The sequence below is a fragment of the Parambassis ranga genome, chromosome 18 (genome assembly GCF_900634625.1).
Source record: "Parambassis ranga chromosome 18, fParRan2.1, whole genome shotgun sequence".
Lineage (NCBI taxonomy): Eukaryota > Metazoa > Chordata > Actinopteri > Ambassidae > Parambassis > Parambassis ranga.
The window spans coordinates 2317623-2439518 of NC_041038.1; the positions used below are offsets into that span (position 1 = coordinate 2317623).

The 121896-nt window shown below is 43.1% G+C and overlaps 3 protein-coding genes across 4 annotated transcripts; all 3 read right to left on the minus strand.

Moving 5' to 3' along the window:
- Positions 1 to 16174: 16174 nt before the first annotated feature.
- Positions 16175 to 81671, minus strand: efnb3b (ephrin-B3b). The gene is made up of 5 exons (XM_028429474.1): positions 81523 to 81671; positions 51583 to 51872; positions 25290 to 25382; positions 22843 to 22905; positions 16175 to 19693 (listed from the first exon to the last, which is right to left on the minus strand). Exons 1-5 carry the CDS (start codon positions 81669 to 81671, stop codon positions 19266 to 19268), a joined length of 1023 nt encoding a protein of 340 aa, XP_028285275.1. The 3' UTR covers positions 16175 to 19265.
- A 9234-nt stretch (positions 81672 to 90905) lies between these two features.
- wrap53 (WD repeat containing, antisense to TP53) lies at positions 90906 to 100278 on the minus strand. Its single transcript, XM_028429692.1, has 11 exons — positions 100076 to 100278; positions 99225 to 99664; positions 98966 to 99134; positions 97633 to 97728; positions 97216 to 97324; positions 96576 to 96664; positions 94448 to 94671; positions 93244 to 93455; positions 92921 to 93024; positions 92693 to 92836; positions 90906 to 92495 (listed from the first exon to the last, which is right to left on the minus strand). Exons 2-11 carry the CDS (start codon positions 99487 to 99489, stop codon positions 92264 to 92266), a joined length of 1644 nt encoding a protein of 547 aa, XP_028285493.1. The 5' UTR covers positions 99490 to 99664; positions 100076 to 100278; the 3' UTR covers positions 90906 to 92263.
- A 125-nt stretch (positions 100279 to 100403) lies between these two features.
- On the minus strand, positions 100404 to 117941 carry gigyf1a (GRB10 interacting GYF protein 1a). 2 transcript variants are annotated; one of them, XM_028428877.1, is made up of 25 exons: positions 117620 to 117941; positions 117460 to 117523; positions 115797 to 115926; positions 115474 to 115569; positions 115169 to 115286; positions 114534 to 114642; positions 113960 to 114159; positions 112948 to 113177; positions 112660 to 112780; positions 112344 to 112529; positions 111723 to 111877; positions 111382 to 111550; positions 111053 to 111219; positions 110497 to 110597; positions 110299 to 110399; positions 110121 to 110194; positions 109905 to 110039; positions 109512 to 109727; positions 109189 to 109409; positions 108889 to 109046; positions 108576 to 108739; positions 107487 to 107531; positions 107060 to 107204; positions 102639 to 105841; positions 100404 to 102538 (listed from the first exon to the last, which is right to left on the minus strand). In XM_028428877.1, exons 2-24 carry the CDS (start codon positions 117492 to 117494, stop codon positions 105774 to 105776), a joined length of 3144 nt encoding a protein of 1047 aa, XP_028284678.1. In that variant the 5' UTR covers positions 117495 to 117523; positions 117620 to 117941; the 3' UTR covers positions 100404 to 102538; positions 102639 to 105773. The 2 variants fall into 2 exon arrangements, with proteins under 2 accessions (XP_028284678.1, XP_028284677.1); XM_028428876.1 differs by having other exon boundaries at positions 110996 to 111219.
- Between the last annotated feature and the right edge of the window lie 3955 nt (positions 117942 to 121896).

Genomic DNA, 121896 nt, shown 5'->3' on the forward strand with positions numbered 1-121896 from the left:
ACTTTGTGAAATGTTAAATCCTCCTTATTTCATCGGGGTTGCGTCGCTTCATACCAAATCTTTTGAAAAATGATATTCTTAGTTTTCCTGAACTGAATCTTTAAATATGAATCTACACAGACCCCCGGGTTACGGTGCATTCTTTACATAATCAGATTTAGAACCACAGCTTCTTTGAAAAAGAAAAAAAAAATATATTCATCCATCTGTGCACTCAATATATAATCTTCATTCCCCTCCCAGTAATACAGAAACCTGCATAGATATAAGGCTGGTCTGTCCCATAGGTGATAGCAGCATCCATTATGTACACATGCTACATACAAATAGAATTTGCATAAACATGATTAGGGAATTAAGCGGGTTAGGGGTTAGTGTCACTTGGAGGTGGGGGGTTGGGCTAAGAAGAGGTTTACAGTTGCATTATGGGATTTTTAACAATGATCTTTGAAGTGCTTCTCCTAAGATTGCATGTGTTTGAGAGTAAAAAAATAAAAGCAGCTGATATGCAGCAAAGGTTGTGAGCAGAATTCAAACCCACGAACTGTAAATAGTACATGAGTCTGCTGAAGCACTATTTTATCTCGGAGGGACTAAATAAATTGCAGGTGTGCACACAGAAGGTTTTTCCAAACTAATGCTTGCTTATGGAGCAAAATAAAATGCTTCCAGCATTATACAACATCCAGATTGATTTTGTGCCAGTGTTTCAGAAAAATACAAACATTCTCAAACAATTCACAGCTACAAAAAAATAATAATTAAAAATAAATATAAAAATAATCCTCTCAGCACTGTGATGTGCACTCAGTCTTTGTGTTGAGAGCTCAGTCAACCCACGTATCCAGCTCAGTGAAATAAATATGAGCAGGGCCCAACAGCAGGGGCAAGCTTGGCATTGGAGCTGTCGCTGTAGACCGATTCCAGATTGGGTCTTGAGGGGTGGTGGGTGGATGCGTGGTGGTGGTGGTTAGGGTACAGTTGGCTGTATTGTTCACACACTTAGGGCCAGGCCTGAAGGTTTGTCTGGCTCCTGGTGTGTTGGCAGGATGTATGCTGGCAGCACCACCCCCCTGTCTGACACTACTACAGTTGGTCCCCTCTGGATATCCTTTGCACCCCCTGTGCTCCTGTTCCACAACCTGCCCTCCCTCCTCCCTCTTTCGTCCAAGAAGATGGCCTGTGTACCCACTCTTCATCACCCCTCTCTTCCTCCTCTGTCTGTCTGGGTCAATTTTACATAAAGTTTTAGATTATTACAGAAAAATAAATTACCAAAATACAAAGAAATAACAGGTCTGATGCCATGTCTTTGTATTGTTTTGTACATATGAACTAGTTAGGATGCTAACCAGCTAGCTGTGGACTGTACCATCAAGCAATTAAGATTGTGTGTCAATGTATCATGAGTCACAATTATTAAAGGAAGAAAACGTTCTCCTCTTTTTGTGTGTTTGCACAACAATCACATCACAGCAATACATCCTGAAGCCTTGAAACTGTGTAGCTAATCCAGCAGATCATCATTAAATTTCCAAATGTGCCACAGAAAGAAAAAATAAACACACACACAAAAAATTGTACCTTTAAACCGGATTCAGCATTGTTATTTTGTGTTATTGTCAAATATTGTGCGCGTTTATGACTAAATGAAAAATTAATTCACAAAAACTATAACTGAACAGTAAAATTATAAAACATAGCCTGCACAGAAAATAAAACTTTATTGCAGGTTTTACAGGCTGTTTTCAGGCAGCTGTGGTCAGAGAGGAACTGCCATCATATTGGCAGTGGATGCCAATATATGATATGTAATAAAAAAGCAATAACTGCACAATGTAACTGCAGATCATATATCTGCCTAACTATAACCAGATTTGCACACTCCGTCTTTGTTTGTGCACCAAAAAGTTTCCGCGTATACAAAATGGAACAGATTTTCTCTTAATATTTACAAGCCTCCACATCAAGGGTTTTTTATATTAAAAAGTATGTTTTCTTCCTCTCCAGGCCTGCAGGATTCAGCTCATTTAACACTATTAGCAGAAGTAGAGATGCACATTTTAACAGAGCGGGTTCCTCCATCCCCCATCAGCCCTCCTGTGCCTCTTTGTGACGTCTTTGTTCCCTCATCTGTTCTACATTCAGGACAGTAGTCAGCCTGAGTATTGTCTTTATTTACTATAAGAAGCCTGAGAGGGCTCCAGTTTAAAGGAAACAGCGGACAGGAGGTTCTGGATAAATCAGCCTCAGGCTAGTACATTTTGCTCCTGAGGTGTGTGTATGTGTAAGAATGGGGGAGGGGGTGTGTCGAAAACCACTAAAACCTCTCTGGGGCAGCAAACAGCACATCTGTGCAAAAAGTGAACTCAAAATGTACCATGAAGACACATTCTTTCTCCTGCTCTGTTCTGTCCCAAGTTGTTCCTGTGTGCCCCAACCCCCCACTAACTCACACACTCATTCCTTCCAAATCCTCCCCCTTCCTTAAGACCTACCTCACCCCTCTCTACACTCCACATCCCCTCCCTCTGTGCCTCTCTGTGGCAGATGGGCACTGTGTGTGACAGCAGGGTCATTGGGTCACATCCACATGGGGTCGGGGTCTTCTTTTGTGTGTGTATGTGTGAGAGTGTGTAATATGACCTTTTGCATACACACAACTTTTGCTTTAATGTTTTTATCTGTATGTTGTTTAGTGTAGGTGTGTGTAGTAGCTATGCTACCTTACTCTGTGTGTGTAGGGACTGTAACCCGCACAATCACATAAGAGGAAACAGGGGAAATGGTTTGTAACCCTGAAATGGTTTGTAACCTCACGTAGCCCACTTTTAGCCTCTCTCCACACACACACAGCGCGCCTCCAGTCTCAGATATGATATGCGTGACTATGTCTGTGTGGCACAGTCACGCATGTTTTCACGCGCGTCTGAGTGTGTGTGTGTGTGTGTCGGTGAGAGAGACTGCATGGATGAGAGTATTTATATGCGTGAGGGTGTGTGACAGAGACAGAGTATATGTGTGTGTGTGTGTGTGTAAGTGCCATTGTGTGTGAGATAGAAGCCTGAGGGCATGCTCATCAGCAGAGAGACATAGATTTGCATAATGAAATTCCCTCTATCGCCTTACCGCAGAGGACAAAATAAAACAAGACCCTTAACAACCCTTTAAACACCTAGGTGAATACAACGAAAGTACAAACACAGAGAAAGAGAGATAGACAGAAACACGCCTTCTCTTTTGCTTGCCTTGCATCTGAAAACCTTTTATGTGATTTTTTTAAGGCAGGCATGAAGAATCAGGAGCTCATCCAACCTTGAAAAAAAAAATATCATCACTTCCACCCGATCATTGGCTCGAAAAAATCTCTTCAATAAGCATCATGTGAATGACCCAGTCATGTCTGTGAGCATGAGGAACAGTGTGTGTGTCTGTGTGTGTGTGTGTGTTCTTTCTCACACTATGGTGCCATCAGTGTATCTGTCAGGCGAGATGATAAAGGCAACCCGGGACCTTCACATGTGCACGCCTGGCAGACAGGAAATCTCCCATCACCACTGTTCTATGCCTGCCTGCCTGAATGTAATGTGGTACACGCTTCAACAGCAGACAGAGCGAGAGCGAGAGAAGGAGAGGTCGCTGGAGGAGAGGAGGTGAGAGAAAGAGAGATCCGTTGTTTTGGACATAATTTTTCTTCCAAAGGACACTGGCAGCTGTTGTGTGTAATTGGGGTGGAGTGTAGTGGGGGTAGTATGTTGGAAGAGAAGGGGACACTGTCGAAGCATGAGGAAAAGCCTCCTTTAAGGAGAGAACCTAAAGTGAGTGGGTGGCAGTGTGTGTGTGTGTGTGAGGGGGGGGGGATCTATACAGAAACCACCTGTTTCATCACAGGAAAAAACAAAAACATAGATGGAGCATGTCGGCAAACATGAACAGACGCAGCTGAGGATTTCACAGGTCTTAAGCATGGGATTCCTCTCTCTGTGCTTAGACGTTTAACTACTGCTGGCAGCCGGTTTGTTAAAAGAGGCCTTTTACAGCTCCCAAAATGGTTCCATTCCAACATGCTGTCCACAGTGGACAACATTTCACAGGCACAATTAGCTGCTGCTCTGACTGCCTGCATGATTGTATCAATAAAAAGCACAAAATCACAAGGTATCACTATCAGCCCTACAGGACGAGGTGCAGCCCCCTCGTTTATTTGAGCCCACATGCTAGGTGGATTTCTTTTGTTTACGTGGTGATCATCCATGTGAAAGACAACATTCCTGAGCTGTAACAATCCTTCCCCGCAAGACCGGATCCTCCTGCGTGCTGTTCTTTGTCTGTACACAAGGTGAGCTAGCAGAGCAGCAGCAGTAGCGTCAGAGTCACCTGAATGAAAATAGACCTGAAGTGTAAAAATATTCTTTCTACTCATACTGTACATCTGTGAAAACAAAAGGCTGCGTGACCTCTATAGACAGCGGGATTGATTTAAAAGGAAGTTTATCTGTTCTGTCAGACGGCCGTGAGTCTAACCATGAGGGAAAAAAAGGCTGTCTGGTGCAGACATGCAGCCAATAGTTTTTTTGTTATGCCAAATCCAACCACGATTAAAAACTAAACTAAGCAAAAACAAAAAAACTTGTGGTGTCAGAGGGACTCGAACCTCAGAGTGAAAGTCAGGTATGATGCATGTACCAACCCCAACTCCAACCACAACCCCAACCCCATCTCCTTACTTGAATGTTCAGATGACATCAGGCAATACTTCCATATGTTTCGTTAGCATAAACGCAACCATGTGTCACATCTGCAGGTATATTATTATAACTAAATGTGGCGTGTCTTTGTGAGGACGTGCTGGTATATATGCATGTTCTGTATGGTCAGAGACCTCTGACATGCACAGTACACATAGGCAACAACAGTAATGCTTTGTCAGCATTCTCACACACACAATCAACACACAACAGAAACAAAACTAAACCTTTAAATGTCTCTACATTTAAATAATTTTACCCCAGTTTCAGTTGAACACAATCCAAAGTGTGGATTGAACACAAATTACAAACAAGTGTGTAACGCCTGTATGTGCCTATGTGCGCACTTCACCACCATGTGTTACAAAACATATGTGTATGTACAATATTTGCAGGCCTGTCTATGTAATTAGTGTAAGTGCTTATGTGTAATGTTCTATTGTGTAGTGTGTGTGTGTGCAGTCTCACTTCAGAGTGTGTTCAGCATCATCCAAGCGTGTGTTAAAGTATGCATAAGTGGAAGCGTGTGTGGTATGCAAGTGTCCTTGTGCACGTTAGGGTGTAATATACAGTATGAATGTAGGCATTTGCTGGTAATGTGTTTGCGTATGTGTGTGACACTACATGCAGATTCACACATCATATGTGTGTAATTCAGTGTTTTTTCAGCATCAGTCATATACGTATGCACTTTGTATGTGCCTTTGTAGATGCTTTATTTCTGTGTTTTTAGTGATTTTCACACCTCTCATCCCCATTTAGAGACGCTGCAGTGTTTTTTGACCCCCCATCCATCTCATCCCATCAACGCTGCCCCCATCCCAGAGATAAAAAGTCTACCCAGCAGCCAAACTTCTTAACCTGCACCACTTCACAACACTCTTCTCCTGCTATTACCGACCACTTACCACACCTCACACACCAGCTAGAAAATCAATACTTTTACTCTGTGTGTGTGTTTGTGGCAATAGCAGGGGCCTCACCATCCTCCCCCCATCCCAGTTTGCTTTCAAAGCAAAACACCCTATCATTGAACTGCCCCCCTCCTTCTCTTTCTCTTCCCTTCCACACACACACACACACACATTCAAAGTCTACTCAACTACCAACACCCACGCAACTGTTCAAACACTCACACACGCACACACACGCACATGCTTCTTTGAAACAAAAAGCGCGACGAACACCTTTGTGAGCAGCCAGCTGCACAGTGTGTGTGTGTGTCTGTGTGTAGTCTGAAATGCGTTTGAATGCAGGGCACGCATACCTGATGACACACACTCGCACAGATAAACTTAATGAGGCCTTGGTGAATGTAAAGTGCTAAACATACTGATGTCATTGGTACAGTGAGGAGCAGGGTCCCTTTGTATGCTGGCCACACACACACACACACACATGTCTCGATACTGGGCCTTGTGTTCTGTTTCCTTTGGCAACGGAAGTTCAGTATTTAAGACAAAACAAATACCCTTCTCCTCACTTCTATCTTCTCTTGCATCATCCTTCCTCTCATCCCCTCTTCTTCTTCATCTCATCATCTTCCGCTCTCTTCCTCAGTTTTATCATTTAATTTTAATCTCCCTCTTTTGCCTTTCTCTTTCTTTACCACCCTCTCTTCCCTGTGCCCTCTCTCTGCCCGGTCCACTCACTAACACGGCTCAGTGCCTCCCTGGACACACACCATTCTCCATGCTTATTGTTCCCCCTGACAGCTTTTGTAGTAGGGAGAAAAAGCGACTTCTCCCCTCCTCCCTCCTCTCCATCTCCCAAATTCACCAGCTTCACTCTTTTACACCCCCCACACCCCGCCCCCTCCTCAAGCCTTTAAGCATCGGCCTTCACAACCACTGGTCCACACACACATTCCACAAAGGTCAAAGGGTGCAGCTGCCTCAATAAAGAGATGGTGGGGAGGAGGGAGGGAGAAAAAGGGAGGAAGGAAAGGGGGGGCAGAGATGGAGATGGAGAGGGGAGGTGGTTGACTCTCACTTTCCTCCCTCTCTCTGCGGTTGGAGCATCAGGGTTGAGGAAGAGGGGGAGATTGGCTGGTTCTTTGGCTTGTTTTGTAGGAGTTGTTGTAGCTCTTTCTCACACTCTGTTTACTCTCTTTGGCTGCAGCAGATGTAAACACAAACGGCCGGTTACAGCCATTTACCACAAAGACATCCTCGGATGTGCCTCATTTGTATTTATGACGACCAACGTGCTGGATCTTTTGTTGGCTAATGGACAAAATCCACTAATGTAGCCTGATGGCTAACAAAAGCTCCTTATACTGTAAACCTGCAGAGGTGTAGGTGTCATACAAGAGTGTGACGATTTAAAGTAAATTAAGTTTCTCAAATGCTTGGGTGGGCAATGAGACGTGGCGAGAAGCATCATGGGAAACTACCATAGAGCTTTTCTAAATGCAACAACACAAACAATGGAGAAGACAGCAATGATTGAACCCCTTTGTTTCTAATCCAACATGGCACATGGCTTCTATGAGTGAAATGGGTCTAAGAACAGCAAAGTGAGGTTCACACAACACTGGACAATAAGAGGTTAGAAAAACACTGCCTGGCTCCATCCAGCATTATATCAGCAGTTCAGGCTGCTGCTGCTGCTGTAATGGTGTGTTGGATGTTTTCTTGGCACACTTTGGGCCCCCTTAGTACCTTAAAGGCCACGGCCTACCTGCTGCTGACCATGTCCATCCCTTTATGAGCACACTGTCCCATCCTCAGATGGATATTTCCAGCAGGATAACACAGCACATCACAAAGCTCAACTGCCTCCACAGTCTCAGATCTCAGTCCAATAGGACAGAGGACAAACCTGCAGTAACAGTGTGATGCTGTCATGTCAGTATGAAGTGAAATCAGTGACACCAAGAATGAAGGCAGTTCTGAGATGCTGATCCCATTGCGAGAATGGCAGTGAAAATTAGCAATGTTGGCACCAGAGTCAACACATGCTCCAGATGACCTGAATGCAGATCAAGGCCTCTCCCACTGCAGAGGTTCTTAGATGGGCTTTTTATCCAACATAAAAGATGATTGTTCCAAATTTTTCGACTCATCTTGACGTGGCTCAAGTTGACATTCTGACTGCCGCTCTGTTCGCCTCTCCCAGCGGTGTCACATCAGTGATAGCTACGAGTCAGATCCATCTCCACGTGCCACATCACTTTAGTCCAACCCGTCGTTTTCTCCACACGCACTAGAAAAACTTTCAGGTAATACTAAAAAAAGGAAGGGCGAAGTAAAAATAGGTAGGTTGAGGTTGTGTCATTTGGGATTTGTTCCTCCCAAATTCTTTTTTTAATGCACTAATAGTCACCATAGTGTTGCGACAGGGACAGACAGGACGCATTAACCTTTCTAAACTGTCAGAAAATGACTGATATCTTTAATATCAAAAACACACAGGGACATTACTGAAGGGAAAATATATTAAACTTAATATCTTTCCAAACACCTGTCTCTGGATAACAGGTGTCCAAAGACTCCAAAAATCTGAGAAGGAGCCAGAGAGAGCGAGCAAGAGATACATTTTAATAAAATTCTCACTGACTGGTACTACCTGCAAAAGCTAATGGGAGGCTGCTACAGCACAAGTGGTGTGAAATCCTTCTTGATGGATTGAAAAGTGTCTTTAGGGATTCCAAAAGCTCACCCTTCTCCAGCATCTCAAAGGGTGTGGTGCTAACCAGGACGACTTTGGCATGATCACATTTAGACTTGACAGAGTGAAAATTAAATCAGATTTCCTTTGAACAGGAATTTGCTTTGAACTCTGCCCGGGCATCATTTAGAGAAAAGGTCTCATGACACAATTTGATCGTAGAAATGTGTGTGCAGGTAGAAACCCGCCTCCCCGTGGTTATCCTAAACTTTGAACTTAACATGAAAAACTTCCCAGCTCTTCACGCAAACCTCTCATCTTGTTACGCGCACACTTCCTCGCGGCAATGATGATGCATTAAAGACTTGAAATAGGTGTGACTAGCACAAATTGGTATGATGAAAACTGCTCTCTACCTTGCACACATCTTTACTAAAAAACAGAACTGCTGTTACTTAGTGTGCCTTTACAGTAAACACACACACAAAGACACACACAGGAGATGATGCGTCTCCTCTGTAAGGTCAGAAGTCAACGTCTGTTACACAACACTGAACCCATCTGCAACCAGAACCACCCACTTGTGCCAGGCTATCTGCATATTTTTTGTGCTTCAGTTGCTTGAAATATATATATATATATATATATATATATATTGTTTCTTTGTTCATCTCAGTCTTAGGTATTTATGCAAATCAAATGTGTGTGGCACAAACAAGATCTAGAATCCAAAAAAGCAACCTCTCCTCCTCCTCCCTTTCTACCCTGCCCTTCATCACTGATCGCAAATTGCGTGCTTCAGCTGTTAAGACTAATCCAGCAAGTCTGGCACCCGTACCCCCCAAAGCCTCCCTATGTTACTGCAGCTTTTTTTCCTGATCTGATTTGAGATTCTAAGATGGAAAACCTTTTTTCCCCCTCTGATGAAGGTTTTAAATGAATTCTGATGGTCCAAATTCCCTCTTCACAACCTAGATTCTTGATTGTCCCTCTCTCACAGTCTATCTATGATCCACTGCATTACGCAGGAAAATACTGCACCTGACAGCATAAGGTTTTAAAATACACTTACTTTAATAACATATTTACCTTTATGCTAATGTACCGGTAGTAATACAAATGTTTATTTTTGTACATTAAATCTCTAACAGTGCTCAATGTGCAGTCATTGTTTCATCATTACATGACTGGCAGTGCTTTGGGCTTTGTGTCCCTTCATATAAATTTCCTGCCTTTAAAAATCTACAGCGGTGGTGTGTGAAGTCGTGTCAGACCAACTAGAGTAACTTCTCACAGGTTTGTGCAATAGTTGTGTAACAAGGTGAAAGAAAGCAGCCTTTTCCTGTTCTTATTTCACGTACACTCCTCAAACCGTAGGCCTCTGTGCCTTGCTCAGTGACACTTCAACCAGGTTTTAAAACAAAGAAACCCACAACCACCAGACCACCCCGATCTTTGTTAGAAAGTGAGGACATTCCTTCACTATATATGTATATATACATATAAATGAGGTAAACTAGCAGATGAAACAATGGATGTGTGTTTTGGAAATAAACTTCAATCATGTCACATCAGGGTTTGTTTGGCTGGTTAAAATTGGAATTTCTCTGACAGTGTGGTTTATGTGAAGTCTGCTCGGCTTTGTTTATCTGCCGAGCGTCAGTGTGCCGACACTGGATTGCGCAATATCTCCGTGGTATGTGAGTGTAAATGACACCCGGTTAAAGCATGTTCATATCTGTTAAGAGTGAAAAGGAAAAAATGTGAAACAATGAATTATTTTTAAGGTGGTAGAAGTCAGCAATTTTATTTAAAGTTGAAAAAGATGTCTCATACCTTCTGATGTTGCTCCGCTCATCTGTGGTGCATTTGCTGCTTTTTTTTAGAGTTTTGTGTAACACTAGCTGTGTCTTTGTTCACTAGCTGTGTCTTTGTTCATAACTTTGATATGGGTGATATTGGTCGTCCAGTTTGAAGGCAAACAACAACAGCTTACATAAGAGGTTGAACAGTAAGCACAGGTGAAGGTGACTTTTGATCCTAAATTTACTGAATCAGGTTTTTGGGTTAGTGGGCGGAGTCACGGCATGAGGTCGATATTCCAGTCTTTGACCAAAGAACATGTGTGTGAATTTCTCCGGTTGCATCTCTCATCGTGACTCACCATTTGTTACGGCCCCCGAGGTCCGTATGGGAGAGAGTGACGTTCTCCCTGAGCCTGTGTGTTTGTATGAGGTTATCCTATGAATGGGACGGATTAGCTATGCAGATTGCCACACCTCCGGAGCTTCATCAGGAGTGGCACGTTGAAATGCCTGCACCAATGGGGGTTCTTCTCTCCTGGACCTTCTTTTTTTATACTTCGCTGTCTCGAGGGTTCCTGCTTGTATTTTATTTTTCATACTATTGTTCTCATTTTATGAAACAGTTGTCAGGTTTTGTTGAAAACCGGTCTGCTTCGCTTGTAGTTTGAATCTACCAGTAAAGAAATAGACATTTGAGTTTGGCCTATCATTGCTTTATTTTATCTTTATTCTAATGTTTACGTCCTTCCTCAACCCCTAGAGAGCTGGGGACGTAACATTAATTGGGGGCTCGTCCCATTAATGTTACGTCCCCAGCTCTCTAGGGGTTGAGGAAGCATAAAATTGACCAGTTTTCAACAAAACCTGACAACTGTTTCATAAAATGAGAACAATAGTATGAAAAATAAAATACAAGCAGGAACCCTGCTGGGGATTATCGAGACAGCGAAGTATAAAAAAGAAATCTAAAGCCACTGTTTCTACTACAGTAGTAAAATCAGCAAATAACTCAAAACAACTCTAGGAGCGAAAAACACACAGGTCAAACAACGAAATTAAATCTACTCAAAACTGAGCGAAACTCTCTCACACACACACAGGAGGAACAGCACACAAAATCCCAACAACGAAAGAAAACCCAAATTTTCACAGACACAGTCGTTGCAAGTTTGATAACACAGAGAAACCTCTCTAACTCACAGCACACGGACGCTACAATATTAAATAGTAGCGTGGGGAGAACTGAAGTCACACAGCTGTGCTCTCTCACGCAGTCTCCCAAAGAATTTCAGCCGGCGCGGGCCTTTTACGTCATCTCGGTCCAGGAGAGAAGAACCCCCATTGGTGCAGGCATTTCAACGTGCCACTCCTGATGAAGCTCCGGAGGTGTGGCAATCTGCATACCTAATCCGTCCCATTCATAGGATAACCTCATACAAACACACAGGCTCAGGGAGAACGTCACTCTCTCCCATACGGACCTCGGGGGCCGTAACATCATTATAGTAGCAAAAATGGCGGCCACATAAACAGGCTTTTTTCTCAGAAAATGTTTGCTGTGTGTTTTATCTTTACCTAATCCGTTTTAATGACTTACCTGAACCAGTAGTTGAGACTTCAACCTTGGACTCCTAAAAGGAAGCCCAACAAACAGTCTGCACCCCCACCACACCTCCCCACCCAAACTTTGTATTTGTATTGGTCCTTTTATCGGACGACGTCGGTCAATATAATGATGTGTTCCTATTTGCTTTTCTAGCTAGTTACCAGGTTAACCCCTCATCCTCTATAAATCCCTGAAACATAGGTGTCATCGCTGTGTGCATGTTTGCCTGCAGTTTGACTATGTAAGAGGAAATGTCCCAGAATAATTTGACATTTAGATGTACTGCGCATGTATGATGTTTCCTGTTGGAGTTGGAAGTAGATCCGAGCTTCCTGTGTTGTCCACAGCAGAGTGTAATTAGGACCTTACAATGCCCCCACGCACACCGGGTAATTTATGATTGGACAATTGCTGCTCATGTGGGCGCTTTAACAAACAGAGCATTGCAGTAGTCTTTATTTGCACGGAAAGAGAAAACAACAAATGGTAGCGTGGAATAATAACGGGATCTTTCTAAGCCTTTTTAATTGAACACAACCAACTTTATTTATTTCCTGCAGGCCTGGTTGTGTGTGTGCATAATGGTTTGTGGTGGTGTTGGTGGGGGGGGGTTTGCGTGCATGCAGAAGCATTACGAAACTTTAAGCCACTTTAAACATATCAAGGAGGGCTGCAGCAGTGGCTGTATCCACTCAAAAATATTAACAAGTTAATCATCTGAAATTAACGCTTTTACATCCTCCAGCCAAACACAGAGCATACAACATGTCGCACCCCCACACCCCCACTGCGCAAACCAAGCTATTTTCTAACCATTTTCCCCTGGCTCTCCGTTTGCAGCTGCACTTGTCATCAGGCCTGTTATTAGCTAACATTTTTCTCACTGTGAGGCGGAGAGAAAGGTACAGAAAGTGAAGGAGCAGGAGAAGAGAAATAAGGACAAAAGATGAGCAAGAGTCAGGTGGTGATAGAGGAGAGGAGGAGATGGGGGGGGGGGGGGGCAATGTGAGCAATCTGACGGCCCAGAGAACTAGCTGCCAGCACCAGCACTGTAAAATCATGGATTTTCTACTGATAATTCCTCCTCTGCTGAGGTTTAATTACTCTCTGCCTCAGCTATCTGTCCGCCTCTAAATCTGGCCACACACAGAAAGGCCTTTGCATCCAATCAAACGGCTTGACCTTTTAACCCTTCATCTCATCTCTGAGTCATGACGTGTAAAATTTCAGGTCTGTCAGGTGCTAGCCATCCTTGCACTCTGCCCCTCTCTGCTCCTCCTGCTGCTACACTACATTAATCACAGCGACACTGTAATCACAGCAATTCAGTATGCAGATTTCTGGGTATATTTCTTTGATTCCTCTCTCCCTACTTCTCTATGACTCTCTTCTTATCCTTGACCTTCGCTCATTCCCATGGTAAATGCGTCTTACTCAAGGATTGTTTCCTTGGTAAGTCAAGTGGGCCAATCCTTGGGTTTGAAGTTGCGCATCAGCAGCGAAGCTTTTCAAAATCTAATTTAGGGGATTATCTCTCTATTGATTTCACTTAAAACTGATTCTTTTCTCTTTCCTTCCGTCTGCTGTTGTGATAAAGTATCAGTGAGGGAGGCGTGTGTGTGTTCAGTGCGTGCGACGTATCTTCCTCCGTGGAGCTGAAGAGGAGGCTCAGCCGTCTCACTTGGCAACACACAGAGAGAGCACGCGAGACTGTGCGCGTTCGCCTGAGTGTACTCGTGCCATTCCAACTTTCTGCGCCTATCTGCATCTGTCTGTGTGTGTTCATGCGGCACACACACACACAAACACACGGCTATCATCCTCCCTGGCATTAATATTCATCTGTGTGTGCATTGAGCAGAACAGATTAGCAGGAGTAATGATGAGCATGTAATGATAAGGGGACCATAGCAGTCCCGATAGTCTAAACAGGCCTCCTTTAAACCCGACTGGAAAGAAGCAAGCAAACTCATTACGGCTTAACAGCCATTAGATTAGCATTAGTTCCTCTTTGAAGGGAACAGAGCTGCTGGTTTCCATGGATTTGCAACAGCGGTGAGCCATTCAGGGAACATTATCACAACTGGTTTGGTAGCGATTTGTTGGCAGCTAATATCTTCGTTATTGTTAGCCGTTCCTATTACATTACATCCAGTGATGTCTGGGTTCTTGACATACATACCAACTATACATGTGGAACTAATGGAGTGGCATGTTTTCTCATTATAGGACGTCTGCGACAACATCACAGGACAGAAATAGGCCACAGCCTTGCTATGGAGCACCAGACACAGTAGTGTCCCTACAGATTGAAAGCAACATTATATTATTAAAGCCATATCTAGAATTGTTTAGTATTCATATATAAAATAATATCCTAGCTTGTATATCTATGCATCGTAAGCTAACAAGAGAACTGACAGTAGAGTTGGAGTTACTGTAGCTTGTGAAGTAGCCTTGTGACTTTCATGAGTTTCATGTGATCACAAGTTACCCATTTGTGTCTGAACATCAGTGATTCAGACCATAGACTGCATATAAACATCTGGATTCCCCCCTTTGGCAGGCTGCGGAGCAGATTATAGTCCACAAGTGAACTTTTCCCAAATAAAGGCTTGTAAGCTACCTATTATCATGCTAATGTTTTAATATGTTTGTATTAACTTAGTTATTTTGGCCAAAAAAGGAGGAAGTAACATCCAATGGTGCTACGTAAAAAAGTAGTGTGTACTACACGCTTTTACTTTATCATAATAAAACAAAGTCAACAGACAGACAGTAAATTAGAAAACAACTCCACAATTCCAATAATTATAATTGCATAAACAACCTTTTTTTGTTTGTTTACAGGCAAGATTACAGCAAATATGATAATCTGGACTGCATTTAAGAAGGGATGTTGTGACACTGACTGCAGGTGCTTGGCAGATTAGCAGCGTTAGAACGTTATGGATGTTTACCATCTGCCAACCTTTATTAAACTTGGCCTTAACTACGGTGGCAGGTTGTCATGGTTAACGCGAATGTCGATGTGTGCCATTGCGCGTATACAGGCATGTGGTTGTGTTTGTGTAGGTGGGGGTCAATGAATGTGTGTGTGTGCGTTAGCTTGTAATCTACTCTCACACATCGCAGATCAAAGGACAGAGGCAGCTGCCTGGTCATCTCACCCTAGGCCACCCTGGTGGTGCACCATGTCTCCGGAAGAGCCTTAAAAACACAGATACAAAACCACAACTGGTTGGAGTATATTTGGGAAGGGAGCAGTTGCCATAGAAATGTGCTACAAATCTAGAGGGAGAGAGAGGGGGGAAATAGATGAGGAAGAGGGGTGTAGAGAGGGAGACAGAGAATGAAATCAGCACTGTCAATACGTTGCCAGGCAACACTCAACACTAACGAAGCTGGGTTTGATAACTTGTTGATAACACCGGTGGGAGAGCCGGTGTGTGTGTGTATCTGAAATGGCAGTGTTATTAGCAGAGGCAGTGAAAGAGCCCCTGCTGAGACAAGCCCAAAGCAGAGATAAGGAGAGACCTTCTATTAAAGGTGGGGTTAGTGGGCCTCAGGAACTCTTCTCTTTTCCACCCTCACACACACACACACACACGCACAGAACAAAGGGCCTCAGCAGACCCTCACACAATAATGAATCACACAACAGTACGAAAGAGTGGTGCTTAAACATTTTTGTTTGTTTTTTTTTTATTCAACATTTTTTTTCCAAACCAGGAATGTACTAGTTTTTTCCTCTCTTTAGAGGTGTGTTTTGGGGGGTGGGGGGGATATGGGAAAGAAAGGAAGAGGGGGAGGGGCAGGGGTCGTTTTGATGAGTAGACAAGGGGAGGGAAAGGAGAGAGAGGAAGAGGAGGAGAGGACACAAAAAAACCCTTCTCACACAGAGGTGTCCCAAATACAAAGTCTCAACACGTCACAGAGAGCCACCTCGCTCCGCGGCCTCCCCTCGCTGGCTAATGGCACAAAGAAACACACTCACACACACATTTATACACACACACTTTCACCAACGGAGAGGTGAGGGAGCTTAGGCAGTTGCTGCATTTTCTCTCTCTCTCTCTCACACTCCCTCTCTCTCTCTCTACGGTTCCATAGAAACAGCACTTTCTTCTTTCTCTTTTTAACATGACAACCAGTGGCTGTCCGTGGTTTTTAGAAAACACGCTGAGTTGACCAGTCAAACACAAACGGTGAGTGCCAGAGACACAACTTTGAAATAACATCAACGTGAAAATCAAAAAATAAAACAAAATAACGTCCAAAGAGATACTTGACATTCTGAGAGGGGGGAGAGGGAGCGAAATGGACTGAAAACTGGGCTTCTTCATCCAATGCCGTAAAGTCCGAGAAGTTTTGGTTCCTCTCCTCGTGGCAGCAGCCTTTTTTTTGTTTGTTTTTTTTAAAAACACAAATACTGTCATTTTGGATTTGAGATGCTCCGAAGAGAAGTTGTTGAAGAGAGAGTAACAGACACTTCATTTGGCTTGGAGGATATTTTTTAGGTACTCTGAGCATGTTTAAATAGACATAGACTTAACAGCATACATAAAAACACAAGTCGGTAGTTGTACAAAAAGAAGAATTTGAGGTGTTTCCCCTCTCATTTCATTTTTGAAATCAATTTCGATACAGTCAAATACAATCCAAACATCATCGTGTGTTGAAGAAAGTCATATCAGACGAATGCGACACAAAAGCGTGAATCATTATATGATACCGATACAAAACACAGCTGAGAAATGTTGTCCAGGGTCCAGATTTAACACTGGCTTCACACAGAAAACATGGCTACAACACTGGAGGCTTTGTATGTATGTGTGTGTGTATGTGTGTGGAAAAACAGTAAAAGCTCTCCACTGCCACCCAGTTTACACATAAGCCATAAACATGTTTGAGCAACACAAAAACAGCTTTATTAGTATGCACATGTGAGCATATTGCACCTCTGAACACAGGGATGTGTTATTTGCCCTCTGAGGTTGAGGTGCTGGGCACTAGTGTGTTTGTGCAGGAGAGTGTGTGTCCGAGGGCGTGAGAGTATGCGGAAAACACAGCACACACACAAACACTCTTTTCATCCCTCCCATGTCCAACAGGTTAGTCTTAATCACAGAAATTCAGAGTCATATGAAAGTAATCAGCATTTTTCGTCGAGTGTGGGTAAATGTGTGTGTGCTTGTGGGAGAGCAAGCGGGAGCGAGAGGGGAATGTATGTCGTTCAATGCAATCAGTAGGCATTTGTGACAGTCATTAAAAGGTGTGAAATTTGTGTTAGGTTGTGTGGGAGGGTGTGTGTGTATTAACCAGAGAGAAACAGAGTGTACTGACTGTCTAGGGGATTTTCTCTCACATGTGTCCGCAGCTAGCAGTGTACCATGGGCGCCTGTGTAATAAACGAGTGTATGTGTGTGTGTGTGTGTGTGATACACAGAGATGCATTTCAACACAAATTTTGGCGGAAAAGAGGAACAAATCCAAAATGTGCCACCTCACACAAAGTGTGACGGAGTCACAGAAGGTGTGTGTGTTTGTGTGTTCATGAGAGAGTGTGATGAGATCTCTTCTTTCCATGGATAAGAGTTCAACTCCTCTGGAATCCGTTTTGGCTGTCGGTACGTCACCTCTGCTCAGGAGACTCTGTTCGAAGAAGAGGTTTCTCTCCACTCTTTTATCAGCTCTCTCCATCCCTTCCTTCCTCTGGATCCTTCATCTCTCACTCCTGCCGCTCCCATCCTCCCCTCCCCTCGGTTTCTTTTCTTTAGTGTGCAATTCCTTCAGTCTTTTCTTTCCTTGTCTCCCTCCCTCCCTCCCTCTCTCTCTCTCTCTCTCTTTTTTTTAAAGTTCTGCATTCAGACGCTGCTTTATTCCTCCTCCCCAGACAGCACTCTTTCTCGCCCTTTTTCCCTTTATTCTTCTTCTTCATTTCATCCCCTCTCGCCTCCCTCTTCCCAGCCACCACCAAATCTCCCCCACCCCTAACTTCTTCTTTTCACTTCTGCGTTTCAAAAAAAGCGTTTGAAAAAAAAAAACAACAAAAAAAGAAAACTTTCATAGATGGTTCTACCTCAACACTTCCACAAACGAGGTCTAAACTTCAAAACTACAGCATAGTACAAGGAGCTATAAAAATATACACAGAGTTCAGAGACCCTAGAGGGGTGGGAAGAGGAGGAGGAGGAGGAAGGGAAGGAGGGAGTGAATGAGAGAGGGAAGAGAGGAAAAGAGAAACAACCTCTGTTCACCGGGACAATTTAAAAAAAGGGATTAAATTAATATACAACTCAAAGGGAAAGGGAAGGAAGGTCATTCTAACTTGTGAAAAACAAAAAAACGGCAGATAAAAAAATGCCTAGCATCAGAAGTGTAGTTTAACAGAGAACGTAAAAATCAATAGAAACGCAAAAAAAAAAAACATCTAGAAATTATTTACTGGATATTCATATATATAATCTATAAGTGTTGATAGCGATAAAAAATCTCACTTTTTTGATATTCACTCACTATTTTGTGTTTTGGTATTTAAGACAAGTCTAAAGAACGCACACACACGCACAGTCACCCGCACACAAAGCGCGCGCACGCACACAAACTAAACCCCACGCACGCGTATGCTGAAGCACACTAACTGCACACACACGTCTAATGTGGAGCAGCAGCGACCATAATTATTACCCACGCTCGCACAGTCTCACACACGCACATTATTAAAATATACAAGATTCTGAGTGTCAGCGATTGGTCAGACCTCCTCGGGCCTGGGCTTGGTCATGTGACCAATGCTCGGACGTGCTGATTGAGTCCGAGGCCCCTCCCATTTTTCCTCAAGAGAAACGAACGCAAACAAACTAGAATCCTATTGTTGAGTTAGTGGCAGGGGCCGGTCTCTGGTTGGCTGATGGGGCTCCGAGGGGGGTGGGGTGGGGTTGGGGTAGTGGGCTAGGCAGGTATGGCCTCTGGTGAGTCAGAGTTCTCCGGTGCTAAGTGGGGACAGGGTTTTTTTTTTCCTAGTCGTAGTCTGTTTTTTTAAACATTTTTTTAAAACATCGCAGGTCCCAGCACCATGTCCGGACTCCTATAAAAAAAGTGTGTGCTGCACATGCACACTGGCGTTTAAGGGATGACTCTTCAATTAAGCACGGGTGGGGCTCTGAGTTAACAAGAAGGGGGCACTCAGAAGCTCTTGCCCATTTGTGAGGGCCTTGTTAAGAAGGGCTATGTATGGTTACAACATTGCCCTTTACACACACTTAGTGGCCCAGTTGTGTGAGGATGGGTTGGGGTGGTTTATTCAGCTAGAAACACAACTGTGGGCTCACAGGACGGTGAGTGGGGGGTCCACGGGGAGTGGTAGTATTGAGAGGATAAGGGTTAGAGCTGTGATGGTAGGCTTCGCTGTGGCTTCATTTAGAGCTGGGATTGGTTGGTAATGAGTGGAGGAAGGTGGGTGTGTCCAAGTTGGCCAGAGCAAAGGCCATCTCATACTTTGTAGTAGATATTGGCCGGGCTTTGAGGTGGCATCTCCTGGACGATGTAGACTGGGTGCCCGTAGTCCCCGCTCACCTTCTCGTAGTGCGGGCAGTAGGCCGAGTCCGATGTTCTCAGCGGGATGATGATGTCGCTGGGCTCAGATCCGTTGTTGTTGGAGCTTGTGATGCCTCCGCCTCCTCCCCGCTTGGGGCTGGTGAGAGAGGACAGCGACAGCGGAGGGTGGTGGGTGTCCGAGTGCTTGGCGTGCCGCCGTCGGTAGCAGACAATGCAGATCACGGCGGTAACCAGCAGAAGGAAGGCGGAGCCTCCCGCTGCGCCAGCGATGAGGGCGATGTTGGAGGGTTGGAGGGGGCCGTTCTCACCTCTGCCATCGTCCCCGAAGGGTCCTCGAGGCTGGGTGGAGTTTCCGGCGCCACCTGAAAGGAATCACAGAACAATATTACTTCAATATGCTCACATGTTTTTAGCTGATTTATATGATTTATGCATATTAATCACGACGAACGCACCATAGCAGCTTGCTTTCACAACTTGTGTTTTTATGAGCTTTTAAACAAACATACCATTCTTTATGGCTCTGTACCACAGTGACATGAGTAATGGTGTTGGTTTAGCTCAACTAGTGGAGGCTGTGCAGATGTAACCCAGAGGAATGCAGGAAGAATGCAGCAATCTCACAGAAGCTTATATGTGGTCTCTTTATTGATGTGATGAAGTGGACAGCGGTGTATAAAATCGAGAGGAGTGTACTGTGCACTGTATACTCTTGTGGACAGTCTGGCTAAGCCACAATATGCATCAAGGTAACACAGTCTATTTCCTTAACCTTAACAACTGTATTTGCTTAGTATTACAGCCAGCCACATGAAGAAAGCCTTCCCGCTCTGCTTCTACCACCAGACCACACACTCACAGACACACACCGGCCTGTCTGTCAGTCTTTTTATCTGTCTGTTTATCAAACTGTCTGTCACTCGACCGCTCTGTTTGTCAGCTGATTGCCCCTCTGTCTGTTGTGTGTCTAAGATCTTCACAGTCACAGAGCTCACAGTTTTCTCTGCAGGAGGTCAGGTAAGACTCAGCAGGCGAATAACGTCTGGAGATGTGTGTGTGTGTGTGGATCTGTATAGAATTGGGGTGTTGAATGGGGGCAGTTGTGGCTCTGGACCGTGTGAATGTGAGGTGCACACTGGTTAAGGCCGGTAATGTGAGTCTCTGCTATATAGAGCCTTTGGATTGGTCCATCATTATTCTTGGCACACATCTCTTTCTTTTCCCCCTGTCTGTCTCTCTCTTGCGTCTCCTCTGTTTCCTCGCCCCCACCCCTTGCTCCGTGGCTCGCTCTATCTTCGGGTTATTGTAGCTGTAATGACCTACCTTGCTCTAAGCACAGCGCCTAGCAACACAAACACATATGCACACACACACACTAAGATATGGACACACACAGGCAAGCACCTCATCCCTCCCCTGCTGCTAGGCCCCCTGTTGCGCTGGACTGACTGGGAGAAAAGCGCTAATGCCGGACGTTGATTGCACTCCCTGCTCCTCCTCCTGCTTTCTTCCTTCCTCCATTAACCCAACATCCCTCATTCTCCATCACCATTACGACTGCTGCCTTTCACCGTCTCTCATTATTATATTCTCTTCCTTCACCTCTCACTCCCACTGTTTTCCACTTCTTCCCGCTTGATGCCCCCCCCCCCCCCCCCCCCCCCCCCCCACCATACACACACACACACAGCCTTATTCCTCCCTGCTTCGTTCTATTTCACATCTCCAGAGAGAGCAACATGCAACAGGTCAAGGTGATAATTTAGCCACCTGTCCTTACTGCTTCTTGAGCATTTTAATGGGACTTTTAACAGATTTTTGGAAGTCTTTTTAATGCTAGGCACACCGGTTGTGCTGAAGCTGTTGCACATGCATGCGAATGTCTGGAATTTTGTCATGCTGAAGTGTGAATCAGTGCATGTTTCCATCAACAGCCTTTATATGAATACATTAAAGGGAATGTGACAAAATTACATAATTAGTGGAGCAGCGGTAGCTCATGCATTATTGCATCTCATTGCTGCTTCCTACACAAGACAGCCTATTTATTTTTTTATGTTTGGAATTAATATGTCTCTTCCTATCCATGTAAACTCAGTGCCAATTCAGAATAGGGTGGCTGTGCACTAAACTCCCTGTCCCGGGTCACACACTCTGGACATTCTTGTTCTTTTTTTAAAATGAATTGACTTGAAATGAAAATGCTCATGATACTTGCACTGAATGTGTCAAAGGAGCTTTTATTTGTATCTGATATTGACCAAAATGTATCTACACCTTAATGTTTTAAGCTTTATTAAGATATGCAGATAATATTCATCAGGAGTGCTTTTTTCCTCTGACAAGTTCACCGAGGTTTACCCTCTGCAGACATCTGTGTGAGTGTTTTAATTTGGCTGAGTGGGGTTTGTAGCAAATTGGGTGGCACGGAAATAATAATAATAAAAAAAACTATATTCAGCCGCTGTTCATATCATTACTTGTTCATATCCCGATAAAGTATTTGCATTTGTTTACATCCCAAGTGAGGATGGGATGAGGCAAACAAACACAATGAGAGGCTGTGTATAACCAGCAGTATTCTGGTTATTAGCTGGGAGCATTTGGAGCGTATTCACAGGAGGATTAGAAATTCTGGATGTGTCAGGAGTCAAAAAAATCATTTCAGATTTAAGTGCGTGTTAATACGTTCTCGTCTGAGAGTCAAAAATGTGTGATTAAATCATTATTGCAGTGTGTGATATCTGCTAAAAACAGTGCATACAATTGTTTCTTATTTCACACGTACAATTCTCACCTATATGAGGTATGGATTGGATATTGGAAATGTGTGAAAAGCCAGATTCAAACATTTGTTATAGTACACAAATACACCACCACTACGAAGAATCATGTTCTTTTACATCTCCCCCTGTATTAACATCTCCTCTTTGTTTTTCAATTATTCTTTTCTTTCTCCTCATGTGCCTCCCACTTCCACCCATCAGTCCCTTATGCCTCTTCTTCTTTCTCTTCTTTCTCCTCATCTTTCAGTTATTCTCATTTCTTTCTTTATCCCTCTCTCAACAGAACTACAGAATCCAGGCCGCCCAAACTAATGACAATAATAACTCTCTGAAATGTTGCTGCCGCTCTTGCCCTCTCTTTCTCCTCCTGCCTCTTTCTTCCTCCCTCTCTTTTTCTTGTCCTTCTCCCAAGGTAGCTATTAGCCATCCATTCCCCGCCTGCAGCACTTAGCTCAAAGGGCCGGGTGCAGAGACGAGGAGGAGAGGGATAGAGAGCAGAGGGGGAGAGAGAGAGAGCGAGAGAGAGAGAGAGAGAGAGAGAGAGAGAAATATGGAATTAAACAGAGAGATCCGCAGATGTCACCGCTGCACATTCTCCATCTGTCGCCTCCTCCCTCCCTCTCCCTGCTGCTTTTCTGTTTTTATCTACTAGACTTTGCTTCTTCCCTCCATCCATTTTGTGGATGGATCTGCTGTGGATTATCTCCATTTGCTTTCTTACTTACCTGGGTTTCTGCTGGTGGTGCGTCCTGCTGGCGGCTCCTTCTTTGGAGGCAGTCCATATGGGCCTATGGAGCAAAGAAAAGGGTGGAATAAGAGAGGAATTACAGAAATACAGCGACAGACTCAATCTTATAACAGCAGCCAAAGCTCTCAGAACTGGAACCAACAAGTGACGTTGGCAAAACAAAAGTCAGCCAGAAAGACACACAAAAGAGGTTTAATAAAGGCTTCCCTTCCCATTATAGGGTAGCACATATTGATTGGGCCTCGATGAGCACTTTTCCATTTGTTTCAATGGGAAACTAAAGAGATGCTGTTTGTTGTTTTGGCCTGAGTTAATTTACACAAGGCCAGAACGGCTTGTAATCTGTAGTCACTAAATCAGGCCATCTGTCTAGCAAGCCCTCAGTAATGGTGATGGCATTAAAGTCCGTTTATGCGACACATACACACACAAACAAGCACATACAATGTAGCTATTGTATAAGCGCTGCTCCTCAAAGCTAAACGACATGGGTTAGAAAATTTCATTAGTGTCTCAGCCATCTGGTCGACAGTAGGCTGCAAGAAGACTTTTATGTTGTTCTATGATCATTCAGCTCTGCGGTTCATGCAACCTTTAAAAAAGAAAGTCTGGTATTGGTCATTGCCTGCAGGAGGGGTGATGTGCCCATGGAGTGCTTATAGATGAAACTGTATGGAAAACCCACAAATACACACTCTTGCTGTGTGTGTGTGTGCATGTGTGTGTATGGCGACCTATATGCACTGACATTTAGGAAAGTGTGAGGCTATTGGCTGGCAGCTCCCTCTTGACAGTCAACCAAACAGAAGTTAGGGGCGGTGCAGGCTGGATCAATAGAAACTGCTGTGTGGTCAGCAGGGGCAGGTGTAGGGAGGTCCAGGCTGTGTGTGTGTGTGAGAGAGAGAGAGAGAAAGTGTGTGTGTATGTGACAAATCTAGACAGCAAGCAAGATAGATAAAGAATAAAATAAGAGAGGACAGGTCAACATATGGGTGCAAGTGTGTGTTTTGTGAGTGTCTGTGTGTGTGTTCCTCGAAGCAGAGAGGAGCGCCGTATCTCATCAGAGATCACCATGAGGCGGCACGTCGCTTATTTAGACGACAAACAACACAGACGTGACCTTTCAGCCACGCAGCAGATAAGATGGAAAGACAGACGGAAGAAGTGAAAATAACAGAGAGCGGGGACTGGAGGAGGCAGAGCTGTGAGGAGAGATGGCCGGCATGCAAAGTGAAAGGGAGGTGATGAGGATGGGGAAAAGGGGAATTTGAAAAGGAAGCGAGCATGAATGAATGAATGAGACAAGTGAACAAAGAATTGTAGAAAGGACTGAGGAGATAAGACAATAAAATAAGTAGATAAGTGGAAAAAGATGACTGACAAGTGTGTGTGTGCATGCATGTGTGTGTAGAGCCATGGGAAATAAAGTGTGTATGTGTGTGGTGGTATTTCAATTGAGCTGAGCTGACTGTGCTGATGTTACGGGCTGATAGAGCAACAACAGCGCCACTTGGCTCTATGCTGAGAAGCACCAACAATAGTTGAAGCCTGATAACATAGCACCGATCAAGGAAACAGAAATAGGTGGGTGTGTTTATACGCACGTATGTGAGGGCTGAGGGGGTCATGTGAAGGACAGGTGCTTATTATGTGCAAGAATGTGCAGGTCAGGGAAAATGATTAAATGGGCCTTTTTTGTGTTGTGTGTGTTTTTTTTTTTTTTTTTAAAAAACCTGCATGTAAGGGTCATTACCTGAGAATATTTTCCAAACAAATTAGACGCATGTGCAGCTACGACTCATTAAAAATCACTGACTGTGTACTTTAACACTGAATGGAGTCATTTTGTTATCATGCTTTTGCTGGCAGCTCTGCTGTGTGGGGAAATGTGTGTGTTCTGGCCTACACTTGCATGTCTGCGTTATGTACTTTAGCCTTGCATCTGTGAGCTAATATTTTTGCACACACAAGGGGAATGTATGTGAGCTTCAGTGTGTGTGTTGTGTGTGTGTGTCCAGTGTGAGTCAGTAGCAGTTAAAAGGCAGAGTGAGAAGGGAGTCAACAGGGCTCATTAAAGCTGACTGATCCCACACTTCTCCGCTGTTCTCACCACTTAACGAGCCCTAATATGCTCAGCGAGAACACACACGCACAAAGAAAGGTGTGTGTTCAATGCGAAAGAGGAAGATTAGAACGATGGTTTAAAAATGGAAAGGGCTGCATGCAGGATAAGTTGCAGGACTGAATGCTCTGTGCAGATGTAAGATGTGGTGGACTGAAGCCAACTAATCATACTGTGATCTGATTGTGTGTGTTGCAAGAATAACAATGCATGTGAGTCTACCACACATGGGCTACATATGGGAGAGCTTATGTATGTGATTGTGTGAGAGAAAACAGAGCAAGTAAAGAGTGAGAACTTACTTTGTCCCACTTTCAGGACCACCTTCATGCCATGCGTGGCACACACTCCTCCTCTCATGCTATCCAGGCCTTGACGCGTCCCATCTGACGTAGCTGGAGCGATGGAAACACAAAAATCACACAATTAGCCAAGTCGCGGGATGACATAAAGACACACACATCTATTAAAGCCACACAAATTCATCATTTTCAAACTATATCTGACGCCAACACTAGCTTTATTCATATGGTCGGCCATTCTGGAGAGTCAGCGAGTGACATTTGCAGAGGCAGCAATTTAAAACTCCACCAGAAGCTCGGAAATGTCAAACTACGAGGCGGCAGCACTTTAATAAGTCCTCATTTAGCAGTCTGCTGGAATTCATTAACACCCCCGCCACGCTGCATGGACTCAACCACTTGCAGTCAACTGCAATCGCTGTTCAGGCGGGAGAATTAGCAGGAAGAGGGGGGTAATCAACAGAGGCAGAGGCTGGCGGAGGGAGAAAAAAAGTATGGTAATCCAATCAAAAGCGTATATGAAATAAAATGGAGCCCCTGAGACTCAAATCACACAGTGATTTGAGTGAAAAACTGGACTTGATTGGTTAGAACACAGGCTGTGCTGGATGAGTTAAAGCTCCAATTGGTAATACCTCATTACTACAACTGCTTATGTTTTAATTAAGAGAATTAAGGAGTTTTTTTTTATTTAAAAATGAGGGAGTGATGTGTTAATACAGGCTGGTGTGGGATTTAATATAAGCTGTAAAAGCCTTTTGGAAACAAAAATGCAACAATTCAGGAGAAGCAGAACAATGTTAGATTTTAAAAAGGAGGTCAAAGGAAGTCAAGCAGTGCTGTGTGGATGGATCCCTGACTGACTAAGGCTGAGATTATACTCCCTGGGCAATATCCCTTGAACATTTAGTTGTGTTTATCTTAAGATAAAAAGACTTCAAAACAAATTTAGCATTTTGTTTTCCTATATTGTGTAGATATCTATGTACCCATTAAATCAGAATCAGAATCAGAAAAGTATTTCTGATTTTCTGATTCTGATTCTGATTTAATGGGTACATAGATATCTACACAGTTTCCATTCATCTTCTGATTTACGTCTTCTGGTACTTTTTCTTGCAGGTCACAAAAGGGGGAAGATGACAAAGAAGTTTGGATGTTGGTGAAAAGCAGCGAGTGGCGAAGATTCACACCTCTTCACCTGGTCGCCAATGTTCGTACAAAAATGTGCCCTGTCTTCACCTCTTCAAATCACACCTCTAAGACGACAAACTTCTGTCTCTAAAGTTTGGGCTGAGGAAGGGACAGATGTGTATGGAGAAATACAGTAAACATATTCTTCCTCTCTTCACCAGTCTATTTTGCTTGTTACAGCCCTGCAGGGCTAACCCTCACCTTTAAAAAAAAAAAAAAAAAAGAAAGAAAGAAAAAAATCATTTCCCGCCGCCATTTCCCTTCCGGCTATAGATTAGCCTGTCTGAAGCGAAGCAGAAATGGAGGGATGGCGGACGGCTTGGGAGAGAGAGAGAGAGAGAGAGAGAGAGAAAAGCAAGGTGTGAAAAAGAGTGAGCTTTACTTCTAACACCTCCCTCTCCCTCTCCTTCTCTCTCCATCCCTGCAGGATGCAGAGTGTGAAAGCAGGAGGAGGAGGGAAGCAGACGGAGGTCAAGGCGAACAGCAGTATGCTGAGAAAGCCAGGAGACAAGGATGGATGAAGGGATATATAAAGAAAGTTTAAATAAAGTGTTGTAAAAAAAAAAAAAAAGAAAAAAGTTGGTACGATCAAATCATTTTAAATCATAGTATTTTTTCCCATGCTTGAGTTTCATTGAAGTTCAAATAAATAGATAGTGTGCCAAATTAGGTACAGCTCTTTTATCAAAGCAGTCATTGAAAAATATACATGTTAATATCTATGGCTTAGATTTTAAAGTTGTAGCAACACATTTTGAATAATAACTCTCAAAGGTATTTAGATGTAGATGAAAATTGAATGTACAGTAAACTTAATTCCCAAATTAATCAATCAAAATTGGGAAACATTCACTTGTAAAGAAGTGCAATACAGAAAAGTAATATTTATTCATAGAGTGAACACTTTTAACTCTTACAAAAAGGATTATATCTAAATAGATTTTTGTCCTATGATTAATATTATCAGATTTCCATCCTGTAGCATTTTTCTTTGGAATATGTAATTAATACATGCACAATATAGGAAACCTGAAATAGAAACTGAAGTCATTGATATAAGAGAGATTACATGAGCTATAACCCTGGACAGGGGACACTGGGATATAAAGACGGGCTGTGGGGCTCACATCTGCACTAACTGGAGGAATGGATGGAGGATTGAGTAAATACTGTGGTAAGTGGTCTAAAGAGACAGAGACAGAGAGAGGGAGGACTGTGATTTCTGAGAGTAATAACTACTGACACGTGAAGGAGGACAAGAAGGTGATGGGAGATGAGGGAGGTGAAGAAGACGAGGAGATAGGGAAAGAGGAGTAGGAGGAAGAGGTCATGCAGGGAAGTGAGGCAGGGAGACTGATTGCCTGTGACAAGCTGTTGGTGATATGATGGGGACAGGAGACTATGTGAGACGATAGAGATGACCCAGAGCCCAGCCGGGCGGGAGGAAGATTTGTGAAAAGAGGGAGGAGAAGAGAGAAAAAGTTAAAAACAGAAAGTAAGGAAAGAGTTTAAATGACATGATAGATAGCAGAGCAGTAAAAGACTCTAATGTCTCCATTATGGAAAAGTGGAGCGGTAATGGATACAAAGAAGAGGCAGAGACAAAGAGGGAGACAGACACTGAGAGCCAAATTGAACCAGGAGAGCTTCCACAAATGTGATTTTGCAAATGCAAGCTATTTTTTTAACATCATAATCAACAGGTCACAAATATCACAAAGGCAATTTTTGTTAAAACACTGAACTGTGTCATGACAAATCCTCTTAAATCCATTAGATGTGTCACAGGTGCCACTATTACTGTGAATCCCAATTTCACAGGAACAAAGCGGAAAAAAAACATAGCTGATTTGCCTTTGGATCAGAAAATATTCACTGAAAATGCTTCAAGTTTTCTTGTACTTGAGGGGAAGAAGATATCATCAAATCAAGGTAGGAATAATCACAGAACATCTGTGAAATCCTGATGAGAGACAGAGATGAGAGCTGGAAAAGATGGGGGAGATGTTGGCGTGTTTCACATCTTTCCCACCTCACTTTGGGAGGACAGACAGAGAGAGTGGGGAGGAGTGTATGGAGCAATTTGGGATTAGATAAGAGGAGAAAGGAGGAAGAACAAGTGAGAGAGAAACGGGGAGACAGGGGAGGGAGAGGAGGGATGAGTAATTGAGACAATGATCAGCAGTGATGGGGGGGATGTGAAGCGCCAGAGGACAGAGGAGAGGAAGGGCGTTGCTCCGCCACCCTTGCTCGACAGGAAGACAGGAGGGAGAGGCGGAGGAAGTGGAAAAACTTAATTAATGAAATAATACCGCAGTCAACCTCAATCAGACTGCACAGCGCCGTGGCCCTCCACACAAGGAGGCAGGCAGCCAGGCAGGCAGGGGGAGGAGTGAGTATAGAGTCTGTAGAAAAGATCACAAAGTGGATGAGAGTCTTTCTCTGTGTCTGTTGTTATTACCAAGGTCAGTGCTGGGCCAAACTTCATTCCTGCCTCCATTATCACTGATCAAGTTTGCCCACTGTCTTGGAGAAGCGCTCTACTGGACTCATATCTCACATTCATTGAAACACTGTCCTCTTTTGACTGACACTTGCTGCAGTGGACTATGCAAAGTTATGTCATTTGCATTAAAACACACTTTAGACCTCAGTGTTTGCCCACCCACTCTATTCCACTCCCTCCCTCTCTCCCCCTGGTTATATATTCCATGCATGCTGAGTGACAGGCGGCCTTCCGCAGCAAAACACTCTCTCTACATGAGTGATGTGAATTTGTGTACATGCTGATGTTATAATTTCCATCACGTCCTTCTGTCTAGTTTGGGACATGACTCACATTTCACTCTGCAGAAAAGTGGCAAGGATTGCTGTTTAATTGCCTGATGTGACATATTTCTGGTTGAAATGGCCTTTTGCTCTGGGACACATACACATATTGGCTCTTGGTGCAATATATTGTCCTTGGAGTACAATATGGTATAATATCAGACTTTTCAAATAACAGCCTTATAAAAATGTAGCGATATAGTGGATAGGACAGATGAGAGACTACACAAACCCAAAAAATGTTTACAAGTGTGGGAGTTTTACCCAAGATGCAGTTAGCATAAATTGTTAAGTTAAAATAAGTCAAAGCCACGAACACTGATGCATTTGATAAAGATATCCAAATTTTGGAATAATGTTATTGCATCATTATATAACATCATGATTATCATGATAATCATAATACTACAGTTGCCAAAAAAATGTTACTGAGGAATACAAATCTTGTTAGCTTAACAATTTAAAAATATATAATAATAATATACCCCAACAATACACTAATGAATCATTTGTATCATACTTTTTCATACTTTGTATCATACATTTTTATCATTATTAATATCATTATCATGATATTATTGTTGTAAAAGTATTATTATGCAATATATCTTTAGTACAGAGTGAAAAACATGACGGACAGACCGTCATTCCACAATAAACACTCTGATCAACATATTTTATCTTTGCTTCATCCGCCTTCTTGTCCTTGACTAATGCTCAGAGTTTTTTTGTGGTTGTTTTCCAGGCTTGAGTGATTTCTTGCATTCTTTTCAGACGTCAATTGCGTCCTCTACCAAATCAGAGGGTAAAAGACACTAACTGGTATGGAGCAATTCCCAAAGCAAAGAGAAACTGCAAGGCGCTCACTGCTGCTTGAAAGGCTTAAAGCTGTGATGAGACAGTATTAAGCTAAAGTGACACAGATGAGCATAACAATGTTTTCATCAGCTGCTCCTTTCTCTCATCTGAGCGACTGTAGCTTCATAGCATGAATATTCTGCATCATTTGCATGTAAATAAAATAATGTGAAATCAGATTATACTGTCCATATTACTAATAGATGACTTTTCCTTGAGGGGAAATGTATAATGCACACAAAGGAAGGGAGGTCACAGTAGAGGCCCACAGCCCAGTTGTTCCCAGGGGTCCCTGGCAGATAAACATCACTTCAAAAATGACAAAGTTGCTAGTTTTGTTTAATAGGAAAGGACAGATGTGTAGCTTTACTACTGTATGTGTGGCCAAGCTGGTACAACAGTCCAAGGCCTAGCTACTGTTCCATACTCTCAATTTACACACACACACACACATACACTTTGTGAACATCCTTACTGATGACAGCAAGATTAAAGGGAGCAAATGTGCGCAGCTAAAGACCAGACTACACAACAAACGGAACAAACAAGCGGGGGGTGAACAAAGCTTACTTGCACTGTGCCGTCTCATGTTTTCGGCACCCCTGCTCGCCTCCGGTGTGTGATGGCGTGTTAGTCGAGTCATGAGTGTGTCAGGTTAACAAACGTGACAATCACAAATGCTAATGCAACGCGAAAGACACAAACCAAAGTGGGTGTTTTGTTTTGCCCCGGGCACACTGGTGCATGTTAGGCATGTTAGAGTGGCTTGAGTGTGTGTTTGTGTCACTGTGTGTAAAATGTTCCCATCAGGGCAAATCAACCTAAAATCAATGTGTTGGTTTACAGCAGCTTTGCCTTTAAACTCCTCCTTTTAGTTCCACTTGCTTGCATTTTGGACCATGCTCTGCAGACACAACCCCAAAACTAAGTTTGTCACTCGGATAGACTGGTGTGTGTGTGTGTGCGGTAGTGTCTTGGGGCTGAGATTTACTGAATCTTTCCTGTTTAAATTTGTAGCCCTCACTCTCTAAAGGCTCCATGTGTGTCATCTCGATGATGAAGAGCATATAACCTGATCCCTTCTCCCTTGAGGCAGAGCTGAAGGATTCATTCTCCCTCCTTCTGTGTCGCCTTCTCTTCCCCCTTCAAAAGAAAAAAACCCCTGGATCTTGCCATCGAAATTTCCTGTAACTAAAAACGTCTTCATAAATCTCCTATGGCACTTTTATAACCTGACTATGACGCATTAACGAAGCTATCACAAGCCATTACCTCGCTGCGGTGGCAAAGGCATTAAGTTGTGTACTGAAACAGAACAGGCATTATTGTAGCTCCTTAAACACACACACACACACACACACACACCAGTCCAGTATTATTTTCACTCACATTCCACCTCCAAATACACAACACACCATTACTTCCAATATAGCATGAGGTTTTCCAAACTTGTTTTTCTGCAAAGGGTGTTTGCAGAAAAAAGTTTTTTATTCTTTTGTTACAGACAAAGGCCCACTGTTGTTGGCTGTGTTGCGGTGGCACTTGATCCACAAATGGGACCAGCAACAAACAAGGAAGACACAGAGACGCCTGCATGTTTGGCGCTGGTGTTTTATGCTGACACGATGGTATGCAAGTGGTTTGGAGAAGTATGACATGTGTATGTCACATCAGGTATAGCAACAATGGAGTGAGAATTGTACTGATAAGGACTTGTCACGGCCCAGCATAGCATTTAAGGATACTTAAAGGCTGTACTACTTAAGGATACTTAAGGATACTGGTTACTATAGTGACTAATAAAAATCTACAGAACATTTAATCTGACCTATGCCATGCTGGGTATAGCAAGATGAATCACTTTGCTAGTGCTTGAACAAATTAAACCCATATATCTCATTTGGCAAGTTAATTTGCTAATTTCTAATGGGAATGATCCATAATTTGTATTCTGTACTATTGTGGTTTACATTTTAAGTATAAAGTGAATTTACTAATTCAATCTGCATCCATTAAACAGCTTCAGTGCATGAGTTGGTTCAGTCAGAGGTGACAGGACCCACACGGGGCCGACTTGTGGCGCCAAGTCATGGTTACAGGTTGAACTCACATGATGTGTCACATGCTCACACACATACATTCACACATACCGCAAATTCAGACATGCCTCCTACAGAAAAGGACTCCATTACCTGAAAATGCAAAGCATCAGCTCTTGTTTGTACACACTATGATCTCAGTGTCTTTGCTTGCTTGTGGTTGATCTCTCCACATTGCTCGATGACATTTTAATTCTCAGCAGTTACTTTCTTTCCATCCACTCTGTTCTATTATGATCTAACACCCCCCCTTGCCACCCCTCCATCCCTCCCTCTGTGTTTCTGTCTTTCGATGTCCTGTGCACTTGGAGGGTGGGCGACTCAGAATCACATCGTATTAACCTTCAGCACCAAAACACACACATGCACACAACAAACTGGGCCACAGCACAGCAGTTTCCACAACCCCACGTACTCACCTCCCTCCCACTGCCTGTTAAGAGTTCCAAAAAGGAGGACTGGCGAGAGGAACACACCTGATCACTGCATCTGACAAGCACACACACATGCACACACACAAACATGCACACAAGGCACTGTCAGGCAAAGTCTGATTGCAAGTGACAGATCCGCTGCCATTTTATGGCTTAGTTCTGAGGCACTGAGTTGAAAACATTGTTGGAGGCCTGAAAAATGCTGCTGTTTGCTGTCACACTGTAGTTTGCCCTTAACTAAAAACCATATCATAATTTATTAGACAGCCCTGCGTGTGCCATACTGATAATCCAGTTGGGGATTGTCACTTCGGATGTGTGTGTAACCTGTTTTATGTATATGTGCAAAGGTCAGAGATGTTTATAAATATCACCGTGTGTATGTAAAATAGATCCTCCAGTATAATCTGGTTTTATGCCTGGTGGGTTAATGATGACTGACCCTGCATTAATAAACAATCTATTTCTTAAAGCTACAGTGCAAGGTTTCAGTCTGTTGTAGCAGGACTATGGTGAACCCAGTTAGCATCCAAGAAAACCTTGTACACCAAAGGTAGAAGGAAGGTTTACAGGTCAAGAAAAGGAGAAGGACATTTGCCCTCATTTGCTTGCCCTCTTCCCGAAGTGCTAGCTGTGTTATCAAACTACCTAACCTTTTTTTGACAAAAAAAAGTAGCTAGTAGATCTTCTTAATTCCAATTTACCATTTACATTTCCTGAACACGGATGTGCAAGTGTTGACAGTGTTTGTGTATTTGCTTTTTGTACCTGGTAGGGGCAGAAAACATTTATTACTGTAGCTGTAAAGTCTATAAGAGATAGAGTATGCTGACAGGAGAGGAGGGAGAAAAGTAACTGTCCAGCAGAGTAGGCAGAAGGGAGACATAAATAAAGTCATCAGTAGGCATAAACACAGAGGCCAATTTTGTCCCATTCGTTCTCACGTTAATTAAATGATGAAAAACAAATCATGGCTGAGCAAACGTAATAAGCCTGACCGCCCAGTCCGGAGAATAATCCACGCCAAATAAATGTGACCGCCGGAGCATAGACGTGCATAATGGACAAAAAGAAAGACAGGCAGGGACAAAGCCAGGAAGAAAAAAGGACGCTAAAGCAAAAGAAAAGAGGGAGCAGGACCATTAAAAAGAGGCCTAGTGACTGGGTGGATGAGCCTTGTGTAACGTCAGTAAAGTGCTAGGCATGTAGGACAGTCACGACCAATGTTCCTTACAACTGGGTCAATGTTCCCGTCCTGGGGCAGCGAGGGCATTCTGTGTGGCTTTCAATGTGTGTGTATGTGTGTGTGCAATGAGAATCTGTTAACTTCCACAAACCTGCTAGAAACAGCCATCCCCGCAATCCCTGTCAAGTGCACCTGTGAGTGGACCCCCATGCATATTGAATGAATACTTCAATGACTACTTATCAATACTTAATGAATACTTATCAGTAAATCCCTGAGTGACTTCTACAGCAGTGATTTTTTTTAAAGCCTTTTAAAAGGCATGCGAAGCCTTTTTAGATGCGGCTCACTACGTAACACACTCCATGGCTGCCGGGGCAGAAGAGAGGAGGCTGAGCTGGCAGAGCGGGCCAGCGAGTTCATGGTAGCGTTTGAATGTCTGAATGTGATATTTTCCAGCGCTGGCGGAGGTGACGCTGGATTTGACGCAGTCCCACAGAATGAGAAGTAACACTTGACGATATCATAGGAAATCTGTCTATCTGCAGACCCCAGTGAGTGTGTATGTCTGTGTATGACCTTGTCTGCTGGTGTCTGGTGGTATGTGTCCGTCTTAAGGTTTGTGTGTTCATGTGGGTAGCCGTTCTCCATTATATCAGCCACTAGATTGGAGGCCTGGAGAAATGGGTCAGCGCCAGCCTTGTCGTTCCCTCTCACTGTCTCTCCTGCTCTTTGCTCATGTTTTTTTCCCAGCCTCTCTTATTCCCAAGTCGCTCCCAGAATAAAAACGAAACACCTCCGGTTGTCCACTCCTCCTGCGGCTGCCTGGATCTGGGTTGAACAAGCCAAGTCCATCACTTACTCCTCCTTTCCCCTACTTAACATCTCTTTTCCAGTTCTTTCCGTTGAATAAATAAACACCAAGAAGTTATTTGTTGATTTTAGGATAATGACCTACACAGGAATGGTCTAAAGAGAAAATAAGATGTCCAATTTGTAAAACAAGGCAAGCTTCTATGTGTGATGAGACACTTGTCTGTGTCCTGACATTAAGACTTGGAGAGGCCATGGACACAAGTTGCTAATCCCGCTAAATCGTCTGTGATTCTGATGAAAACAAATCTATCTGTCACACTGCCTCAAGGAAGTTTTCTCAAATTTGGCACAAATAGCCATGTAGACTTGATAGAATTTCCTAAAACATTAAAAAAGCAAGAAAGCAGCAGGACTCTCACAAATTCACACAATCTAATTTGCAAGGCTTCAAGCTAATCTATTGTGCCAGAACCAAAGTGGTTCAGACCAAGCAACCTCTTAAAGGGAAGTACTTATAGCTGCAGGCATGTTTAAAATGTGATAGTTGGCTTATGGCGATGACAATGTTTGGCTGAAGTTGGCCAGAGAGACAGATGGTTCAGCCAATCACATGCCAAAAATTCTTTGGAAGTGCGTGCTTCTTCCAAACCGTTTACAAGAACATCCCAGAGTTTCATAGTAAAAGGTCAAAGGTCACAATGACCTCATAATGTTCAGGGATGGTTTTTGCCTCAGAGTGGTCCCCCTCTCACACCCACACCTTTTGCAAAACCAGTCACAGAAGGTGAGACACAACACAGGTAACAGGATACCATGGTCATGACTAATACGTAGGTTTGGAGCGATGCTGCCCTCTTACTCCCTTGATTTCAACCCTCCATCATTTGTCTTTTTTGGGCCACTGAGCCACCCTCAGAGCCCCACACACTCCCACACAGAAAAGAAATCCACATTAACACACCTGTACAAGCACACAATACACTACATAAAAGCCCTCAGTCTCACATTAGCCTGATTTACTGGCTCAATTTAAGCATGAATTCTGTGCAGCGAAGAGGAAAACAAGAGACACCTAACTCGCAGTTTCACGTCTCCTGTCACTTTGTCATACTTTTATCACGAGGGGGAGTTTGTTGCAGCAATCATTTTCTTCACCCGTAGCTTTTCCTCCTCTCTAACATTTCCCTCTTTCAATTATTGCCTTTATGTTTCCAGCCTTCCTGCTGCCCCCCTCTTCTCTTTGTAGGGGCTTCCTCTCAGGCAGAACCTAGCTGTGACATTGTTTGTCATTGTAGGATTACAGCATTGGCGCCTCGCCACGAACATGCCGAAGACGCAGAGGAGGCGACCCTCACTGCATGACTTCTGCTCTGCCACAGGGTGCATACCCTTCCACTACAAAAACAACTCATGAAACACTGTATGTATCTGAAGCCAAAACTTCCCTCCGGGACACTGAGCAGTCAGATTCTGTTATTGTAAGTGACTTTGAGTCAACTTCGTAGCCAACTGAGACTTTTAGACAACAGATATTGTTGAAAAATTGGCACGATGCTACTTAGGGAGTGCTGAGAACACAGTTTCACTCTCATTGTTATTAAAGGCTTGTTTGACTATTTTTGGTTGTTGGCTGATATTTTATGATACTTTTTTTGTATCTTTGCCACGTCTTTTAAAATCAAAATGCATCATTCCCTTGAAATTGTATGTCTGACAAAGCTGTAAAAAATATTTGAAACAGCTCTTTGAACTGCTTCATGTCCATCCAAAGCTGACTAATATTCATTTTTTATAGCATCAGTCACATAAAATATAAAGAAAGAACCTAGAAAAAAATGGCAGCATCATGTTAAAAAAAGCACAAGCCAAGTAATTTGGAGATTATTTAAAAAGCTCTCTGAAGGACAGACAGTCAAATAAGAGGCCTATTTTTTGCTTTTGGGTTTGATAAGTAGGTTACGTGACTTTTGTTGAAATGAAAATTGAGAGAAGAAGCGACCAAGGAGGGGAGAGAAGTTTCTCCAGTGAAGGACAAATGTCTGGCGAAACAAGAAGCTAGGAATGTTGCAGAAAAGAGGGAAGTGGGTCAACGGTCTGAAGGGAGGAATGTGACAGCGATCTGTGACATGCAGCAGGAGAGAAAGAAAGTGAGAGCAAGTGGGAAGATGGCAGCAGAGAGTAAGGGAGGGGTTTCTAAATTAAGAAGAAGGGAAGCAGAAGGGTGTGAAGGTGGAGGAGGAGGAGGATGAAAATGTGAGAGAAAGACAGAATCCATGGGAGGCAGAAGTGGGAGAGAAAAGGGCCTCATAAATGTCAATCCTTTCTAGGTGATATTAATGGCAAATGTCAAAGACTCAGAACTTAAGGCTCCTAAATACACACAAACACATGAACACTTACAACACAAGTTTCTCCCTTCAGACAATCACTTCTAAAGGGAGGCAGTGACGGAGTGGGCCTGCAGAGGAGCTGTACATCTTAAAGACTGTAATTACACATAACTGTCAGTCTAATTAAGGCTTTTAATGAACTCCATAAGAGCTCAGAAAGGACAAAAGCCGCCAGCCGTTGGAACGTGAACGTGTTTGTTTGCTTGTGTGTGATAAATGGTGCGCTCAAGGAAGAACGTGCACACAAACACCAACACAATCAAACATTTTAATGAGCCCGAGTGCAGCTTTGAGGTCCACCATCTAATAAACATGCATATGTTTAAGGGTCTCTCATCTCCTACTGCAACACACACACATAACTAATTATTCCTGTCACATTCTATGGTGATAGAGTGTGAAAGTCCTGCCCACTGCAGCAGTGTGGCTGGACCTATAGGAAAGACCTTTGCAACAATTGGATTTGCCATTAAGGAAAACTTATTTAAGATTTAGCTAAAAACCTTCACAACACAGTTTTAATCTACATCATACATCATTAAGTTCGCCTCTTAAAACTCCTGGCTGCACTCTCCTGTTGGCTGTCTGGGTATAGGAAAATAGATTGTAGACAAAGCCTGGAAAAATGTTAGGTCTGGATCCAGTGGCAGATGCAGAACAATGACCAAAATCAAACAAGATTTGATTGTGGGTGGGCAGCCTCAATTATGTATAATGATGGCATAGAGCACACCAAGTTGCTTTGCTGTGTCTTTGAAGTTTGTAAAGGATCCGTTTAAATTATATCAAACATATTTTCCAACCATCACATGGGTAGTTTTGGTTCTGCCAGCAATGCAAAGTACGTGTAGAGGGTTTTGTGATCACAGGAGCTCATGGCACTGGAGATTGGATTTAAAAAATTTAACAGTAACATCACTTCCTTGGAAATGGAAAATACAGAACATGTATTCAGCAATGCTGTGTTAGAATCTGGATTAACTGATGCAGAAAACTGAAGATAAACGCCAACTGTCCTCTGTAGGAGTAGAGATCGTATCACTTTGCAGGACTGGTTTGTTAGGTGTGTGTTCTATACAATATCATAGTAACTGTATGACTGAGACAAATATTGACTGTAGTAACGACAATCACCTGCTTTGAATGTTAGCGCCCAATTAACTGCCTGTTGGCTAGGAGACGCCCTCCGCCAGGAGGTTTAGTAGGTGTGCCATCACATTACGACTTGTTAGAAATTAGAGGAAGCGCCAAACACAAGAGGGGGTACCTCCTACAAAGGTTCCAGATATTTTGCAAAAAGTTTCACCAGTCTGAATTTGCCTACTAAACAACTGCAACCACAACACATCATCATCTTGAGGGGGAAAAAAGGAGAAACTTAGAAATCATAGCCAATTTGGGGACATCTTATGCCTTTATTAGACAGTGACAGCAGAGAGATGACTCGAAATGAGATGAGAGAGATGACATCAGGTCCTTAGGGGAAAGATATGGCACATTAACCACCAGGCCACCAGGGCAACCCTTGCAACAGTGTATTACGCCACTTTTTCTCAGTCTCTTTTACTCTTTTCTCTAATAAAAAAAGGCATGATTCCATTTCTATTACTCCATCTTTTTCTATTATTATTTCTTTCCACTACAGGGGCCATCCATTTCAGCTAGGCCCCAGTTCACAGGTAAAGAAACACTGGGGACAAAGAAAACAGTCTTTTCTTCCTCCCTCAAGTTTCCTTCTTCCAACCAGCAGCTATGTCATACAATGTAGACACATACACACACACACAAGCGTACACAGTAGCACTTTCAACCTGGCTCAGTTTTAGTGTTTAAATGCATCAGCCAAGACTTGCTATAACAAAATCTAAACCAGCACTGAGGTCCTTCTAATGGATCAACACATTCAATACAAAGCGCCAGTGTGTGTGCGTACACTTGCCTTAAATGTCCTTGAACCATGACTGTGGTGCCAGAGTTGACATCAATGTGTGTCTTTGTAACACAGGAATAAACATAAGAAATGTTTACCAGTCTTTACCAGTACAGTCCCCTTCCTCTTCCTTGCAACCTCCCGCCATTATTCTTGTTTCCAAAAAAGGAAAGAAGAAGAAACACACACACAAAACATGTGAGCCAGCCAGCTGAAATAATACATCTTGACATCTGTGCCTGCATACTGCTCGAGGGAGATATTGTAGAGAGAGAAAGTGGAAAGCAAAAGGGTGAGATATGAAGGGGAATATGATGGACAGCAGAAAGCATAGGGCAATTATATATTGTTTGTGTGTGTGTGCATGTATATCGAACGTGTGTATTTCGGTGTGTGTGCAACAGAGAGAGAGAAAGAGATTGATGACAGTTCTGTTTGTTTAGCTCCTTTGTGATTAAAGCAGCCTGCTAAGTGTGTTCTAAGCTGTACAGCAGTCTGTCTGTATTGTACTGGATGTGTGTGTGTGCACTTTCATGCAAGTGCTTGTCTGTTTTTTTTAAAAATGTGGGTGTATTTGCACTCTGCATGTGTCAGTCTGTCTTCAGTTTAAGTGTGTTTACCGTTTGCGTCTATAATCTTATTTGCACGTCATGAGTATGTCTTGAAGTAAATGCGTGGGAGTGTGTGTGTGTGCTGTCTGCATCTCCTCCCCCAAATGTGTGTTTTACTGTCTAATCTTTTGGTTTGCTTAAGTAAAATCATCCGCAGACGTCTGGTGTATGCAGGACTGGAAAAACTTGTACGTGTGTGTTGATTAGGAGCTACAAGATTTCTGTCTGCGCTGTCTTGAGGTGTGTTTAAGGAGAAATGTATTTGGTCTGACAGCTGAAAGATATCCTTCTGTCAATGCTGTCACCTTAGCTTTCGAGTTCAATGAGCTTCATTAGCTTGATGGCATCATTCTCACGCTCTGAAAAAACAGTACGCAAGTAAAACAGACCTGTGCAGCAACTGTAGAAAGAATGCATGCATGCTTATTTAAACATAACTAATAAATGATACTGAAAGTTATGCACTCAGTGTGACTTGTAGTTTAAACAAACAGGTCCTAGGATTGATCATAGTACCCTTAAGGGAAATACTGTACTGTTTTGACCATAGATACTCAAACGAACATGTCCTGATGTAACAAAACACTTGTAACTACTACACACATTTAATACAGGAGTGAATACTGACTGCACCCTTTCTGATTGCCAATGAAACCCAGATGTTAGGGGGTCTAAGTGGGTGTTTTTGTTTAGACAGAAGAGTTTGTACTGTCCTCAAGCACACTTTAGCAGGACAGATGCTAGTATAACTTTATCTCAATTCAACCTGCTAAACACATCTTACAAGTTTTTTTAAATTAAAAATACATATTAATCTGTTTTAAATGTGTGTTCTGATTGGCAGGTTTCTCATAATATAATATATCTGGAAACCTATAAAAAGGCACATCTGTCAATAAAAAATGCTGTTACCTCTGCAACAACAAGGAGGAGCACCTAAAAAAGTAAGTAAGTGTGCAGTGCAGAAACAGAGCTAGAGAGTGACAGACATGCAGAATGACAGTAGAGTATAAAGCAAGAGAGGCAGAGTTTCCCAGCTAAGTGAAAATTTGAACAGGGTCAAACGTTCTAGAGTGAAAAAAAAAAGTAAAGGCTAATTCATATTTTAAACGTGCCATTCACACACACAGCGCTGACAGCACATACACCAAACTCCCCCTGGATCACAAGCCCACTACTCTTACCTCCAAGGACTGCTAGCAGCTCTTTTAAAGGCCTGGTTTTAAAAAGGCTGCCACAGCATGCCAAAACATGGCAGATGGGAGATATTTTCCACTCACATGCTGACTGACAAAACCTCACATAACAAGAAGTGATTTTTGTGGTGTAAGGATTGATACAAGTGTGATGTACTCTCTGCAGTCAGGGAGCAAACAGAGTGCACTTCAACGTCAGTGTCTTTAATGAGGGGTACTTAGCTAAAAATATCAGCTACACAGGAGAACACGGAAGAAAAAAAGCTAGCACAAATCCCAGCAAACAGGCAGAATCGTGTTAGCATTTCATACAACACGCGAACCCTAAATAAACTATGACTAATTTGTCACTCGGTGTCACATTTGTGGGTAGAGCGACCTTTTTCTTCCCGAGCGCTGTCGCCAAAAACTTCTTCGATTACTTTATTAGTAATCCGTTTAGAACAGCTCTCTCCAAGTGCTGTAAATCTGTCCCGCTGCTCTAATCTTCAATTCATCACACATTTCCTAATCACGCTCCAAAAATAACAAACCTGGAATTACTTAGTCTCTTCTTTCTGTATGGTGAGAGCTGAGCCAAATGCGAGCTATCAAAAGGTTTACAGCGTGCATATGAATCACTAAAGACTAACAAACTGCCTGTTTGCCTTGTTATATTATAAAAGAAAAGAAAAAAACAGGTCTTTACTCAAATTTATAGCTTCAAATAATTTGAGAAGGACCTGCAATAATGTAATAGTGCTTTCTTGGCAAGGTCAAGCTTGTAAAATCAGTTCTTTACATCTTCAAAAGGGACAAACCTGGATAAATAAAGGTTAAGCCAATAAAGCAAGCCGGGCATTCGCCATTAAACTTTGTCTTTCCTCCCAGGAATCTGTGGCAGCAAAACTGTTGCTACAGATGAGGTAGGACGCAACAACAGGACCCTCTTCTTTTGCAGCGCCACCAAGAGAGCAACTGAGTAAGGCTGGAGGTGCCAATGAATTAGTTCACTGTTTTTACTCATTATACCGAACTGACTGCCTCACTTTTTCTCTGTCTTTATTTACACCCTTTTCTTCATCTCCCGACTTCTCTGGCACCACACACACACATCCAACAAAGACCCTGCTCATAATGAGGGCATAGCCGTGTCTGAGTGTGTGTTATTCTTTGTGTGGTTAGTGTGTGTGTGTGTGTGTAGAGGGAGGAGGATTATGGCAGTTCCAAAGCTGTGAATAGGGGCCAGGCTGGGCCTTGGCCCTGGCTGAATTAATTACTCTAATTAGCTTCTTAATTGCATATATTAAACCAGTGGTTAGTAGGGCTGGAGCCGTGGTTGGGGCCTGGATCTAAAGCAGGAGCCAGGGGTGGGTACCGGCGGACAAAAGGGTAATACACACAAACACGCACACATATAAACACACACAGAAGTGGGAAACTAGTTCCACCTACCCCCACCCACTTGAGATAGACTGGAGAAACGAGACTGAGCACTCCCTTCATCTACGATGAGGGTATTCAATTATCCAACCCCCCCACTCCCTCATCAATATATAATCAGCGCATACTGCAGCAGCAGATGTGTGGTACTAATATGGACGATAAGCCCCCCCAGAGGGAACAGAGAGGATTAATATTAGAACTACAGGGACTACTTGAAGTCGTCTTCATCTGAAAGTCTCTGCTGTATCACTTGATTCATAGTGCTATGACATTCAAGACGCCAAACCCTGCTGCTGAGTTGTGACCATTGAGCCTCGCCCTGTCTGAACCCGCAACACAAACACATCACACAACATCAGGGCCATTAGTTCCAGTGCCAGTGCATTCTACGCAATTATCAAACCCTTGGCTCAACCAGAGCGGACAACGTGCATCAGATTAAGGTTTTTTGGCTTCAATTGACCCACAAATTAAAAAAATAAAAGCTGAGAAGCAGAGACAGTGAGAAAGAGAGACGGATAGAGATCTCTCTAACTAAGGAGAGTGGAGGGTGTGAGAGAGGTAAATGATTTGGGTACTGAAAGTAAGAGGCACAATAAAAAAAAATGTACCGAAAATGCCTTGTTGTATTTATGAAATGCACCCAAAGTATCTGAACAACAATGCCGATTAGTTGAGAACAAGTAAACAGCCAGTCCGCTAATGAATCTCCCTTCAATAAACAAGAGGAGTACACGTGCACGCCTGCACACAACACACACGTGCACGAGCCCAGAGTGATAATGATGTTCTTTGTGGAGTTTTTTTGGGGTAATTAGGGCTGCTTAAATGGTGGTTAAAAAGGATTTGCAGCTGATTGTTTGTCCTTGTGGCCCTCTTGCTCGGCTGAGTGTCAACACTGTCTTCCTCTACTGTCTCCTTATAGCACATAAAAATCCTTTTTTCATTAAACCCGTCCACAGCCGACCCTTTCCCTGCATCTTAATTCTTCTCTCTCTTCTTCTGCATGCTCAAATTACTCCAGCTTGTCCTTTTCCACTATAATTCACTCGCTCTCTCTCTCTCTCTCACTGTCCCTCTCGTGCTCCTCCTCTTCCTCTCCCTTTTCTTGTACTGAGCATCTGCTGGGTCAAATCAACTGCAAGAACACCATAATCTCTCTCACTCACCAATCCAAAGGCAAACACCAAATCCAAAAACACCAGTGTTGTGTTCTTTTTAAGGAATAAAAGAGATTGAGACTAAAGTCTGTTCAAAGCAAGATATAGTACTGCATTCAAAAATGGTGAAACATTCCTTAAAATAAATAGGAGGACATATGGGTTGCTGAGGAAATTTCAGCATAACATTCATCAGTGCCTGTAAGCAAACACACACACTATGTCTGCGTGTCTGTGTGTGGGGCTACACATCTGTCTGTGTGAACACGTTCATTATGGTGATCAGGGGTCATGTTTACATGAACCTGGGCACTAAATCAAGGCTATATTAGCAGGGTAATACGTTCTACTGATGGCAGAGGTCAGCCAAGAGGTACGCTTGTTTTAAACCCCCCACCCTGATTGCCGGGAAACACATCCTTGTGCGAAAGGTTCCTCAACAGAAGGCAGCAGCACAATGATGCCATTGTTTGTCAAGCTGTGACAGGGAAGGAGAAAAGTTTGTGTGTGTGTTTGTGTATTTGTGTATGTGTGAGACAGACAGACAGTGAAGGAAGGTTAAATGAATCATACAAAGCTAACCAGGCCCAATCCAATTAGGGGGGGATTCTTCTTGTCTGACCTTTAACAGGAGAGACGTATTCACACTCACTCACGCAATCAACCCCTCTACCCCACCACACAAACTCTCCCAAACTACACAATCAGTGCTCTGCACAATCACACGCAAACACCCACAAATGCACCAATGTCCACACACACATAAGCTCTGAACCAACATCACAAACACACACACACAGCCAATCTCGCAGACAGTAGCGCAGCTCTGATTGCTGACCTAAATCGGCCAGGCGATCTGTCACTTTCTCTTACTCACACTGAGCACACATCTTTTTTTCATCTTTTTCCTCCCCTTTCTCTCTTCTCTCTCGCTTCTTTTTTTCTTGCCCAAATATTGCTCGCTCTCTCCCTGTGTCACTTCACATCAGCTCATTCCCCTCCCTCCTCTCTATTATCTTTTACCAGAAATGCCTTTGCCCTCTTTGTACCTCCAGTGTAGGTGTCGGCATCTGCTGCCTGTTTACAGTGGGTTTTTGCTGTGATCTGCATATTGTATTGAAGTACGTATACATATTCTCATGCGTATAATGAAGACACATGCAGATAGCCTCAGGGGGATATCGGACATAATCATCTAAATCACTTGAGTTGACTATACTATTATTTTAAAATGAGTCATCTTTTCTACTACCCACTTCCTCTCATCCGTTGAGAGATGCAGATAAACATTATCTCTGGAGGGGAAATTAGTTGGATCCGTTGCATCAAACCCCTGCTGGCCTATTCTATTTCATTTTCCACTTTTGCACTTTATTTGAGGCTATTTTCACACATGAGAGTTTAACTGAGGCAGCTCACCCCAAGAATTCGATGTGTTTAGTGGAGTGTGAAAAATGTGTTGCCGGCTAGAAAAGCAGTCTCAGGTCCACCTCAAAATAGTTGTCAGGGGCTGACTTGGAGTGAACTGCAGGCATGTCCCCCTGAGGGTCACAACAGATGTGAAAGCATAAACACGCTTAAGTTAAAAAATGTATAACACAATTTTATTGAGGGTGGTCAGGATGGGAAAGGTTTTGTCTGCAGGTTTCTGTTTTTAATTTGCACTGAAAATATTGTCTTTCTAAACAGCTGGTATTGTGATTCATTTTCGTAATGTTTGTGCCTCTGTTAAGTTATCAGTTCCTCAGTACTGAGACATAGATGGGTTTAGGCACCATAGCTTTAGAAAGACCATGACTGGGGTGAAAGTAGATCCTTTTATATCTTAGAAAGGTTTTCAGCTGTGTGCAAACAGCATTATCTAGTTATGAATGAATGCTTTCACAATATTAACCGCATATTATATTTCCACCAGAATCTGCCTAATGTAATAAATGTATGTATTACAGTCACTGAATAGCTACTATATAACTATATTCACCTAAGTGGGAACTGTCTTCTCTGGGGTGCAAACAGCCTTGTTAACCCCCTGCTATGCATTACAACTGGGTGCAAATAGCCACACTGGATGTTGCAGCTTGTGTGTAAATATTGTCAGCTACTGACACCTGGGTATGAATAGCACCTGCCCAAAAATATAATAAAAGTTTTATCTGACAGAAGTAAAGATAGGAGATAAACTGCTATGCAAGCATTTTCCCTTCAGTGTTCCTTAGCCTGAAATCCCTCACTGTGGTCAGCTTGTTTCATTCTTCTCTTCCTCATCCCTCCCCTGTGAGTGTGTGGTTGCTTTAGAGCCTGGCAGGAGGCTCAAATCAGAGGGCTTAAACTTGATCAAATATTCAACAGATATAGATTTCTCTGAGTCCCTGGATTCCCCACCTCTTCCACCCAGCTGCTTTCCATCCCTCCTTCTTTCCCACTTTTGCTCTTCTTACTGCAGTCACAAACAAAGTTGTGCGGTGCACATTCACATACACACACTCACACAGCCATGCATGTATGCACATGGGGAATCATGAAGTAGCGTAGAGTGGCAAAGAGGTGCAGCTCATTTAGGCTGCAATGCAGTGTTTCTGTACGCTTCCTCTTGTCCTCCCCATTTCACTCTCCATTTTGTTGTTGCTCCCCATCTTTCCTTCTCTTTATCTGTCCTTCTGTCTTCCTCAGTTTCCCTTTTTTTTACGTCTTTCTTTTTTCCCCCCTCTCCCCCGTCTGGATGCTGTGTCATTTATTTCAGCTTAACCCTGATAAATAAACCAGTGAGTACCTCTGCATTATTGAACACTTCGACATTGCTGTCTGCACGCGCTACCACTGCCCTGTGCTGTCCAACAATTAGACCACACACACAGAGCCCCACCCTGTCCCAAGTTGCACACAGAAACACCATCCAAAACTGGCCGTTAAAGGCTGGAAAGGTTCCACACTAATAGTAGCAGAAGGGAAAACAGATAGTGGATAGATAGATACAGTGTAAAACTGAAATACTGAAAGAAAAGTCAAAAAGAGGGAAAATAATGCCATGCAAGTACCATATAAACACACACATGGAACAACACACCATTAAACTTCCCACAAGAATCACAAACTTACCCAGACACACACATGCAAACACTCACATTTTTCTGGGTTTGCAGGCTCTAGTCAGCTCTTCTATTATTCATATTGGTGGGGTGTGGTTGTTTATCTCTGCCATTGTGCGACTGCAAGCATTGGGCTCTCCGCAAAGCCCTTGGGGCCCTGCTCCGTAAACACACCACTGGGAGTCATTCATGCACGCACGCAAACACAGAAAAGCACCTTCATCTCTATGCTACATATCTATACATGGACCTGCTAGCCCGTGCACAATGAACAAATTACTTATATCTGCCCCAAGGTGTGCGCACACATACACACGCACAGCCATCTGTCTCAACAACAACACTGCAGTCCCATAGCAACTGACCTGTTCACCACTACAGATATAACCAAACTTTGTGTGTATGTGCACATATGTGTCTGTTTGTGTGTGTGAGCTATTTCAAGAACATTTTTCGTGTGTTTACAACCACAAGCCTGCTTGTTTGCCAGTGTGTGTGTGAGCGCATTTATTTATGAGAAGACCCCTGTTAATAGTGATGTGAGCATGCATATGTTAGTGGGAGCACCAAGGAAGATTGCCGACGTGTGTGTGTGTGTGTGTGTGTGTGTGTGTGTGTGTGTGTGTGTGAGAGAGAGAGAGAGAGAGAGAGAGAGAGAGAGAGAGAGAGAAAGAGACCACTCACATATGAGGTCATGTGTATGTTGACTGTGAGCAGGCAATCATTCACTGGAAGTTGGTGTGTATTTAAACGTGTGTGTGTCCCATTCCCTTGACAGCAGCAGCTTTGATTGAAAGTGACCGCAACGTTTCAGTGTCACCCTGCAGATGAGACGCTCCGGCTGTGCCTCAATGGGCACTCACATTCCATTCAAATCAGCTATGTACATAACAACAAACCTGTGTTTGTCTTCTTCTGTCTTTTCCCTTACTTTTGGAGTCTTTCTTTGATCTTTTCATTCTTGAACATGTGCAGTAACTCTTTCTCTACATTCTCCCCTGATCTTGTTGTGACTCAGACTGTTTTCATTTTCACTTTTATCACTGTGTTGACTGCCTTATATTCAAAATGTTGTTTTAACATGTTTTGTTACAAGATTAGCAGTGTTTGCAATATTAGCTAAATATATTTATGAGAGGAATTTACAGCAAGGGTACAACCCTACTTAAGTTTGCATGCTAACCTGCTAGCTCTATTAAAAGGTGAACCAAATGGCTATTATTTGCTTTCAGCCTAGCTTCTAGCTTATGCTTCTGTTTAATAGCATATATTGGCATCATTAGTCATCGGCATCAAGATTATTGTGCTGCCTGTTTATTTGATCATTTGCATGCTGGTAAATCAAAGAAAAACAAACCTCTGAAAAAGGACCTTCAACTTTTTTTGAGCTCAGAGATTTTAATATAACAACATCTTTTTTTGTAAACACATATTAATCTCTGAAAAGCTGCGTGCATTCCCTAAAATTAAAAAAAAAACCTGGATAATCCTCAGTATACTACATGATGTCATCACTGTAAGGTTTTTGGATTAACCAAAATGTTTTGTTCAATCCCAAGAGAAAATTCCAAACCTGTGGAAATGAAAAATAAAACAATCCACATGTATGGTTTCACTAGGAGGTATACTAATAATTTTGGTGAACTGAGCCTTTAACCAAGATCAGTTCAAACCCCATAAAATACGTGGGGATGGTTTTCTCCTGAAATTCTCATTAAGGAGTCACGTCATCAAGACCACACTCTAACGTGCATGTGCTTGTGTGTGTGTGAGTGTATAAAGGCCTTGCCATCTGATTTCAAAGCATTCATTAAAAGCAATGAAAGGCTTGATCTGCAGTTTTTGGGTTGATGAATTGAGCCTGTCTGTGTGAGTGCAGCAGGATTTGAAGGGTGAAACTAAAGGGAGGAGAAGCTGTGAGAGGCACTCAGACAAAACAGAAGAGGCAAGAGTGTGACAGAGAAATGGGTTTACATGAACTCTGACCTCATGTTATGAATGAAAACATCAATCAATAAGTATAACTAATCAATTTTCCTGCTCTTTCTCTCCTCTCCCCGGGATACGGAAGTAGAGAATTACATTTAATGGGATTCAAGTAATCTGAATACAAAACAGTGGCATCTGTAATACATTACAGACTACAAAAACAGAGAGAAGACTAATATTTTGGACTACTTGACAGATTTTCTAAATATGCAAACATGATTCTTTCTTAAAATAATTCTACATGATCATCACATGAATGTCTCACTGTGATTTACTGTGTTTACTATTCTGCATATGGAGCCAATCACCTGGTGGGCTTTAAGCAAGTTACAGGTAATCTGTAATGGGATTAACTTTGAAATTAACCTCCACTGCCTTCCTCCTCCTGCTGTTCCACCAGCCAACCATACATACATGTGTGCCTGGTCTGTGGTGTGGAAATTAAATCACACCATGCCATAGATTAATTAAAACAAGATTCCCCTGAGGCTTCTGCATACATTGGTGCTTTTACACCCATGCACAAACATACATTTACACCAGCTAAACTCGGGGACAAACCACAATCCACAGGGTGTTCAGTGTGTGCAGTTTCCTCCCTACAGGGCCAGTTTGCTCACGCAAGCTACAGCAGATATGTGGCTCTAAATTAGCAGTAGGATTAACAGTTATTAATTATCTCACAGGCTCATTAAGTACACAGAATCTCTGGTGAGAGGCTCGATACAATTCTTCATTAAAGACACATGATCAAAGGCACGTTGCTTACTCTACACAAGCGTTCTGCTATCAATAAGTTATCAGTACCAAAAGCTCTCAATGATCAGCTACTCCCAGGTCCCCTCACCTCCCTCTTTTTAAATGTGTGAGTAAAAACTGAGTGAGTGAGTGAGCGTGTGTGACCTTGTGTTACAGCCGTCATCGATCGGGCTGGAGCTGTCAATCGATCAGTCTGGTCTGCGTGTGGAGATAAAGGTGTTTCTATCTCTGGACACCTGGTTGTCAGGTAGCAGCAGAGACGAAGAGGGAGCTAAATAGAGCTAGTAGGAACACAACACTTATAGGCCTTACAAAATGTTTCACAAGTGTTACACATTAAGTTGATCCCTTTGAACAAATCCCTGGATATTAATAGGAGGAATCTGTTGGCAAGGGACAATATTTTGGCACTGGAAACTTTCTGGTTTCTGTTTGGAGTCTTTGAAAGTTAACACTCCTATTTCAATGTGAACTCTCCGGGCATAGATGCATGTGAAATGGGCCAACTTTGTCTGATATCCTGCTTGTTCCCCTGAGACTAACTTGGGTGTACTCCGCAAAGCGGCAACAGCCTGTGTCACCAGAGGGTGTAGTAAGTCTGCATGGACTTCCCGTAAGGGCACCAGTTGTGCGTGTACTAAAAAAACCAGAACAGCCTCTGCACAATTCGTCATTAAAGGACCATTAAAACAACCAAATATTTAAAGGGAAACTTCCCGGAGAAGAAGAAAGTGACTGTGAACTTTGGCTTAACAATCTTGTAGACCAAGGCTACAGTGTGCTTGTATGGCGTGCAGACTCTGGGCAGACTTTTAAAGTATACCAACAATTAAATCCACAGCTATCTGGAAAGGAGGTTAACCCTACATGTACCAGTGAACAATAGTATCAGTTTATGCACCATGAGATGAATTCAAAGCACAATAATATTTGATACATCAATCCTGGGCACCTGGGTTGTTAAACATCTGTCATCGAATCAGGTATCAGCAGGTATCAGATTTCATTAATTTACCTCACTTATCAAGCCCAAATTCCTGTATCACTGGCTACATACACATACTGTACATAGTAGCTTACTGCACTGCTGCTATCTCACCTGCTCTTATCTAATCTGAGAGAAATACTGGTAAGCTGATATTGATATGCCCAGTGCCTCGCCTCTCTCTTCACAAACACACCAGGTATGAAGACCGATGGTGAAAAAATAAGAGCACCTGAAACTGGTGAACAAATATAGCACACAAAGAAGGGACTTCACAGAGATCTTATATTCTCTTTGTCTCTTTCCCACTCTTTCTGTCTCTTCATCTCTGTCCCGGCTTCCTCCTCCTCCTCTTCATGCTTCTCCTGACTTGTTTTATTTTATTTTTTTTCCTACCAGCAGATGAAAAAAAAACGAAAAGATCATTTGCACACCTGAGTGAATAGAGCTTGCAGGTGCGTGGGAGGAGAGCTTTGGGAAACAAACAGGGTCTCTCTCTTTGTCTATCCTGCTCCCTCTCTCACTCCTGAGGTGTTTTTACAGTGCTTGTGTTTGTATTGGAAACTTGTGGGCGTGTGGGACTGTGTGTGTGTGTGTAATGCTTCATTTGTGAATGTTCCTGGCTCTGTATTTAAAAACAACCCACAGGTTTCGGTTGACGCGACCTTTACTTGAAGATTGTTCAGTCCGATACGAACGCTTCGCCTAGTGTGCCTTGATGACCTCATGAGGTTTTAACACAGCCCAAACAAACCTTTTGAATAAACCAAAACAAACTGCTCTTCACCATTTGCGGTCACTGCTAGGCTGGCAGTAACAATAAACAGCCCCGGGGCCAGCGCAGCAGCCAAGCAGGACAAAGACACAAGCAGCGACAATCAAACACGCACTCGTAGAAAGCATACTTCACTATAACACAAAATCCAACACATGTGGAAAACACTGCAAAAAATGATAACATTTTCTCCTTCAGATGTCACATGTAGTTCTAAAGTAATTTAAGTTTAATCTGCAGTTGCTGCAAGACTTAACGTTAAAAAAATTAATAAAAATGTAAAAGAAAAAGAAAAATATCCTGGTCATTTTTTACAGTGTATGTCCTGGACTTTGTCAGCCTGTGGGCTGGATCACACACAATTCCCAAACCTACTTACTCTAAACACACCCGCCCAATCAACAGCATCATCACCGAAATAAACAAACACACTCAGGCACAATCAGAAATCAGCCTTGCAATCATAACAACCCCCCACATCACCACCCACTCTCGGCAATGAGGCTAAACACACACACGCCCATAAACACACAGTCTCCGTTCCCTAATCTCCAGTGTTTACTTGACTCACCAATGATGTAGTAGTCGTGCATGCTCTTGAACTCGTGGCCCCAGAGATTGGGCGAGAACTCTTGGAACTTAATGGTGAAGCGACGTTCGCGGGTGGGCTCGTCGCAGGTGAGCACGATGTTGGGCTGTCCCGTCACCTCACAGCGGTCCGCCTGTTCCCGCGATGACACGAGGTAGAGCTTGTAGAACTCGTACTCTGGCGTGGACCTGGCAGTGTCCAGTGGAGGGCAGATGAGGTCCAGCCGGTCCCCGATCTGAGGGTACAGAACGTAGCCCTTGTCGTCCCTAAATCTGGTAAAAGAGAAGGGGAAAAAAGGGGAGAGAGAAAGACAGAACCATTAATTAAAGTCTTCAGAAAGCCGTTCAGAGCCACCTGTCCTTGCCTCTGAATGGGCAGCAGATGGGTCCTTTAGCTCTCTCATTCTCCTACTTTCTGATTTTTTTCTTCTTCACAGGGAACAGGTGTCTTTACGCTGCTGTGCAGTCAACTGCACAAATACATTTTTACCAAGCTGACTCACACACTTTCCTGCTGACCCCATGAGATGGCACGGAAAAAGAAGCAAAATCTATGCAGCATTTGATGAAAACTGTCCACAGAATAAATGTCTAATGTCTAAATGTCTAAAGAATGGAAAATATCTTGCCTGAACATAGCTCGACAGAACAATTAAAGCAGTGCAATGTGGGAGCCATCTTTGTTTGGCAAACCTAGGTAGTAAATCTGATCTTGACGTGGGCCAACTCATATTCCTCTGGGTCCAATGTTTAGTACTTTAAATTCATTTACTTGACAGGAACAGAACAAAAATTGAAATGAGTTCGCCTGAAAGGCTACATTTCATCTGTTGTTTGGTCATATGCAAAGCGTATAAGTGCATCATTTTGAGTGATTCAGAAAGCCAGCAGATGACGATGTGTCATTTGACAAGAAAATATAACAGCCTAAGGGAAAATATATGCCTAATACTGGTTTTTAGACACAAAACAAGCACATGTGCATGGGATATGGACATATCTAAATGTGTGCATGATAAATTAAAATACTGTTACTTTTTTCTCCCACTGAGCTCAGTTTTTTTCTTAGTTCGGAAGTGAGAAGTGAAGCGTGTCCATAGAGGGAGAAGCAGGCGGGCTACTATCTCCTCAGATCAGCAGGAGAACGCTGCCAATGCCAAATCTCAGGTACGTACAGTTAATTAGTTTGCTAATTAGCTGTATTGATGTCAGTCAGATCTGCACTGTTTGTTTGTTTGCAGCCTGGCACCTGTCATATGGAAAAGTTGCAGCCTATAGCATTCCTGTGCTAGGTAGCTTTCCACAGAAATGAGAGTTAGCATTTAAATAAATGCTGCTACATGAAGCTGTTGATGCACAATAAGGGCTGACGGGCTCACTGTGCCCACTTGCCAGCGGTCACAGGGCATAAACTCAACAAATGAATCAGACTCGGTCATATCCTCCCTCACTGCACAAAGCCATCTCTTGCTGATAAGGCCAAATATCATGAATTAGCACCCTAGGCTTGTTGATGAGCACCTTGTTAGCATGCAGAGAGAGAACGTTGTGACTTTATCTCAGGTTAAAATAAAACTCGCTACTAAGAGGGAAAATGTTTATACAGTAGCAGTAAAAATGGAGGAGGAGATTTACTGGATTTTTTCCCCCCTCTGTTCTCACAGAATCTTAAGTGACACTTTGATGTGGAAGTGGGAGGAAGCAAATGCCTGTTAACGTTAGGGAGCCCATTTTCTGTTACCTCTGACTCAGATGCTGTTTCTGTTTCCAGCAAATCCACACGAACACTTGGGAGCCGCGGCACTAAAACCTGTTTAATTATTCTCTCTGTTCTGCTGTCAGACAACCGTTTGAGTATTAAAAATAAACAATGCAAGATCACAAAGCACACAGAGACAAAGAACAATGTTACATAACTGCACTGTCAAAAAAGACCAAATAAATCCAACTACTCTCACATAAGCAACAAGTGACACATCATTTCTTACATTAAAAATGTTCACCTTTCAATGTTGCCTAAATCAATGACAGTTACAGCGTTTATGCCAGTTAATGATGAATGATAGCTTTTTAACCAGTAAACCAAAAATAGTGAAGCATATTGTGGGATTATATATATTTGTAAAAATGGCCTTGGTGGCTTGTTATTTTCCTCTACACCTTTTTTTCACAAGCTGAAAACTAAAATGTAAAGACTGCCATTAAAAATGCAAAGAAAGACACAAAAATGTCTTTTTTGCTCTGTTTTAAAGGCAAGCAATGGGTATATTCCTCCCAAGGGAAACTTGAAACAGCAATATTGCTGACCCTCCGAGGCCATAACCTACTTGTACAGTGGCACATTGAGCAATGTTAACATCCATGTGCTGACATGCTAACCAAAATTATATCCATGACACAACTTAGAGCCAGACACAGTTAATTATAATGTGTTAATGTTCAGCCATTATTTCACCATCTTTGTTCAGCATTTTAACATGTTAACATTAGCTACAGCTAGAAGTTAACGTCACTTGTTTTCATCCTTTCGTCATTCAAACTGTTAGCATGGCTTAAATGCTAGCGCATTAGCTGTTTAAAAGTGTACAGCTAGAACTGAAAGCCAATGTTGGCTAAAATGGTGATACTAGCCAGTAAGCTAAGTAAAGTCAATTTTTATCATTCACACTTTTGCCTGAATGTGTTTTCTTAAATAATATATGTCCTAGTTTGTATTTCAGCAGTTAGACAACAAACTAAAAGCAACACTATAAGAACACTACCCAGAGCAAGTCATTGTCTCCTTTGTAGTACCTGTTTCTTTATACAAGCTAGCATAATCTACATTTACCTGTCAGCACTGCAAGCCAGGAGCATTACGGCAGCAATAAATTGAGACGTGAGCTTTATCTGTTGCCGTGTTTGGCTGGCGGCGCACACTGGAGGGGAACCTGAGAATGCAGACAGAATGTCGGAGGAGCTTTAGCTGAGGCAGGCCCAGAGGCCTGCTGGGAAGCCACTGTTCCACTTCTCATTACCCGGGTCACTCAGGGTTATCAGGCAATACTTAGAGTGAAGAGGCAGGCACTCAGCTTCACTCAGCACATAGACACACAAACACACACACACACACACATACATATATATATATCACCTTCCTGTTGGCTTCAGACTGGTAAGCACATGCATGAACTGTAAACATGGTGGTGGTTCCTGAGGCTTATCCAGAAACCAGCAAAATCTATTCCACACACACAGGCCAATATAAATGCCCCTCTGCTAAACACAAAAGGCTTGCCCGAGCATCCACCCACATCCAAGCACATGAATGCTATCACACACAGAGAAACACACTTTTTATAAAAACAAGCACCTTTAGCATCCTGCATGACGCATTCTGTGAGTGGTATCTGATGGTACCCTGAGTCAGAGCTAAGCTGCATTGCAGAATGGCAGTGCACACACACACACACACACACACACACACACACACAGAGTGGAGATGGTTTGAGAGGTAAAATGCCACTGGGCAGGTGCAGTGCTTGAAGAGAAAGACAAGAAGAAAAGGAGAAATCAGTGAAGGGAGGAAGGGAGGCTGGAAAAACACAGAACATGTTGGGGAAGGTATGAAGCAACAACAAAGAAATGTAGAAACACAAGGACAAAAAGGTACAAGAGGGGAAAAAAACAGTAAGATATGGAGTGAATTCCTGCACATTCCTGCCATTGAACTCAATTTTCTGATAGGCTCCATGTTCTGTGTGTCAGATTGGACAAGTTAACCCAGGTTAACCCGGTGTGTGTGAGTGAATGATAGCGTTTGTGTTCACTGCAAACAGGATAGGGTATGGAGACCTTGTCCCAATCTAATCATGTGCCGAAGCAGGGAAAAAATAAGCACGCATGCATCACTTTCTCTCCCCTCTGTGTGAGGCCTTCACTGCAACACACCTTGACTGCTTAAGCTGGGTTTATTTCTAAACCTGGATGTGTTAAATCTGCCTTCAAGTCCAGTCAGAAAGCAGAGGGTTTGTGTAAAAAGCCTTCCGGAGAAGACAGGGGGAAGAGTGAAGTGAGGTGAACTTATAAACAACTTTATGGAGTACATCTGTGACCGCATTTAAATAAATCATTCCATTCAGTCTGAGCCCTGAGCATCCCTCTCCTTTTCTTTTAGGCCACATTTTCGCTCTGAGAGACACACTCTCTGTATGTTTTCTTTAAATCCTCTCATCTCTTTTGCTGTCCACTCTCCCTTCACTCCGTCTCACTCCTTCCCCTTTTTCTCAGCCGTTAACAATGGAGCCATTCATGTTGGCCACACTTTGAAACATGGTGTGGGAGGTTGGAGGGGGCCAGAGGTGACACCGAGAGAGAGAGAGAGGGGGGGGGGGGGGGGCGAGAGGGACGAGCTTTCCAATCTTTTCTTTTCTGAAGCTGCTTTATAAGGGCACAAACATCATTTTCTCAACCCAAGCGTTGCCCCGCTGCGACCCCCGAGCTGAGCTGAGAAGACTCAAGTGTCACTCTTCCTGACCCCCCCCCAACCTCTTACACCTCCTGCTTCCCCATCTACTGTTTCAATACCAGCCTATAAACCCTTCAAATGTTACACATTTACAAAATGGCTTCTGTTTAATAACGCTCATTTCTAATCACTGCAGTAGCAGCTTAGCCTTTAACCTTTCTCCGTCCTCTTGTCCATCTGCATGCTGTCCTGCTGTTGTACCTGCTCTTGGCGGCACATCGGACAGCTTGAAGCATTTCCCAGATTCCACAGCGGCAATCCGAGCCATGTCCAGACCAAAGGGCTGTACACAGGTGCAGCCGGCGGAGGTGGGGGCAGAGAGAGAGAGAGAGAGAGAGAGACAAGGGACCGGGTGTGTGCAAATGTATGTCTGCTGTGTGAACATGAGAATATGAAGGGGAAGCGGGGAGAAAGGGGTAGGCAAGTGCAAGCGCGGAGTCCGTGAGAGAAAAATCCAACGAGATGGGAGAAAACAAGGCGAAAGACAGAGATCCAAAGTGATGAAGCAAACACATAAGGACAAAGAGAAAGCATGAATGTGGACAGATTGCAAGTGTACAAGAGCAACAACAACAGAGGACACTGAAGCTGGCAGAGAAACAAAATTAATGAAATCAGTGTGGAGGATTTACTCGATACTCTCCTAAACTTTGACCTCCTCCATCCTCTGAGGGTGGAGGGGGGGTGTTCGTTCGTCCTTGAGCTAACCACAACCTGAAGTGAGTGGAAAGCCAAGGAGAGAGACAGCAGAGGACCGATCTATTAGAGAATAATAAACGATGGCGGGATTTGGTTCTGCGGTGGGGAAGATTTATGGCGGGCCCTGCGCATAAAGCTGTCTGCACTAATCTCATGGTATACACAGCGTAATCACACACACAGACACACACACACATACAGGGGCCCTGAGAGCCAACTACCTGCCCCCCTTCCCCTCTCCCTGTAGCTTTAATGTACACACGCTGTCAAATGCACGGCAGGGTGGCACGCACACTAAAGAGGCAGCAAACCGATCGGCTAGGGGACGAGTGCGCGCTCCTCTCGCACACACACACACCCGCTGAGCTGCAACACCTGCAGGCCATCTAGTAGCTGTCTAAAGTAAATCCGCTGGGTCTCATTTGCTGGAGTGGTGCTTTCCAAAAAGAACGCCACAATGAACAAACACACAGCGGAAAACGTCCATTCTGAACATGTCATTTGCCCAAATTGGAATCCTTTAAAAACACTCTTGTGATGTGAAACTTGGGGCCAGTAATCAACTTTCTTCCTAAGTCGGTAGAAGGATTTTTTTTAAATGGCTACTCAGGTGTAAATAATATGATTCAAAAGATTTCAAAATGTTAAATTATCTCACTCTGATGACAGACTGTTTTACCTACTTGAAGAAAAATATTATTTCAAACCTCAGTGCTGGATTAAATCACTCTGTTTTGTGTGTGTGTGTGTGTAGCACCCACACAGAGAAGGGACTATCACTTTTCCAGTGTTCTGCTGTAGCAATCAGTAGCCCTATACGCTCAACAGCCCAGAAACACCAACAATATATATAATGAAGAACACATGGCCAGGAGTATATATATATATATATATATATATATATATATATATATATATATATATATATATATATATATATATAAAAAAAACACCATAGTGCCATCTGTCTTTGGATTTCTATCAGACTGACCTGACATCTTTTGCCTGATAGCTTTTCAAATCAAAGTTTCAGGAGGTTTTTACATTTTACTCATGTTGCGCACTTTCATCTTGACCTCATCTCTGATCAGCTCTGTAACTGAAAGGGGCTTTTCAGTGCATGTTTCAATCCTTTTTCTCTGGATGAACTTGAGGTTTTGCATCAATAAAATACTATTAATGTCTGCAAGCTGGATAAGTGTGGGGTCACCTGATGATAAATGACTAAATTAATCCTTTGTTCACATGTCTAAATGTATTTATACAAGTCATATAGCAGTTTTAATAGAAGTAGGAATTCCCATTGTTGCCTCTCGAGTGCAGGAAATGATCTTATTCCTTGACACATTATTTGTCATATTAAACTTCTGCAGGAAGCAATAAGAGTCATTTGAAATGTCTGAAATCACCTGACAGGACCTTTTGCATGCAGACACCAAAGCTTCTGCTCCCCCTCAGACAGACGGTTTTAAAATATCCATAATCATTATTACTGTCTTCATTAAAGAACCATATACCCTGGAGAAGAGCTGCAGAAAAGTGGTCTTTGACTGTGTATATGCAGCTGGAGAGAGAGAGAGAGACATTTGTAGGAGACAGAGAAGAGACAGAGAGAGCTATAATGTAAATTGATGAGAGTTTGAGTCTCTCTAGAAGGCATTGGCCCAGATACCTCTGAACATTTCTATTATGGATGGAATGCCAGGATGGATTTGAGCCCGACAAGGAGTGGTAGAGGAAAACAGCTTTTGTGTTTTTGCATTTTATGCGTTTAGGCGGATGAACTAAACTTTGAAACACACAGAAGTTAGCTATAAAGATCAAAAATCATAGTCCACCTAGTAGATAAAGAGCCAGAGACACTTATACATCTGCATCATTATTAGGCACTAAGAGAGCCACTCTGGAAAATAAGGGGTTAAACATGAAACTACAAGAAAAGAATGAGAGATAAGCCAGCTATGAAGAACGGTGCGAACAAGGAGAGAAGAGCACAAGGTTGATGTAAAGTCTGGAAAGCCCTCAGGAATGTTAGCGCTGAGAAACGACAATGGTTGTAATAGTTTCCATATGGCGAGAGAGAGAGAGAGAGAGAGAGAGAGAGGGATAAGACATAAAGAGGTGGCGAAGAGAAAGGTAAAGCAACACAGACGAGGAAGGAGAGAGAGAGAGAGAGAGAGAAGGTAGGGATGCAGAGCCTTGTTTGAATAGTTAGCTGGCATCATGGGACTTTGAAGGTAACTGCGTCCTTGTCATCACACACACACACTCACACACACACTCCTGTCCAGAGGCGGTCCAGAACGCTGCAGCGTCGGTGTCACATCCAGTACATATCACACCCTGGATAACCACAGAGACACGGGATGGAGGCACGCTGGATGCCTTGGCATTTGAAAAGAGCACGTATACACACACACACACACACAGACACACACTGTGCTTCTTATAAACACACACACACACACACACACACACACACACACACACACACACACACCCTTCTTCCCCCTTGTTGCTGCACTCCTGCTGTGCTCAATACATTCCATACAATACAATGCAGCAGATTTCACATTAAACTGAAACTTGTAGCTGCACCATAAAGAGAACCAACTAGAGAGAGAGACTTCTCTTCCTCTTTGAACAACGCAGCCATATTCAGGTCAACAGAAACTTTTCTCAAGCAAACATCCCTCTCTCTCTCTCTCTCTCTCTCTCTCTCTCTCTTCTACCTCATCTCTTTCTCATTTGCATCCTTGTTCCTGTTTTTTTTATGTTTCTGCTCCTGCATCTCCAGCTTAGAACTTTTGCTTCTTTTGACTCCTCCAAACACTCACTAGTTCGAGCAACTTGCTCTACATTCAATCTCTCGCACCCTCCTCCTCCTCCTCGCGCTCCATTTCTTCTTTCTCCACCTCTCTATACCTCTCTTTTTTTCGCTCCAGCCAACCATATGTCACATCACATGTTTGCAGCTTACGCAGTACAAACGCGGGATAAGAAAACGGCACTCAAACATCTTCATTATATCCATAAAACGCTACTCTGGAAGCATGATTTTTTTTTGCATTTGTTTTGCTTTGCACATGTGAACTCTCAATGGATCCATCGGGTTATAAAATGCTTTATTTAGTTAAGAGAATTTTCCCAACCCTTAAGGAAAAGCATATTTTCCTCCTTTTTGCGTGTCAGTGTCAGTTAATGTTGGCTGTATTTTAGGTTTCTCCATGCAAACTCGATGACTAACCAGCAACCATAAAGCCGCACAGTTCCATCTCCCTTTGGGTGATCCAATGAACCTAAAAATGATACTTTCGACTCCCCCATCTTTTTCTTTTCTCAAACCACCATTTCTTCCTGCTCCTGTTTCCCCTCACCTGCCCTCCCCCACCCCCTCTCTTTCCTATGCCTCTGCCGTTTTCACCGCGTACTGTGGATGATTTGCAGCAGTCTGGATTGGTCCCATTAAGGTGGTCTAGTGGAGGTGTGTGGTGATAGAGCACTGCGGGCCCTGACAGCTCTATATATGTGTGTGTGTGTGTGAGAGAGAGAGGAAGAGATTGAGAGGGCCCCCACAGTCCGCAAATGGATACACCTACGCATGTGCGCTTCTCAAAAGAGGCTGAAGGAGACCCTTGAGACACACACGCACATAGAAACACACACATAACTCCCAGTGAGGTCTTTAGTGTGTTTAAATATATTGCTTATGATGACACACACATAGGTGGATAGGGGCAGCTGATGTTTTAGACCGTGGTGTGAGAAATGTCTTTGAGCTTCATTCATTCCAACCACCTCACTAATTTAATTAGGTCACTGAGAGCTCTGGGGGACTGAAGGTTATAATGCATGCAGCGGCTCTCATTCTCCATGTTTCACACACACACACACACACACACACACACACTTATTCGCCCCACTGGGAGTGAAGGAGTGAGGTGAGACGCTGACCTGCCACAGTGTGGGTCACCTACATTTCCAAAGCTCCCTGTGTGTGTATGTGTTTCACTGCATCCACATGCAATCATGCATGTAGACCCATCCCTCCACACACACACACACACATACACCCCAACCTCCCCCCTGTGCAGGCCAGGTTTTTTGTGTGTGTGGACATTCAACTTTGCTCCGAAGAGGCCACAGGGTGCAGGGAGTCTGAAACTTTAGCTAAAGGCAACTCAGCTTAAGCTCAAGTCAGGCCACGGTGTCAGGAGTGCAGTGTAATCCATAGGGGGCCCCTAGGGGCCATCAAATATGCAGGGCTCCTGAGACAGTTTTTTTCCCCTCATTTAACCTAGCAAGCAGAAGAACATGAAAGTAATTGTTGCATGTTTGTGTGGTTTTGTGTGCCCACTACAGTTATAAAGTTGTTACCCTATAGCTGTTACTACAAACACCACACTAACTATACATTTCTAAGTGTTTAGTTTTTAAAAAAAACATACAACCTAATTGTGAAGTCACACATTTATGATTCTGTAAAAAGCAAAACTCATTTTGCTTTAAGCACGCTCATATTAAAACAAACCCAAAGAGCGATTTTGTTGGGACTATTTTCAGCTGTGGATGAATACGTATTGATGATAAACAGTAACAGATGCTTTTCAAATATAGGATTGGTGTTACTGTTTGTAAATGCTAGCTAATGACAGATCGGCGTGTTAGAGTTGTTAGCCTAGTAGCTAACTTGCTATGCAGGTCTATCTAACAAACAAACCAGTTGATATGGGACCACCCAATCTACAACCCTGACATGCCGTAGGCTATGTATTTTGGCCAATTATCTCCATCTAAGAATATGTAAGCTACTTATTGCGTATTTAAGAACAAGGCTCTGACCCTTTGCTAACCTATGCAAGCTAGTATCTCTGTTTTCTGGATCATATGAAGGATACATGTTTTGATTATTTTGAGAAATCATGGTTAAAGGAATTATAATATTTTGAAGGATTATCCAGGGATGTGTGTGTGTGCTTGTTGTGTGTATCTCAACAGAAGCCTGGTGTATCTGCAGCAGCTCTTAATCCACCATTTGAAATGAGAACCTGGCTTCCATTCGGTTTTCCCCAAAGGCTGAGAGCAACACTACCCGACTCCCAGATTCTCAGCTACTCCGACTCCAGTGGAACGCATCTTGAAGCGATTTGGGGCTCAAACCCTTTTTTTTTTTTTTTTTTTTTTTTTGCCCTCCTTCCTGGCTCTCCTACCCCTTTGCCTCACCCACCCAAACGCCTCCTCCCATTTTGGGCTGGAGGAAGATTTAAGGGCTTAGGGGAAAGCGCTGGAGTGGCAGTCCTGGCTCGACCCTGGGGTTGCAGAGCCCCGCGGTAAAATCAACAGTTAGCCCGGTGCAAGAGACTCAGGAAAGGGAACGGTGCATCCATGAAAGTAGGACAGACGTGGCTCGCTTGATGACTGCCTCAGTGGCAAACAGACACACATAAGCGCAATGACATGCTCACACACGCAAACATGCTGAAACAGAAAGCCTCTGGGTCATCAAAAATCCTATTCACTCCCGTCAGGATGTTGAAGAGTGTCATGCCAATATTTCAGCGCTGATAGCTTTGCCAGCATGTGTGAGTGTCAGCACGAGTGTGCACTGCTTGTGTGTGGGCGTGTGCTTGAGCACGTCCGTGTGCGTACCTCGCCACTTCTCTTCCTCTTTATTTTCCAAAGAGTGGCTTTTTCAAAAGTCGCCTGGGTATTTTCAAGGGGCCTGTCTAATTCATGCAGGTGAAGTGTTTTAAAGTTCCATTCCCCCGTTTACCTGCGGGGCCTGAAAAAAATAAAAAAAATAAAACCTACACAACAGAGGTGTTGAAATATCACCTCCTCCCCTCCCTCTCCCTCCTTCTCCTTCACTTTTATCACAACTTCTATCCTTTTGTCCTTCACTTTCCTCCTGTCCCTCCACACCTGCTCTTCTTCTCTTTCTTTCCATTTCCTCCTCATCCTTTCTTCTTTTCTTTGCTCCTTCCTCCTCTCTCTCTCTCTTTTTTTTAACTCATCCATCCCTCATCCTCTCTCTCTCTCTGCCTCTCATAGTGTTTGAAGCAGAGTGTTTGTCTCTAGGGCTGGATGATTGACAGCTGAGAGAGAGCCAGGCAGCTCTCTGGTGACAGATAAGGACTTTGGCTCTATTACTCACTGGGTCCCACAGACACACACACATTCACACACACACATACATACATAAACTCTCACCCATCCTCCCACATACACACACAGAAACACACACTCCGGGTCCCATGCTGCTCCCAGAGTTCGGCGGGGAGCAGACAAACCTATTTGCATTAGGAAGCAGCGTGTAAAATAAATAAAGAATCGGATGAATCGAGGAATAAATAGACAGGAGGCGCGGCTGGGGATGAGTATGACTGATTTGCCGTGTGTGTGTGCTCTCTTTTTCAACCTCTGGGCTCCCGTGTGGGGAGAGCGGCAGTGCAGCAAAAGAAACACCCTGTTGAACACACAAACACACACAGTCAAATATAAATGAAAAGATTCTACAAAGCCCCAAATCATTATGGTAATGAAAAATGAAAGGGTCTAAAAATACTTTCTTTTTTTTTTCATTCCTCCCTTTGTTTCGTAGGGGGAATTCCAGAGAGACCGCAGGCTGACAATGAAAAAGAGAAAAGAAAAAGATGGAGAAATAATTTTCTCCTTTCCTGACTGCTTTTCTATGAACATCTCCCTCTACAGCCACCCAAATCTCTTGGTTGCTCGCTTCAGAAATAGATATTGGATAGAGTGCAACTGGTTCAAATTGAGTACATGTTTATGTTCTTGGCAAAAAAAATATGTTGATTGACAGTGAGAGCGGCATACACAGGTGCACCACCAGATATGGGAAAGGGAAGCCAGAACAGAGAGCACGCATGGAATTAGAGAGTTCTTTACTTATGTAAGTTTGTGCAAGGGTGAAAAATAGGATGAAGATTTTTTGGATGGAAGAACGGGCAGGCAGAGGAGATGGATGAAAGGTGTCGTGGTGTGTTACAGGTGTGTGTGTGAGCGTGGGGAGAGATGAGAGAGGGATGATTAGCCCGAGCCCCAGCAGAGGCATGTGAAAGGACGGATGTAGGGAGAGATAGATGGATGGTGGAGGGAGAGGTTGACAGCAAGGACGCGGCGACATAGCAGGGGGAAACGTAAAAAAAAAAAGAAGCAAGGGCATGACTAAAGAGATGGCAGACTCAGCATGAGAGAAGAAAGGAGAAGAGGGCAGCATGGAGGTTTAAAAGTAAGAGAAGAAGAAGGAGGAGGTGGGGTTGACAGAGATAGACGCCGAGCGTGAAAATGGCCTTTGTCATCCCTTCTCAAACGCAGAGCCAGAAGACAAAGAGAGGGCGAGCGCGAGCTGCTTTTTCCAGCATCTCTTAGATGACAATAGCTATTTGTTTCCTCATCATACAGCAGCACAGAACACGCTGTTCTTCATGTCTGTTCTCCTTAATCGCTTCTTATCTTGGCCTCACCCCGTCTCATAAATATACACTTCTCTCCCTCTGAATGTAAACTCTTAATGGTATCTGGATGTGAGTGGGTGCAGGGCCACATCCCCACCCCGACTCCCTTTATTGGAGGTTGGAGGTTAAGGGTCATGCTTGAGTGCTGATGGTGCATCCAGCCAGACAAAGCAGATTAACACACACAGAGGGCGAGCAATGGTATGCAACCCCTCTAACACCCCCCCCCCTCTTAGCTTAGCTTGTTCCCAAGCCCTATGTCTCATTGGGCCACACAGTATCATATGTTGCAGGTTGCACCAATTGGAGGTCAGTGCCCCGATTGTGTGCGCGGTCAGCGGTCAAACCACCTCTTGCCACGGGGCTGTGATGTCACAGCCGAGTTTGTATTCATAGCAAACAAAATAGTAGATCAACGCTGAGCAGTCACTCCATCCCTGCTATTTTAGTGAATATCTGCCAGTTATAATCCATACTTCATGCAGCACCGAACTCTGGTGCTGGTGCCATGCTGCACTCACTGATCCATAACGCCAAACCAGTCCTGCTCCTAAACTCAATAAGAGTCTGAAGAATGTTATACGAGCAGCGTTTAAGTCTGAATTAATTGAATTAAATGCACTTCCTCTGTGGTGGCAAAATTTAAAAGTAAGATTGCTCAGTAATTCAGTTTTATTTCTCCTTAGGGGGGAACTGTGATGTGGCCTCACTAGCTCAGGATCTCCACTACACAAGGGGAGTTTCTATAGCCGCAAGGAATCACTCAGTTTTTACTGTTAAACTGTTTACACGGCTAATGAGCATTTGACTAAAGGGCCTTTTCACACATACACTGCAGCGCCTTGACATTTTAACTGGACTTTTATTCCAAAACACAGAGTCTCTGTCATGTCTGATTGTGCTCATATGTGAATAATGCAACAGAATCTACGCTAAGAAATGATGACAAACTAACAACAAGAGACACACATTCTAAATATAATGTGTATAAATGTTTAAATGTGATCTGAAAAAATGCTCAAATCAGGAAAAACATGCTATTTATAATACTGTGTAACAGGCATTTTTAGCAGTAAAAGTTGCATATAACAGTGTCAGTTCAGTTCAATACATGATCTTAACTTCAATGATCATTTAGTAGCTGTTATCAATGGACTAGCAGGTTTTTCAAGGACTTCTTGTCCATGTGGGCTTTAAAAAGATTTTTTTCATCATTCATTTGCAGTTTAAGTGTGAAGTGGGAAAAAATGAATGGGAGTTATTTTAAAAAATTAAAGAAATCCTCTGCATTCTCAATCTGATGATGTTATTTGTGTCTCTTAAAGCCTTCAGATAATCTAGTTATGATAAATTAACATAAGCAAATCAAGTAGGAATCAACTCAGGGATTTCCCATGAGCTGGTCTGGGTCTTACGAAAAATGGCTGCACTGGAATCTGACTAAGTTTTGGAAAGTAAAGCCGAGCTTTCAGTGAGCATCAAACAAATTCAGCCCAAAGAAAGAATGTAAAAACAACAGATCAATTTTGGTGTCCATCATCACACTGTTGATGTGTGTGTGTGTGAGGTCCTCCTTCTGATCTGGCATCAGTGGGCCACTCTGCCAGTGTGTTTAGAAGTGTTAAATGCCCCCCTGACCTGCTGCAGTCTGTTATTAGACCCACCGACTTGCCAGGCTCGCTAACTCACACTGGCATCAATGCCCACGCCTGGCAACATGCACAAATCGGTCAGACACAAACTAACATGTGCGAACACTTACAGGGCAATCACGCACACACACACACATATATATATACACCCGACGGGCACTCAGCAGAGGGTGAATAGCCAGTGATCCTCCTCCTCCTTCCGCCTTATCAGTGAGTCGTGTTCCGCCTTAGCCATGCATACTGTACAGTCATTAATCATGATTCTCATTAATTATCTATGCACCCGGCTGGCTAATTAACACATCAGTTCAAGCAGAACTAATGCTGCATGCTAGTTCACCTCCCACTCACACCCAACACTCCTCAACACACACACAAACGAACACCCCACAAACTAACCCAGCTTCCGTCAAACTTTAGTCAGCTGTGAGCAGGAAACAGAAGAAGATTTAATGCGACAAGGGGGGCACGATGACAAATGGCTAGACTAAAGGAACATTCTGCTGAGTCGTGGATCTTTCATGTCGGATTGTGTTCATTTTACAGAATATACTGGACAGATACCACCACTACGTATAGATAAATATTAGCTTACAGAGGAGGAACCTTCATTTATGTGCTACAATCTTTCAATGCTTGCTATTTCTCTGCTTTGTATAGTAATAATCTGATGATCATCCATTTACCGTAGATACATTTAGGATACATCCAGAAATTCTGTGAGCCTTATCCTACAAACATATCTGTAGTTTTTTTTAAAAGAATGTAACACATTTTAAGACTTTGTTAGTGATTTTAGAGATCCTTTACTAATATGTACATAATGACCAAGGACACTTGTGGATGTGTGGCTGCTCTTGTTACACTACTTTCAAAAACTACTTTCATGTCACATTTTTATTATATTTTATTTTTTACATAATTTTTATTAATTTTTTTTGCATTTTGTACTTTTTTTTATTTTATTATTCATTTATTTTTTGGTCCATTTCTTCTAGATTAGAGCATAAAGGGAGCAGAGCGGTGTAATGAGCGGTGATGCTGATTCAAACTGACTCCATTCAGGTACAAGTGCAGCGTCCTGCTGGGATATCTGGCCGCTCCATGTGGTTTATATGCTGGTCCAGCTTGCACAGTATTTACTCCCTTTAATCTCCCATGAGGCCTCGGGCTAGAGTGAGATATGTGCCTGGGGGTAAAACGGAGGGCAGTTCACACTCAGACATGAAATTATACTGTTTCCATGCATGAAGTCTTTGAATAATTTACAGCATCCAATGGCTTAACATTACTCATCCCACACACACACATGCACACACACAGGTCTGGAACCGCCCAGGCTGTGGTGCAGATTTAGTCGTCGCCTTCGCCTCACCAATCTTGCACTGGTGCATCACTAAATACAGCCCCCTCATCTCATTCTTTCTGACAGTCAGTGCAGCATATAATTATGTCCCCCCTGAAACCAGGGCAGTAATCTCACACACTTGTCTGGCCATTATTACGTGGAGCTCTGGCTTCTCTTTGCCCACACCCTGCCTTCATTCTCTCTCTCTCTCTCTTTCTCTCTCTCTCTCTCCCTCTCCCTCTTTCTCTCACATCCACAACTTGTTCTTTCAGCTCAGCTCTGATTTCTCTATCTCCACTTCTTCATATCTCTCTCTTTTCCTCTATGGGCCGAAAGCCTGAATGAGAAAAGGAATGAGAAAGAGAAAAAGAGGCGCTCTGACATTAACGAGATTGCTCGTTAAGAAAGGAGGGAGGTGGGGGAGGAGGTGAGAGGAAGGGAGGTGGAAAATGGAGTGGCTGTAATTGGGAGCTTTTTGAAAAGGAGAGAAAGAAAAGACAGAATTAGGTTTCCATCCAGGGTCTGTCTGAATGTGTGTGTGTGTGAGAGAGAAGCAGATACAGAAGGGACTAAATATAAGGTGAGAGAATGACTTGTTGGATTTCTCAAGAGGTGCTAAAGGTCAGGCGCACCTATCAATCAGGTCCATACAAAGGGGGCTAGGTCTGCCTCCTCCTCCTCCCCTCTCCTTCCATCTCTCGCCACAGACAAAGACACACTTTACAGTAACAGGCTTCTGGAGACTATTTCCTCTCAGTGCTTGTAGCTGCTGCGCTGTCAGCAGACCCATTACAGAAATGCATTTCATTGGCATTTCACTTCTTGTTGGGCAGAGGAAGGCTAGAGAGCTGCTTCACAACGCCAGACACATCCTGCAGAGACAGCTTGGTTTATGGCAACATAAAGAAGTTCTCTCTCTCCCTGCGTGGATAAAAATATTTACTCTTTCTTCAACACATTAAGCCTCAAGGAGTGATGCACAGTGCATTTCTTTTCCTCTCAGAGGCATTGGGACTTTAGAAACTTTTTCAGCTCATGATACTTGCTAATAAATTTACAGAAAGTGATATCCCGTTTTCAGAATGAGTGAGCCACCCCAAAAAAGTAAGTCCATGTGTGGCTGAAAGCGTGGGGTTTTGCATTTCTTAATGTGAAAATATCTGCCAATAACTTGTGTGTTTGTGTGCGCTGTGTGTGTAAGTCAGTGTAATCCCTCGCTATGGGACGCCCTTCCTTCTTCCTGTGCCAGATGAGGAGGAGATATTCTGCCAAATTCGACGGGCAAGTGGGCTGCCAACTGCAGAACATACACTCCTCACCGCATGCTGAAATCATACACTGGCATGTGATGCATGCATATAGGACACAAAGAGAGTTTCTGTATGTGTATGTGTGTGTGTGTGTGTGTGTGTGGGGAGAAATGCACACTCTTGGCTGGGTGTGGGCAGGTTTATTCTCATCTATAGGTCTGGGAGAATCGTTGAGGGAGGATTAGGGGGGGGGGAGAGTCCACAAAGAGAGAAAAAAGTTAATGAAAGATTGAGAGGAATATGTAAAGGAAATTAGATCCAGAAGCGCGATGACGGAGGAATAAAAAAGCAGAGCTGTTATGAAATGGTTAACTCCGTGGTTTATACAGCGGCATGGATTATCTCTACCTCTGTTTTTTCTCTGTCCCCCCCACCACCCCAACCCGCTCCAATCTCTCCATTGTGCACCTCTATAGAGCTCTATGGAAGCAGTGGGGTGGGGGGATTGAAAGAAATTCCCTCTTTCTCTTTCTCCAGCTAAATTAATAATATGAAGCTCTCTATCCCTCTCAGTCTCCTTTATCCTTCTATTCGCCCCCCTTTGCTGCTTTATCTCAGAGTATTCCTTGATTCTATTATTCCCTTGGCTGTATGCTTGAGTTATAGGAGTATATGCTGCGTGTGTGTATGCATGTGTGTGTGTGTGTGTGTATTCAAAGCAAGCTTGACAGGCTGCTCAGCAACCTGAGCAAGTTTTTTTTTGTGCTGGTGCGAGACTGCAGGGTATGAAAGAAAGGAAGAGTGAGAAATAGCAAGAGATGGATACAAGTGCGACAAAGAGAAAGAGGAGTGTGTGAGAGGATGGGCGAGAGACATGGAGGGAGAGAGAGAGAGAGAGAGAAAGAAAGAAAAGTGACGTGTTCAGACGGAGGTGTGAGATGAGACCAAATAGATCACAGTCACAGTTTCTAATAAGAGGTATGACACATTCTCATCTTTTTACCTTCCTTCTCCTTTTGTTGTTGTTGTTAGCCTTCCTCCCTTCTATTCCCACTCCTTCACTAGTACAAATAGACCCGGAGTCGACAACAAAACACTGCTTTATGTGCACAGATTACAGCGGAAATCTTCTCACTTTTGACCTCATTTATGCAAAAACTTATCCCGGTAGGTTTTAATCTGAAGCTATTTGTAAACGTGACTATGCATTCTGGGAAGCCTATCTTCCCATATCTTAGCTCCACTTGGCCGTTTACCTGCATGCACCCTGAATTCTGGACATTCATGTGCAGGTATCTGCTCGGAGAGATTACTAACAAAGTAAACAAGGGCTCTGTTAGCACCTGCGTTGGATGTGTGTTGACTCAGATACAGGTAAGGCATGAAATACGATCCAGGAAGTCGTGTTTGAGTGTCAGATTTGGAAATTTGAGGATCAAAAATGCAGGATTATGATTTATGAGCTGAGAGGCCGTTTATATGTTTATTCAACTGATGACGCCTTTCCTCGCCCTTCTCTCCCCCCTTTCTGCCAGTGGATGACTTTAATCAGAGCGTCAATCAGAGGACGACACATGTAAGCGAATGAAGTTAAATCCAATATGAGATACACAAGATAATACAGCTGTTAAAACCATCGGCTGCCTGCTAGATAACAACCCTGTCACCCACATTAAGTCTCTCTGTCTCTCTCACTTTGGCTCGTCGCCGTTGTCTAATCTGGTTCGCTTAATGGCAAAATGAATGGTTGTTAAATCTCAGCAGCTCTCCATCTCTCCATCAATTCTTTTTTTTCTTTCTTTCTTTTTTAAATTGAAGTGTCTTTGCGTCATGGCCTCCTTCAGGGTTATTATTGTTAACAAGGAGTCTAAATCAAGCCATGAAAAACACTTTGGAAGAAACCAGAATGAGATTTAAAATGAGTTTTGTCCTCAAATCGAACAAAAAACGCTGATCCCAAAGATGCAGAATCACATTTAAAGTGCTCACAGGAGACACGTTGACTGAGCTAAAATAGGAGACTTGATACCAACCTGTAATTAAACACAACTTAATTGAAAGTTTCTGTGACGCTGTAAAAGCCTTGACCTCTCAATCCCCTTTGTTTCCCAGCTAGCAGGAAGACAAATCATTTCTCCGATGCAGAGCTGATTGTTGGATTAAAGCAGTCAGATTATTCTTGCGGCAGATTAACCAGATTAAGGTACTAACCTGCCTGGTCAAACTGTACAGATTATGAGTGAGTAGAGAGCAAGAGCAAAATGATTAAAAGAAGACAGGAGGAAATAAAAAAAAAAACAGGAGCACAGGTGGCCCGACCGGTTAACAGAGGTGAAGAGTGAAAGCTCGTCCAAACACTGACAGACGTTTGAACTAAACAGACACTTAACAGACAGATAGATGGAGAGATAACCAGCAAGGGAAAAAAAACTAATGGAGGGTAAGTGCAGCAGGAGGAGGAGGAGGAGGACAAGGAGGGGCTTCTGTCACCACCTGCAGGAGCCGATGGAAACGTGTGCTTGGGTTTAAAACAGCATGGTTAAGGACAGAGAGATAAGATAGCGCTGCGAGCTATTCATCACATTTATAGGAAAGGTGACATTTAGTCAGGCGACAGCTTGGTGCATCTGTATTATGAGGACAGAAAACTTATTAAGGTGCAAAAATTGTGGCAAGGGTCCAAGAAAGCAGGTGTAAGTTTGTTCGGAAACGTTGACACTGATTATCGCCTGCAACTTTGACCTCTGATGCATGGCTGGTTTCCTCAATCTGAGTGTGGGACACCTGTCACACACTCACACAGTCACAGTTACACTCGCGAGCAAACACCTGTCCCTTAGGTGAGAAATAACACATGGGTGGGACGGAGAGATAGAGAAAGAGCACAGAGGGCTTTAGAGACAGAGAGAGAGAGAGAGAGAGGAATGGGGCTTACAGGAGGACAGAGGGGGGCGGATGGGAAGCTGAAGATAAACTAAGCTTCAGACAGCAAAGCAGAATGTGTGCGAGAGCAAAGACGCGTTTTGTTGTGAGAGGACAGTGGACAAGGGGACTGACAAGCAGGTTTGAAGGTGGAAAACAGAGACAGGGAAGAGAAAGTGAATGAGGAAGATGAGGGGGGAAAAGGCAACAGGATGAAGGGGGGAAAAAAGAAAGAGAGGGTTTAGGGAGAGGAGGGAGGGTCCACGGCTTCATAATCCCCTTACAGACAGCTTTGTTGAGTGATTGACAGCCCAGCGCGCCACGTTAGAGTCCGAGCACAGGTTGGTGGCGGTGGTGGTTGTGGGACTGCCATGACTGGAGGGATTATCTCTCTGCTGGCTTTACAACCCTCCCTCCACCTCATTCAACCCTCCTCCCACCACCACCCCTTTCCATAGGGTCAAGTGGTACAGGCAAGTTTCTGTTGTTTTCACGCTCCCTTTTCACACTCACACAGAAACCTTGCTTTTTGTCTCACATGATTGTGTTGTTTTGCAAATAATGCTTAATGTGAAAATAGAGAGGGAGAGGGTGGGGTGGGGGTTGGGTGTACACAAGCCCACACAGGGCATGTACACGAGCACACGCACCCACGCATGACATGACGCATGCCTCGCATCCACACAATCAGGAGGCACACACACACACACACACACACACACACACACACACACACACACACACACACACACACATTACACTCATGCAAGGGCATCATGAGGGTACAGAAGCACTTAAACAGGACCTTGGGTGACTTCTTTTGTTCGAGCCATAATAGAGTTAGCTCGGCCGTCATGAGTGTGATTAAATTTAAGAGGAAACATAAGGAGAAAGCAAAGGTTCCGATTAAAAAGAGATAACGCTAAAAATACAGTCGAATTAAAGCACTTATGTGCGATTGTGGCACTGTTGGCGGCTCTGCAGCAGCTACATGAAGGCTTTAAGGAATCAGATAATGTGCATGGTTTTTTTATGTGCCAGAACACACCTCAGGGACTGGACGTGTTGCAATGCTCAGCTGTGCACACACACACACAGATAAACGGCCACCCAGGACTTAAGGCTCCAGATGGACCAGGCCTAACTCAGGGCCGGTGGCTTTGCAAAACAACACACACAAAAATAAAGAGCCAAACACAAAATCAGCTGCGACCAAAAAAAAAAAACAACAAAAAAAAAACCCAAGACCACACAGCCGGATGGTTCATCCCACACATGGTACACATGTTCGGACCCACGATGGTGCCACTCATCTATCAACTGAAAGAGAGGGACTGTGGAAAAGCAAGGCTTTTGTCCCATCCTCCCCCTTCTCCCCCCTATTTGCACCGGCATTCTTCTGGCTTGATTTTTCTTTGGGAGAGGTAAGGAAGGATGAAAAAAAGGGAAGAAAGGATGGCGCTCCATCTGTCCCCCCCCCCCCCCACCTCATGTGGTTGGGGACCTGCAATACAGCTGCAGTCCAATAGAGAAAGAGAAAGAATAAGATAGAAAGATGGAGGGAACAGCATCCTGATTTGTGGAGTGATACATCTTTGTGTGTGCAGGTCTGGTTCACAGCAGACCCCAGATTACTTTGACACCAGAGTGAGAGGCAATCATGATTATTCATTCTGTCTAACTACAGAGGACCTATTTACTGATGAGCCAATGAGGAGGCTACAGATCAAAAACCACCCACAAAGCAGAAGAAAGAAACACTGGAGCAATTTAAAGGAAAAAAGGAATAAATTTTACTGTCTGACAACCAGCAGTAACATGATAGGGAACTCACGCTGGTGGTGAGCAAGGCAATGAGAGAGAGAGAGGGAGAGAGAGGGAGTAAGTAAAGGAAAAGACAAAAGAAATGAAGGAGGGGGATTAGTGCGGAGAAGTGGACTGGTTTTGCAGACGACAAGAGGGCTAAGAGTGTGTGTGGGAGAGTGTGAAGCCAGCGAGCCGAGTATGTGTGTGTGTGTGTGTGTGAGGGCTTTCAGTGGAAGCTCTGGGAGGGAAGCTCTTTTGTTCACGGGGAGTGGAGGGAGGAGGTAGAAGTGAAGGAGAGCAGAGAGAGAGAGAGAGAGAGAGAGAGAGTGAAGGAGGAGTGGAAGAAGGGAGTGAGGGATCTGCTACTGACGGAAAGAGGAGGGAGGGGTGTGTGTGAGGAGACTACCTCTGAAGAAATTCAACCCCTTCACTTGGATTTTTTCCAGCACTGGGAGCAATAACATTTTTCATCTGTGCATGCATGAGTATGTGTGTGTGTGTGTGTGTATACAAGCTCTCCACTGTGTGCATGCATGCCTGCATGTATACATGAATGCTGGTGTGTGTTAACTGCCAGACAAAAGGAGGGACAGAGTAACCGCTGTCACACACAGAGTTGTGGGGTATCAGATGATGGGATGTGGAGGGGGCAACAACAATCCACCTCACCGCTCTTTCTATACAAAGATGGATCTTGTTAGAGTTACTTGTCCTACACAACAAAGCAGTGCACTCCATATGCTGAAAAAAAGTCTGCTGGTTTAACTTCTGTACGTGGCCTTAAATCATTGCTTCAGGTTTATCGGCAAAATGCCTGCTTTTCAAGAAGCGGTTGAAGCAGCCTTGTTTTAGTTTGACAACCATACATTTTAGAGTTTATCCAGTGCGGGTCTAAAAGAAGAATACACCCAGGAGCTTTTCACAGTCAGAGAGAAACAATGCAGCTCTTCAAATGACGGCAAAAAAACACACAGTTCCAGGTAAAATATGAAAAGTTTTACTAAGAAATAGCTCAAGGTGGCTAAAGTTCGCTAATGTCAGATGAGTTAGCAAGTCTAAAAGCCCAGTTTGTGCAGGACAAAAACACAAACATCTTACTGTAGGTGTGAAAATGGTGATTAAGCTGAAAGCTTAGATTTGCAGTGATGTAAACATGACATGCTTATTTGCACCTTTACTCTGGCACGATGCTATAAACTGCACTAGGTAGCAGATGTTAGACAATTTACATAAACGCACACACACATACACACATTCTGACTGTAGTTTTGCTGCAAAAGACATAACTGACAATCTAACATTCATTGTTGCTATTGTTTCTATTATTGTTTTTAGCATTTATTTGCCAATCGTTGCTATAAACAAGATGAACAAAATGCCAGTTTTTACGTTAAAAATGGCTACAGCTAAGCTAAGTGTGCAACTTTAACCAGGTGACAATTAGCCTAGCTTTACAACAACATTGTTCTCATCCTTCAGGAAAACAAATGAAGCACATGTTTTGCAGCAAATGATACTTTTGTTGCTGACAACAAAAAAACATGCGACCTTTATATTAGTATTTTAGAGATGAGAGCCTCACATGAATCCCAAATCTGCATCTAAAAATCATGCGACCTTCATCTTAAATCCTCCATCATAATTTGCATTTTTAACGTCAGTCCCTCTTAAATTGTATTCTATGCAGAACCCGGGAAAACGACCATGATTTTTCCCCACACAGCTAGCCAAGGTCAGTTTCCCCACAGACTATAACAACGATGGGCTAATGCCAAAGCCAGATGGACTAGGCCCACTGTACGCTCTTTTAACTCCTAATTAGAAGTATGCATATGTGCGCGCACACACACACACACACAAACACACGAGCACACGAGCATCTGAGGAGAAGAAAGCGTGAAGCCTGGAAAAATAATCAAGGTGGTGAGAGTCAGGCATGGAGAATATTGCAAAAAAGATCTGAAGGGTGGAGAAGCAGGCCTGCGCATATATATGGGGTAATAAATGCGTTCGTTTATTAGCGAGCCAAGTTTTAATATGACTGCTGGTTATTACAGACCGGGACAGGGTTTCCCAACAAAGCCTCTTAGCATGAGGATCATCTCTGACCCATTGTAAGTCAATGGGTAAAGATTATCTTAAAGCTAAGATGCTTTTGGAGTAACAGGTCTCCCACGTCTCCCGCACTGGAGACCAAACACAGCCAGAGGATCCACCCCCCACTCCAATCAGCCCTCTCACACACATATAAAAGTAGTGTGTTGTAGCTGAACAGTGAATACTTGCTCTGCTTTGTTAGCAGGCTCCTTGCAGGCAGGGTGATTCATGTGTGCTTACTTTTTGTGGCTCTGTGTATTTCTGCACATCTCTGGATAACAGCTCCTTATGCCAAAAATATACATGTAAAACAAGAATTTTAAAGCAAACTCCACCTGTAACCACTTCATCGCTTGTAAAAGCAACCAGCGGCTGCATTTCTAGGTCCATTTCCTGGTTTGATTGTGTATTTTTTTGTTATCCCAGACACTGTGTGACACTGTGTTTCACCTAAGCTGAAATGTCAAGATTTTGGAGTGTGTTGTGGAATCAAAGGGTTGTGACGCCTTTAGACTCACCAACAGTCCATCATCAAAAATAAAAGCAAGAACACCATCTGACTGCGGTCTCTATGGATCAGGATGCATTTAAGCTTCTGAATAACAAACAGTATTATTGTTATTGTATTATTTTGCTGCACAAACACACGAATGCAAGAAATCAGAAACTCAAGTCGGAGTTGCAAGTTGAGCCAAATTGTGTTCACCAATAAATGCAAATTGTAACACTTCATCCCGGAGTGAACTATTGATCATACAGTGGAACACTAGCTTTCCTTTAAAAGGAATTGATTCAGCTTTTGGCAAATTAAGTCTATCAACACAATGTTGTGCTGTGAGGCATTTGGCATCATTCCTGCCTCTGTGAATCCTGCATACTGTGTGTGAAGTTGCAGCGCAGAGTGTGTGTGTGTGTGTGCGTGTTGCTGCGTCTCATCTTGTCATATGAACTGCTGTAAATACATAGAGGAAAGTGGCGGGGGGGTTGTGGAGGCTAAAAACAGCTGCCAGTCTCTTAATCGCTCCATGCTAAGTTGATCAAAGAGCTCATTCTGCTCAAAAAGTCGATGAATTCCTTTAAAGCTTACCAGGTTTCATGCTGGACTTCACAGGGATAAATATTATGAGACGTGTCAGTAATGAGGAATGAGGAGTAGGGCAGCTCAAGTTATAGTTGAGCAGGAAGCAGCTAGTCATGGTGGTGACCTATAGACCATCAGTCACGCCGTCCGAACCATCCGTCTCCTTCTTTTTGTTTCCCCTCCAGCTCCTCCTATCTCCTCTATCTTCTCCCTGACAAACACCCACTCCTTCTATTTTTGCCCTCCTGCTCATATCGGTCAGACATGTTTGCCAAAACTTCTGCTGTGACAAGGCACAGCTGTCCGCTGGGTCGAACCCACTCATTTGTCTCTCTTGTGCAGACGCTCTCTTTCCATTTAACATTCAGTTACAAAAACCATTTTAGGGGGGGCCTGCATCCAATCAGAGCAAAGGAGAGTAATGGAGTCTCTGTGTTGGTGAAAGGACTGAAGCTGTAATGGTTTCTGTGAGTGACTGGCAGATAACACTACAACACATTTGTCTTTTGTCTGTCTCTGCATAACTCGAGGACTCCACCTCGACGATGCTCTGAGGGACAGCAGGTGTAAAGACGCCAAAACAAATGCAACAACAATCTTATTATCACCAAATTCCAGTGCTAAAAACCTAAAATCTCAACTATCTGGAGGTGAATTTTAGAGATAATACTTGAAGCAAGTTCTAAAAAAAATCTGGCAGATTTTTTTTCATTAGTGTTGAGAAAATAAGATTTGGGTGCTTAATAACAACATAAACCACTTGATAAGGAGGAGATTTGCACATGCTGTACGCTGAACAGCTTAGAGCTTAGAGCAACACACAGTTTTAGTATTCATGACACAAACGCGCACATCCTCACACATCCTCACACATCCAAACAAGAATCCAGGCACACAAAATGACAATCGTGTCAACTCCCCTCCCGCTGCTATCCGGTTTATCTGGCAGGATGCCGAAGCCACAGTAGCTGCTGCAATATAAGACCAACCGGGTGCTGTGAAGATGTGCAGCAGCAGCAGCAGAGCTGGGAGTCTCGTGATATAAACTAAACTGAGCAAGGGGAGGGGTGACAGAAGAGGAGGGAGTAAAGGAAGCACAGAGGAGGTGATGAACATTGTGACACCCCCCTGGCCTGTAAAGTCTACACACACACACACTTCCCAATCCAGCAGTCTCTGTGTCAGCCGGAGGGGGGGTGGAGGATTGACCTGGCCCAGTCCAAATGCTGCCAGGAGGATTGGATGATCCTGCTTAGGCAGGGTGTGCTGTGAAGCAAGCTAATGAGAGGCCTGTGTGTGTGTGTGTGTGTGTGCATTGGCCAGCCTTGCTAAGGGGCTCTGGGTTCAGCCACCCGGGGCAATCTGTCCAGTGATGCTGGGATGCATGTGACCCCTACAGACCTGTGGCCCGGATTAATGTTGCTGCTACTACCAGTGTGAGCTTGTTGTGTTTTCCAGGAAAAGAAAAAAGTGTTGCTTGTTTCTGTGTGTTCCAACATTTCCAACTCGGCTTGGCCAGCTTTTAATCTCCCTCAATCCAAATCATCAGCACTTTTAACAATTACCGAAATCCCAAAGTCACTTCTGAAGCCCAGGGGAGTGAGGAAGTAAATTAGCTCTTTAGCTAACACCAGCATATTTACAACAGCCCTTTATAGCTGTTATGATGTTGATGAATGCGCACCGGCACTGCCAAATAAACTTATAATCGAGTGATAAAATAATGAATGAATTCCGAGTGGAACAACAATCCGTGACGCCTGCCAATTTTCCTCACCTCTCCAGTGTGTGTGTGTGTGTGTGTGTGTGCACCTGGCCTCCTGTGTTTACTGTCTAGCAGTGTGCTTAATGCTCCCTCGCACAACGCAACAAAGGAGATACATTAGGACCACACACTCTTTACACATGTGTCCAACAGAGATGGGAGGGTGAGGTCAGGCCCCCCGAGGCTCATTTATGTGCATGCGTGCAGGCATCTGTTGAGCACGAGCCGCTCTGCAATAGATCCGTCTGTTCGCATGTCTGTATTTTTCACGGTCTGGCTGCATACCTGTGCGTCCGTCCGCGTGCGAGGAAGACAGATCGCAGCTTCTAGGTTGGACTGGCTGCCTCCTTTCCTTTCTGCAACATCAGCTGAAACCTGTTTTCACAGCTCCTGTTGCGCTCAGCTCGTAAACTTACACAAAACGAAAGCAGGGGGAGGGGGGCTAAGAAGAGAAAAAGCCGTTGGATATTGTCTGATCATTTAGCCTACCAGGCTCTTGCTTACTAATCCACACAGAAAACCTCTCACTGCATGCATTATTCATTGGAGGAAAGGGTTCACAGGGAGTGAAAGTGGGTGTGGAGTTTCAAACGAACAAACAGGTGTAGGAACACTTCCGATGCGACACCCTGTTTGACCTACTAACACTTATTCCTCTCTCGGTCCCAGAATGCCCTTGCTTAGGAAGATTTCCAGTGATTCTCACATTTTACTTTTTTTTCATACTTGAAACACTTAGCCTAGTTAGCTAGTCTTTTATCCGGCGCCAATTAGCCAGCGATTAATGAATTATTGAGAAATGGGAAAAGGGGGGATTAAATTTTAATGTGGATCTTAGGGGGAATAGTTGTATTACAAGTCACCGCGAGCAGCCACGAGACGCCCACCCTCAGCAGCCGTTTACAATAATCTATGCTTAAAAATATGGAAAGAGAGAAAAAGAGAGGGGTGACGGAGAGGTTTTGGCCTTTAAGAACAGATGCTGAAAATCAGGCACGCACAAGGGCCAAAACTTCACATGCTAGCCAAGACTCTTAGATTCATGTGGGTCACCTGCCACGCCAACAGCACCCACCGCAGCCCCACCCCAGCAGTAATGTAGGTTTCGATCTTTCATTAAGGGCGGCCGTGTAAGACCGATAATAGGAGATGCTGATGCTGAGATAAGGATAATGTGGGGTGGGGGGGTGACTCTTCCCAAGGTGATCGTTCTGGTTCAGTTCCCTCTTCCTCAAGCAGAACCTGTATTGGCACTTGAGACTTAACTGGTATTGATTTACTTAGGGTTAGGACTGTCTCTAGCCCTGCTCTGCTCTCCCTCTGTTTCTCTTTCACCTCCCGGCACCTGCCTCTGTTTATACTCCTCCCCGAACACTTCAGTCTCCTTTCTTGCTGTCAGGCTGTAGTAATTTCAACCGATGGAGCGGTCGATAAAAGGGTGTATGCAGCACTTGATGACTATAGTATATTTTATATGCATTAATCTGGTAGCATGTGCACCCTCCAACTACACCCACGGATGCCCCCTTTTTCCCCTCCTCTTCACACGTTTTTTTTTTTTTTTTTGGTGCATCACCGGCTGCCGTAGCAGCATAATTAGCGGCTGGATGTGACACATGTTTCCAATTTGCTACGTCTGGTCAAGGTGGGGGTAGTGACAGAGCGACTCAGAGATAGAGACAGAGAGAATATGACAGGAGGAGGTGGAGGAGGAGAAAGAGGATGTAGCAGTGTAAGAAAGAGCGGCCGAGGATGAGGAGAAGGAGCGGGAGATTGCTCACAGAGGTGGAAAGAAAAGGAAGGGAAAGCTGCAGGTGGACGGTCTGAACTTCAAAGCGGTACATCCAAGCGAGGGTCTGGAGGTTAACAACGTGACAGTCCATTTGCTCAAGCATACATGCGCTCCAGCACCTGATTGATACAGACTACTGCTTCTGCTTACTTTTCGCCTCATTTCAGAAGAACAAACCAGATGTGTGTGGGCTCCCTGTGCTGGTCCTTGGAAGATGTGCACTATTTGGACATGCACAGTCTCCTAACATATTTCAGCCCAGGGCCAAAACCTATCTTGCCCCGAGGCAGCTGATGCTAAAATACTGCTCTTGTCATGTGCAGAAACAAGCACAGGAAAGTATGTAAAGGGGCCAAGAAAATACTGGAGGAATGACTAAGCTGATTAAGTATGAATAGTAAGCTTCATGAATAAGCTTCATAGTATACAATAGGCTTTGTATTTTGAATATATGAGTGAGCTGTGGAAATGACTGGAGTCTGGCGTCAAAGCCACCACCCTTCTAATTGCCAGCCGGGCCCCTTCACTATAAGCCCTGACACCCACCTTAACACTAAACCCCATTAGGAGACAATGGGGTGGAATCACCTGTAAGGCCTCAAAAGCTCAGGCTGTTAGCTTTCTCAGTGGAAATTACCCTCCCGTGTCCAAACTCTACTCCCTGTTGGGTGAATCCACCCACTGCTGACAAAAAGCCCTCATTAAGGGCTTCATGCCTGGCTCCACAGCAGGGGCCCACGCACAGTCACATCTGTGGAAGAAGTGGAGAAACCGGGCAGGCCCCGTAGCCTACAGCACATTAAAAACCTGTTAGTCTGAAACAGCCAGTGGCACGGGTGTTAGCTGAGGACAGGTTTGCCATGTGTGGACCTACATTTTGGTCAACAAAAGGTGCTCAGATTTGTCACTAAGACCCCCCCCCCCTTCCTTTTACCTCCACCTTGTTACCCTCCCTCCTTCCCACACCAGGTCCATTCAGACACAGGGAAATTGGCAGAGGTGTGAGAAGAGTAGTGTCGGCCGTTAAGTCGGACGGCAGAGAGGTGTTTAAAATGGCATTTCCTCAGCTAATGCCTGACACCTCTTTGGGAGAAAATGCAAATGAGACTGACCAGACTGGAGAGGCCTGAGGGCCGAGGTAGAGAGAGAGAGAGAGAGAGAGGGGAAACCAGGGGCCTGGACTCTAATCAAGGTCATCCAGCAACAGCAATTAAAGCATCACACAAGTCTTTATTATCCTAGCTCCTATTCCTTTGGCCTGAAGCTTACGGAGACTTTGCCAATAAGGAGAACTGCAGCTGGATTATCCACAGTAATCAATGTGAGTGTGACAAACACACAGCAGCTGCGAGCAGGGCAGCACAAGGTGTACACAATTATGCAGACTGAACTGCTGCAACAAACAAACAGTGACCGAGTGCTGTTACTTTTCATAGTGGCGCAAAGAACTTTATGCATTATACTGCTTCACACTTGCCAAGTTCTGCACTTTACGCAATTAAAACATCAAGCAGAGAAGCTCTTACCTTTCGTTCAGGGAATTCCAGTAGATGGGCTCCATATTGCTGGCCGTTGTCCCCAGTAAATCCAGTAAGAATACCAGCAGGATCCACAATCCATTCCCACTTCTCCGACACGCCATTTCAACCCTGACACCCAGCATATGCAGCCCCATTTAACAGAAATGGGTGAGACTTTGCTGTGTGTGTGTTTTTAAACAATGCTGCTGCAAGCTTAGAAAAAAATTAAACAATAATAAAAAAACAATGGACCGTTCAGGCTACAGGCACAGGCAGTCCAAGCGTGGAATGAAAGTGTGCTGTATACACAACCTTATGGATCCAAAATGTGCAACACAAACTTGTTCAATCCGTGCGCATGGATCTCCAAACGGGGTTTTTCTGCGCGTCCACGCTCCTACTGTTTCAATCCCATGACTTTCCCGTTAATTTCTCATTAGCCCGTCCTTTCTCCAAAACAGTACTACTTCCAAATCCAAGGAATCAAAATTTGGGAGTATTCTCGCCCACCAGCATCTATTTGTGCTGCCTTTCGGTGCGCCCTAATTGTCTTTTTCCGAACAATGTTCCCTTGTTCTCTGTGCAGACTCTGTGAGATTTCTCTCCCATTACCTTGTTCCCTTTTGTAAGAATATCAACCTTCCAGCACGTCAGGGGAAGAGTCAGTGTTGTTAGAAGGTTGCGGTGGAGATCAGGCCAAAAAAAGAAGAAGCTGTGACAGTAAAGCGATTAAAATGGAAAAGATGTCACTCGTGTCCACAGCTCCATCCTCATAAAAACATGTTGATGCACAGCGGGGCTCAGTCAATGCGCATTACAATCCTTATTCGGTTCTTTGTGTGTGTGTGTGTGTGTGGAAAAACAAAACAAAATAAAATCCGCAAATCCAAAACAAATTTAAAATCCAAACCGATGATAAATCCAAGAATCACTTCAACACAGGAAACTGAGAGAAACAACCCAAAGCGCTACAAAAGCATCTCCACTTAATAATCTCGCACACAGGCCAGCGTAAAACTTGTGAAGTAATTACAGAAAAATAAGATGCGAGTTATGAGCGTCGGTCCCTGTGAGAAATGAACGTCTATCTAATGTAGCGCATCATTTGGAGATGTGGACGCATCGCTTTTCGGCCAGAGGAAAAGCGCTTCGTTCGTTATCTCATCCGTCTCGCTGCCTCAAAATCCCACTGGTTTGACTTGCCCTAACGCTCGCAGCACATTGACAGACCGACTGGGTTGTTTGAGAGGAGGAGGAGGAGGAGTAAGGAGGGAGGGAAAAGGGGGGGATGAATGGAAAAAAATCCCCATCCTCCGACTGGCAGGCAGGGCGCACTGACGGAGCGCAATTCTTCCTGGCTTTTTTTTTGTCAGGAGGTGGGGGCGGCATCGAGTCCCTTTCAGCACCTCCTCTCTCCTCCTCTAAGAGTTTCAGGGCCCCCCCGACTCGGACCTTTGGACTCCCTGGCGCTCTATTCTGCCTCCTTTCAAACGCTGAAGAAGAACCCCCCCTTACACCACCACTCACCACCACCACCACATCCACAACCAACGTGCGCTCCACTGAGCGCGGATGGAAGAGCAAGAGCGCCCTCACTGCATGTACGGGGCATCACATGTGGCGCTGGAGGAGGACTGAATCCCAGATGCAATTTTAGAAGAATATTATGTAAATGTAAGAGCAAAGAGGCTAAGGCTAAGTCAAAGAGTTTATGGTATATTATAGAAGAACCTCAAGGAGCAGCCAGTGTAACTACTGCTGGATGTGTTAGGGCACTGCTTTAGTCATAGAATAACGGACAATAGGAATTCTGACATCTCACATGATCACCTCACACATCTGCAGTCCAGTCTAAACAAAAAGAACCCCCCCCCCTCTCTCTCTCTCTCTCTCTCTCTCTCTTTCTGTCTCCAGCCGTTGACAGAGCAGAGGAAGAGTCACAGCATCCACGCACCAACACTTCAAAGTGGGCAGTTCAGCCTGCCAGCCAGCCGGCCAGGTGACAAGCCGTGCTGAGGGCCACACACACACCACTGTTTATACTGAGGCCCCGGGCTGATTCACTTTTACACTTTTGCACGTGTACATGGAGACCTGTCAAAGCTGTGGCTGCACTGCCCCCATGTGGTGGACAGAGTACATGAGACCGGGGGTATTGCACCAAACTTTAAGCACCTTTTCCCTCTCATATGGTAGTAGAATGAAATGCATTGTGGGATTTTGGTGTTTGGCCAGTGCTAGACAATAAAAAGAGACATATATATATATAAATATATATTTTATCGTCTACTGCTCCACTACTGATCTGTCTTTTAAAATCTGATGTCCGAGTCCTTCAACCTGTTGCATTTAGCTCTTGTTTCCCAAGTTATCAACAATAAAGGTGCAAATATGTGAGATTTTACCTACATAAAATGACAAAAGCTGCATTTCCCACCCAAATATTGTGATTTTACTGTCAATGTGAACTTATTTTGGTGACATCGCCACCAGTTTACCTATTGCAGCCCAGTGCAACACAGCTACAAGGAGTGGTTGATAAGTTTGTAGCCCTAGGCTGAGTCAAATTTACAGGTTTCCACATAAGCAATGTAAAGTCAAAGAGGCAACCATTGCGTGTCTTCTTTATCATGAGGAAGAAGCAGTAATCTGAGGGTGCCAAATCGGCCAAAAACTGGAATCCAAATCCACATTCCTGGAATGTAGCCATCACCACTGTGGACTGGGTCATTGTCCATGTGGATGAGCAGCCTTGTCAGCTTCCAATGCCAACTCTTCTAATGGGTTTTTTTTTTTTGGAAGTGGTGGACTCAACTGTCTTCCATGGTTACAAATTGCTGGAGAAATCTCTCAGGATCGCTTCAAAAATGACAAGATGATCTCATTCCCATCAGATAAGCCCTTTCAGATTGAGTTCAATTACCCAGAACAGATATACTCAAAAAGAATCCAAGCTGTCTGCATAATCGGTCAAAAAGAGTTCAATTCCATGCACATGATGAAGTATCAATCGCCCTTCATACCAAGAGAAACACACAAAATAGGAAGACTTTTTAAAATATGTTTCATTGAAAATATTTCACAACAGAGAAGAGAAAACCTGACCAACACCTCCTGCCGTTCCTGCACAGCCAGGGGGAGAAAAGAAACCAAAGTGAGACAGAAAAGAATTCTACCAAAGTCACCAAGAAAAAACAAGTCAGTCAGTGTCATGCTCAAGGGCACTGCAGCACAGCATATGAGATCTTACAGAGGTTCAAAGCAGGATCTGCAGCACAGAGGTTAATGTGCAAGTACTGCAGACACTTCCTCTGCAATGCAAAATTACAGCATGCTTTCAACAAGAATTGTAATTGCAGGTTCTGAGATCCAAACAAGAAACAAATACATAAGCCGGGAGATTTTATAGAGCCGGTCACAGAGAGAGAGAGAAAGAGAGAGATTGAGGTGGAAAAAAAGGAAAGATGGCAGAGATGGAGCCGTTTCTGTTGCGTTGACCTCCAGAAACCTTGGCAGGGCAGCTGACAGTGCTAAATGCAGTGGAGGAAGATAGACTGGTTAAAAGACAACAGCAGTTCAGAGGTGGAGCTGGCACAAAAAAACAAACCTTCTGCTCTGTCTGGGAAACTATCTGTGTGGGAAAAGCTGGCTGGCTTGTGGCGCTCGTTCGGTTAAAAAAAAAAAAAAAAAAAAAAACTCAGATCTGCTGTGAACAAATGAGCCTGTACGGCATCAGAGCTACTGATATTAGCGTTCATCTATTCAGGCCGACCTCGTTCACTGCACCGACCTTCAACTCTTCTTCGTAACCGCATCCTCTCCCCAGTGACTCTGGCTAGAGTCCGCTGCAGCTGCCAGACTTCACCACACACACACACACATTATAAATACACACATGAAATCACATAGCTGCAAACATAAGCAATTATACTAAGTGCACGGGTGACATTATGCATGTAGCATATGGGTTAGGGATACACACACACAAACCAGTGCAGACACCCATGGTGGCAGCAACACAAAGACCTCAGACAGGAAAACATGCACCCTGATGGGAGTAAAATTCACACCAAGGGTGGTACAGATATATGGTTTTGTGTGTGTGTGTGTGAGAGAGAGAGGATGTGGGTCGTTGTCAGAGCATGGCACCCTTGCCCGCCTTGTAGTTGATAGATCTCAGCTGCGTGTCTTTATCATTCAGCATCTGTCTATCCCTTGAGCTTCCTCTCCTCTCTCGCTCTCTGTCACACACACATACTGCAGTAGCAAATGCCACTGCTAGCGCACACTCTTCATATCTTCCTGTGACAGAGACAAAGAGAGAGAGAGAGAGAGAGACAGACAGACGGGGGCTATGATGGGGGGATTAAATGAGGGGATGTGCAACATGTGATGTGCAGATCACACATTTGGAGCGTTGATCCTGCATCAGTAAACAGTTTGTACCTGACGGCTGACCTCTCTCTCACACCTACTTTCATTTGCATACTTGAGCAGTCTTGTGCTACTTTAGCTACATCTAGTGCATGCTCGTAACCAAGTTCAGCCAAATCTAGTCCAAATGACAGTTCTGCTCACTGTGCTGCTGCATTGAAGGGGAACAAAGCCTGTATGAAGGTGTGTTAATATATATAACTACAAAACATGACCTGCAGAGTTAATGCACTACTCTACTCAAACCACCACTGAGACTCAACACCAAAATATAAAATGGCTGCTGAAAGGTCATCATGCTGGTTGGTTGTTGGAAGACTTGTACTCTACGTGGATGTGGATGCTTTAATGCCCATGGTATTTTTCAACTCACTTTTGAAGCCAGCCCCTAGTGGCCACAGGGGAACTGCATGTGGTTAATTTTCTGGCTTCATTTCTTAGCCCTTGCTGAGAAGAAAGTGATGTCATGGCGCTGAGAGCCAGAAAAAGTTTGTCTGTTCTCGTGGAGTTTGTAACGTGCAAGGTGCATGGCTAGTTGTTTAGCATGCTATAATACATAACTAATTTGTGTGCACTATTAGCACACTACATCCACTATTACACCACACTGCAATGTAGAGAAACAGACTTTTGCTTTGTCTTTATAAAGATTTACTTCTCACACTGACACACGTGGAAAAGGATCATAGTCATGGGGCTCCTGGATGCCCGGACGTCAATAAGTCAAGCCATTCACATCGGACACCTGAGACATCCCTTAAAGAGAAACATGCATGACTGCTTGTTATGACAGGCCCTAAAATGTGGGCCTGGGTCATGTGATCACACAGCAGACATGTCTTTGACAGCAGAGCAACTCCATCCACTGGGAAGCACTGAAGCAAGCGGCCGAGAGCTGTTTTTGGCAAAAATATGAGTACAATATGGCCATTCGTCAGGAAACGCAACACTCTGTTTCTGGAGGCCCAGTGGCATTATAATCGGAACAACGGTTCATACTAAACATTAGTGGTTTCAGCTGGTGACCCTACTTACAACCCCACACAGCCTGAAGTTACAGTACCTGAGTTCTGACCGATTTTCTCCAGCAGCTCAAAGGTTACCGCTTAAATTTATATTGTGAGGGTGGAATGGTCATACTAGTTTGCATAGAAAATCACATGGAATGCTATAGGAAAAGCATTAGCATTTTAGCACTTCCTGAAGTCATGATCTGTGGTTCACACAACTAGCAAGTACCTCACATCATTTGTATTTATTTGTTTTGTTTCTGTCTTAAAAATCTAGTTGCTAACAAAAAAGCTAAGTGGGATTTCAAAGGGTAGCCTACTGTCAAAGTGGGAAGAGAGGTCATGCCATAGTCATGTAACCTTGCTGTCGTTGGATTATAGCATATCACAGTACTTCTGACAACTGTATTTAGCCTTCAAAACACAGCTACTAGCTAGCAGCACAGTGTGCGGCTCCTATGGGATGTTTGATCATTGGAGGCTGTGCTGGTAGCCTGATGAAGAAATCCTGCCCAAGGGGGCAGTACCACTGACCTGTTCAACCCCCTTCACCTCTTAATGGGACTTAATGACAGGAACAAGAATGGAGAATGCCTGCCTTCCCCCTTAAGGTGCAGCGGCCACCTACAATGTGACTTAAGAGGATTTTCACTATCCTCACGAAGAACACACAAAGACACACTTGCACTTTGGCTTTCATATTCCTCCTCTGCCTTCTCATTTTATCAGCAGGACACCTCCTTGCTCCTCCTAATCTCCTCCTCCATCTGTCTCTTCAGCACCTTGCAGAGCTCCTCTGACCTAACCCCCCTTGCTCCACCTGCTACCCCTGCCCCTGCAGCCTCCTCCGCCTCCATAAAACCACCCCTGCAGTCCACGCACAGAGGTGTCGAGGATGGACAGACGCTGAGACCAGGGTTGTCCATGCAGCCTGAGGGCAGGTAGGGAGGATGAATTTAGGCCCCACTGCTCTACCTTTCCCCAGAGTGCAATTACACAAGCAATTACTCTCCTTGGCCATTGCGCACCCGCTAAAACGCCAAGATCACATCCAATCTGCAGAGGCCAGCCAGGATACTGGATGTTTAATGTACTTCAATAGGCTCGCTCTCATGATAACTAGCTATGGAGATCGCCAGAGGGAAAGTGTGCAGAGCAGGAAGAGGAGATTGGAGAGGATGAGGTGAAGGGTACAGGGACAGCAAAAGCACAAATGCTCAGTTGATATTCTATATGCATGAGGGCTTATATATCCGTGAGAGAAATATCAATGCAGAGCCACTCGTCTGTACTTGTCAGCAACAGTGGAATATGATGATATGACACATCTTTACTCTGCATTAATCTCGCCAGCCATTTCAGATAGATATCCATGTGTGTGCCTCCACATCTGGAGTGAATAGAAGGAGAGCCGTGAAACGAAACCTCTGGTGCCGAGCTTTTTCCCTGGCTTCAGAGCATGTGCTTGGAGTGCAGGTGCCAATTATTTTCACATCTAATGTAAACCAGAGAACAAGGACACGTCAATCACAGCTGCAGCCTTTTGGAATGGAAATGGGATGTATTCATAGGATCGCGGCTATTTTGGCGGCTGATGAAATGGGCTGGTTGGGACTTATAAAAATATCTCTGTAGATTCAGGCATCGTAAGGAAAAACTCGAGTCATCTAAACTTTAGACTGGTCCGTCCATAATGAGCAGAAACAGCGGCGACGTGGAAATGACATTCTACTACTGACTGAGAACAATTTTGAGACATTTTCATGAAGACATTTTGGGATTTACATCTTATCCTACTGAACGTTAACATCATCTGTATTCTGCACTATACACTGCTGACATCAGTGCTAGTTCATAAAAAGACTGCACAAAAGCTATCCAGCCCCTTGTGACATCATAAAGGGCCCCCTTATGATGTCTGTTTCAGATTTACATGGTTGAACTCCTGCAAGAATCCACCTTCTAGAAAGGGACCTGGTCAGCAGCAGCTCATTTGCATTTAAAGCCTTAGACACATAACCTGTTCAGGACCTTTAATGTAGCCGGCCATGTTTTCCAGCAAATCTGGGATGAATTTGAAAAGGCTACATCAGGTGGTAGTCCTCTGCCCAAATTTGATCAGTGTCGAGTGCCTAAAAGCAGATTAATATGGCAGCTGTGAATATGCTGCAAATAATCTATTAACTTCGAAGAAATCTGGGAGTAATGTGTGTCAGATCCGGGTCAGAGTGAAGCCCTGTGCTAAGCGCCTGCCTATAAAATTCAAAGTCTCTGAGAGATAAAGGAGCCGTCCCATTGACATTTTGTGAAATGTCATGTATGACAAGCTCTAAAAGCTGCAGGAAATCTGTTCCCTCCGCTTCATGTTCTAAAAAGCCTTTTCCTTTCAAAGGCAGCATGTGAGTGACAAACCAGAGAGCAGTCAAGACATTTTAGCATCTCCGGCTTCAGAGCTGTTTACGCTCCTCTTTTCCTTCATGCTAATTCAAGCGGGGTCACGCCGCTGAGTGTTTGCTTGAGTGCTTCACTGTGGGATTTGGAGATTCAACAGGCAGACAGCCATTTGAATAATTGTTTTCAAATGTCTTTCTTAATATCAAGATCCCATTACTTACAATTCTGCACACTCCCTGGTGTTGAGCGCTAGAACTGTTAAGTTTGTGTGTGTGTCTGTCTGTCTAATGGAAGGCACTTATGCAAGGCCATGGAGACTCACTGAGGATGGGACGTAAATGGAAGCACAGAACACAGAAACACAGAACACTTGATGTGGATTGGCTCATTAACTGAACAAGTGGAAAGACTGCACCGCAGACACCTTGGGACGGAGATAACGGCTCAGCTGTCAAATGTGTGTGAGGTGCTATAAGGATCACAGCGGCACAGATATATATATATATATATATATATATATATATATAACAATATAATATATAACAATTTAATTTACTATTAAATCAATACCTATCATAAGCTATTTGTGGTTTTAAACCAGAGGGGGAATCTGACTTGTAGCTGGAGCCTGATTAGTGTAAAACAACAACAAAAATCAAGGAAACTGATAAACACACCTTCACCTGACATCACCCAAAAACAACTGTGTGCAACTCCACCCAGCTCCCAATTAATCCAACAATGGGTAAAGTGATAGTTAACCATGAATCTAATAACGCTGATATAATGTAAAGGAAGCTAGAGGCTGAAGAATAAAAACAATTAGCTTAAAGAGGTTAAAACATTCTCTGATTATAATTCAGTGACATTCTATTGATTACTGCCTGTTGTGGGATATAATCTCACAGTTGGGAGAGGGTTAGGGTTAGCACAGATGAGACAGAAACACAGTGTGCAAAGAACAGGCCAGAGAGTGACTTCATTTAATCCCCAGCATCTTTGCACTGTAACCACTTTCTATCCCTAATGACTAACACCCAGAGGTGATAAGAACCAGTTTCTATATCACTCATCAACACTCACACACTTCACTCTCCGGTAGGGCCGAGAATGAGCTCCAAACCATCAGACAAACAAGTAGCAATCACTGCACCATTGGATTATTTATTACATGTATGGGTTTTTTTTGTGCCCCCAATTTTCTTTCTACCTACTTTCCTCTCCCAAGGCGGAGATGGTCACTAAGCAACCAATACAACACAACACCACAGCTCTCCAACTTGGCTCTCTGCACAGTGTGCCCCTGTGGTTTCAGACAATCAAATACACCCGTGTGTGCGCTTTCATACAGAACGTGTGTGTGTGTGAGGAAAAGGTGAAAGCTATGAATACTTTCCATCTCATACGTTAGAGACAACAGTCCCTTTAGCTTTTAAGAGCTGCCTCTTGACTCGAGTGTAACATCATCTTTCATTGAGGATTTATTGCAGGGCATGCAACTTATGAACTGACATTAACAGAAAATACAAAAAAAACGAGTAAGGCCATAAATCCGTTAGGAGATATGTTTTTAATTCACTCCAGCTTGAATAAAACCAGCAGAAAGCCACCTGTAGCAAACAGAGCAAACATCAATCTAGAGGCCCACATGGTTCCTAATGCCATTCATTCATATAGTACTGTGTCATTACAGCTACAAAATTCTAGATGGCAACAAATTCCAGCCAGGTGAAACAGGAATCAAGAGGTTTCAACTTGGTCGACTGATCATTGTCTAAATATGCAAGGCTTTGTTTGGAGTGTGCTTCTCACCAACCTGTGAAAACTCTAAAGTGAAGCACACCGCACTAATGACAACATAAGCAAACCACTGCAATGTTAATATTTAATATTTGTGCTGCTGTATCCCCACTCACAAGTACAAATGTAATCTGACCATAACCTGTAGAAAAAAATAACAGTTTTCCAGATGCACCCACTAATAAGACTTTCACAGATTGTTACATACTGACAGCTAGCTGTGTAGAGAGTATACATTCAAAAAATTAGAATTATCATCACGGCTTTACAAAAATATACATTTGTGGGCATGCACAATCCGCACGGCTTGGTGCGTCTGGCACTTTAAAAAACATAAGGTAAAAACCGGAGATACGCTCGTTTTACAAAAGCAAAGCTCAAGGACACATGGCACTTACTGTAACTATAGCAGTGAGGAATCTCCGGGGCAGCGTTACAGCCACACACACGTAAACAAACACACCCACAGACGCAACTCAGATCAGAGGTTTAGAAACTGAGCTGCTTTAACACAGTCAAGGCTTTTACATCAACCTAATTTATCCAGTACAGGAAGTAAAAAATAAAAATGTCATAAGAGATTCATATTCCTGCTTGACTGAAATTTATAAATCAACGTTCACCAATTAAAGAGCAAAACTGAGAAATAATGGGTCCCCATCCACTCCTTACATACACCGCCTCTCATCACAACCTGAGTAAGGCTTTAAAGAAAATGTTGATTTGGACAACTTTGGCATATGGTTCCAATTCATATTTACCCAACAGGCATTTAAAATCTCCATACACAGAACCCTGCAGGTTGGGGACCTGGTGTGGATTTTTTTTTAAATGCAGTAAGTAGGAGGACAGTGTCTCTAAATATAGTAAACATGCATGTGATACGTGAGGACTTCTCAAAAACTGATTTGGACTATAAATGTATAAACTGGCTGTTTAAAAATGATCCAGTAATGCTGTTTTTACCCTTTAGAACCTGGTGTTTTCTCAGTGGCAAACAGAATGTGACTGACCCATAATTAGCTTTACGCACACCAAATGTTCCTGGAATAAATATCACAAGGCCGGTGTAACTCGATTTGTGTCAGCTGGCTGAACTAACTAGAGTGTCAGGCCTCCACCACCACCACCGCTGAGTTCTGGTCCTGGCTCCCCTCAGCAGCAGGGCCAAGAGGTCCGGCCCACCAGAGACTGAGGGCGTTGTCTTGCCGGGTCTCTTGCTGTGACAGCACGGCTCCACCTCCCTCCGTGTCAGAGGCCGAGTCGCCCTCGCTGTCACCGGGCCACGGGAACTGCCGCTGGCCGCTGGAGGTCGCCAGCAGTGGCATGAAGGGATGAACGCTGTGAAAGACCACAGTGAGGCAGGAGATAATGAGGAATGAGTGCAAATGATAGAGTTACTATTAGGATTAATGCATTGATGCTTGATGTTTATGGCGTGGATTTTTTAACCCTTTAACTCATCTCTCTTGCTCACAAGTAGTCCTAGCCATCGAAAGAAGAAAAAAGTGTATATATACAACTTTTTGTTATTGTACCTGATGCCGTTGGTGCAGTCCCAGTATGCCTGGAACCTGAGCTGAGGTTGCAGTAGTTCTTCGTTACCATCGGGAGGAGCTGTGTGGGTGTCCCATACAGACACCACTCCCTCTGTGTCTCCACTCAGCAGGTACCTGCCTGACCTGAACACACCCAAAACAACACAATGAAACTGACAATAAGTCACGGGTAAATGATCGGCCTCACAGCTCTGGTTAGTGACTTACGGGTCCAGGTCAAAGTAGATACGTTGGTTAGTGGACACGTTCCTCTTCAGAGAAAACACCACTTTTCCCGGCTCTCTTAGGTCCCAGCACAGGATTTCAGGATCCTAGACACAAGAGTCCATCACTTGAGCGGACATTACATTGAATACAACCCCTTCCTGCAAACTGGAAACAGAATAAGCCACAAAGAAATCTAGATATTTTTTAGTTACATGGCCTTGTATGGACTTTCAGTTCCACCATACCCTGCAGCCAAATCAACGAAACCACGTTTCAGGTCTCTGCATGCTGCTGCGTGCACCTGTGTATGTGTGTGTGTTCACCTTGCGCCCGCCAGTGTACAGGTAGTTGCCATCAGGGGAGAATAGCAGATGGGTGAGGCCTCCGTGGTGACGGGTCGGCAGCAGAGCCAGCAGGGTGCCGTCTTGGCAGGAGTAGAGGCCAGCGCAGCGGGAGTAAGAGCCACAGGCATAAACAGACTGGCAAGGGCTGAAGCCAAAGCAGGAGATGATGCCACTCTGGCCCTGCTTTTTCACTGCAGAGAGGACAAGAGAGCAGCATTTGGCAAGAGCATTTAGCCTTTTGTAATTCACAAGATACTATTTCTATTTATTTGTGCTCAAAGCTGACTTTCGCTTCACATTTGAACATATTTCACAACTACGCACACACATGCGGATCCTCTCATTTTATTTTATTTTTATCTAAATCATCTAAATCATTTTCAGTCCTACAAAAGTCTTTTGGCAGAGCTGTCACATGTATCACACATGTTTATGAGGCAGACTATACATTTCCTCATAGTTTCTCTTGACAGGGAACTGGAGGTGGCAAGAAATAAGCCAGTTGTTAGAAGGGCTGTTGCTACCTAAAGGGTAATCTGTCCTATTGTTTACCATGCCATTGTATTAAATTAAAAACAAAATTAAAGTTTAATAACTGGTTCAGTTCAGTTTAGTACATTTTTACATTTCAGCAAACTGAGGCTGGAGGTCTGAAATGTGAGACAGAGATACAGGATTCCAAGTAAACACTGAGTTCTATTTATTTTTTAGTCAGAAGTACACAATAAAAAACCTCCTTGTTACTTTGTTCAAGGAGACTTCAGCCTGTGAGATGTTGCAGCTGTCAAACTGCAACTTAATGAAAAGAAGAAACAACTGGCACAGATTTTTTGTTTGTCCCCGTTTACTTATTGTTCATCTGTGGGCTGTGTTTTTGTCTGTGAACGCCATTCTGTGTGTAAATGATTCTTTAACAGTTTGGAGCGTCCTTGAACACAGTCCCCGCTCTCAATTAGTACCACATACTTTATACAAGTCAGACTTGGTCTTCTGTTACATTTAGCCATTAGTCATCATACAAGTACTCGTGTATTTTCAGCCACTTGTCAATATTATGAATGATAATAATCATAACGTAAGTGCAGTTTAAATGGCACACCAGAGTATTACAAGATTACATCATTGTAACAAGGGAGTTAGGCAATCTGACTGTTCTGAACCACTGCGACTAGCGCCAACTCACCTACAGTGGGCCGCTCCTCACAATCTCTTCCAGGACGCTCAGTGTAAAAGACCCGAACCATTTTGTCAAAACCACAGTAGAGCTGCGCTCCATCTGGTGAGAAGCAGAGAGAATGAGCTGCCGTCAGCTCATCCAGGTGATTGTAGGGTCGGAAACTGGCCTGCACCTCCCCATAAAATGCATCCCACAGGTGGACAGGGTTGTCACGGCTACTGCTGGCTAGACTGTGGAAGGGATATCACATAACAAACAAACATATAAATACAGGAAAACAAATAAGCAAATAATAAAGACATATGGGAAAATAACTAACGGTCAGACTGTAAATTAAAGAGGAGTTAATAAATAGTGAAAGCACCCAACCGTGCCTGTTTCATATGTTACAAAAGGGCATTTTTTACAGCTAGCAAGTAACATTTCAGAGTCACACCACATAAAAAGTACACACATGCATTCAGTATATGACTATATAAAACTTACTTTTACCTGCAAAAAAATTAGGTCAATTTTGTTTCTCATACCTACAGCAACGCATCCACCTGAAACCAAATACTTAACACTGTTGTAAAACCTCATTATACAGGCATGACCACAGAACATTCTTATTGGTTCAAATCAGGGCCAAAGCCTGAGCAATGCCTTTTTAACTCTAATTATTGGGCCCTGAACAAATGCTGAAACATCACTGCGGCTCAATTAGACAAAGGAAATTAGCCCCTGCCGCTGCTGCCGTGTTCCGTTATGGCCCCTGTGAGCTGCGGCTTTCTTCCAGAGCAGGGAAATGCCCAATTATAATGCTAGACTGCTGCTAGCTTGGAGCAATGCCTAGAACTCAGTGCAACTTAACCGAGCCATAACAGGGGCCCTTATTCCCTCTCATCAGGAGGGGCATCAACAACACACAGCTCTTGGCAGACAAAGAGTTCAAGGAGCACAGGGGGAGGACTGAAAAACAAAATGACGATGTGAAAAGAGAGAAGGCGGCAGGCTGGAGACAGAACAGGTTTTGGGTAGATGGTTTTAATAATCACGACCACAATTGCCTGAGCTTTTAACAGCATTCTCTGTCCGACCACCTGGCTGCGCCCTGCAGGAGCTCCTCTCTGAGAGATGGCAGTGATCTGAAGAAGATCAACAGTATTTGCTGTCAGCTCCTACTGGTATCCTCATCCTCATGACAGGCAGGTCTTTGACTGGCTTTGGCATAACACACGCCAGCCTCTCAAGTGGCTCATTGTTCGCATGAGACGTTTGTTGAACATTTTGATGTTTACACAACTCTTATCTCCTGATGTCCAGCTCCTGACCCCCACCCTCCACCCCTCACTCAGTAAAGACTGTTGGGTGTTAGGATGGAGTGGTGCCAATGCTGGGTCATGATCAGAGGGAACTGCCAGAGGGTGGAGGTTGTAACTGGAGGATGATGGGAGCTAGGGGAAGAGGGCTATACACAGTGAAAACTGTTGGCAACTTGACCTCAGCTCGTTAGTGCGGCTGTGCTTCTCTTACCACAGACAGTTAGTGCTCACCACAGTGACGGCTGGGTGGTGCTGATGCTGGCTTTCCTTCACAGCGGGCCCAACAACACACAGTGATGTCATGATTACCACATTTTAAAAGCCAGCTAGTGCACGCCTGCACATGAAAAAAAGGAAGGGGAGATGAAAAGAGAAGTCTCAACTCAGGGAATCAGGAGGCCCTTTAGGTGTTGTCTGGACTCGGGAGTGCTGTTAGTGGGCTGAATCGCACTGAAACGCACCACGGGCCTCAAACAGCCGAGCAGATTGTGACAAGACGAAGGCCAACTCTTCACTCATAATGAGAGACATCAGAAAGCTCTTACAGCTTTTCTCCACACTGTCGGCCACTTTCCACAACAACTGCAAATACCATAAGGATCAAACAATGAGACACAGGCATATTCAACAATATGTTCTCCACTCAGTCAGTCTATTAGACACTCAAGCACAGACATTCTTACACTCAGAGAGATGCAGATTAAAACCATCACAGACTGAGAGCATGTCTGTGTAGACATCCTCAATCATTTGCTGAGTGACCTTTCATCCACTCATCTATCCAGTTTTTAAAAATAATAGAAAACAAAACTAAATATGTTTTGACTCACAAGCAAGTGTCTGGCACCAATGAGTTCATCTTAGGGTACCAGCAGTAGTCATAGATGGTGTCTCCTTCAGCCATCCTCAGCACTGGACTCTGCAACAAGAAACAGAGTTGGGCACAGAAGGACTTAGACTTAACAGTATTAAACATGTGGGCCAAATGACTGCTGGGATCCATCAGTGTGGAAGCTGACAGTAATTGGAGTAACATTTATTGTTTAAAAAAAAACATGGCAACAAGTGAGAAACAAGAGTAAAACCAGATTGTATACCCTTATCTCAAAGACTGTGAGGTCAGTGTGATGGGAAAAATTGATTATATTTCAATGATTTTTGTTCAGTGATCCCTGTCTCCCAACCTCTAATAATTACGTGACAAATGACATTGATTGCAACTGAAAATGCAGAATGTCCATTTTATTCTAACCAATAAATTCTTTTTTTTATTTCAAATGATTTTGACTAACATGAGGAAAAGTTATGTATATATAGAGTTGCTGTATAAAGAATCAATCATATTATATTTTACTAGAACACTCAATTTAAATTAATTTAAAATAAAATGTTAACTCATGTGCTATTAGGATTACACAGTTTTTGTCATAAATGAGAAGTGCTGTATATGACGGCCTGATGTGTGCTCACCATCTCTGGAAGCAGGTCCCAGTTGTAGCTGTAAATCTCTGGAGGGAGGTTGTACACACGGAGGACATTGTCTGCACTGTTAGTCAGGATACAAGAACCATCAGGTGCCCTAGTTGAGGAAAAAGAGGTAGAAAAGAATGATGACTTTGAACTGAGAACAAACTTTACATATAGGCACTGCAGTAACAGGAATAAAGATGTTTCAATCTTGTTAACAACAATGTATAACAGCTACAGATAGCTTAGTGAGAAAGACAAACATGATAATAATTATCCTTTAACATCAGCTGGAGACCTAAGGAAATAATTTTTGAACTGTAACCCTGGACATAGATATCAGTACTTATTGCCTCACATGAAATCTTATTTAAGTTTTATACTACACATATTTTGTGCAGTAACAGTAAAAAGAGTTACCATTTGCATCCTTTAAGATAATTCTCTGGGAAGTGGGAGTACTCAGTCCAGGAACCAGTCAGCATCTGAGGATTCTGGGTAAAATCTAAGCCAAGGCTGGAGACGGTACAGAGACAAAGACAAGTCCTTAGTTATAGGTTTTAAACTAGAGAAACAATAAAACACACACAGAAAATGAATTCTGCTACGTCATTCAATAACTTCACATTGCAGAAATCTTGTTGAATCAACAGTTGAGTCCTGTTATGAAATATTTCAAGGAATAGACCATTTTTTGTTAAGTCTTATCATAACTTGTTGATGAGACTGCTGTAATTCCCCTCTCTCTGGCATCTTAAAACTGTCCTGCCTTCAGCTCACCCAAAACTCTACAGCCAGGATTAAGACTGAGGCTAGGAAACATGACATTTCCCTGATCCTGGTTTGTTTACACTGGCTACTTGCTGCCTCCAGATCTAAATTTAAGTTATTAAAAGGTGTGAGAGATCTCGCCCCAAGATATTTGTGAGATCTTTCAGTGCATCCTCAGATGTGTCATAATATGCTTATTATGTATAATTTATAATATGCGTAGGTGCTCCATTTAGACACAGTCCCACAACACAATGGGTTTTTAATTACACCTCATACTTGCACAGGTGAATTCTATTGTTTTTCCTCCTCTGAAATCTATCATTATAAGGACAGACTGCGTCAAATGCCATGTTTATTCTTATTCTATTGCTTTTTGCCATCCCACTTCAGCAAAAACATAATTACAAACTGCAATGAAGAAGCAGAGCAACACAGCTCTATCACACATGGTGAAATAATTTCCTGCAGACATGAGCAGTAAGAAACTGAGATATTATTATATATTGATATTTGTTGTGTGTTGCCCCACATTAAAGTCCCACTGTATTGTGACTTTTACTTTCAAATATACCGTACTATACTTTTTTAATTGTCATGGCTTTGTACAAAAAACAACCAACAGTAATTAAACCTTAACTAACATTATTTTTGCACAGTGCATCATAACATTGCAACACTTACATGACTTCAATTTATTTAAAAAAAAAAACAAAACATATTTTATGCAAGGATCAAGCTTAAAAAAGGCACAGATGGGAGCACTAATGCAGCTCAAAATAAAAAAAAGCATCTGGTCTTTTATGAAGTTACTGTAATCTCTACACTGCAGGAGCGTTCACCAAAGCTTCTCCCATCCTTTCACAAACAGGGTCTGAACTCAACCCTGCTTCAAATAGCTCACTCGATCTTCAGTCTACCATTTCTTTCCAATGACTTTATGGACCCTGAGGTTAAAAATAAACCCTCTCCCTCTACTTACTGTTGTCCATCGCTGGGGCTGTCTGCAGATCTGTTACCATTGTGCTCCTCCTCTGGTTTCGTCTCTCCTTCCGAGCAGGCATCATGCCCTCGATCTCCATTCTGTTGGAATTCATCTTCGCCTTCCCTGATGGCTGTCACCTCTTCCCCCTCACACTGTAGTAGTTCTCCTGTAACAGCAACAGAAAGCCAATGCAATTAAGGTTTACTCTAATCTCCATTTTATCTATCTACTTTATTTAACAGCGACCGAACAATACTTTGTGCCGAGTTTTCCTGCAGCAGGTCAGTCTCTTTGGGCATTTCTTCATGCATCTTATCAGGCTGCACATCCTCTCCCACACCATGGACCTCCTCAGTCATCCTGGGCCGTTTGGCAGATGGTGGGGCTCCATCCTCTGAGGTCTCCCCTTCACCCTTAGATAGTAAAGGTGGAGCCTGATGAGGAGGCTCACTGTCGGCTTCTGAGTCTTGTCCAGCACCTGCCACACCTCCACTTTCACCACCTCCAGCTGAGTCAGACATATTTTTGTTTGTCAAGCTCTCCTGTTGAACCCTTCACTCCAAGCGTCCAAGTAGCTTGTGTCCAGCGGTTGGCTGTCAGACGTGTGTGAGGTAGGTGCTACTAGGATAGTGCTTCCTCTTGCAGTGTGGATGTTTGAGTCTGTTGGGGTACGAGGACATCACAGCACCAACCAGCCTGGTGAACAGTAAAGCAGGCAAACGTGAGCACAGCCTTGGAACATGGCAGTACATACACACACGCAAACATCAGAAATAGGCTAAAACACTAAAACAATAAAGACTGAAGGTGGAAATGTGACGATACTCTGCTGGGGGGACATGTTACTTACTCGTGTAGACACCTGTGGCTAGTCGTGACATGTCAGCGACTCCAAACTAGCATTCATGTTACTTTCGTTCAGTTAAAGCATCAAAGCAACATATTCCTCTACAAATTCGCACAAAATGTACTCCTTGCTCTGGTTATATAGTTGAAAGCGTGAAGGCAAAGTAGACAAATTCTGTTTCCTTTAACAGTCCGAAACAGACCCACCTTACTATAGCTCGCGTTAGCATTAGCCTAAGCTAACTGTGTGATGCTACATACCTGCGCTGCGGCTTGCCTGGCCTTTGGGTCTGCTCGCGGTTTAGTTAGAAACACTTTTCTCCTCGACGGCTGCACCTTTCACCGGAGAAAACAACCAACACACCAGACGAATCGACGTCCCTCTGCTTCAGGACTTTGTATTTGTATTCACGAGCTCATAACGAGAAGTTGTAAACACTGGGCGGCCATGTGTTCCAAACTATCGCGAGAGTTGCGTTGTTAACGTTTGCGTGTGTTCATGGAGGGTTGATTCTCATACAGACATAAATGTGTTAATAGAATCTTCTCATTCACACACACGCTTCAGACATAATAAAGATAGAGTCAGTCACAGCTAAATGCTATTTATTTAGTATTTATTTTGTTCTTCAAACAAAAGCCAAACTATTTACACATCTTTCAGTTGTTCTTTTCCAAAATTTGTCATTACATGTATGCTGTTATTTTAAACAACATTCAAAGACTTATTAAGCAAAGAAGCTGAGCTGACTGGGTTTAGATATATATTTTTTTTTCACTAGGGTTAGAAGTGCAGGTGCAAAGAACCACCATGATGATCAAGCAGACACAGGCCAGGAAGTGACAGGATCCTGCAACAAAGGCTGCAACAAATCAAGCTGGACTTTTTGACAATACTGCAGTTTATCCAATCATAAAAGCTTTTGTAGTGCAGTAAAACAGATCAACAAACTATTCCTGCCACACACACAATATCAGCCTTTAAAAATGTCTAACATAGGTTCACAAATAGGATAATTGATCGCAACCTCATATCTTTGAAGTCAATTCCTGTCGCGGCAAGTGATTGCAACAATTTTAAGTACACTAACCATTCAGTACTATTCAAATTTTTTGACATACAGAAGCATACCGCAGCTACTTTAATCTATAACAGATAAATATGCCTCCAAAACCTCAGCCAATTCAAGTGTGTCATAAATCTATGCTGATGGTATTAAATTCAGGATTAAAAACTGCACATTGTTCAATTAAGGATACATTATGAATCGACTAAAATCTCTCAAATCTGGTTTGAATATATACACTGAACAAGACCTGTCCAAGACTTCCTTCTAGATTCAGATGCACAAAAAACTGGTCATTTCCTCATCTACTCACAGCCAAATTCAGATCCACCTCATGGTTTCAGTGTCAAAATCCACAAATACTCATAAATTATGCCATTGTCCTCACAATCACAATCATACTGAGCTGTCATCTTAAAACTGAAAAAAGTACCTTTTACCTTCCACGGGAGTGTAAAAAAATAAACGCAGTAACTCACTCTGGTTCAGTTCTGCTTGCAGCTGTAAATCCAACAGTTTAGATACAGCAACAAGTCTGTGATTCTCTACAACCTACCCAGTCAGCTCAGCTGCACACAGTACAGACTTCAGCCCTTTATTAAGCCTGCAACTTCAGCAATAATATAAACAGGAACTCTGATCAACTCTTCATCTTAATTAAAACAAAAAAGGGCAACAAAAAGCCAACCACCAGGAAAATGAGATCAATCGAAAACACTGCTCTATTCTGTAGTTAACTGGTTACTTTAAAGGTGATCCGATGTATATTTAGCAGGTTTTTACAGGACAATTCTGCTAGCCAACAGAAAACAGTCTTGTTGAAACCTCCTTTCCTTAGAGTACAGTTAACAAGGTGGTTTCCAACCTAAAAGTCTTTGTTTGAGAACATTTTCAGTTAGCCATTCAAGACTATACAATTTAAGGCATGTTGAACAGAGCAAAACTCACTATGAGAAAAATCAAAACACAAAGTTTTACATTATTTACAAAGCTCAGCATTTGTATTGATGAGCATTGATGCTTGTGTGTCTTTGTGAGCTCTGATATTGATGTATCCCTGTTATGTGTGCAGACATGGTTCCAGAGGAAAGCCAATGTATCTTTTGCTGTGTACATGTAGTGTGTCTGCTGCTCCTTTTGCGCTCTAGAATCTATGTGGCATGTAGTTCTGTGTTTGTGTTGCGTCAAAGTCTTTTTTTTGTACAATTCTTTCAGTTTATCCAGTTCCACAGCTGCAGGGATTACCGGTGGCTGAGATGTAATCCAGCCATGTCTGCTATAACGTATTCCCTCGCTCCATCTCCGACCATCAGGGCAGGTCTTCTGTCCCAGGGGTTAGAGGACCTCTACACAACCACCTCAAGAGTTTCAGGCCGGGGTAGATGATGGCATCCGGGCAATGACGTTCTATCCTCTTCCTCACTGAAGAGAGCATGATGAAATCACATACCCTTCTGAAACGGAGGGGTCGATAAACCTGTAACTTCATCTGGAAACTTTCCAACTGATAATGCCAATGGTCTGCCCTGTCCGAGGTCAAGAAAAGTTTCTTCGGGATTAAAGTTCAAAAGGACAGGTTTAGGGTAAACTGGTTCATGGGCTGGCTGTAGATTAGATCCTCATTGCAGAGGGCAGCAAATGAAGCACAGCCAGACTCCTGTGAGAAGGCAGAAAGGAATCATCAATGAACAATCCTATTGAAAACACTGTAAAATGTAGCTGTAAAATGCGTCACATTACAAAAGTAAAGGTCTTACCAGTGCCAAGCACCTTTCTTCCTGTGGTCACTCCACAGCTCTCAAGGCAGTCATCAGGTTAGGGAGCCAAGTGGAAGCATCCTTGCCAACAGCTCATGAAATCCATGTCTGCCTCTTGACTGTGGGTGTTGATCAAACACTAATGGGGCTCTTTGTAGCCACTGCAACATCCATTTTTAAAATCAGTCTTGGAGCCACTGTAGCATGTCCCAACAAATCTGTCCATGTGGTTTTTCATTCCGTCCCCCATTATTTCAGGGTTACAAGCAAAACTAAAGGAAACTCAATGCGAGTCTATCTCAAACTAGAATCAAAAAAGATTGGTTTTCTTGAAGAACATTCACTCTGTAGAATCAGCGTCTTATGAATTTTCCTTCATCCATTTGCAAATTTTCTTTCTACTCTGAAAGTTAATACAAAAATATGGTTATATACAGGAGGTGAGAGAAGACGCACTTCTCCAGTCTCGTATTTCAGTTTGGGAATCTTTTCAGTGACTTTTTCAAAAGTCTTAGCAATCCTCCTGTTGTAATTGTGCTCCCATCCCCAGAATTGTACCTCACAGCTTGAATGAACAAAAGTGCATAGGTGAGTTGGTGAGGGCTTATGAGGGTTGAGGTGAAGACAAGTGCACTAACCACGTGTACTCATATTGCCCTCTCAGTTCCCTCCTGGGTTAAGCAGCCCTGCACTCCGTTTTCCACAAACAGAGCCCATCCTTGATTTTTCCCCCCTCCCGCCTCTGCTCCGTGGTTGATCATCAAGTCTCAGGACCCACAAACAAAGGTCCAATTAGAGGATCTTGTCCATGTTGTTGTGATGCCTACCACTCTTCCTCCAAAAAAAATAAAAATAACCCTCACACCACTCAATGTCCATATGGCAGAAGCGCACTTGCAAACACCACCCGTCTTATGTGGGAAGAAAAAATGTAAAAAAAAAAAAACAAAAAAACAAAAACAAAAAAACTGCACCCACAGATATCCATGTGGTTTGTAAACAACCAAAGCTCCAGTATGGAATAAAAAGAGTCCTTTCATTTAATTCTTAGTCACCATTTGTACGACCAGGATTGTAGAGGCAGTGTGTTTAACTGTATCCATCCCGACTTTTTTTCCTTCTCCACTGTATAAATGAAAAAAAGAGACCTCGCAAAATTCTTTGAAGCTTTTTTGTGTTTTGTTTCCATTTTTGAAATCTTCTGAGGAAAAAAAATCCGGTATCAGCACGGGTTTCTTGTCATTTTTTTGGAATACATTCAATATTTTCTTAAGAAAGAAATAATACACACTTCACATGGCAAAAATGAAACAAAAAAACTGAAAAACAAATTAAGGAAAAAAAGAAAGAAAAAAAAAACACAACAAAAAATAGCAGCCCCAAGTGCTCATTTTCTTAGTCCAAATACTTTTTTAAACTTTGTATATAATGTATATATTCATATATATTTTTCATTTAAAAAAAGAAAACTCGTCATTATCAAATTGCAACAACGAATAAGTAACACAATATGCTAACATTTCATGCACCGTCCTGTGCACGTGCACATTAAGATGCTGTATTTTTTTTTTTCAGAGTCAGAAACTCGACACCTTTCATTCACAAGTTCGAGAGCTGACAAAAGGCAACGTGATCACACCCCAGGAAAACAGACTGGACTAACCTTCTGATGGATCACCCCTAGACTCAACTAGAAATATTTACGATATGAACATACATACACTGTGCTGAGCACTGACACACATCACACTCACTCTCAAAAAAGAGTTAATGTCTCAATGGCCATGCACCCTATCAAAGTTCTTAGGCACAAATGTGCATTCATACACATACAAAAAAAGCACATGTTTTCAAAATGAGTACCTGTAGTTTTAACTCATTTCTATGAACAGTAAATGAACATGTACTCTGGAAAAAAAACACACCAACAAAATCTCATTCAGATGCACACACAGTAATGTCCCTCATGATTCGCCACGTCTGCTAGTCCTTTCAGGCTACAAACGGAGAAGCTAAGGGAAATAAACTAGTGGTGGTCATGTAATGAGAGCAAAGCTAACATTTACAAATGTATGTATTTCTATTTTTTTATATTGGGATGAAGAGCTGGTGAGAGAAAGGATGTGTTGTGCAATTGCCCCTTTCTCTCTCATTCAGTCACACTCAAAACATACAGATCAAGCCCCTATTTGGAAAGGGAGACACATACATACACACACACTCCCTAAACATGAGAATACAAAATTACCATCTGAACAAAAAAGACAAAATGGCCTCTTATGTTTCATACATCTTGGTGAGCAACAAAAGAAAAAAAAAAAAACATTGTGCAGACTGTATATTACTGACACAAACCATCCATCACACATCAGCCACGCACTCTCACTCACCCATACACATTCACAAAAATATTCACTTCTATAACTAACCCCATTTGTTTTTTTGTTTTTTTTGTGTTTTTGTTATGTCTTTTTTTAGGCAAGTGCAAATCTTCAAGTTTTTTATAATCCATTTTTCAATAGCTTTACTTTTTATATAAACGTAAAAAAATCTAAACAAGAGAAATATCAACAGTGTTTGTCTTTTGAGAAAGGATTTGCTCTCTGATAAGGTTTCAACTAAAGGTCCCCCTGAAAACCTAACAGCCTGACCATTCACCCCCGACTGACTGTTTCACCGCTCCTTCCAGTTCCAACGCGCATGCACACAGATGTGTATGTACACACACACTGTATGCGCGCTGATTCCGAGCACACACATACACACATATGAAAAAAAACTATTCAAATCCCATCTCAATAAAGTGCATTAGTTCAGTATAAGGTGCTTAATCTTTTGAGTGCCAGAGGATACCCATCTTCCTTTTAAACTCACCTCACCTCACCCCCCTCTCCCCTGCTCTAGTGATCAACTGGTGCAGCAGGGAGCCCTTTTCCCCCCATCCAGAGGGAAAGGTAGAGTGGGAGGCGCAGATCTAAGGCGCCTCCACCCTGCACCTCCCCTTATGTTTGCCCCCTTCCCAACGCCTCCCTCCCCCACCCCCTGGTTCCCCCAGCAGTGCACATTCGTCATCAGGTTTGTCTGATTAAAAAGACAGAAGGCCTCAGGTAGCTATTGCTGCTGCGCTGCGTCACATCAGTAATCCTCCACCATCTCCATCTCATTCAGGCTCAGACAGTCGCCCGTGTTGTGGAATGAGTACCCTGCAGGGAGGAGGAGGGCAAGGAGGGCAGAGAGTAGAGAAAGATCAGTGGAAGATAGAGGCTAGCTTACACTGTGTAATAAAGTGAATAAAGATAAACCAAAAATAATTATAATTATATAAAAAGGAGGCCTCAGTTTTGGAAATGTATGAAATTTCTGACCAGTTTGTGGACTGCTGCATAAAAGAAAATCCAAGCTAAGTAACATGGGTTTACACTTAAGGCTGTTCCATACTCCATGAGAACAGAAAACAGAGAACTCGCTCCACGGGTGGTAAGAGTAAAAAAAAAATAGTTCGTTTCGGCACGGAGGTACCATACTCTGCGAGAAGTGTGTGCATACGGCCCTCCTACGCAGCACACGTCACACACAAAAGGTTGACAATGCAGTTGTATTGCAAATTGTGTGCACAGACGTGGTTACCTGGCCGATAATGCTCAGGGAAGAAGGCGTATAGCATGACTATAGATAGAAGGTTAGTGTAGCTGACTGTAGCAGACCTCTGGTCTGTGTGAGTTGAATTCTGTGAACGTGTGGATGATTGTCTGCAATAATACGTCTCATCTCCCGGTGTTTAATGTGCGAGTCCAGCCTCTGTAATGCCGTGATCAATACTGGGATTAATTTTTATCGCCACCTTTGGACAGACACGTTCCTCTGTGCGCCGTGTTTCTCCTTCCAGGAGCTGTTTGCCAGATGCTCATCTAAACTGTCCATCGTCGCTGTACTTCCTCCTTCTGTCTGTGTGTTCTGCACCTGCGCTTCACCACATTCATCACGCCCACAATAAATTCCGACCAATCACAGTATGGTTGACGCACAGCCTTGAGAGAAAAAGTTCTGCCCGGGCCATGTGTCCGAGAGAGCTGCACAACGGGCAGTCAGAGAGAAAAATGACGTCATTTTGTGGGTGTAATGTCGGAGGGAGGGAGTTCTCTGTTCTCGTGGAGTATGGATCCAGCTTTAAAAGCTCGAAAGGCTATAGACAGGTATCTACATAAACTTTATACAGAAGCCTCTCTAACACTGCTCACTCATTACTTAGATGGGGCACAAATAAATAGTGAGGAAAATGCAGGACTTTCTGCATTCGGTCTTTGTTTGATGCAGACGTGTTCAGCTGGTGTTATCTTATGTTTTGTATAATCACAATGCTACGCTGGGTCCAAGCGGTTTAAAAAGTAATGAATGAATGTCACTCTGGTGGGGTTACATACCTAAGATGCTGGGGTCAGAGTGCAGCATCATGGGTTGTTTCTTCTTCATCTTTCCCCCCTGGTTATCATAGAGACCAGCCTTGCCCATATGGTTGGCCTGAAACATGGACTGCAGAGTGCTTGGATTCATACCTCGCATTGAGTCCTTCAAAAAAGAGAGAATGAAGATGATCATACACATGGAAAACAAACGTCAAATATTTTTCTATCTAAATATTGAGCCAGTAGAATCCAGAAGGTTTTATGAAGAAATGACTGCCCTCTCTTGTCAGTGCATCCAGCAACTACTCCATTTGCTTCTCCCAGTTGCTGTGTGTCTCCATGAATCATGTACAAAATGTGCAAACCATACAAATGCAAGGCACTGTTTTTCCCCTAACAACTACTACTGTTTGTATGTACAGTTCAGAGACACATTTGCATTTACCTGCAGAGGGAAGTTCATGTTCAATCCAGCCACTTCCTTTGATAACTAGGGCAAAAACAGAACAAGAATTATAACCACAGTATACCATTCATACTCATTAACCTTCTGTATGATTAACTATTGTATTTATGACATTTGCCATTCTAAAATGGAGAAAGTTCATCGACTATGGACAGTTTTGATGAGCAGCTGGCAAACAACAAAAGGTGGTGATGCCTGCATATTAAGAAATTAATCCCAGTATTGATCACGGCATTACAGTGGCTCGACGTGCACATTAAACACCAGGAGACAGGATATATTATTCCAGACAGTCATCTAGGGCTGTCCCGATCCGATATTGATATCGGATGTCTGTCCGATATCAGCCAAAAAACAAATATCGGATTTTATCGGAAGGCATCCTAAATCTCCGATATCAACGCTCTGATAAAAGTAGGTGACGCTTCACACTCCATCACAGTAGTTGGCGGTAGTGCACCCGTTGCTGCCGCCCACTGAAGAAGAAAAGCGCCCAGCTTCAGCATGTAGAGATCACGTGATCACAACAAGTGTGTGTACGTGTGCGACTGTAGCAAGGAGGCTGTGTGGCAGTATTTTTCCTTATAGTTGGACAAAGACATTGCAGCTACGTGCAAAACTTGTCATGCTCACATTTCCCGAGGAGGCACAGAGGCAAGGAAGTTTAATACGACCAACTTCATCGCACATTTGAAGCAGCACCACAAACAACAATATGAAGAGTTTAAGAAGATCACCGAAGCAAAAAAACAAATATCCTCTCCCTCCCTCAAACAACCAACTATACTAACTATAGCTTTAAATGAGCTGCTGCAGTCCACACACCTTTCTGGACAAGGGCCTTTCCTGCTATCACAGTAAAAACAACGCAGGAGAACCAACAGAATGCACAAGCGTGCCACATTTGAAATATATGAACTTATCCCCTACTGATGTAATGCTAGAGAAGGAAACGAAATAAGGGGGTGGTCTTGTCTCATATTCTGAGTTTCTAGATACACTAAAGGCACATAATTGGGGCATTTGCATGCTTTACCCCCTTAAAAAATGCATTGAGCTCAGGTCTACCTGTTGCTGCTGTCTCTGTTGGTTGGCTTTCTGTTTGGCACGTCGCTCCAGAAACTGTTTGGCGAACTCTTTGGCTTCCACTGTGTCCCCTAGGTAGGACCGGATGAAATCCAGCACTGCATAGGGAGACTCCACCTCCTTCAGGTATGCCACAATGGTGGCAACTTCATAAAGACATAGTTTAACATTAGCAATAATGAGACTGTGGGTGTATTTAAGTTCTATTGTGCCTCATAGTAATTAGAAGTCTTAATTGAGGATAAATCCTACACACCGCTGACATTGCTAAATGTGTAAATGTTGAGCAGCTTACCATCCAGAGAGGAGGAAGAGTTGTTGGCAGAGGTGTTGAGAGCATGCAGCATCTGTTCACACCAGGTGGTGAAGCCATCCTGTGGCTTCATGCCCTGCAGCAGCTTCAGCAGCTTCTCCTCCTCCTCCGTCCGCTTACGACGCATCATATACTGATCGCTGTAAAGGACATACATTAATGATTGAGACATGCACATATAAATATGGGTTGCATTTTTATTTGAGACATTTGGCATAAAGCAAAGACACATACAGATCTGTTTAATCTAGAAAACCAATATTACATTGTAAAATGACATACCTAAGAGACGGGCTGCTGCGGCTGTTTTTCAAGCCCATGTTGTTGTTGCTGTTTCCACGCAGGCTGCCTTGGTTTTTTACAGCCTCATCCCACATGCCCATGCTGCCTGAAGACCCTCCACTACTACTCTTGCCCTCCAAACCGCCAGGCCCGCCCCACATGCCAACCCCATCCACCCACTGTCCGCCCATAGAGGAACTCCCCATGGACATACCAGAGTGCTGGGGGAGGGGGAAGAGAAAATCAAGGTAAAGGAATGGCCAATAGTAGTTTCTATTAGACATTTCATTAATAGAAATATTAACTGTATAATTAAAACTTACGCGGTCTCTCTGCTGCTGGGCTCTCTGTTGCTGCTGCTGCTTCAGAAGCCTCTCAGCCTCCTGCTGCATTTCCATCAAAGCTAAAGCCGGGGTCTTTGCAGACTTACTATGCCCAGAGGAAGAAGCTCCACTCCAACCTGAGCTGCCTACCCCAGGTCCCTGCTGCTGAGGAGCCTGCTGCAGCAATTTCATGATCAGTTCTTGCTGCTGGCGACACTAGAGGAAGACATGACAGAGGGCATCATGTTAATAAATGTGCCACTGCATTTAAAGACCCTCCGAGTCACAAATACTTGAGCAAAACTAACCCCATTTCAGGTTTAATGACCCATGCTGTAACGTAATAAACATTTACTTGTTCATAGAATATGTAAGACATTTCCTTCATCTCACCTGTTTGCGTCTGAAGAGTTCCTCCTCTTCCCTCCTTTTCTGCTCCTCCTGTTGCCTCCTCTTCTCCTCCCTTCGCTTACGCTCTTCCTCCTCGTGCTTCGCCCTGAGTTCAGCGTCTCGCCTCTCCTGCTGGAGCTGAAGGAAATACATAATCAAATGAACTGAATTAGTAACACTGTATACAGGAACAATTCATTTTGAGCACCAGACTCTCACCTTCTGAAGCTGTTCGAGAGTTGGACCCTGAGTAGAAGGATTCATTGTTATGTCCCAAAGACTGGCTTCACCGCCTATATGGATATAAAATCAGCTTATTTTAGTTGTAGTAGTTGTCCTTTTATATGTTAATGTTAATATGTTAATATGTTGTAAATAGCAGCACTCCTTATTGTACCTGATGGCTGTGAAGCTGAGGTATGCATGTCCCACATGGACCCTGTATCTGGCACTGACATCGACCTGTTCATCGAAGGCATCATACCCTGCTCACTGCACCTGGGGAACAATGCACAACCCAATGTGTCAATTTAAGTCCAAAGTTGTCATTTACTCTGATCAGGCAGTCAGATTAATCTGGACCTTCTATGCTCACCTGTTAATGAGCTGGAATAGCTGCTGCTGTTGGAGCTGCTGATAAAGAGCTGCTGCTGCCAGCTCCTGTTGCTTTTTCAGGCGCTCCTGGTCCAGGTTTCCCTGAAAAAAGGGGTCACCAAAAAAAATCCTCAAACACAAATACCATAACAACTGCAACTAAATCTATTGAAGGTTTGTGGACCCAATTGCATTTCAAGATGTTAACATCTTGTCAACTGGATGTTAAAGAAAAATGTAAACTGTCTAAAACTCAGACACATACAGATGCAAAGACACATGATTAAATTTTGTAATGTATTATATAAAACTGGTCATATTTTGCTTTAAAAAGGTATTTATCCACCAGAATGTCTATAGAATTAAGTGTGCAGTAACTCCTCATGTTTTCTTTTGACCTTATTTGAATTTAGCTTTCTAGTAGAACAGTCAGACAGAATAGGCATTCTCATTTGCATCCACCCCTCCCCATCCTCTAGGTTGGCTGAGCTTTGACTCACAGTCCCGGCGGGCCCCCGGTTGGGCTGCGGGCGCTGCGTTGATGGTAGCTGTCTCACCAGCAGGGGCGGCGGGGAGGGCCCTGGGGCGAATGGCACTCGGCCCCACATCTTGATGACATCCCCCAGGGGTTGGAAGCCCTCATCACAGCCCCGCTTCACCAGCAGGGTCATGGTAAAGTAGCCAGCCTGAAACCACTCGCACATTTCCACCGTGGTGAATGGACCTGGTCAGTGGGTAGAACAGAAACATATTTCCAAAACAGAAGAGAACTGAGCTGATACTTTCTATCTGTTAAATAATTCTGACTGTACATTGCTGTGATTCAGCAAAGCACTACAATATTTGTATATGTAAATGCAGTAAAATTCGCTATATTAGAGTGTACCCTGGATCTCTCCCTGGGGGTCCTTGTAGAACCACTTCATGGCAGCCTCGTGAGTTAACGGCAGAGCAGCTGCTGTGTTCCTGGTCTCCTGGTGCTGCTGCAGAGCTTGTGTGAAACACTCCTCCTCCAAAGAGGTATCTTGCAGAGATGCCACCATCTTTTCTGCCTCCTACACAAATATGCAACAGCTTCATTATTTATTCAGTATATAAACAGGCTACAACTCCATTTCTAAATTGCATGGTTCACAAGAATACAGTGCATTAATCTATAGTTATGGTCTCACACATAGTTTCAGTCCTGGTCAAGTGAGTTAGACAAAATCATGTTGATAGTTCTACCTGCTGCATGTGTTTCATGCCTTCATCGTCCTCAGTGTCTCCTCCAGATGCAGGAAGGAGCGGAGCAGTAGAGGACGGGGGTGGCGGGGGCAGATTTGAAGAGGCGGTGGTGCTGGGGCTATGCTGGGCCTTAGAGCCTACAACAGCAACTATGTCTGACACAAAAACAACAACAATAACAAGAAACATGAGTAAAACAATGGGTCCTATTTTTAGTATTTCCATTTGTGGGATAGTGATGTTGAATGTGAGTGGAGGAGCCACCTACTAGCTCTCTGTTTAAAAGAGCAGGAAGAAAACGTCCAGTAAACAAGATATTAAATGACTGTGGCTAAAAATATTCTATATCAAAACCAAATATCAATGTGGCCAGATTTCCTCTCTCTCCCGCTCACATAATCATGCACACACACTGTCGTGTGACTAAAAAGGCTGAATGCAAGACAGATTTAGGACAAGTCACCTGAAGCATCATATAAAGGACTTTAATGTTAAAAACTACATGTTTTGCACAATAAAAAAAAGTTTGGACAGTGAAGAAGAGAGGGTAGGTCTGCAAATTATTACTGTTGACAGAATGGTCTACACAGACCTCAGTGAAATACTTTTAACAAAACCTACCTTCACCAGGCGCGCTATTGATCTTGACAGAGTGGCTGTTGCTCAGCTGAGTGTTATCCACCACTTGACTAGCAATGCTAGGTTTGGACTCCAGCGATGGGGGGCTGGTATGGGCTGGAGGAGAAGAGGAGGGTGATGTTGGTTTCATCTCGCTATCCATTACAGCAGAGATTGCTTCTTTGCCCTCTGTGAGGCCAGGAGTGAGAAAAGGAAGAAAAAACTTGAAGTAGGATGCCACAATCACTGTAACTTAATTCACCTTGAGAATATGATTAGGATAAACTGGAGAGAACAAAGTTCAAGGATTAAGTCTCACCCTTGTCGTTGTCTCCTTCTGCACTGCTCCGCTCTGTGTCAGCAAGGCTCTCCTCTTCCTCCTCCTCCTCTATTCCCTTAAACTCCAACTCTTCCTCCAGGATTGTCTCCTTGCCCCCCTTCTAATACAGGTATACAAAGGGGAGACCCAAGAGAAAAAAATGTGAGTGTGACAGAAATAAAATAATTACATTACAAACATAATGTTACAAACATATATAATATGTTACAAACATATAAATAATAATAATCAAACAAGATTTTTTTTTAATTTTTTTTTTTTACACACTTTCATTGGCATGAAAGCTCCAGAGGAGTCAAAAGTCCCCATCTCTCCATCCTCTTCATCAGTACACCACTCAGGAAGGCCGTCCCTGTCATCCTCCAGACCTTCACTGCCGGCACGTCTGCGGCCACCACCATGACCCTCAGAGTCTCGGAAGTCGAAATCAAACTTCCTCCGCCGATTTTCACCAGGACCACTGTGGTCCCGCCAGCCTGCTGAGCGAGGACCACCATCTGAAACAGAAATGAACCACTGTCAGTTCAAAACTGTAGCACTAAGCAGGGTGCTACTACAAAGGGAAAAAAAAGGTTTTACAAGATAAAGGCAGCCATGTAGTTAGGCTTTGGCCTAGTAATAATAAAAGGCAAGGTAATCTGTTAGAACTGACACTTCCAAGTGCTGTTTTAAGTTAAACCCAACTGTATCTTGTAAGATTCCTTTTCTGCCACAAGATGTCAGTGTACCAACCTTAAAATGGATGCTGCCAGACACATTACTTAACAAATCACAGAATGCATAATAATGTAAATCACTGATGACCAGGCTTGTGGTATATACAATGCTTTTTAATTTCCTTCTCCAACTAAAGTGTTATAATCTAATGTTGGAGGATTGGACTCTAAATAGGGACACCTGTCTTCATATTTCATTTAAAGTCTTTATTAGATTATTAATTAACAACAAAACAGGCTAGTTTACTGGCTGATGTGCTCCAGGTCTAATCTATGTATTTAAAACATTATGATGAAACATTTAGTATTAACAGATTTATCCATGTTGGCCACATATCCGGTTGTTTTACCAAGGCAGAGTGTTAAATCCTTTTAATCACTGGTTTAATGAAACCCTTTTGAAGTATTGCATCAAAGCTGCTGAATTGCATAGCAAAATGTATGTTGATTGCCCATCATGCATTTTTAAAGGCAAATAAAGTTGCTGTCTTTTTTTTAATCTGCAGCTTGTTTCATAGTTTGAAGGAGTAGTACAATAAATAAATATTTGCTTTTTATCATACCATCCCTGCGGGGTCCAGCGAGTCTCCAGTTGCTGCCTGGTTCCCCCTCGTCTTCCTCCTGTTCCTCTCGGAGGGTGCGCCAGTTATCGCTGTCAGCCCTTGTGTACTCCTTCCTCCCTGGACCCACGGGAACTCCAGTTTCTTCAAAGCCAGGGCGCCCCACCTCCCGCCGCAATGGTTTCTCAAATCGACGCTCACCCCTGAGAAAAGAAAGGAAATGAAGAGAAAATTATACCATTTAAAATGATAAGGTGGGGAAAACAAAGTCCAAAACATGCATCACACTACCACAGATACTAATCACATATCCATGGATAAAAACTGTGGAGAACTAGTACATAAATTCACTTGCATTTAAGAAGATCACAGATGATACATGCAGAGGGGAGATAAACCACCACACTTAAGCAAAAACATTCAAAAATTCTGGAACAGATTACAGTGGGTGACAGCTTCACTCAGCAACAACAATATAGGCTTTAATTGTGCAGTTGAGCGCTTGGAAGTCATGACCTAACATTTTTCAAGGACATTTTTGAAAGCGCAGGTATTGTGTGTTGTTATTTTTCCTTACCGGTCATCCCAGCTCTGGCTGCGGTGTATTTCTCGGACGCTACGACCAAAACCAACCTCCGCATCTTCAATACTTCTTTGGTAGAATCCACCTTCACCACGACCTCGACCTGTTTACACACAGATAATGAGCTGTTGTATGCACTTAAATGTAAGAAAATAACACCAGCTAAGATGACTTCTACTTGCAGGCAGTCACACGCATTAACACATCCACACAAAGTATGGAACCCTCACATCATCATTCTTTTAAGTTGTTTCCTTGGTTGTTCTGAACCAGTGTGTACATTAGCATGTGTGGAGTGCTGTGTATGGACAAGGTGGGTGTATAAGCCTGCTGGTTTTACACAGGTGTGGTCAGACAAAAGAAGACTATTTAGGACAGGCCAAGAGGAAATGTGCTGCATCAAGATGGTGGAAGAAAGAGGGGAAATAAACACTTAAGTAGCTGCCTTAAAGACATTGTTTTACTTTGCTTGGATAACAGCCAGTGTAGTTTCAGCCAAAGGTTTTAGGCAGCATTCTGTTGTTGCTGGACTTGTCGCTTAAGTTTAAGTGATTGTGAATTCATCACAAGTGCACTCAGAAAGAATCAGCGCTTATATTTGTTACTTTTTCCTCATTTTTTCCCTTTACCTCGACCTCCTCGTGTGGCCCCTCGTCCACGGACCCCTCCAGCTGGGGCAGCCCCGCCCACCCCTTTTCCCATGAGCCTCAGCACCGCCACACTGTTCACAGACATGGAGAAGTTTCTCTACAAAGTGAGTGGAGAGAGCAAAAGAGAGGAATTTTAGGAATGTGATCTTACAGGCATATCTGTCAACACACAGAGCAGTTTAATTCAGAACTGGGGTTGTATCGAGGTAAGACACCACATGGGGTGAAAACAGTTCACCCATAGCAAGCATCAGTGCATCTGTAAGAATGTGGTTGTGGCAGACCTGCTCCTCCTCGGTGAGAGGCACCAGTGCCAGTGGCTGCATGGGCTCTTCTTGCAAAATAGCAGCAAACTCCTTATCCTGCATGTCCTCTGGGACCTACAAACAATCACAGTGGGTGCATAAGTCTAAAAGAAAAAAAAGACTGAAACAAACTCTAGCATATTAAGTTGGAGGTTGGTAGTATTTGCAATGCAAATAGAGGCTGAGAGAGTTTAAAACAATACACAGCACATATACAGTAGTTAGAAAGCGCTTGATCATTCATTCTTAGCAACATTTTGCAACAATAAACCAACAAAGAGAATGCCGTCTTTTTTTCTTACCTTGTTGTCTTTGACATAAAGTGCTAACATCTCCTCTCGGCCGTAGCGGTACTCGGCCAGCTTGTACTTTGGCATGGCGGGGGAAGGAGGGGGGGACGTCACACTCCCCCCACTGGACAGTGCACGAAGCCTGTGCCAGGAAGAGTACAGAAGAAATAATTAGGATATTTTATACACTAATATTTCTCAGTAATCAAAGCGACTGGTCAGTATATGACCTTCAAGCTAATCATTTTCTTCAACCAAAAAAATACCTGTTACAAAACTAATTGTAAATTCTAAGAATACAAAGTGCTATTGCGTAACCTTGAAAAGAATTCCTTGTAATCTGCATTAGAAAGAAAATATCTAGTAGCATCCATCTTGCAACAGAGGAAAAAAAGAATTTAGCAAATGTTCTGTAACAAATCAGCATTCCTCCTACGCAGGTCCTCCTGAATACACTTGGCCAAACAGAGGTGATATATTAGCTTTCCAATCTCAAGATTTCATTTTAAAAAGCTATTACTAGCAGGCCAGCTTCCAAGGCCTGCTGTTTAACAATGGCTCCATTCACATGCTGCTACAAAGTGTGTCATTGATTCACAGCCCCACATCAAAACCATATGCAACTCAAAGATGTAGAGGTGGGTGGGGTGTAAAAGGTAAAGAAAGGCATAATGATAATTGATACTGCATGCTACCAGTTGGTAGCATGCAGTATCAATTAAGCTAGTATGCACAATACCAGTAATGATATATAATATGCAGTTCACTTTTCTAATCAGCAGCAATTAGATCTAGAACAACTCCCACACAAATATATACATACATAATCTCCTACAAGGGTCTGACAAAGGAAACATCACACAAGTCTGAAAGTTTGGCAGATTGTCTTCACTTTGAATTCTACCACAATGACTAATATACTTGCAGACTCTACAGCCAAGCAAACCTCAAATGGTCTAAATAATGTTGTAATGCTAAAGGCTTGTAAACATTCTGGCCAGACGGCTATATGTGGTGAGCACATGAACTGGCCACTCTGTGGCTTTGTCTAAAGAGTGCAAGGATAAAAATGGGTAAGAAGGGCAACTGAGAGGAAAGCAGCTGCAGATGTGTAAAGAGGGAAGTATTCCATGAAACTGGCAGAGCACCAAGAATGCACACAGCAGTCACGGGCTGTTAGAGATGGACACTGCTATGAGATTGCCTACATTAAAACTTTAAGTAGACTGACATTTTGTGACTGCAAATGAAAATGACTAAAATATATTATGGTCACATTTTTAAACAGCTTGTTCTGTCTAATCACGAATCCAGAATGATCCTAAAGCTTTACCAGTTAAATTTCTTGCTAGTCTGCCTACATTTTATATTTGCTGTTGACATGAACCTTGGCTGATTTGGGGTGTACCAAAGTTTGCAATTAACAATGTAGTGTAGTCTATTTCACTGATCTTTCCTTTTGCTGCACAGGAAATCAAAAGGGCCACAGTCAAGACGGTAATTTGTCAAATCATTGCAAATCATTACAAATCTTACAATTTAAAGTCAGGATTTACCAAGCAAAAATCTGTGTAATAATCACAAAAGCAATTACATTTATTTTTGACATGAACTACGTCTTTCAATAACCCTGAAACCATCCTGCATACAAAAGGAAGGAAATCATATAAATTACCATTCTGGGCCGAAGTTAAGAGTCTCAGCAGTCATATTCCTCACGTCCACACAGAACTGAGTATCTGAGTTAAAAAATAAAAACAATATTTTCTGTTTTGTTTTCACCTGAACAAAATACAAGTTGTCAAATTACTATAGTAATAAATATTCTTACTTACCCTGTCCAGATAATCGGAGCAGGCTGGACTGGGCTGGACCAGGCTAGAGCTGGCTGGCTTTAGTTAGGCTTAGGTGACTAGAAGGCTGAGTGGTGCTTAAGCTGTGGTCACAGAGCTCCCCAAACACACAGACACAAAGAGAATAGCTGCCAGTTTCCGGGTGCTTGAGGAATACCAGGTTATCAGGTCCTAACTAAGTAAGGAAGGGGTTTTGACAACAGTTTGGAGAATGGAAGCTCCTGCTACTCACAGCCAAAAAGGTTGTTAAACATAAAAAAGAAACAAAAAGAACCTTGGAAATTAATGATGGAACAAAATAAAACACTCTAGTAATAATGTTCTCTTTTTTTGCTTTCTTTTTTTCTTACAGCAGTTATGTCTCACATTAAAGTTAAAAATATAACAGGTTCATCAAAAAGATAACGCAGGAACAAAATAACAGCCAAAACAATGAAACAGGCTGCTGGAACAGCTGCCAAAAGCAGACGCGACTCGCACTCCTCTTTTCCTTTCACTCTCTCGCTCTGTCTTTCCCTCTGTGCCTTTTTCTCTCACTCCAACTGAAATGTGGATTGACGGAGACCCTCCAGGTGACTCCTTTATTTCCTGTCCTCCTCCCCTTGCACCACTGGAAAAAAACAGAAACACACAGAGTATGAGAATGTGATCAGAGCCATCCGGCAATTAAAAGCAAAACTCCCAAGAATCATCACTTTATGAATTAGCTGCTGGTGAGATGCTTTTTCACAGCTTTGTAGTCCCTTTACATGGTAAGAGGAAAGGAAAGGGAATTTGATTTTTTGCTGTAAAGCTTTGACACACTACTTATGCAGCACGGACTCACCAATAGGTACTGGCCCAATTTGGTCAATCTGTTACAGCACACTGAACTGGGAGAAAAGCATTCTTATTCCAAGTCTACCACTGCATCACAGTCCAGTATTCAGCCATTTGCAGCGACTTCTTTTCTTTTTATAAATGTAAGAAGTCTCTGTAAGTATTGTACTGAACCAGCTCTCAACTGCCATGGCAACTAAAACATTATCCAGACAACCAATAGTTAGTCTGCAGGAGTTACACCAATGTCTTCAATTAATATACACAAAAACATATAGTTCTGTTTTTCTTTTAGAAAATAGCTTGTTGGCCATTTCATCACAAAAATCACTGCAGAAGTTGAGAATTACTTGCTTAAAGCTGCTTGACATGGCATGTATCACCTGAGAATATAAATAAATGACATTACAGGCAGTGATTTTCTCCCTCTTTATCTGCCGACATTGTGCAGAATGCTGCAACACAGCGGGGCACCTTGCTATATGATTTTAGGACCACTGGGATAGCATACTGTGATTTTCACTGTGTATTTCTTCCATTTGCAGATCTCTGATCGGCTGTAGTTTTTTTTTTTTTTTTTTTTAAATCTTAACACAATAATTGTTGCACTATTTTTTGTCTAAACATGTGGAAATTTATTAAAAATATCCAGAATAACAGGTTTCAGTTGTTTGCTGCCTGTAGGAAATAACGTAAAGTTAGGTGAGGGACAAAAAAAATTCAGGCCATTGTAAATACTTGCATTGCTATTTCATTGCAGCTGCTAAGTAAATTCATCAAGCTCTTCCGTGATAGCTTTCTTGTTCGAGGGTTCTTAGGAAATGTAGTTACTGTGACATAACTGTTATACTGTATTTAGCACTACTCACACATGCCATTTTACATATTGTAAAGAGCAGGAAAACTACATCCCAATACCTAAGTGGCATCAGTTAGCATTGGGATCACACAGTTGTATAATTTGTGGTTTACAAAACTGATCATGAATTAAAATGGAACGCAAAACAAAACAGATATTGAATGTGATACTTGATAATACTGCAATATAAGTGTGTTTAAGACAACTGGAAAATCAGTGTTGACAGATCCAGCTTTCTGCACATTCCAACACAGAGTGGTTATGAATTATTAATTTCCCCTCTGGGGTAGTCCACTGGAGGCAAGACTTTCAACTTGCAAACTGAACGCATGTCAAACTAAACAGTAAATTAAGAGGCAAATTGTGGTAGGCAGGAAGAATAATATGACTACTTTTTTCATAAGACATTTGCCACTGTGGTTTGATAAGTCTCATTTAGATCTGAAGAGAATGGCTAATAAATATCTAGGTATGGTCTTAAAACTATGCTATATGTACAAAGAAAGCGTGGTTTTATAATTAAGTGATTTGTAATTATTTAGCAATATATGAGCAATCAAATATAGTTATGATTTACGTATGACAATTACAATAAACCCATGCATTGCGCAATTCCAGCAAGAAACAAAAACATAAAACTCCATTATACACATATTTAGCCTGCCTTAAGTTATTTTGGTTTCAAACTGTCATTACTTAACTGCAAGGGGACAACAAACTATAGATATTTAGTGTTTTGCCATATTTTTGCACAAAGAAAACTAAGGCAAGGTCATTTTGGAATAGCACTATTTGCAGAATGGAGAAATTCTTATGCTTTTCAGTATTTGTAAATTCGCTTCAAAAGGTGACGGGTCAACGATTTCAAAGAAAACAAAGATTAAATCTGTCCGACAAGAACCATTTCATCTTATCTAGTTAGTAACTGCAACAAAATGAAAAATTTAAATCTGTTTAACTCTGAAAAACGGCTAACATTTAGACACAACAGCTCGAGTTCGCGTTAGCTTCCATTACTAGCTGCGAACCACATAAAGTAACACGTTGTTCGTCTTTCAAGCCAAGTATTACAAGTCGGTTTGTGGAAGAAAGTACGATAAATCATCCGTTACACCAACATTTGACGTAAAATATCATATTTCTGTTGCATAAGCGGAATTGCTGACCGGTTAGCTTGCTACCTAACCTAGCACAAGGTATGCGTTGATCGTAAAGGCCTTGGCTTGTAGGTTCAAATGACACCAAATATGATGGCGGAGGGGGCGGAGTGTTGGGATCAGACTCCCCGGCCTGCTCCGCCAATGTGCGAACGACTACCTCCACTCGCTGGTTACAAGCTAATGCTAAAGCGTTGTAAACAAAACAAACAATAGCAAAAACAAATTAGTTTTAGCAGTAAAACACCACAATGAAAACGCTGATTTTACAACAGTCAAATCCAACACATCCGAACTGCAAGACCCGAGGTTAGCTTGTTAGCCTACGTTAGCCAGCTAGCAAAAGACAAGCTGCAAAGAGGAACCATGGCTTACCTTCACTGTTTATAGCTACCAGACTGGTTGTCTGCACGCCGTGTCTACAGCCACTATATCGTATGCATTGGTCTCTTTAAACACTGTAAACCTGTTCATTCGACAGAATATTACTTTCGGAAAGTCGTGCTCTGTATTTTATTTATTATTTTTTCCCTCTCCTCCAACGGTCGCTGCTGCGTATCAGTATGTGTCTGCTGGCTCCCAGTCGCTGCTCTTCTTGTTGTTTGTGTTTCGGAAACATGGCCGTCCGTGTGACACCACGTGACTGGACATTGACAAGCGGCTAACCAATGTTGTAGCAGGGCAAACACACCCCTATTTGCCAGCCTGCACAGTGATGTGCACCGCACGCAACGGCATTTTTAAACAGCACAGCGTCTTAACCGGACGGGTTTAATTAGCAAGTAAGCTAAAGCACGACGCTAATTTCGGCATGTAATTAAGGGCACGCGGACGGTGGTATTGACTGAATTAAAACAGACTTCCGCAAAGTTATATTATAATAAGCACTGCCCCCGAATAAGATATTGTTGGGAAATAGGCAACACTTTACAGTGAACTATATGAGTAGCAGGGCATGTTTAGTTGTAAATACGGACTGAGCATGTGTAGTGAGTCTATGGGATGCCGTAATAGCGTTCAAACACTAGAGGGCACTGTTGAATTTACAGAAGTGACCGCTGCACTTAGCTGTGTGGTGTAAAATTGAGCCATACATAAAGAAATGGTGTGGAGTTATTGAAAAATATTATTGCTGCTCATCATTTTTCATCTGGAGTATTCAAAATTAATTCATGGAATGTAATACAGAAAATATATCAGCAGTTTTTCATGTTAAGGCAAAATGTTCAAAAAATTAACAGTAACAGGACAGACACACATATAGATACAAAGGAAGTTCAATGCTGGCATGACAATTGAAAATATAAAGAAAAAAGATTCTATTATTAAAAAAATAAAAATAAACACAGAAACCTGTGCAGTAAAGCCTGGGTCACATGAACAGATAAGTAAACCTTCCAGCCAGTAGATGCCCTCTGATGATT

Bases quoted from the DNA above. Each gene is read 5' to 3' on its own strand.
- efnb3b (XM_028429474.1), bottom strand. From the start codon at position 81,671: ATGGGGCTGCATATGCTGGGTGTCAGGGTTGAAATGGCGTGTCGGAGA. The intron at 25,383-51,582 runs GTGAGTCAAGTA...CCATCGCTCCAG, and splicing joins GCACGACTACTACATCATTG to CTACGTCAGATGGGACGCGT. The intron at 19,694-22,842 runs GTAAGTAAGAAA...GATTCCTTTCAG, and splicing joins CACCACCAGCAGAAACCCAG to GTGGCGCCGGAAACTCCACC.
- wrap53 (XM_028429692.1), bottom strand. From the start codon at position 99,489: ATGTCTGACTCAGCTGGAGGTGGTGAAAGTGGAGGTGTGGCAGGTGCT. The intron at 99,135-99,224 runs GTATTGTTCGGT...TTGCTGTTACAG, and splicing joins GCAGGAAAACTCGGCACAAA to GAGAACTACTACAGTGTGAG. The intron at 97,729-98,965 runs GTAAGTAGAGGG...TACCGTCTCCAG, and splicing joins AGCCCCAGCGATGGACAACA to CCTTGGCTTAGATTTTACCC.
- gigyf1a (XM_028428876.1), bottom strand. From the start codon at position 117,494: ATGACTGCTGAGACTCTTAACTTCGGCCCAGAATG. The intron at 115,927-117,459 runs GTAATTTATATG...TTCCTGGCACAG, and splicing joins CTTAACTTCGGCCCAGAATG to GCTTCGTGCACTGTCCAGTG. The intron at 109,728-109,904 runs GTGAGATGAAGG...GTCTTCCTCTAG, and splicing joins AACTCTTCAGACGCAAACAG to TGTCGCCAGCAGCAAGAACT.